Source organism: Engystomops pustulosus, chromosome 10 (assembly GCF_040894005.1).
Source record: "Engystomops pustulosus chromosome 10, aEngPut4.maternal, whole genome shotgun sequence".
NCBI classification, from domain to species: domain Eukaryota; kingdom Metazoa; phylum Chordata; class Amphibia; order Anura; family Leptodactylidae; genus Engystomops; species Engystomops pustulosus.
Window position 1 is genome coordinate 26792737 of NC_092420.1, and position 132334 is coordinate 26925070.

Sequence of the window (132334 nt, forward strand, 5' to 3'; positions counted from 1 at the left end):
ATCTATTGACTATCGGTCAACAACTATTATTATTGCAGGTCATGTTAAATTTTGTTTGTATCTATCTATCTATCTATCTATCTATCTATCTATCTATCTATCTATCTATCTATCTATCTCATGTCTATCCATATATCTATCTATCTCATATCTATCTCCTATCTATCTCATATCTCTCTCTATCTATCTATCTATCTATCTATCTATCTATCTATCTCATATCTATCTATCTATCTATCTATCTATCACATATCTATCTCATATCTATCTATCTATCTATCTATCTATCTATCTATCTATCACATATCTATCTCATATCTATCTATCTATCTATCTATCTATCTATCTATCTATCTATCTATCTCATGTCTATCTATCCATCCATATATCTATCTATCTCATATCTATCTCCTATCTATCTATCTATCTATCTATCTATCTATCTATCTATCTATCTATCTATCTATCTAACCCTGTCCCACACTCTTCTATGAAGAAGTATTCTACTATAAAACCTCTGTATAACATCATCCTAAGAAACCAAATCACTTTATATAAGAAAGCTGTCAAAAGACCAAGGAATTTTGTCCATTGGTAGAAGAATTTTTTTGTATAAAAAATGTAAAAATTGAAAGTGAATATTATTGGACTGATGTGTGACAGAATGAATCCATATTTTATTCCGCTCAGGTCCTTCTCATTTATTCCTGGGAGCTGGAGAGTAGCAGATGACATGGAGAGAGGTGTGTCTAAGTCTTGATGTGGAGGTTGAGTCTACTGAATCCGAGCTGTGCTCTGCTGAATTGGTGCTGAGAACAACTGAATTTCTACTGTGTGGAGCTGAAATGATCAAAAAATGAGCCCTGGCCAGAGAGACACATCTGTATCAGGTAGGAACGCCATGAATAGACGGGAACAAAGTTTGCCTAAAAAAAATGATTTCTCTGTAGAAAAATTATGAAAAGGAACAATTTCTCTGATGCTGAACTATGCCACAGTATATTGTATGGTAGACTAGAGCTCCAATTCTAGTGGCAGGATCCAGATTCTGGAGATGAAAGAAGCGAATATATTGTAGTTCTGTGGATTTACCTTCCAGGAAAATCTGTTTTACTTCTCTCAGTTGGACATTTCATGTAAGAATCTCATAGCTGATAGAATGCAACATAAATGAGGCTTAAAACTGTGGAGGCTATGAATGTCCGCTGGACTGTCTGTGCTCCAGTTTACAGGTGGTACTGCTGCTAGATTCTCTGTCAGAGGCTGGAGATGCTACACGGTACATGTTGGTATATACAGTTAATTTGAGCATGTATAAAAAGAGTAGGTATACTGTATACTGTCCAAATATATATATACAAGATCGATACAATATATATACTATATATATATATATATATATATATATATATATATATATATACATTTATATAATTTTTTGAATTTTATATATATATATATATTTATATATATATATATATATATATATATATATATATATTAGATGTAATATTTATTTATTTATAATGAAAAATATTAAAAAAGAAGTATTTTTTAGTATATATATATATATATATATATATATATATATATATATATATATATATCTTCAAGTACATATACAGGTTTTATACTATTTTATACTATATTAACAGATTTGATTTAATCATTCATAAATAGCCCATGCATTGAATATTTTGTGACAAATATTAATACGCCATGGTTTCTTTATATGTAAATATTCGTATTGTATCCAAACAGAATGGATAGCTAAAATATTAAAATATGAAACATTGCGAAGTGTCATGGAGTCAATGGAACCAAAATAAATAAATAAATATATTATTTATTTATTTCCATTACGTTTTTATTGATTTTTGGATACACATTCTAATATATATATATATATATATATATATATATATATATATATAGCTATATAAATATATGTATCAATGTAAACATGAAAACTATTCAGCTTTTCTGTCCTGCGAAACCTATCCAGACATTAATAAACCTCTCTATAATACAATCTATAAGCTCTAAATTGAGTGCAGAGCTATAGAAGACAATGGCAGCCTCATACACAGTCCAGGTAATGAATATAAATGGAATTAGCATCCGCAAGTTGTGTTTGGAGTCCCTGCTCGCAGCCGGTTGCTCCCCAGCTCTGCTGTAATTGCTCTGTTTGCTTTGCTCATTTGCAGCCCCTATAGCTGTGGGTATTGCAATGCATCCTAAAAAAAAATCCCACCAGGAATGTATTTTCTACCAAAGCAAAGACACATGCCTCTTCCAGTCCTTTCAATCACCATTAAATTCATAGAAGCAGATTCACATTTCCTAGAAAAAAAGCTTTTATTGTAGGGGGATTAGCATCTGAATTGAGGCAAATGAACAGCTCCAATTAATTTGTGCAAAGTGATGCGACAGCTTGCGCTTGTATTGTCTCACTTAGATTTTTACAAGCCATATATGTCTTTTATTTATAGGCATCAGTCATTGGCTATGTAGTCAAAGAAATGAGGTCACTTATAGTTTTTGACATGTATCCCTTATGAACAAAATGCCCAAGGTCATCGGAGCTGTTCTTTTCATCTCCAAGGACATGGATCTGTCGTCTTTGTTCGTACACATTATGGAAATACCTCCAGATTCACCATTGTAAACTTTTTCTGGGATCGTGTGGGGTGGTTGACTTGGTGGTGAATGGGAAATCTTTGGAGGTTGATGAATAAATGCTAATGTCGGCTAATTAACGGAGATGTCTGTCAACGAGAATTTAGCAGGACAAACAAGTCTTTATAGTGAACCGTCTATCGCCAAGTCTGTGATCACTGTGGTTGGCTCTTCACGGAGTATGATCTGTTGGATGCCATCACTGATCTCAAATCTTTACATCTTGTATTGGCCTCCATATTGTTTACATGCCTTACCAATTACCTTACCAATTAGTTACTTGTTAAATTTTTTCCCAGGGTTTTTTTCCGGATTTGGTCAGTATTTTTGTAAAAAAAAAATATATTATTTAAATTCAAATAAAACAAGGGTCGATTACCCATTTTCCTAGAGAATCTACAATTTTTTAAGATTTTTATTTTAGTCTTTCTCCCCAAATTTGGCAAACTTTAGTCTTAAACCTCAGTATTAAAAAAAAATGTTTAGTCCACATCAAATGAAATAGTTCAAAAATATTCCATTCTAAAGTTCAATCTATAAGAGAAGAAAAAAAAAACATAAAAATTCAGAAAGAAGAATCAAAGAGAAAAAAATGTATGTAGCCCCATAATTGCTTGCATAAATTTCAATATACATTGTGCATCTGCTCTTTTATTACAAAAAATAAATCATAGCTTCATATTTTCAGGGCACTGTTTTTTCTAAAGATTTTTTCATTTAATTTAATTGCTAATCAAAATTTACACTTTAAAATGGACATTTTTGCTCCTTGTCACTGTTTTATGATCCTTAGTTTTGGTGTATTGTAGTGGATTTTACATGTTGTAAGTAATAATAGTAGAGCCTGGAGAAAATAACGTCTACAACATAAATCCACAAGAAACAAACTAAGCTGCCAGCAAATAGATATAAATGTATGTCGAATTTATTTAATTCGGGGGGAAAATGCAAATGAGTGAACATGTGCCTGGCTCCCTTATGTTGATTAATGTCTGCAAGCGTTATTATGGTATTTCATAATATTTATCCACTAGGATTTTAATATGCATATTTTCTAGTAAGCAAATATGTTCTGAAATGGCACAATATTATGTTCCCCTTCCGGTGACGTCAACTTGGCTTTAATGTTTCATCAATATAATAAAACGTAAAAGAATAATAATAATCCTTTAAAAAATATTCCACAAATGGATGTCTATACAAATATAATCAATAATCAAGTGGAAACCAGTGTAGTAATGTAAACTCTACATTACTCTTCCATCCATGGAACCGGAAGTAAAATCCTATAATGTACCTGGCTTGCCCCCCCCATGTCCTTCTTTCACTAATTAGTTGTGTCATCCATATGACGCAGCAACAATAGGAACATATCTTAACTATCTGCTGCCTCTTCCATGTATTACGTAGCCCTACAAGTTTCAAATATTACAGTAAGGTGCTGAATCATGAAGTTTTTAACACACACATATGGTGGCTATGCACAATTAATAGCTGTCTGTAGCCAGATGTTTCTTCTTCTGCCTAAAAACCCATCCATGGTTGGCTCAGGCAAACTCTGGCAGTGGCTTATTCCTCTTTGCGAACAAAGGATTAGACAGGTTGAATTTCAATATACTCCAGATAGTCATGCCAATAACATCTTAAGCATATGGCCATTTTTACCCATGCTAGACCAAAAGAAAACCAAACACAATGGGACTAATTTACTAAGGGTCCACGGGTCATAGTTTCGTCAGATTTTCGAAGTTTTCGGGATTTGCTTCGCTGTGACAGGTATTTAACTGGGGATTGTGTCGCACGGGATCGGATTGTGGCACAGTTGCGCTGGCTTTCATGCAACAGAAATTGGGAGCGGGCCGTCGGACGATAAGACTGATTTGGACTAAGATTCGACTGATTTGGATTTAAGATTCAAATTGTGTCGCAAGACAATGCACTCCTTACATACACCAGGAAGAAGAAGGTGAACTCTGTCGGACCTGAGCGGGGAAGCGACACGTGCAGGATATCGGCCGCACGATCTTAGTGCAATTCCCGGTCGGACAAAGCACTTTTTGGGAACTCCCCAAACGGGTAAGTAAATGTGCCCCAATGGAGCCATGGATAGAACCTACAAGTAGGCCATCTTGTTCTTCATGGTTGATTCTCTTAGATTTAGAAGAACCAACAGTAAAAGGTTACAATTTGTTCAATCTGGTGCCAACTAGTATTGTTTTCTAGAACCTTAAAAAATCCTAAATTAAAGGCAAAGATTATGGAGAAATGGAATTTGAGTTGAAGGAATATAACAACTATGCCTCTTCATGATCTAAAGATTGGACATGTTGATATTCAACATATTCCAGATACCCATGCCAATTAAATCTTATGCATACGGCCATCTTAACCCATGATAGATAAAAAAAAAAAACAGATACAATATAGCCACAGCTAGAACCTTTATGATGGGCCATCTTGTTCCCTATGCCTGGTCCTCTTAGATTTGGAGAAACCAACATCATCAAAAGCTACCATGTCTTACAATTTTGTCAACTAACATTGTTTCCTAGAAACTTAAAAAATCCTTAATTGAAGGCAAAGTTTATGGAGAAATGGAATTGGAGTTGAAGGAATATAACAACTGTGTCTCTTCATGATCTAAATATTGGACATGTTGATATTCAACATATTCCAGGTACCCATGCCAATTAAATCTTATGCATATGGCCATCTTAACCCATGATAGATCAAAATAAGACAGATACAACATAGGCACAGCTAGAACCTACAATTGGGCCATCTGGTTCTTCATGGTTGGCACTTTTAGATTTGGAGGAACCAACATCAACAAAGGCTACAATGTCTTAAAATTTGGTCAACTAGCATTGTTTCCTAGAACCTTAGAAAATCCTAAATTAAAGGCAAAGTTTATGGAGAAATGGAATTGGAGTTGAAGGAATATTACTCTGCGTTAGTTTAGCTTAATATCTTATCTTATGCTGAAAACAGGTTATCTAAACCTAAAGGCAACACATTTAATGCCCATTCCTCAGCAGAGTTTACTTGAATAACCTAGGCTTCTGTAACCAGGACAGCCATTTACTCTACTTTGTGCCATTTATTAGTAAAGAGCATGGAAGTGAGAGGATTTGGTCGTTTCAGGGCCCATAGTGACTTCTCTAGAGGGCCTAGAGAAAAATGATAGCAGTATAGGATGTTTCAGAGGGTCAGTTTAAGGCGATTCTCATTGCAGTAGATTCACTTGCATGAATCTGCACGTTCTTGATATTGTCCATTAATAAATCAGGTTCCTAAATCTGTAAACAAAAGCAATGGACAATGGCAGCCCTCTTACACTTATCCAAATTGTATAGAAATCAAAAAGAAAACTAATTAAAGAGAAAATTGGCAATGCTAAAGGCCTCTCTCTGTATAGTTTATCTTTCAAGGGTAAGTCAAGGTATCTTCCGCTTGTTATCTTAGGTACCAGCTTTACTGATACCGCTCTGACATTGATTGCACAATTTTACAAACAATGAGTTTATTGAATTATGGCTCCTCATTGTCTTGTTTCAGTACATTTCTGCAATTTGTTATCAGTTTCTGCGACCACGCACATTGAGACTGGGATCCACTACACAGCAGTATCTAGGCCCTTTCTTTTGCATTAATATAAAATATAAAATATTTCCTTTACATGTAGTACCCCAAAAAATGTTGGAAGGACTTGGAAAGTCCCATCCTCATTCTACCAAACTATATCCATTACATTTGATGTCATAACTTGGACATGAGATTAATGCAGCGAATCACTAGAGGCAGCGTAACCCCACTCTGTGACCCAATAAGACGTTTACCATTTCAATTGGGACCTTGTAACATTACTATAAGATTCTACCAATTTTGGTAAGACTGGTCAACCACCTAATGTATATGGGAGTATTCTGTATTCTTACATTTTCTAATAATTTAAGGGAACCTGCCATCCGGAGACCTTTTTCTGGCTCCCCACAGAGAATAGTTTACACATTGCCAAAGCGTATAGTAAAACTGTCTAAGTTAGATGAAAGTTTACCTTTCTTTATGCAAAGCTGTGTCCCTAGTCCCATGCGAGTGGACAGTGAGTAGTGGGGCAGACTTGTATACCGTCCTGAGGGGAGAAGTGATGGGGGGAGATATGGGGGACATGGGAGGTTTATTTATTTGAAATTGAAGGAGCGGTTTTCCGAGGGTGGGGAGGGGGTAGCACTCCTCCCTGGCCACTCCCATGGGACTAGGGCCACAGACTTGTATGCCGTCCTGAGTCGGAAAGTGATGGGTGAAGATATAGGGGACATGGGAGGTTTATTTATTTGAAATTGATGGGGTGGTTTCCCGAGGGTGGGGAGGGGATAGCACTCCTCACTGGCCACTCCCATGGGACTAGGGCCACAGCTCTGCTTACAAAAAGGTAAACTTTCATCTAACTTAGATTTGTTTTTCGTAAAAAGCCAGTTTTACGATAAAAACTCTCCCAATGACAGAAGGATTAGACTGTTTAGACGGAAGATTGCTTGATTCATTAGCATTATTAAAGATATATAATTATTATTATTATCAATAGGAAAATATTATAGTAGCCTATTTAGTTTTAAATGTTCATATATGTACATATAAATGTATGTATATAAGCTAGCAATTCTGTGCCAATAATAGGCAACTAGAGTCAATCAATAGAATCATTATAGACCATGATGGAAAATGCTGTTGGAAGACGACCACCATCAAACCTCTCCAGGAAGCGTAGCAATCATTTTCTGATTCAGTCCAGACAATTGTGATTATCTGAGCGGTCTGATTTGGTCATTCATGTAGGACAAGTGCTATGCTTTGGACTCTGACTTGACGGAAAAAAAAAATTGGCACTGAAAAAAAGTCAAGATATCAATCTAGTTGCAAATGTCCCGATAAATGAAGGGGAAAAAAATCAATAGCTAATAAATAACGGATAATAGGATATTATCTGTCTATTAAAAGTCAGGGTGAAAATGTCAAAGGCTGTTGGAAAGCTATCAAGTGTGGCCTCCTTACTAAATCAATGCTATCACATTCTGTATTTAGCCTCCACTCATTATCTGACTCGCCATATCTACAGCTTCCTGCAGTCCACAAATCACCGACCCATGAACCAGAGAGCAATGAATGAGCAAAGCTGTAGAAAGCTGAAGGGGCCTCCTATAAATGATTGTGGTTGGGCTTACATGGAGAAGATTTATTGGCCCAACTGGAATGTTACGATCCACAATGTCATAGCTTTCAGGATTTTTCTGAATTTAGCATCTATTTTTTTCGACAACCTTCTCTTGAATATGAGGCCCCAGTTCCCATCCCATAATATCTGTATTCTAGGGGGTAGAAGCCATTTCCCTAGGTGAACCATTGTCCTCATGTTGAGCTTTTAATGTGCAACACAGTGCATGACCATAGCCTTGGGGGTACTTCGATTTATTTGAGTAGAGGCTTCTTACAATAGCTCAGGAACATTGAGAAACACTGCAGGGGACAGCCCATACATCATATCATATAGAAAGTGGAATTGTTTTAAGACCCATTGTGATGCATGCAGAGCTGTGTCCATAGTCCCATGGGTCACATGTCACAGCACAGGAGTAATACACATAGTGTTGTCACAGTACAGAGATAATAAATAAATTGATGTTAACGTATTGGGATAATACACACATTGATGCAACAGTAAAGAAATAATACAAACAGTGATGTCAAAGTATAAGGATAAAAAACAGTGATGCTAAAGTACAGAGATAATACACATAGTGATGTCACAGTACAGGGATAATACACACAGTCATGCCACAGTACAGGGATAATACACACAGTGATGTCACAGTACAGGGATAATACACACAGTGATGTCACAGTACAGGGATAATACACACAGTGATGTCACAGTGCAGGGATAATACACACAGTGATGTCCCAGTACAGGGATAATACACACAGTGATGTCACAGTATAGAGATAATACACACAGTGATGTCACAGTACAGGGATAATACACACAGTGATGTCACAGTACAGGGATAATACACACAGTGATGTCACAGTACAGGGATAATACACACAGTGATGTCACAGTACAGGGATAATACACAGTGATGTCCCAGTACAGAGATAATACACACAGGGATGCCCCAGTGCTGGGATAATACACACAGTGATGTCACAGTATAGAGATGATACACACAGTGATATCACAGTACAGGGATTATACACACAGTGATATCACAGTACAGGGATAATACACACAGTGATGTCACAGTATAGAGATGATACACACAGTGATATCACAGTACAGGGATTATACACACAGTGATGTCACAGTACAGGGATAATACACACAGTGATGTCACAGTACAGGGATAATACACATAGTGATGTCACCATACATGGATAATACATGCAGTACAATGCCACAATAGTAAGAAGCTACCATGGTAGCAACATCCATGATGGAATTGGTCCTGCTCAGTTATTAAAACGCTGTTAGTAGCATTTAGTTAGATCAGTTTCATTGGACATAAGTCAGAATACAGGCAAAGTAGTTAAGCTAAACTAAAGAGAAAATTGCTTATAGTGAATGACAACTGAAAGTTAGGATAGGTAGTAAGTGATCTATGGTGCCTGATGGCAATCCGATAATGCTCTGTGACAAATAATAAGTTACTCGTAATAGGAAATTGGCTAAAGATAATTTTTAGGATACTCTATGCACAAAAGTATTATAAGTGTAGTTGTTTTTTCTGTTTTTGGATGATAACAGCCTTTCTGAATGGGACAGGAGTTGTTTAATTAAAAATAAGACTATGTTGCAATTGACTATTTTGATCTTGGCTTGTTAGTAAAGCAGAAGACAATTCCAACAGACTGCTGTTGGGTTGGTGCAGACTAACCTGATTTATGGAGTCTAAAGTATCCTTCCATTTTCCACCCTTTAACCTCACAAGGAGGCTCACTACACGCTGCTGGCAAGGAGCCAGGTAATGTAAAATAAAGTTTGAAATAAAAAAAAAGTACTGAAATTATTCTGAATAAATGTTAACAAAGGCATTTTTAAACTCAGTAAACGAGTCTAAAAATGCCTTTGCTACCATTTATTCTGAATAATTTCAGTACTTTTTTTTTAATTTCAAACTTTATTTTACATTACCTGGCTCCCTGCCGGCAGTGTGTAGTGAGTCCCAAAGAAGGAGGGCAGCTGTAAACTGTGTTTCAGTGGAATTTTTAAAATCAGCATAGCATAGTTTATTGGAACGTGTTAACAGCTACAGTTAACATTCCTGGTGACAGGTTCCATCTAAATCTCTTCAAACCAAGTCACATTGTTCCAGAAGTTACGTGGTCTATTCAAATTGTACTTTGCAAAGTTAAACTTTGCTGCCAGGGCCTTTTTGGGAAAAAAATGCATTCTTTTAGAAACCCTTGGAAACGAGCCATAATTATTCAGGATCATTTTATTTTACTTGAACTTGAACATTTAACAAGCAAACTGAGGCCTGTCGAGTTTGACACGTATTTATTGGGACTTTTTTTCTAAGCAATGCATGGTGCGACCTTGTAGGAAATATTTTGGTGCGTCTATTTATGTGGAGATTCTCAACTTGAATTTGTGAATAATCACTTAAATTGTAAGATAATAGACTTCAAATTGTTACCTCCCTGAAATAAACACATGAATACTCCAGACCAGCACAAACTTCAGCTTTTATAGAGGTGGTCACATTAGTTGATGATCAATAAATCAAGAGCATTCAAGAACACTTAATTATTAGCACTTGGGTGCCATGGAAGGAGTCATTTTTTGAGACATGTTGGCCTAGTTATTGCAAAAAACATAATGCTTAATTTTATGACATTTTTAGCAACAGTTTTTTTATTTTATAGTATAATAAGAAACATAGAACACAAATATTTAAACAGACAATAGCATGTTACCTTGTGGTACCAAATAGTATTTTTTAACTGCTGACAGTGCTGACAACTTTAAAACTCTAGAACTCTATAAACTGTATGAATCCAAAAATTATCACGAAATGACATAAAGTAAAAATGTCCTATAAAATGTAAAATCTTCATAACATTGTCAAATTTTGGCGTCTAAGTTACAGTGATCTCTGGTTTGTAATCCACATATTGCTCAGGATGTTGTGTCGTGATGCCATATTGGGGTAATGTATCACAAAATTGCCATGAAATTAAGACTGAATAATTGAATAACCATCTTCATGATTGAATAATTAGGTGCCTGGAATTTCCAGATGAGAATCTAGGAAGCTGACAAGCTGAATGGGGTTTCCCAGAAAAAATGATTATTTATGACTTTAATCATGATCGACTGGAGGAGTACCTGCAAATTCTATCTCCTCCAAGACAAAGAATGTCCTAGTCCTGATTGAGTCTCAAGTTTCTAGATAAAGATGTCATGTCTCTCAGACGTACAATTTATGTTTTGTTACTACTCCTCTAGTACTTAAACGGTCTATACTGGCCACACCGAGTACTAAGGTAAATGGCCACAGTGCTAAGGAGAGAGGGTTCGACACTTGGCCCCTTTTCTTATTGCTGTGTCTAGGCCCCATATGGCAGTACAGGCAGTCCCCGGGTTACATACAAGATAGGGTCTGTAAGTTTGTTCTTAAGTTGAGTTTGTATGTAAGTCGGAACTGTATATTTTATCATTGTAATCCCAGCCAGAACTTTTTTGGTCTCTGTGACAATTGGATTTTAAAAATGTTGGGTTGTCATAAGAATCAATATTAACACTAAAGCTTCATTACAGACACCTGTGATAACTGTTATAGCTGATCATTGTAGCCTAGAACTAAAGTACAATAAATTACCAATATCCAGAGGTCCGTTTGTAACTATGGGTCGTATGTAAGTCGAGTGTTCTTAAGTAGGGGACCGCCTGTACTGCTCTTTTGGCAGCCATCACTGTCATCAGATGCCACTGTACACTTCATAGATAAAGAATTGGGGCTACTCAACGGATATCATTCCATCCAATAGGGGGTCCAAAAACATGTGCTCACGGATAGTTGAAGTATCAGCAACAAACAGTAACAAATTATAAAGCGTCCAGAGCACCAGTTTAAGGCACACCCAATTATAGTTGCAAATAGAATACACAGAATATGTTTTTCGATAAAATACAGTTTTATTAAAACATTATTGTACTAGAGGTCCAACATCCCACCCCTACCAATCGCATAATAACACATGTATAAATCAAAATAATATATACTGTATATACTGGCGTATAAGACTACTTTTTAACCCCTTAAAATAATGGCTACAGTGGGGGGTCGTCTTATACGCCGGATATACGGGGGCCGCACTGTGTGAGGTGTTTTTTTTCCCCGTCAGCGCGTAGAGAGACGCTTCCTGGGACCGCCGCGCATGCGCGGCAGTCCGCCTCTCACAGTCATTAGAAGAGGCTTAGTACGCGCTGACAGGGCGGCGCGCTGTATGCTAATGCAGCCGCCCTGTCACAGCGGTCGGCGTCACAGAGCTGGGGGTCACAGGCGGCACTTACAGAAGCATGTTGGATCTTCATTAATATCGCAGCTTACAGTTATGATCACCAGGCACTTGCTCTCTTGTTTGTTTTGCAAAGTTTTAAGCAGACTTTTTTTCATTTGGGAGAGGGGTAGTCTTATACAGTGAGTATATACCATTCTATATTTTTAGGGCAGAAGTTGGGGGTCGTCTTATATGCCCAGTCGTCTTATACGCCGGCATATACGGTAAATACTGTACGGTGGGCTAAATTGGCTAATTCGAAGTAGTGATCCAGGATTACAATTTTTTTTTATACAGTTGGGGAAATGATTTTGCAAGTTTTGCAAGACCTACAAAGAATGGAGAAGTCTGTATTTTTTAGTGTATGTTACTTCAACTGTGATAGACAGAATCTAAAAAAAATCCGGAAAATCACATTATATGATTTTTAAATCAGCATTTTGGCCCAGTTCTCAATACAGATCTTCTCCAGATCTTCCAGGTTTCAAGGCTGTCGCTGGACAACATTAAGTTTCATCTCCCTCCATAGATTTCTGATTGGGTTCAGGCCTGGAGACCAGATACACCACTCCAGGACCTTTGAAATGCTTCATGCTGCTTAGTTGCCCTGGCTGTGTGTTTTGGATCCTTTTTATAGTGGAAGACCGAGCCATGACCCATCTTCACTACTCTTCTGAGAGAAGGAAGTTTTTGTCTAAAATCTTGCAATACAAGGCCCCATCTGTACTCTCTTCAATAAAGTGCAATCGTCCTGTCCACTTTGCAGAACCGCCTTCCCCCCAAAGTATGATGTTTCCATCCCCATGGTTTTCTGAGGTTTGTGCTCATCCTTCTTCTTCCTCTAAACTCAGCAAGTGGATTTGATACTAAAAGGTTCTATATTGGTCACATCTGACAACATGACCTTCTCCCATGCCTCTTCTGGATCATCCAGATGGTCAGTGAGAAACTTCAAACAGGACATGTGCTGGCATGAGCAGGGGCACCCTGCAAGCTCTGCATGATTTTAATCCATGACGGTGTAGTGTGTTACTAATGGTAGTCTTTGAAACTGTGTTCTCAGCTGTCTTTTTGATCATTGACAGGTCCTCCTGTGTAATTCTGGGCTGATTCCTGACCTTTCGAATTGTGAGGGATATCTTGTCCTATATTTTTTGCTTCATTACCTGCTTATTTTATGTTTTGGCCTCACTGAGGAGCCATCGGAGTCTCCTTCTCAGGACTTTTAGTAAAAATATCTGTCTTCCTGGAGATAGTACTCTATGTGAGAAATAATATGTAAAGTACATCTGCATATTGTCACGGGTGCTCACCTTTGTTTCTCTCTGTGCCCCATCAACATCACTCACCTCTCCACGCTCCTATGCGCGCTGGCTTCCGAAAATTTAAAGGGCCAGCACACCATTTATTGGCACTGGCCGTTCCCAGAATCCTTCTTAAGCCAGCCTCTCCCGGCACACCCTACCGGATCTTTGTGCTTCACAGCCTTATAAAAAGCTTGTTGGATGCCTTGTGCTATTATTCTGAATTCCCGTTGTCACCCCGGTTCTGTTGCTGAATTCGATTCCGCTCTGCCTGCCTTGATCTATTGCTATGTCCCTGACTCCCGTGCTGCCCATCCTGACCTCCTGCCTGTCCCCGACTACAATTCTCCTCAATGTACCTTGCCTTGCCTTGACTGTGGACAAATTCGCACCTGTGGAATGACCTGGTGGTGCTACGTCGCAGCAAGTCCAACCCGCTTTCCGGAAGGCTCTGGTTAAAACCAAGTAGCACTTAGACTCCGGTCCCAGGTCTCGGCTTATGTCATCGTCCGTGGTGGTCCAGTGGGTCCACTACCCCTGGAGCCTGACTCATGTTTTGGGAAAGTGAATTTATGGGGAGATATTCAAGCTGGCCTATAGCATTGCAGTATTTTATTACCTTTTCACTCCCCTATGCAGATCATTTTCTGTGTTTCACATATGCGGCTGCACGCTAATAAAAATTGTGAGTCTGCATTTTCTAAGAGACTGGAGTGTGTGTCTTATTTTCTGCTCTCATCCCACTACCGGTAGCCATTTTGGTTAATGTGGAAGTCACCTTTCTGTGAAGGGTCGTTGGGGTCCTAAATTAAATATCATTAACAGTAGAAAACTTATCTTGCATGGATCATGGAGATCAAGGAAGATTGATCGTCATCTAGTGTTTCTTTCATTTTCTAATTACAACAGTTGTTGTCTTCTCACCAAGCTGCTTGTCTATTGCCCTGTAGCAAATCCAAGCCTTGTGCAGGTCTACAATATTTTCCCTGTGTCCTTAGACAGCTTTTTAGTTTGTCCCATGGTGGAGAGGTTATAGTGTGATTGATTTATTAAGTGTGTTGGCAGGTGTCTTTTATAGAGGAAACAAGTTCAAACATGTGCAATATATGCAGAGTAGGAGGAGCTTCTTAAAGATAAACTAACAGCACTGAGAGAGCCAGAATTATTGCCTCTTGGTAGGGGATCAAATACTTATTTCATGCAATAAAATGCTAATTAATTATTTAAAAATCTTATTTATAGAGCTTATAACTGCTGCCATAGTGGCACATGCATTTTCAACTTAGGGACAATAAAGGCATGTACAGACGGTCCCCTACTTAAGATCCTAGACTTACAGATGACCCTTAGTTACAAACGGAACTCAGGATGTTGATAATTCACTGTACTTTAGCCCCAGACTACAATGATCAGCTGAAACAGTTATTACAGGTGTCTGTAATTAAGCTTATGGTTCTTATGACAAACCAACATATTAAAAATCCAATTGTCACAGAGACCAAAAAAATTCTGGCTGGGGTTACAATTATATTATATTGATATACAAATTATAAATTTTCGACTTACATACAAACTCAACTTAAAAACAAACCTACAGAACCTATTTTGTACGTAACCTGGGGACTGCCTGCATATACAAATAAAAGCTAGCAGTAACGGGTGGTGCCATTGGTGATAGGGGGTACTGAGAGAGGTGAGTAGTTACTTTATTACCCCTCTTCCCACCTCTTCCCCCCAGTCAGCAAGTTATCCTCTGACCTTTGGATAGGGGATAACTTAAAATTGCTTGCATAAAATGCAGACTGGTACAATACTTTATTTCTTTGATTTCCTTAATCTTTTTATACTGAAATTTTGTATTTATTTAAGCTTCAACTTCTGTAACTTCCTAGTGGATGTAGCTATATGAGGGCTTGCTTTTTCAGGATGTAATGTATTTTACGGTAGCATTATTTCATTACGTATTGGTGGATAGAAAAGAAAATAACGGTAGTTTCTCTATTTTTAGGTGGGTAATTTTTTTTTTTGTGGAAAAACTTACTAGCCTGCATATTATCCACAATCGGGGATCTGCAATAAATTACCAATAATAAATTGAGGACATATTTTTGTATTCTGAGATGTTCTGTATGTTTGACATGCACTGGATTTTCTTGAGTAGATGAATTTGTAGGAGTTCATAGAAATATGATAATTCTGTAATCTTCAGAGTTGCAACTTGACTGAAATGTTTCACTGTTGAAATGTCAGTATTTTTGCCAATTTTGGGCAGACAACTTAGCAGTAAGATGTGTGCTTAATACTGAGGTGGATTTTACTTGCATCAAACGAGTCTTTTAATTCTAAATCTTCTTTAATATCGGAAATGTTTTCCTTTGTAGTTGGCAGGGCTGAAAATTCTGAATTTTGTATGGAATATACATTAAACTCTCCATGACTCTATGACGCTATATTAGCATACTAATGAAACAAATTGCTGGGTTCACTTTTTTCATATAAAACTTTATTTTTACCTTTAAACCTTTAAAACCTTTGGGTGATTTCTGCCTATAAGAGCACCCTACCTCACTTATTTACTTAAGTAATATACATCCACCTTTGTACTATACTTGAGTACAATAGATTTTAGAGGACCACATTATATAGTTATTGAAACTGTAAGGGGGGCCGTCCTTAAAAGGGATGTGCAGTGATAATAAATTAGCCCCTATCCACAGGGAACATTCTCTTTAGTGGGGGTTTCAGTGTTGGGACCCCCACGGATCATGTTGTACCTCCATTACACCCCAAATGAACAGAGTGGACAGAGTGGATGGTCGCACATGTGCACTGCTGCTTCTTTCTGGAACTGAGGGAGATAGTTGAGCACACACTTTACCAGAGACCCTCTATTCTGCAGCCGCACAGGTTGCTACATTGTCTCACTCTCCTCCCTGCTCCCTTCCCCCCTACCTCTCCCTGCTGAAATCTCACACTGGGGAGGGAGAAGTTCTCCTTCACAGTGTAACAGCCTGTGAAACAGCAGTATTGAAAGAGCTCTTAACGCTGTCCAGAGCCCTTCAGGCTCACTAGCATAATATTAAAAGACGATTCTACAAGGGTAAGTGACCATGGTTTATTATTCTTGATTTTGTTGGTAAGGTTTCAGTATTGATTGATTGGATGGTGCATTGTGTAACATTACATTTATACAAAAAAGTAGTTTGGAGCAGAACTTGCAAAGAAAAGTAGCAGTTGCAAGCTTCCAGAGGTCTTGTCTTACCAAGCAACAATAACATAAAAAAATATATATATATACCTTTGGTGTTGGTGAGAAATGGTGGAGGTATTTATACTGAAATATATGATATTGGTGACCGGAAGTACTTTAAAGGAGGCAATGAACTTGGCAGTTACAGCATTTTTAAAAGAAGCAACTAGCATGATGGTTACAAACCATTTTCACAGTTTGGCTACAATTGGTGACGCTTTGCTGATAATTGGCTGATGTATTTGACACTTTATTGAACCTCGAGACATGGTGCTGGTACTATCTGTTCAGCCATTCCTTAGAGCAAGACAAGCTTATCTCCAGGAATGCGGGCACTCTCATGGTCACTCCTGTTGGGGAAAATCCACGTTAAAAAATCCATGTTAAGCAAGCAAAGAATAGGACCTCATTCACATGACTTTTGTTGTATGTTAGCCTAACAAACGCGGTTAACTCATGGCCTCATTGACTTCTATTGGGCATGTTCATGTCACGGTTCATTCACCTTGAGGCATCGTTCTCCACCACACTAGTAATGTGCCGACTGCCAGAACTGCAAGAGATAGGACAGGTCCTATTCCTGCCCATTGCTTGAAGCCCTCAAAATACACATGGGTACTTGAGGCCTTAGCGTAAATCAACATGCAGTTGACTTGTTTCAGGATCAGCTGGCCACAGTCCTTGAACAAAAAGTTGCCTGCTGCAACAAATCTGTTAAACTGTAACAGAATTTCCTTTTAGATGTTGTGAAACCAACTGGGAATAACCAGGGTCATGAGACCTAACTACAGATCAACTTGTGGAGGAGGCATCAAGGATCTTTTATATGAAGACAGATTTGTGGAACTGTATTTTTCATGAGTCGATGGGGGTATCGTTCCACTTTGAAGGACATCTACCACCATCAAGGACTGTAAACCAAGCACACTTACACACTAGTGTGAGCCCCTGGTGAAGGATTTGCCCTTCTTTTAGCTTCTTATGCTTAAAAAAGGCTTTTAAACTTATGCAAGAGCTCAGAGCACCTCAGGCTCATTTGCATAATTTTAAAAGCCTTGTTTTTTAGAAAACCAGGACATAAAAAGCTAAAAGAAGAGCAGATCCTGCCAGAGGGGGTACACACCAGTATGTCAGTGTACTTGGTTTACAATCCTTCATCCTGGTGTTGGATTTCCTTTAAAGATTTTTTGTAAATCATAACAATATTCATGACTAGTTCTTTGGATAGTCCACCAATATTTTACCCCTTGAAAAAAAAAAGTTTTATTAATGCACAGTAAGGTGAGCAAAGTGATGGCATTACATCTGACAAACCTTTCCCTCCTCTTTTCCTATAATTTTGGAGGAAGTTGAGGCTTTTCAAAAATACTTTTTTTAGGAAATTATGTGCTTAGCAACAAGCCCTATAAATGTGGCATCTAATATTATTGATTGGCTATGAATTTTTTTTTTTTTTTTTACATTTTCTTTTTCTATTGATTTGGAAAATTACTTAACATTACAGAGGATAAAAATATAAAACTAGTGAATTCTTCAATTCAGCCATTCTTTTTCTTGTGTTATCCCTTGTTTTATATGTATAAATGGAGCCAAATCTACTGTAGGAAACTAATTCTACATTTTATTTGGAAAAAAAACATTATGGCATAAGAAGTGAGAAGAATCGGCATTATGGGAATTTATTACAGGGTTATTATCTGATTGATGACTGAATGGAAAACAAATCATTCATCTTTGTCAGTGTGTTTTGCGGAATCGTTCGTCATGTTGTGTATAGACGGTGACAAGAGGAGGTGACAACTGTGTTGAGTATGAAGGCTGCTTTTGTTACTATGAATTGTGCGATAAGAGAGATGCAAATAGCTTTCCCTGTATCTAGAGTCTAACAGATGACATATGTAGAACATCTTGTCTACAAGCAATCTAATATAGTCACTTCATTGGACTACGAGTAGTCTGATGTTTAGAAAAAACTCTTGTAGCAGCTTTTGTAAAAAAAAATTCTAAAGAAAATAGATTCTCCTGGCTCCAGCCACTCTCTGGTCACTCTCCTATCTCCTTGGATTTCTGTATCACTGGACTGGAAGTGATGAGTCCTCACACAGTGTTTGAGTGATGGTTGAGCCAATTGCTTGCCTCATCAGTCACATCCCGTCATCCAGATATGGCCACAAAGGCCATTGATTGGCTCAGATCTCTTCATGTAATCACTGTACATAACATCCAATGGGACTGTAAGCCTCAAAGACTGGAGATGACTTCAATGGAGGCCGGAGGCCGAATGGAGTGTGAGTGAGCATGAAATGGCCATTGCCTCTTAAAGGATAGTCATCTCTAACCCTACGTCTCCATTGAAGTCATCTACGATACCTAATATAAAGAAGAGTTGAGCACCACCTGCATATCCCAAAACACCAGGATCATCAAAATAGGGGAATCATCCCCTCCAGTAATGATGAATTAGGATCCACATACAAAAGGTGTTTCACAGTTAAAGACTAGGGAGGCTGCAGGCCTCATAGGGGGTACATATTTTAATGTTTTTTTTTAAGAACCACAAAAAAAGCCCTTGTACCCCTTCCTGCTCTGCATCATTTCTGTAAAACACAGGGAAGCAGAAGTTCATGCTGAAGAGAAGAAATAAATTAATTGTATGTACCTAAAATGGTTGTAATAAAAAGCTTGTTAAACAAGAATAAAACTTCATCGATTGAAAAACCAAACACTTATAGTTTTCAGGAGTATGATAATCATTAGGCAAACTAGTAAATATATAGGAGAGCTTAGTCTTAGAAAAGTCCATAAGAATAACTTAAAGCTGCTGGGCCCTAATGTAACATCTGGACTAGTACACATAACTATAATACATTCATAAGTATGTGTAGCTTTGCATCTGGCAAGATGTCTTAAGCTTGAACTTTAGACGGTCTATAATTTTCAGGGATAGTTTAACTAAAAAGAGATCAGGGTTTTTCTAAAGTAGGCAGCCTTCTTTTAGTTTAGGGTCGGAATAGGGTGGTCTGTCGGCATGTCCATGAGTGGTCCACGGCCATGACTTAAACATTTCTATTTTTTCCAACTATACTGAACACTACTGGTGATGTAGCAGTCAGTACAACTGGGGGGCAGCTGCATTCTGGCATCGAATTGCTTCACCTGTATAGCCTAGGATGCACAGTGGCCTGACTCTAATTTTCTGGCTGTTCACTGCTATGGCTATAGTTTTCTAGTTACATCTGCTTTCACTATAACCTTCTAATGGAACATTGCTAGTACTGCAGTTTACTAGTTGCAAATTGCTGGTGCTGTACCCATCTGGCTGAATACGGCTGGTGCTGTACCCATCTGGCTGAATACTGCTGGTGCTGTACACATCTGGCTGAATACTGATGGTACTTTATCCATCTGGCTGAATACTGCTGGTTCTGCACCCATCTGGCTGAATACTGATGGTACTGTATCCATCTAGCTGAATACTGCTCGTGCTGTACCCATCTGGCTGAATACTGATGGTACTGTATCCATCTAGCTGAATACTGCTGGGGCTGTATCCATTTGGCTGAATACTGCTGGTGCTGTATCCATTTGGCTGAATACTGCTGGTGCTGTACCCATCTGGCTGAATACTGATGGTACTGTATCCATCTAGCTGAATACTGCTGGGGCTGTATCCATTTGGCTGAATACTCCTGGTGCTGTATCCATTTGGCTGAATACTGCTGGCGCTGTATCCTTCTGGCTGAATAATGTTGTAGCTGGGGTTCACTGCTAGGGCTGTACCATCCTGTCTGAATACTGCTGGGGCTTTGAGGTTGTGCACTGCTGGTTGTCATCCTCTGACATCTAGGCTTCTCTCCAGGTAAGCCTCTGCCCTGACTCTGGGCTGTCCAAAACCACTCAGGCAATTTAATATTAATACCTTTCATTGCTTCTACTCATTCCTCATGGTTAGGGAAGAGCGGACCTAAACCATAATGTTCATGTCCATGTTGAACATTGTGGGTTCAGGTCCCCTAGCCCGGACTACAACCAAAAGTTCGGAGTTTGGTCTCAAACTCGAACTCCACGAACCTGGACCTGAAGGGGCCCACTCATCACTAATCATGATATATCATGGGCCCATAGAGTTGTATACATCTATGCATAAGGCCCCAAAGGTTCCAAAAGATTCCCTTAACTACCATGTAATAAAATGAAATTCCATTTTGCATCGGTCTGGTGACCTAGAGGTCATTAAAACCCCATTTTCTTCATTAGGTCCTATGTGGTGGGTTAAAGGATAACCCATCCATGAAATCCTATTCTGTATGTTACAGTTCAGGGGGGATTTGTTGAACCAGGGTGCTTGCTGAGATTGGACCCTTACAATTAGACATTTATTACCTACCCAGTGCCGAGATATAAGGCCTCAGTAACCCCAGAGAAAATTATAGAGCACCTCATCCATCCAACCTTTACCCTGCTAAACTAACAACCCTTGGCTGAGTCTCTGCTTTGAATGATTTACATTAGCAAGAATTATGGGCTTTATGCATCTTAATGGATGCCTTATTACAGATCTAAAGAAAACAGAGCTATAATTCATCCAAATAACTAGAAATTAACCCCTAAGTCAACACTGTTCAAAGCCTTTTTTTTACTTTGATCAGGGCATCTAGTTTCCTAGTGATGGACTCGCGATGCATCCATCTTCCATGAGTGAGTCGCTCTTCTTCGATGCTCTGTGATGGTATTGTGCTGTGTGACAGGACTCTTAATGACTCTCAGAGCCGTTCACTTTAAGCCTTTCCATAGTTCCCATTCATGATTTATGACACAGTCTTTACTATGCACATTATAGTATATGAGATTCTCAGCAGCACAATTACACCCAGGGATGTGTTCATAATGATAATTTATAGAGTATTCTCTTTTATTCCATGTTAAATTCATGGTTTAATAAGAAGCTAACTGTGTATGATAAGGATGTGCAAGGAGCTTGATAAATATGGTCCGCATCTCGAGGCTGATTATCATAACTCCTTCAGCGGAGCATGGCGGAGAGCGGATGATTTACACAACGACGGAAAAATCCCCATCTTTTATAATGATGCAGGTACACTTATTATTCCAATCATATTAATAATTCTTCTTCTACTCATAGACGGCTAATATAGATACACCACTGCAGTATAACATGGAGTTATCTCAATGTAAAGGGGGACAAAGCGACATAGGACATTGGCCGTCTTTTGATTGTCCTCCGTGGTATGAGAATGGAGTGTGAGAAATTATTGGATATCAGACAATGGGGCATATTTATCAAGCTGTCTGAAAGTCAGAATATTTCTAGTTGCCCATGGCAACCAATCACAGCTCCCCTTTAAAATATTCATGATCACTGGTAAAATGAAACTGAGCTGTGATTGGTTGCCATGGGCAAGTAGAAATATTCTGACTTTCAGACAGCTTGATAAATCTGCCCCAATGACTTTATAAAAAAGGAAATAAGACGGAAGATAAAGAAATTAATTAAAGGGGTATTTTGGGAATATGAACACCTGTTACAAAAACCCATACTAATATAAATAAATGAATACAACAAAACTCAATGGGGCAGATTTACTTACCCGGTCCTGTCGCGATCCCACGGTGCATTGTCCGACGAGAATTTGGGTCTGCCACGATCCACTAACATCGTGTGCCCAAGTTCCTGCATCGGTGCTTCTGCGTTGAGGTCCGCCGGAGTTCACCTTCTTCTCGGTGCTTGTAAGTGCGTGTCTTGCGACACAATTCTAAATGTTAAATCCTGCACGTTGTCCGAATCAGTCGGGTTGTCCAACGCCCCCCCGTCAGATGCAAGCCGGCGCCGATGCGCCAATACCTATCGCCAAGATAATTTTACAAGTCAAACTATGGGGGGAATTTAACAATGTGTCTCAGGTTCTACCAGTTTCTTACTAGAAAAGACTAGTCTTATACTGCACCAGAATGTATCACCCCATTGATAAATCTGGTACAGCAAAAGACTGTTGATTCCGACTATAGACCTAGTTTCACAATTTGTGGTGGACGGACGAATTTCCAATAGCCATGCCCCTTTTCAGCAAGGCCATGTTCATTTCCCGAAGGCCATGCCCCCTTAGTCAGTCAAGTCGGAAACATAGGAAACTTTGTGGATATCCCTACCAGGGTGGCCAAGCTTATGAATTATATGCATTGCAGACTTTTAGAGATTTGGGTCCAAATTGGGTTGGCCTCAATCAATGTTACTCCATTTGTCCTGGATTGGTATGTAACCCATACTAGTCCTCTAAAACAAGATTTTTTTTTTCTTTTTACCTCACACATCTCCCTTTTCCTTCAACTATGAAATGAAAAACAGCCGCCATTTTGAAAGATTCATCTGGAGTTAATCATAAACGATTCAGATTCAATTCGGTGCCTATAAAATGAAAGACTCTTAGTCAATCAATAGATCGATTTGCTAACATCTATTGACCATGCATGGGCACCTCAGTTCTATACAACTCATGGGAGGCATGGTCCTGGAAGGGAGGGAGGCTGGACTGATTTCTTCTTTGCTATCTCTAAGTAGGGTACTTTAGTCAATTATCTCTATTGGAGGCTGGAATAGTCCTTCAAGTCAACATCTTGTTATCTTCTTTTAATGTCTTCTTCTATAATGACACCATCTCACACCATTGTGTAATAAGCGGATAGAAGACTTTCCATTCTGCTCATTGAGCTTATCCAGTATAAAAGAAATATCATCATTTGAAGGTAGCGGTTATTTATCTGGAATCTGCTCTGATCTTGGCATTGATACGACGTCGTTGTGCAATACAGTAAATTCTTACTTAACTGATTACATTTAATTACCCGTGTCGGAATATGCACCCAGCTCAGTTTATCTACTGGGACAGCATAATTTCCCTTATTTCATGCCTCAGTCCTTGCATCCTTAATGTGTTTAAAACTGTTGACTTAAAAGAGCTCAGAATGATAGCCTTGGCACAAGAGAATACAAAAGCCCGTAATAGCCATAATAATAGACTTGCTTGAAGGATACCGGTTGCCTTGACAACAATGTATGTGCAATACAAGATAATGTAACTGCTGGAGTGGAGGCTTCTGAGCTGCATATTAATAGTCCCGGCTTGTTGTGCCGATTTTGCTGATGTGTGGCTGCGCTTTTCTCTGTTGAGCATGACGATTCAGTAGAACAAAATCTTATTGTTTCAACGAGTCAAAAAGCTTGGGCAGATACAACTGTTACGTATGTGCTCCTAACATACCAACTGTGGCAAAAGCTTCTTTCTTGGATGAAGATGTACAAAACGGGTGCCCTACTTTCCATTTTTTTTTCAATTTCTCCTTAAAGGAATCTAAATGAAGCATGATGGACCAGGGACACTTACTCATAGATCCAGGCATGGAAATCATATTATATTTGTTATCCAAGTTCTCGTTTCTTCTAAAAATCATCTTTTAAAATTATGCAAATGAGGCAGAGGGGCTGTGGGAGTGTTACAGGAGCACCTCTGTACTGCAGCTTCACAGGCTGTTTCACTCTTCCCCTCTGCTCCCTCAGGGCTTCCCCCTCCATCTGCCTGATGTAATCTTACACAGTGGGAGAGGGGAAGTGCTGTAAAGCTACAGAACAGAAGGGTTCTGGTAACACCACATTTTAGATAACAAATATAAAAAGATTATCAGAGTCATGGTGCCTGGATCTATGAGTAAGGATCTCTGATCTATCCTGCTGGATTTTGATGGTAGATTTCCTTTAAGAGATTTTTCTCTCTCTTCTATTTCTCCTTTTTTATGTATTTGTATTTGACCTTTTGAATTTTTAAATTGATTTTATAATCCTCACACTTTTCTTTTTGACTAACTAATTTTAGCAGTTTTTATCATCTCAATTCAAATCTCATTAGGTTTATTATTTAAACCATTTGTCAAGCGAAAAAGGACCTGTGTGCATAGAGCTGAATGTCTCATCTCTTGTGATTGTCACTATGTTTCCTGTGGCTATAAGACTCCACACGCTTATAAGGTGGTCTTGAAGGGAACCTACCACCACGATTCTACCTATAAAGAACGGGTGGTAGGTGCATGTATGGGTTGTGAGGATAGCACTTTTTAGAGCTAATCCTCACTTCCCCGTTTTTTTTTTTTTTTTTAAACTTTATTGTCCTAATATGTAAATTTTGTAAAGCAGCTACTGGGGCGTGGAGTAGCCGGACATGAGGCTGCATGTCACGGCTACTCCACACTCCAGTAGCCTCTTTGCTCTTCCTACCCTGAGATCTTCGGCGCGCAGCTACAAGGAGCTGTGCACCCTCATCCGAGAAGCTGGAGTTCTGCTCTAAAAAGGGCTATCCTCACGTCTCATAAATGCACCCACCACCCATTCTACCTTTATTGGTAGAATTGTGGTGGTAAGTTCCCTTTAAGTCAAAGTCTATGTAAGGAGAACTCTTACTTGCGGACCCTAGTCACAAGCCTCTCACTCAGCCAAACCAGGTCCCTACACTGTACTGAAGAGACACAACCACATGGAAACAGCGCTGTCTACAGTTGGGAGTCTATTCCTTCTGGATAAGATATAATGGATTGACTTTAATCCCACATGATGTCATAGGCTTCAAGAAAGTCATGTTTGGAGTCAAAGAAGCTGTCTTACAAAGTAGCTAAAAGAGGTGTGGTTTTCCTTTTCCCATCCTGGAAAACTTATTTGCATATTTTCTCACAATTGTCTCAACTGATTTGCAAACATTTTTTTTAACCATTTGCCAACCATCTTCACTTTGCATAATGAGATACTTATGCCTGTAGTGAACCCAGATGTGGAAGACATGTAGGTGCAAGTTCATTTCAGTTCTCTCCTGGCATAGGAAATACTTAGAAATTAGAAACTTTTTTGTGCTGCTCACCGCACCATGACTGGGCTCCATGGTCATTAATGGGAAGCCAATATCCAGACACAAATCGTGCAGCCACATTTCCGTTCCTATTAAGTTCATCTAAATGAGACCTAACTTTTTGGGGGACATAAAATATATATATTTTTTTAAATGTAACAAAATTCAAAGTTTTTTTTTTTTTATTAACCCCTTCACGCTCCGTGGCGGATATATCCGCTGTGAAGGTTGTATGAAGAAGGCTCACGGGCTGAGCCTTCTTCATACAGTGATGGGCTTTGCTGCATATCGCAGCAAAGACCCATCGCTATCACCCGCGGTCGGTGCTTGCACCGATCGCGGGTGTTAACCTCTTCTTTGCCGCCGGCAAAGTCGCCGGCGGCACTTTAAATTTGGCGGCGCGTGGGCGCCGCCATCTTACCTCCGATCGCCGCTCCCCCGAACGTCATCGGGGGGCGGCGATCGGTTGCCATGGTAGCCTCGGGTCTTCGTTTGACCCGAGGATACATGGCTTCTGCACATGCATTACAATGAGCCTGTGGCTCATTGTAATGTATAGTGTGCAGAAATGCCATATACTGCGATACAGTAGTATTGCAGTATATGGCAGGAGCGATCAGACCATCTAGGGTTAATGTACCCTAGAGGGTCTAAGAAACAGTGGAAAAAAAGAGAAAAAAAAAAGTTTAAAAAATGTAAAAAAATAATAAAATATTAAAAGTTCAAATCACCCCCCTTTCCCTAGAACTGATATAAAATATAATAAATAGTAAAAATCACAGACACATTAGTTATCGCCGCGTCCCAAAATGCCCGATCTATCAAAATATAAAAACGGTTACGGGCGGCGGTGACCTCCGGAACGGCAAATGGCGCCCAAATGTCCAAAATGCGACTTTTACACCTTTTTAGATGACATAAAAAATGTAATAAAAAATGATCCAAATGTCGCACAGTCCTCAAAATGGTAGCAATGAGAACGTCGGCTCATTTCGCAAAAAATGACCCCTCACACATTTCCGTGCGCCAAAGTTTGAAAAAGTTATTAGCGTCAGAAGATGGCAAAAAAATTTTTTTCTTTTTTGTACACATTCGTTTAATTTTTGAAAATTTATTAAAACGCAATAAAACCTATATAAATTTGGTATCACCGCGATCGTACCGAACCAAAGAATAAAGTAGGCATGTTATTTGGAGCGCAGAGTGAAAGTCGTAAAAACTGAGCCCACAAGAACATGACGCACATGCAGTTTTTTTCAATTTTTCCACATTTGGAATTTTTTTGCGGCTTCCCACTACATGGCATGGAATAATAAATAACATCATGGGAAAGTAAAATTTGTTACGCACAAAATAAGCCCTCACACAGCTCTGTACACGGAAAAATGAAAAAGTTATGGATTTTTGAAGATGGAGAGCGAGAAATCAGCGAAAATACCCTGCGTCCTTAAGGGGTTAAAGACCATTAGCAGAACATCTTATAAAAAAACGAAATAAACTTATATTCACCCATGAAACTCCCTACTTTATCGCTGCCGCTCCAATGGTGTCCAATGTTGTCTTGACTTCACATACCGTACAAGATTCCAGTGACCACTGCCAGTCCACGGCCTCAGCTGTCACATATTGAACATTATTTCATGATTACTATCAATGGCCTCAATAGTCACATTAAAAAAAAACTGTTACTGGCCTCAAAATTCACATTAAAAAGGCAATCACACTGGCATACCTACTGCAGTGATGGCTAGGATGATCAACAGGAGATATTTTGAAAATAAAGGTTATTATCATATTTATACTTATATATATATATATAAGTATATTTATATCTGTTTACAGATATTATTTTTGTAAATTTCAAAGTCCCTTAAAGAGGTTAAAAACTTATAACAAACATTACAAGAGCAAGTATAAGACCCCAAAGTTGTAACCCATATCACACTTTTTCTGGTAAAGGTGTTCTGTTGCCTGCAGGAACCACAGGTCACATGACCCGCTGGCAGCAGGACTCAGGACTTCCTGTGACATCTCGTGTCCTGCTACAGTTCAATAAATACTGTATGCTTATCCCCTCCATGATCACCATAATCCACCAGATTAACTGCAGTCTCCACCGAAAACTCAGCAGAGACTAAAGCAAGAAACACCGCCAGTTCAGACCTGCTGTATGGGTCCGAACTGGCAGAGTTTGAGCCCATATTTTCCAAGATGCTGGAGCCTCTCAGTGGATATGGAACATGAGAGGGGAACTTTAAGATTGGTGTTCAAATCTCCAGTCAATGAATTCTTCCCTCTGTTGTATATAATGGTAAGTCTTCTATGTTTCCCCATATGTTCACTCAAGTACTGTTCAGTGCTGCTTTATAATGCCCTCCATGCTGCTTCTGAGTGTTAGAAAGCAGAATCCATTTTTTTCATTCACTGTTTACAGGAGATGAAACCCCTTGGAAAGTTTCAATATAAGTAGTATGTAAGATGCATTCTGCTTTGTAGGTGTTGGTTGTATTTTGTTCTCTTTAAAATGCATCAGGTTGTGTTTGTTCACAAATGAAGCGATCAAATCTAATAGACAATCATATCTTAGACACTTTACATGGTTTTTTTCTGGAATGTATGTTGTAGTGGTGCACAGGTGTTCTGACTATTTTTGTAGCATTTAGGAGAACAAGCTAATTGATATCTTTGTAACATTTACTTTAGCACCTGGAGGAATTTTGCTTATGTTGGTTTAAGAATCCTGTGAGATTTCATCAGGAAGCTCGGAAATCTCTAAAACATCAGGAAGTAAAAAGATTCTACACTTTATAACAGATGTACATTAAATTACAGTCGCTACAGAGAAACATTTTAACATTGCTCAGGTCTCTCATGCTCCATTGTAACTTAAAGGGAACCAATCACCACATTTGCACATATACAGCTTGTGATAGGTCCCTTCTTTAAACTATAAAATTGTTTTGCTTACATCCAGATAAATCACCTTTTGTCTTTTATAATATGGAATCGGAGGGGGCGTGTCCTGCTCATCCGGCCCTTCCCATCTAATCCTCCCCATGCCTAATGCCTCCCTACTGGTCAGAGTTCATGTCATATGACCAGAGTGACATCATCTCAGGTACATTAGCCTCTTAATAATAGCAAACTGTACCCCATGCATGTATCTAACCACATGAAGTACACATGAAGTCCATGGACTTTTACTCCTCTCTATCCTCCATGGAGGCTGCTGTGATTTTATGTAATCACATACATGGTGTACAGTTGCTATTTTTAGAAGTCTGAAGGACCTGCAATGATGTCACTGGTCACATGTCATGAATATACCACAAGGCGCAATATTTCCCATCTGAGCTTTATATGTCTGTAGTTGAATATTAGCTGATGGTCCCTAAGTACAAGGAGGCAGAGCTGGGATTTGAAGAGACACAGATCTGTCAGTCAGAATAATGGGGAGTGGCTCACTGTAAGCCTGAGAGAGATGAGTCACAGATTCCAGAGATGAGTCAGAAAAGCTAATTTGCATATCAGAAAAATGTCTGTAATTAAGGTACAGTGCCTCATTTTAGGTGATATGGGGAGGACTTGTAACCCTTGCTAGGCATTGCTACTCAGGGGGGTCAAAATCTGGTGACAGGTCCTACCAACAGTTTTAACCATAAAAGCTACAGTCTTGGTAGCAGCCCTGGAGGTCTGTGTAACCATACCTTTTTGTGTGTTGTTAGGTTAGTAGCAGCAGGACTGTGAAAAAGCAATTATATTACAGGATTGTAGCTGGACTTTTAGCACTGGGGGAGTCTCCTCCTGTGTTCTTAGATATCTGGATTCAAACTGCACAACAGGCCCCCCCCCCCCCCCTGTTATAATTTCTATCTAGAGTCTTGCTAAAGCTCTTACTCAGTGCAGAGAGGAGGAGCTGTGAAGGGATCTCACATATGAGTGAAACAGAGTGTACCAAATTCCAGCTACTATCCTGTTACATAAATACATTTTTCACAATTCTGATGCATTGTATAGTCAAAATCACAATCCCTTTTTGGCTATACATCCTCCTTTTACAACCTTCTCCAACTCATTGGGGGTAATTTACTAAGGGCCCGAATCGCGCTTTACCGGCTGGTTACGCAAATTTTTCCGTTTTGCGCCGATTTTCCCTGTATAGCCCCGGGATTTTGGCGCACGTGATCGGATTGTGGCACATCGGAGCCGGTGTGCACGCCAAGGAAAACGGGGGGCGTGGCCTAACAAAAAAAACTACGGATTCGGAGAAACCAACGCATTTTTAAACAAAAAGTGTCGCGGGATACGCGCTTACCTTCACCAAGTATAGCATCGTGCACTCAGGCGGGCCTTGGCGGACTCCAGCGCAGCAGCAACACCTAGTGGACGTCGGAGGAACTGCCTTAATGAATCGACGGAAGACCCGAATCCATTGCAGAGAATGCGCTGCTGGATCGCGAATGGACCGGGTAAGTAAATCTGCCCCTATGTCTCCTTTATTAATTGTATCTAGAGCAGTTTTTTTCCCTGATATGATATTTAGAGCCTCTACTGCCAAGTGTTTGGTCCTTGTGAGGAACAGACTGCATGGCACTGCCCTTACATTCTCCTAAAATATGTTTTCAAAGGACAATGATCACATAATAATAATTTAGAATATAATATACCTATGGTAATTTATGGTATTTTACAACCGATAATAAACCAAAGTATTTTTTTCTAATTTGCTTTTCTTATCATTAGAATCTGTAGAGATTTTAATTCAATCATCTTGACATGATTATGGCAGCAGCCATCTTGTATAAGCTGCAACATTCAAAGGGGTTGTCCACTTTCAACGACAAATTGTTTGAGTGAAGAAAAGATATACAATTTTCTAAATTGTTATTCTACAGGAAGAACATTGTTACTTCCTGTGGATACACCCTGGTCATGTGATGTTACAAAGGAGCATGGGCCATTACATCCCATGTCATGTGATGTCACACAGGTGCATGACTCGTTATATCCCTGGTCATGTGATGTCACACAGGTGCATGGCTATCGCAGAGAGGTGCGTCTTATTGAAGTTGTGCGCCTATGTAACATCACATGACATAGGATATAATGATCCATGCACCTGTGTGACATCACATGACAGGGACACAGTAAGTAAACAATGACGCTTCCTGTTGAATGACAGCAAATTTGGAAAATTGTATGACTTTTCACTACACAAACAAAATCAATTATTTACTGAAAGAGGACAACCCCTTTAAAATGAAGCTTTACAAGGGTCCAATGGACCACAAAAAAGACATAGACAAAAAATATGTTCGAAAAAAAATTGAAAATTGATATAAAAATAGATTTTTTTATACTGTTAATTTTAAGATAACCGTGTTATAATTTATTTTATAATGTTAATTGTTGTTTTGCTGTAGGCATCTCCCGGGTCTTATTATTTTCCATTAGTAAGGCCATGATCAGTTTAATCATCAGCACAAATTTTTGCACATTTTTACGTCCGTGGTTAGTGATGACTAATTAATATTAAACATGATGGATTTTTATAATTAAAATGAAATGTCACGTCATTGTTCAATATAGGAGAAATATTCTGTAAAATGCAGAAACAATTATGAAAAATGATTCTTGGTGTTAGAGTGGTTTTTACGCAATATCAGTTAATAGGACGCTGATAACTTACTATTAAACAGCAATCTAGATGGATAAATATTTGACTATTTTGAATCACGTAATTTTTTCTCAATTAGTGAGAATCCGGTGAGTGGATATGTAGCGCATTAATCTTGTTTTAGGTGATGTTTTCCTACAGTTAGTATAATTATGTTTTTATTAGCCTTTTGAGCTAGTTTTTATCCATCATGTAATACTGGATACTTAAAGATATACAGTGAACTAATATAGATATGCATTTATAATGTATTTAAAGGCAGTCTGTCATGTCCTATGGGCCTCCCAAACCAATAACAGTGCAGTGGAATGGCCTATTATGGATATATATGGGATATGGGTAGCAATTCCAGTGGATAACCTTGGCAATTGTATGAATCACAGAACTTCAGATGTCGTCTTAGGGGGCTTGGAATAGGTTATCAAACCCTTCAAACAAAAAAAGAAATTTTAGCACTCTTGTAAGTAAAGTAAATACAGACATGATAGGATAACACAAATATAAGTCCAAAAGAAAAATCCATTACAGCTTACTCTCCTCCTCCAAATCTTGCACCTATGTCCTCATAGAATGTAAGAAGTCTTCACTGCGCACGGATGTACTGGCCGGACTCCACAGTGTACACAATTGTATTCGAAAAATGAAGGTCATCCAGCACTGTGTTAAAAGTTTTCGACTTTATTCTTCAAAAGTTAAAAATGTATTCAAATACAGAAAGCGCATGAGAGCTGACGCGTTTCGAGCCCTCACAGTGGCTCTTAGTCGTTGCCTAATCCACAGTACACAAACTAGCTACTTCTACATGTAAGCTATAGGTGGGATCAATGATGATCTGTGATCTGGACACGTCCGATCATGTGATGCATACACCATCTCATGACCTATATACTAATAACCTATAAACTAATTGGTTATTGTTTTCAGCCATGCAAACTTCTGCAAAAATTAAACTTCCTTCTTCCAACCTAGAAAATTTTACTGGATAAAAAGAGCCATGTAGAATCTAAGATGTAACGGTTGGTTCTGTTAGTTGCACCCATGTCATCATAACTAGGCATAAGCGGACCTGAACCACAGTGTTTAGGGGGATCCAAACCCAGACATCAAGCAGAAATTTGGGTTTGGTGATCATGCTCACGCCCGTAGGTAACACCAGAGAAAAGGTGTTTAAAGAGTTGACGGCAATGATCATGGGTGTTCAGGTTTGGTCTTGGCGCGGTTATGATCCGAAACCTTTTTTTAATGTCGTCTCTATTGGTCTATTCATCCCTACTTATAACTCCTCCCAGATAGATGAGCAGCAACAATTGCTTCACGAAGGAGATCATTGCTGATGTCTTTCTTCCTTGACGTTGGGGCTCATTTACTTAGGGGTCCGAATGTAACACTTTCGTGGGGTTTCCAGAATATTTCCATTTTGCGCCAAATTGCCCTGGGATTTTGGCGCACGTGATCAGTTTTTGGTGCATCGGTGCCAGCTTTCACGAGACAGAAATCGGGGGGTGTGGCCAGGTAAGTAAATGTGCCCCATTGTATTAAAACACATATCCAGACCAGCAAACTGCCCTTTTAATGCGCATCTATCAGTTCCCAAATCACCCCAAAAGTAAAGGCAGCATTGTATAGGGCACTTTAAAAGCTTTCAAGACATACATTTTTCTGATTTCCAGCATTTTACAAATTTAGATTAGAGGTTTTTATTAGCAAATCATCAAATTACCTTCTTGTGCACCAGATATAAAGCCATTTCTGCTGGTGCCCTTTTTTATGATGACAGATCTTTTGCAGAAAGACGGTGTATATAGATGGAATTGAGTACAGCAGAAGAGGTACAGGGGCACATTTACTAAGAACAGTGCAGTCTGTACTATGTGAAGTTTGCCTGTATAGTGTACAGGGGGCGCCAGATTCGGGGTTTCTGGCTCACGTTCTGCATGAATCTGGCACCCCCTGCACTGCTGTGCAACACACTTCTGTCGGACTTTGCATGTTAAATATGGCGCATGGTCCAACTGAGCACCGGAACGCCCCCCTCAGTGCAGACATTTGTGTTGCATGAAGCATAGAGCAGCCGCACCACGAAACGGTTGTGTGCGACACAAATGTGGCGCAGGCACTTCTGAAATATCTGTGCAAAGTCCGACAGTAAACTGGTATACGGATCTTAGTAAAAGCTAAGAATAAAAGCTAAATTATCTCTTAAATGATTAAACCCTGGGGAACAGGAAAGATGTTCCTTATAAGGATCTCAGTGCAATGCTGTTTTTACTTGTGAGGGGATTTAGGAGCTGATAGGATTCCCTTTATATGGAACCTGTCAGCAGAAATTGAACTAATGAACCACTACCAGTATGTTGTCAAGCAGCTTAGCACCTTCCAGATCATGTGTCTTGACTTTACACAACCAATTTACAGCTCACTTCAAACATGATTTTCTGGATGATGCCACCACACTGGACCATGAAAGAAGCATTAACTAGAAGGTAGTACGCTGCTTGACCATATTCTGGTAGTACTTTATAAAGTCAATTGCTGATTACTAGAGATGAGCGAGCACTAAAATGCTCGGGTACTCGTTATTCGAGACAAACTTTTCCCGATGCTCGAGTGCTCGTCTCGAATAACGAGCCCCATTGAAGTCAATGGGAGACTCGAGCATTTTTCAAGGGGACCAAGGCTCTGCACAGGGAAGCTTGGCCAAACACCTGGGAACCTCAGAAAAGGATGGAAACACCACGGAAATGGACAGGAAACAGCAGGGGCAGCATGCATGGATGCCTCTGAGGCTGCTTAAATGCACCATTATGCCAAAATTATGGGCAACAGCATGGCCATGACAGAGTGACAGAATGAAGCTAGATAGCATCTAAAACATCCAATAATTGACCCTGACACTATAGGGGACGGCATGCAGAGGCAGCAGCAGCAGCGGCAGGCTAGAGAGTGGCATGGCGACATACCCTAAATGGACTCAGGCTACAAACCAATGGGTGGCAGAGAGGAACCAAAGGAGGTGAGCAAGAAGCGCTCAAATAATATCGGTACATGATAAAAGTTTGCCAGTATATTTTGTGGATTACACAGCAGGGTGGCGACAAAGTTAACAAGTTTGATGTGGAAGCCATGAAAACAACCCAAAATTCTGCCTGACACAGCTCGTTTGATAAGGGGACCATGTATGGAGGCAGTGAACTAGTAGTAGATTAAAGGTGCTGCAGTTAAAACTATGTTAGTTGGATCTTGGCATGGAGCTGGCGCTCCGCTGCCAGGCGAGCTTTCGCCAATCCAAGCCCCTGTCTTTAGGCTACTCCCCAAACAGCACTTCTAAGAACCTTTTGTATAAGATCAAGTGTAGTAGCGTTCTTATAAGTTTAGGATATGGCGGGTGAGGGAAATGTAAACAGATGCGCAAGAAGCGCTGAAATAATATCGGTAAATGATAAAAGTTTGCCAGTATATTTTGTGGATTACACAGCAGGGTGGCGACAAAGTTAACAAGTTTGACGTGGAATGCCCTGTAATAGCTCTTGGGCGGTGTGCCTTTTATCGCCTAGGCTCAGCAGTTTGAGCACCGCCTGCTGTCGCTTAGCGATGGCACTGCTGCTGTGCCTAGAGCTACCGACTGATGGCGCCATGGCCACGGATGGTAATTCGGAGGAGGAGGAGGTGGAGGAGGGGTGGGAGGAGGAGGAGGTATACTAGGCCTTTGAGACCTGGACCGAGGTAGGCCCCGCAATTCTCTGCGTCGGCAGTATATGACCAGCCCCAGGGTCAGACTCGGTCCCAGCCTGCACCAAGTTAAGTGTAGTAGCGTTCTTATAAGTTTGGGATATGGCGGGTGAGGGGAATGTAAACAGATGCGCAAGAAGCACATGATGCGCATGGAGCTGGCGCTCCGCTGCCAGGCGAGCTTTCGCCAATCCAAGCCCCTGTCTTTAGGCTACTCCCCAAACAGCACTTCTAAGAACCTTTTGTATAAGATCAAGTGTAGTAGCGTTCTTATAAGTTTAGGATATGGCGGGTGAGGGGAATGTAAACAGATGCGCAAGAAGCGCTGAAATAATATTGGTAAATGATAAAAGTTTGCCAGTATATTTTGTGGATTACACAGCAGGGTGGCGACAAAGTTAACAAGTTTGATGTGGAAGCCATGAAAACAACCCAAAATTCTGCCTGACACAGCTCGTTTGATAAGGGGACCATGTATGGAGGCAGTGAACTAGTAGTAGATTAAAGGTGCTGCAGTTAAAACTATGTTAGTTGGATCTTGGCATGGAGCTGGCGCTCCGCTGCCAGGCGAGCTTTCGCCAATCCAAGCCCCTGTCTCTAGGCTACTCCCCAAACAGCACTTCTAAGAACCTTTTGTATAAGATCAAGTGTAGTAGCGTTCTTATAAGTTTAGGATATGGCGGGTGAGGGGAATGTAAACAGATGCGCAAGAAGCGCTGAAATAATATCGGTAAATGATAAAAGTTTGCCAGTATATTTTGTGGATTACACAGCAGGGTGGCGACAAAGTTAACAAGTTTGATGTGGAATGCCCTGTAATAGCTCTTGGGCGGTGTGCCTTTTATCGCCTAGGCTCAGCAGTTTGAGCACCGCCTGCTGTCGCTTAGCGACGGCACTGCTGCTGTGCCTAGAGCTACCGACTGATGGCGCCATGCCCACGGATGGTAATTCGGAGGAGGAGGAAGTGGAGGAGGGGTGGGAGGAGGAGGAGGTATAGTAGGCCTTTGAGACCAGGACCGAGGTAGGCCGCGCAATCCTCTGCGTCGGCAGTATATGACCAGCCCCAGGGTCAGACTCGGTCCCAGCCTGCACCAAGTTAAGTGTAGTAGCGTTCTTATAAGTTTGGGATATGGCGGGTGAGGGGAATGTAAACAGATGCGCAAGAAGCGCTGAAATAATATCCGTAAATGGTAAAAGTTTGCCAGTATATTTTGTGGATAACACAGCAGGGTGGCGACAAAGTTAACAACTTTGATGTGGAATCCATGAAAACAACCCAAATTTCTGCCTGACACACCTCGTTTGATAAGGGGACGATGTATGGAGGCAGCTATATGGACGACTTTTGGAGGTAGCAATGGAGACAACGTGTGGAGGCTGCTATGGAGACAATTTAATTTGGATAGTGCCTGTATGTGGCAGTCCAAAAAAGTTTTCAAACCAGAGGAGCAGGTAGGTGGCCCTCCAGAAAAATGAAATAGATTGAGTGCCTGTATGTGGCAGTCCAAAAAAGTTTTCAAACCAGAGGAGCAGGTAGGTGGCCCTCCAGAAAAATGGAATAGATTGAGTGCCTGTATGTGGCAGTCCAAAAAGGTTTTCAAACCAGAGGAGCAGGTAGGTGGCCCTCCAGAAAAATGAAATAGATTGAGTGCCTGTATGTGGCACTCCCAAAAATTGTTTAAAACAATTAGTACTAAATGCATAAAGTACTATAGCTAGAGCCAGTGGGCCCTGTCAAAAAATAGCCAGTTTCCTCTGCTTTAGTGTACAAAGAGGAGGAGAAGGAGGAAAATGAGGAGGAGGAGGAGTGCATAAATTATTCAGGTTGAGCTTCCTTCACCTGGTGGAGATTGGAAATTATGAGAAATCCAGGCTTTATTCATCTTAATAAGCGTCAGGCTGTCAGCGCTGTCAGTCGACAGGCGTGTACGCTTATCGGTGATGATGCCACCAGCTGCACTGAAAACCCGCTCGGACAACACGCTAGCGGCAGGGCAGGCAAGAACCTCCAAGGCGTACAGCGCCAGTTCGTGCCACATGTCCAGTTTTGAAACCCAGTAGTTGTAGGGAGCTGTGTGATCATTTAGGATGATGGTATGGTCAGCTACGTACTCCCTCACCATCTTTCTTTAAAGATCAGCCCTACTCTGCCGAGACTGGGGACAGGTGACAGTGTCTTGCTGGGGTGACATAAAGCTGGCAAAAGCCTTGTAAAGCGTACCCTTGCCAGTGCTGGACAAGCTGCCTGCTCGCCTACTCTCCCTCGCTACTTGTCCCGCAGAACTACGCACTCTGCCGCTAGCGCTGTCAGAAGGGAAATACTGTTTCAGCTTGTGCACCAGGGCCTGCTGGTATTCATGCATTCTCACACTCCTTTCCTCTCCAGGGATGAGAGTGGAAAGATTTTGCTTGTACCGTGGGTCCAGGAGAGTGAATACCCAGTAATCGGTGCTGGAATAAATTCTTTGAACGCGAGGGTCACGGGATAGGCAGCTTAGCATGAAATCTGCCATATGCGCCAGAGTCCCAACGCGCAAGAATTCACTCCCCTCACTGGCCTGACTGTCCATTTCCTCCTCTTCCAACTCCTCTTCTTCTGCCCATACACGCTGAACAATGAAGGACTGAACAATGGTCCCCTCTTCTGTCTCGCCAACATTCTCCTCCTCTTCCTCCTCATCCTCCTCCACCTCCACCTCCTCCGATATGCGCTGAGAAGCAGACCTAAGGGTGCTTTGGCTATCAACAAGGGAATCTTCTTCCCCCGTCTCTTGTGACGAGCGCAAAGCTTCCGACTTCATGCTGATCAGAGAGTTTTTCAACAGGCCAAGCAGCGGGATGGTGAGGCTGATGATGGCGGCATCGCCACTGACCATCTGTGTTGACTCCTCAAAGTTACCCAGCACCTGACAGATATCAGACATCCACGTCCACTCCTCATTGTAGACTTGAGGAAGCTGACTGACCTGACTACCAGTTCTGGTGGAAGTTGACATCTGGCAGTCTACAATCGCTCTGCGCTGCTGGTAAACTCTGGATAACATGGTTAATGTTGAATTCCACCTCGTGGGCACGTCGCACAACAGTCGGTGAGCGGGCAGTTGGAGGCGGCGCTGCGCTGCCCTGAGAGTGGCAGCATCTGTGCTGGACTTCCTGAAATGCGCACAGATGCGGCGCACCTTCGTGAGCAAATCAGACAGATTGGGGTATGTCTTGAGGAAACGCTGAACTATCATATTTAACACATGGGCCAGGCAAGGCCTGGCTTCAGGTTCAGCGGTGCCAGCCACAGATCAGTCTGCGCCGTGATGCCCTGTAATAGTTCTTGGGCGGTGTGCCTTTTATCGCCTAGGCTCAGCAGTTTGAGCACCGCCTGCTGTCGCTTAGCGACGGCACTGCTGCTGTGCCTAGAGCTAGCGACTGATGGCGCCATGCCCACGGATGGTAGTTCGGAGGAGGAGGTGGAGGAGGGGTGGCAGGAGGAGGATGCATAGTAGGCCTGAAAGACCTGGACCGAGGTAGGCCCCGCAATCCTCGGCGTCGGCAGTATATGACCAGCCGCAGGGTCAGACTCGGTCCCAGCCTCCACCAAGTTAACCCAATGTGCCGTCAGCGATATATAGTGGCCCTGCCCGGCAGCACTCGTCCACGTGTCCGTGGTCAGGTGGACCTTGTCAGAAACGGCGTTGGTCAGGGCACGGATGATGTTGTCTGACACGTGCTGGTGCAGGGCTGGGACGGCACATCGGGAAAAGTAGTGGCGGCTGGGGACCGAATACCGAGGGGCGGCCGCCGCCATGAGGTTGCGAAAGGCCTCGGTCTCTACTAGCCTATAAGGCAGCATCTCCAGGCTAAGCAATCTGGAGATGTGGACATTAAGGGCTTGAAACTAAGCAGTTTCGAGTACGCTAATGCTCGAACGAGCATCAAGCTCAGATGAGTATGTTTGCTCATCTCTACTGATGACATGTTCCCTTTAGCTCCTAAAGAAGCATAAAAGGTGTATTTAATATTTCACATACTGCTTTTGACCTAGTCTTTGTTAAATATGTAATGACGCGGTGTTTTTTTTTTATTTTTCGACATTCTAATGGCAAACATTTTTCATATGTCTATTATAACTGCAAATTGTAGGTGGCCTAAATGTAATACTTAGAATTTGTATTTGCACATCATTTGGCAGAATATTGCCCACAATTGCACTTTTTACTATTGTGGATATTATACTGCTTTGTGTCACCCTACATTACATGATGCCAACTTGACCAAATAAAATACTAACTTTTCCTTTTTTAGCTATTTGGCACTGCAAAAAATAGTTGGTATAATTTTGAATAATAAGTAGAAAATATATTTACAGTGGCCTGGAAAATTCTGGTTCCAGTTTCCTGTACTTGAATTGGTCTATCCTAACATTTTGTCCCCTGTCAGACAGCTATGGATACTCTACATGATAAATGAATGATTTAAAGCAAATTCTTAGGCACCTTACTCAACAGCTTATATACCAAATTTTGTGCCGATAATGTCAATATTTTTAAACAGAGATTATTTTTTGGGGGGCATCTGAAAATACCAAGTCAGTGGCAGGTAAGAAAGAGCAAACTAGATATGCCCATTACAATACAAAGAATAAAGGGGGATGTCACACACCCTCATACCTTCCCACTCCCCATGACTAGTGATGAGGGTACCCGAATCGCAATGTTCAGATCTGTGCCAAACATTGCAGGTACTTCAATTAGAAGTTTGGGTTAAGTGTTCAGCCTCACCCAGATAAGCTGTTTCATGGGCGGCAAAACCGCCAATTGGACTTAAGTGCCAGTGCTGTGTGCACACTGCCATTTTTTCTAGGATGGGAGTCAGGATCCTTGGAAAAATGGCTTTGCTGGCAGCATTTAAAGAGTTAACATCCGCAATCAGTAGCAGCACTGATCATTGGTGTTAACGATGGGTAGCCAAACAAAATTTTTGTTCCAGGTTCGGCTGAATTCGTCGAAGCTGATGGGCCCACTGGTCTCTAACTATGACCTTAGCCCCCTTTTACAGTGCCAATTTTACAAAAGGGGTCCCTGTATTGATGGGTTCAAGCAGTACTACGACCCCTATCTACAAGGGCAATACAGATACATCTATTGTTTGTATTTCTATGTACTAAATTAATAGATCTCTGTAGGTCTTCCTAATGTGTTACAGAACATGATTTAAAAAAGTAATATAATACTTCAGCTCCAACGTAAAAATGACTACATAAATCAGAATCTCAATAAGGATTCTTGTATGAACCATAAAGATTAAAATTATTTATTAATATCAGAATAAATAATTTAATAGGGAATGCCAGAGGCGAAAATCAGACAGTTTTCTGAAAAAAAAATTCAACAAATGCAATTTGCTAATGACACAATTTTTCACACACAATAGACTGCACTATATGACTCCGTCCTCAGGCTTTTTAATTATCTGCAAATGACATAAAATAAAATTGACCTATAAACATTACACGTCTAGATGGCTCTCTGCGCAGAAAGCCATGAGGAGGAAGACTATCAAAAGCAAAGGCTGTAACGTTTTTTTGAGGGATTTTTAGTGATTAATACAGATGATGACAACATTAATGCCCATTACTTGGACCTATTACTATATTTGAAGCCAAATAAACTAAGGGGCCGGAGCTTCAATCTACCTTGGGGACACATAACCATCTATAAAATTAGACCCCTTCAATGCTTACAGTCGAATCCAGATTGTCAGCAGTGGTCAGGTTTAAAGAGACAGCCTAGCTCTTTGCTCTATTCTTTGGCATAACTCGTTCATTTCCATGAGAATTACATAAATAGCATAAGTCAGAAACATTGGGAAAGGTATAGGGGAGAAATTGGGTCAGATTTATCAAGCTGTCTAAGGCTATATTCACACTGCCGTTGCCCGCCCGTACCGTACCGTAGCGGGCAACGACAGTGTACGGGGAGAGGAGGAGGAGGTGAGCGCAATTCACCCCCGCCCCTCTCCATAGCAACCTATGGCGCACGGCCCCGTATTACGGGAAAAGATAGGACAGGTCCTATCTTTTTCCCGGGTACGGAACGGTACGGTGCCGCACGTGTGCTGCACTGTACCGCTCCCGTAGGGTGCCGTGCGCCCATAGGAGTGTATGGGGGACGTATATTGGCCGTATATACGTCGGCCGTATATACGTCCTCCATACGTTCGTGTGAATGTAGCCTAAGGTTGGATTCACAAAGCCTTTGCAGTGAGCGGGGAGAGGAGGAGGAGGTGAGCGCTACTCACCGACGCCCCTCTCCATAGGGATATATGGCGCACAGCGCCGTATGCCGTGAAAACATAGGACATGTCCTATCTTTTCACGGGGTACGGAGCGGTATGGTACTGCACGTGTGCTGCACCGTACCGCTCCCGTAGGACGACGTGGGGACGTTTATCGGACGCACATACGTCAGCCATATATATGTCCCCCATGCGGCAGTGTGAATGTAGCCTAAGAGTAAGAATGTTCTTACTTGCCCATGGCAACCAATTACAGCTCCCCTTTAAACTATTCATAAACACAGGTAAACTACTACCAACATTCTTACTCTTAGACAGCTTGATAAATCTGCACCATTGTCAGGGTAAAGGGCTCTTAGAAGTTGTACATGTATCAATATGACATTTTTTACTTGTTCTATATTATGGGGCATATTTATCAGGACCTCTGCACACTTTAGATTATTTTTCCCTCTCCGCCACCTTTACGCCAGAGGGCACAGCCAGCTGGGAGTAACGCCATGTGCCGGTGCACTCACTGCCGGTGACTTTTCATGGTGTACGCCTGCCTGGCATAGAATAAATGTTGCGCAGCTGCCTGCCCCGATACATCATGAGGCAGAAGTCTCTTGATGTACGCCACTGCGAAAAAGCCCACGTATGATAAATATGCCCCTATGTCTTTAAATTAAAAAACTCCTTCAAGTAACAGTACTCTCCATTATCCATGTACTATGTAAATTAATGGCTCCTAGAAAGAACAATATTGTCTAAATTTCCCCGTTTTCTCCATGATATGCTCGAATGGTGTCAAAACATGTTTTTAAAGATAAAGTTCCCTTTGATCTTATGCCATAGACCTCTTTATTTTAAGATGTATGTGTGCCTTGATAGATGTGTTGTCCATTTCTGTTTGTCAGTCTATATCCTGCATGTGTAGTGACAAACTTGACGAATGGAGAAGTTCTCAATTTATGTTACAAGGTCGGAATGGTGCACCTACTTCAGTAGCACTCAAAGATAACGATAAGACCACGGAAACATTCAATTCTTCTTTATGTATAACTTTATGAAAGACATATACATGTCTGACATGTCTGAGGAAGGAGGATCTGCCTCCGAAACGTCGCGACACACCGGGTGTTCGGTGTCTCAGTGGGAACCATTGCTGTTCAGTGTGGACTTATCTATGGACTATGGCACATTTTGCCGAAATGTGGTGATGTATTGATGCCTTATATGTCTTTGATCAAGTTATACATAAAGAAGAATTTAATGTTTTCGTGGTCTTATCGTTATCTTTGAGTGCTACTGTTTTACAAGGACTGAGAGCCTTGCATAATGAGACCAGTGCTCACACTGAATCTTTGAATTGGAGCTACTATATTGTATTTATCTGCACCTACTATAGTACTAAGATGGTTTGCTGAGCACAAGGTCTAAGACAATAATGAGCCCAGAAGGTCCAGTAGAAGACAAAGTCAAAGTGGCTTTAGAGCTGATCACTTGGACCTCAACTCTCAAATAACCTATAAGACTTTATTGATGTAAAGTCATATACAGTATGTACAATATTAATAAGGCTAACAATGCAAAGAATGTGGACGTGCTTAAGTCTTGGGGAAATCGAGCTTGACAGTGGTGACCAATGCACTACCGGGTGGATGCGGAACCCAATAGGAAGCATTCTTAACATTAATCATGCAATGCAATGTCCTGCACAAGCACATCCAATGGGTCGTTGATCTGTAATTCATTTAGGAAATAGTTGGCTTATAAAAGATCAACACAACTGGAAGAGAACACTCCTATTTTGTTTCCATTAAATCATGAAATTGCAATTTCAGAGCTACCCTGTTTCCCCGAAAATAAGACAGTGTCTTATATTAATTTTTGCTCCTTAAGAGGCACTAGGTCTTATTTTCAGGGGATGTCTTATTTTGCCATGAACAAGAATTTACATTTATTGGTGAACAAAAAAAATCAACTTCTAAAACATCCTTATGACTCTCCAAACTCTGAACTAATGGAATATTTGGCCCCAATCTCTCATATTTAGCAATAGCACTTTCCTTAAATGACAACTTCATGTTAAAGGGAACCTACCACCCCGATTCTACCTATAAAGGTAGAAGGGGTGGTAGGTGGATGAATGGGACGTGAGGAGAGCCCTTTTTGGGCTAATCCTCACGTCCCGGCTATCTTTTTATAAAGTTTATTGCGGGGATATGCAAATTTATTTATGCGGCTACTGGGGCGTGGAGTAGCCGGACATGAGGCTACTAGTCGCGGCTACTCCACGCCCCAGTAGCCACATTACTCCGCCTACCATTTAATCTTCAGCGCGCAGCTCCTCATAGCTGCGCGCCCTCGTCTGAGTCCCCTGCGTTCTGCGCATGCGCAGAACCCAGGCCTTTGGCTGCGCAGCCGCGGCTCCGGGGCCGGAGCTACTGCGCATGCGCAGTAGGCCGCAGATGCCGGGGGACTCGGACGAGGGCGCGCAGCTACGAGGAGCTGCGCGCCGAAGATTAAATGGTAGGCGGAGTAATGTGGCTACTGGGGCGTGGAGTAGCCGCGACTAGTAGCCTCATGTCCGGCTACTCCACGCCCCAGTAGCCGCATAAATAAATTTGCATATGCCCGCAATAAACTTTTCTAAAAGATAGCCGGGACGTGAGGATTAGCCCAAAAAGGGCTATCCTCACGTCCCATTCATCCACCTACCACCCCTTCTACCTTTATAGGTAGAATCGGGGTGGTAGGTTCCCTTTAATGTAGCTGCTTGTAGTGTATTTGTCCTGCAAACAGTCAGTGATTTTATTCTGTAATTCTTCCCCATGTCACAACCTATTGCAGCATCTAAAAAATCTACTAATACAAATGTACGGCTTGGGGAGAGATGTAGCAATGTCTTCCACTGGGTCTTATTTTCAGGGGAGGTCTTATTTTTCTAAGATTGAACAAAATTGCACTAGGTCTTATTTTAGGGGGATGTCCTATTTTAGGGGAAACAGGGTACTTTATACCAATGTTGTGCATTTTGAACATCTAGCATAAGAAGTTGATACAGAAAGGATGCTGGGAATTTTAAATATGTCATTAAAATATTTGAAACATCTACAACATACAATATATAAAACTATGTGTTTTTTTATTACTTTTAAATCCTAATGCAATACCAATTACCACATAAAAATATTACAAATATTAAAGGAGACAATCCATGGACAGTAAGCACAAGTACAATTGGAGCTCTTGTTATGGTCAGGAGTCCTGTGGGTGGTCCTAGTTATACACAGAGTCATAAACACAAGGCTTTCGTTCTTTGTATGGGTCTGCCGACTGGACTCATATGCAAAAAAGGGCAAAGATTTAAATGTGTTGGTCACTTTACTTTATATTTTCTGTAAAGTGTGGAGGACCGAATATCAGGCAAATTACCAATGTACATCTTTTAATAGTTATGCACCACTTTCTTGAAATGTAAAGTAAAGCTCCAGGTTAAAAAATGACTTTCACTTCATCAGCTGTCCATAAAATGTCTGGAGATGGAGAGACATGTGATCTCTAATTTTCAATGACCAATATGCCTTTCAGGACCTTAATATCGTATTAATGAATACTATCATGAGGTCCTGGAAGGTAGATTGGTCATGGACAGTTAGAGATCACATGACCCTCCATTAGATGCTATTTTATTGACAGGAATGGCTGACAGATGATAAAGGTAAAAATACATTTATGAACCTGGGGGTTTTACTATACATTTCAGGGATGTGGCACTGATCATTTAATAGATAAATATTGGTAAATTACCTACCGTATGTACTTGAGCATAAGCCGACCAGAGTATAAGCCAAGGCACCTAATTTTGGCATTAAAAACTGAGAAAACAAATTGAATCTAGTATAAGCCTAGGGTGGAAAATGCAGAAACTACTCTTTAATTAAAAAAAAATGTCCAGCAGCAGTCTCCCATCATCAATACAATTTCCAGTAGAGCCCCCCTTTACAAAATGTCCAGCAGAGCCCCCCTTTAAAGAAAAAAGTCTAGCATGGTCCCCCTTTAAAATAAAATGTCCAGTAGAGCCCCCTTTTAAAATAATGGGGTAGATTTACTTACCCAGTCCATTCGCGATCCAGCGGCGTGTTCTGTGCGGTGGATTCGGGTCCGGCCGGGATTCATTAAGGCAGTTCCTCCGACGTCCACCAGGTGGCGCTGCTGCGCTGAAGAGCATCGGAACGCACACAAGTTCACCGGCCTATTCCTAGTGAAGGTAAGTGCAAGCTCCGCAACACTTTTTTAAAAAAAATGCAGCGGTTTTTCTGAATCCGTCAGGTTTTCGTTCGGCCACGCCCCCGATTTCCGTTGCGTGCATGCCAGCGCCAATACGCCACAATCCGATCGCGTTACGCCAAAATCCCGGGGCAATTCAGGGGAAATCGGCGCAAATTGGGCCCTTAGTAAATGACCCCCAATATGTCCAGCAGAGCCCGCTTTAAAATAAAATATCCAGCAGGGCCCCCTTTAAAAAAAATATCTAGCAGAGCCCCCCTTTAAAATAAAATGTCCAACAGAGCCCCTCTTTAAAATAATATGTCCAGCAGAGCTCCCCTTTAAAATAAAATGACCAGCAGAGCCCCCCTTTAAAATAAAATTTCCAGCAGACCCCCCCTTTAAAATAAAATTTCCAGCAGAGACCCTTTCATGATAAAATAATAAACTTTGTACTCACTTCTCGTCTTCTATGCTCTGCTTCAGCTTCCCGAAATATGGTTAAGAAATCATAAAGGCTTTTACTACTGGTAAACTAGTTAGTCAGTATCTAACCTTCCACATTCTCAGAGACTATAGGGCAGGGGCTAACATCTGGAATATTTTATGTACCAAAAGAACATTTATACAGCTGCAAAAACAACTTGAAGGGTCAATAAAGGCCTAAGCTGTCCCAAGTTATTGAAGGTTTTGAAGAACAGTTGGATATGAAGAGTGTAAGAGTCAAGTTATTCAGCTGTGTTACCATCTTCAGAACTTTTCTTAGTAATGAAATAAGGTCAAATCTCTATTATTAGATATATAATTTTTTTTCTTATGTTACTTGACTTTTACACAAAGCAGAAAGTAGACAATATCGGGAAACAGAACAACTATAAAACACTATATGCAGCAAAGTAAAGCTGGAAGTTGAACTCCTAAGGACTAAAATTAGCTTAAATTGCATGTAGATATAATTGAGGTTATTAATCAGGAGGCAGAGAAAGAATCTTCCTCATGAATATCGTAATTAGTACTGAAACGTCAGACACAGCATAGAAAAATGTTTACAGAATTTTTCAAGAGATGTGCATCTGCGTCTTTAAAATCATTTGAGACCTTCATCGTCCTCCATGGAGTATTTTTGTTTCCTACAAAGAGGCAGATCATTTTTGTTAGTGGATAGTGGATACTAGGCGGTTTGGGGGAAGCCCCTTTCCAAAGCCTTTTGGGGGACCTATGGCCACCCATACTACCAAACAAATTTTATATTTTATACAGAGAAGGACCCATTTCAGGACCTTTGAAGGTCCTGAAACCAAAGATTAAATGCAGGCATAAGGGATGCATCCTCCATTACGCAAGAAACTTCATTCTAGGTAAGAAGTGAAATCCAGACTGTAGGGGCTATAATATTCAAAAAGTGCAGGACCCATGGCAGTCTTAATCTGTACCCGGCCAAGAATTGTGACCATTTTGCCCTTTATGTCAAGATGGACAAAATCTTCAAGTAAGACCAACACTAAGTTGCTGGTTACATTATTACATTAATTAGTCTGGAACTAACTATACGATACCCAAACATGGATGATCATCAGAAGAGTAGGACAAATCCACTAATAGTGTAGGTCTGGTCACTGGGAACACAACTGATCAAGGCTGAACATGTCCATCTGAGTGGTGGGATTTTTGGCACCCATCTTTTATCATGTGGATAGGTAATAAGCTGAAAGTCTAACACATTTAGCACATATCAGAGACCCTTTGTCATAAGAATATAGCACATTATTGCCTATTATGACTAACCAGGTGGTATTATTATGAGAGATTGGGTAATATAAATTTTTTAACTCGAAAATTTGAGTCTGATTGGCTTTGACAGCAAACAACATGCATGAATGAAGCTGGAGACAAGGATAGTAATAAAAGTGCCCTTTTGAGTCAAAACTGTTTAAACATAGCAAGTCGTAGTATTCTATAAGACAGAAGTTTCATTGTCGATGTCTGTAAGCACAGTTTGTTCTTCAAGCGATTTTACTCAACACCGTGAAAATAAACCTCAGGAAGCACAAACAAGCTAGGTGATCCCAACACAATTATATAAGCCTTCCCTATTCAGAAGGGTGAATCGGCCGAGGCTTTTTATACTTTTGAATATGTCATACCATTTTTTTAAAAATATTTTTTCCTAATTCCCCCTATAAATTATTTTTTTAATTTTAACCAAATTTAGTTTTTGCTTTACAAAATTTGTTTTCAATTTATACAGCTATATTGAACACTTGAAGAATGCGTATTAGCATGTTGTATTTCTCATTTAAATGAGAATGTCACTTATCTCTAATAAAAGTCATAATTGCTTTTTTTAGCTGATTCTGGTGTATATTTTCCCACTTTTTACAAAAATGTGGCTTAAAAGATGTTACTTTTCCAATTCAGTTTGCAAATTAATGGTTAAGTTATTTCAGCAGATGATCGATCTAAGGCTACAATCTCATTAAAGTGTGCCCGCCATACTGTAGCACAGTGGGCACACATCGGCGCCGGGGAGAGGAGGTGTGGATGAGCGCCACTCACCCCTACCGTTTTCTATAGAGAAACATGGGGTACGGCGCAGTATTCCTGTTAATGATAGGACATGTCTTATCTTTCTCCGGACTGCGGAACGGTATGGGGCCGCATGTGTGCTACACTGTACTGCTCCCGTAGGGCATCATGCGCCCATTGCTGTGTATGGGGGACGTATATATGCCGTATATACATCGGCCATATATACGTCCCCCACATGTTCATGTGAATGTAGCCTAAATTTGATGTTGGGAATACGGAGAGTTTGCCATTTAAGGCCACCTTGCAGGCATCTGGAGACTTATAGCCAATGATGCTCCACTAAGGGATTCTGGGAAATATGCAAATATGTTTTCCAGGATGGGTCAAGGAAAACAATGCCCCTCTTGGTACCTTACAAGGCAGTCCCCTTACTATCAAGCATGTCTGCGGACAGCTTAAATGGCTTTTTCCCCATATGTAATGTAATGTGTTCATGTAACCTGAATTGTGCTGTATTGCAATGTCCTGTAATTGTTTGTATGCTATTAAGGAACTAGCAACATTAAGAACCCGTCTCTCGAAGTGTATTTATTTATCTGTCTCTAACTGTGTAACAATCGCCGGAACACTATGCACAAAATAATTTTCCCCCAAGGTATTCAATAAAGTTTTATCGTATCGTTTCTGACTAAAGATGGCCATTAATATATGTTTGGTGGTGGTCGATACAAGATGCTCTCACCAATCTCTTGAAAATTGTGGTTCTGCTGCAACAAAGATGGAGATGGAAGCAGACTATTCTGTTCACTGGGTAGCTATGCTTTAAGTTAAAGGGACACTCCAGTCAAAGCTAATTCAGCTAATAATGAACTAGGCCTGAAGGGAGGAGCAAGACCCATTTTCATTGTATTCCTGGAACCTAATCTAGAGTCATGTTCCTCCCTTCAGACTCTGTACACGCTATAATTTAATGAATTAGTTGTGACTGTAGTGTTCCTTTTACTGCTGGCTTGGCTTCCTATTAAACACAAAGAGAACTTGTATGTCCCCTAGACTAGGGATATAGCTGTCTGCTTTTGGCTCTGTCCACAGCCACTACTGCTATCAGCTGATCCTCAGGGTGATGTGCATAACCTAATTTGTGAAAAAATGTATAGTGATCTCATTAGAAGTTAAAATACAATGACATTTAAATTAAAAAGTTTTGATATATCCTTATGTGTATGTCTCTCTAGCTTTACTGCAGACTTGTGAGTCTCCATGGTTCCAGACTACAAACAAAGTACTTGTAGTCTGATACTAGTATAATAGCCAACCAACATTACTATGATAATGAATATGATATTTTACCTCACTTTATTGTATAATGTATGGCTATGGTCCATAAATGCTTCATCATTGTAAGACATTTTTAAAGGGCTGAGAACCAAAATTTAGAAAGTCTGTTGAGTCTATTTTGCAACAGAAAAGCTTAAAACAATAACTTAAAGGGGGTCATTTTCTATTTTTTCTCTTATATTTGAGAAAATTTGCAACTTTTCCACTCGCCTAGCAAAGTTAGCAAAGAATTTTTCAGTGTTGTGCCTGATATATCTTTAAAATCCATATGCGGATATATGAAAAAAAGTCACACAATTTTGGCGCAAATCTGTGTAAAATGCTACAACTTTGGAACAAATAATCTGGAGTTCCAAGCCGTGGTAGGCAAAAGTTTAGAAGAGGGTTGCAGAAGAATTTGTGATTTATGTGCAAATTTTTTTTTAACTGTGTAAAAAAAAACAACAGTCACATGCCAGTTATATCTCCATCTAAGATAAATGAAGCAAATATAAAATCCAGAAAAAACAAAAATGATAAAACCCCCCATAGACTATTAAGCTGTGATGTGTATATAATAAAAGTTTTTGGTGGGCATATTTCTGAAAAATTTGCTTCAGCTTGAGCAGTAATATTTATCAAACTGTTTTTGACTCCTTTAAAATTCTCTATTACTTAATGTTATTGAGATGTGAAAGTAGCAAATTACTTAAACTTAATAAGCGTCTGAACGCAATTTGGAAAATTACAGAATTCCATTCAATTTCATTGTATGTACCAGAAAAATTGATTTCTGACCAAATGAAATATTAAATATACATTTTTATGATAACAATTAAAATAAAAACAATACAGGCGGTCCCCTGCTTAAGAACACCTGACTTACAGACGACCCCTAGTTACAAACGGACATCTGGATGTTGGCAATTTTCTGTACTTTAGTCCTTGGCTACAATAATCAGCTTCGACAGTTATCAGGTGTCTACAATGAAGCTTTATTGTTAATCCTGGTTCTTATGACAATCCAACATTTTTAAAATCCAATTGTCACAGAGACCAAAAAAAATTGGCTGGTGTTATACTGATAAAGTATACAGTTCCGACTTACATACAAATTCAACTTAAGAACAAACCTACAGAACCTATCATGTATGTAACCCGAGGACTGTCTGTACTATTAATAATAATAATATTCATAATTATTATTATTATTATTATTGTTATCATCATTGTTTATTATCATGGTTTATACGGTTGAAAAAAGACACTTGTCCATCAAGTTCAACCAAGGAAGGGAAGAGGATGAGGAAGAGATTTAGGGGAAACAATTCTATATAACATAACCATCAATGTTATTTAGGTGTAAAAAGGCATCTAGACCCTTCTTGAAGCTCTCTGCTGTCCCTGCTGTGACCAGCGCCTGAGACAGGCTATTATGATAATAATGATGATGATAATGATTATTATTATTATTACTATTATGATATTGCTGCTGATGATTATTATTATTATCATTTTTATTTAGGCATATGCCTATAGCCTATATTTAATATATGGGTAAAATAAAAAATAATCTAATTGTAAACAGTCACGTGCAAAAATAAGAATACCTTAAACAATAATCAAATCTGTATCTGATGTAACTGACCTGAAGGTAAAGATATGGTCCTGATAGAGCACTGATCGGACATCAATTCTGTCTGAGATTACATAAAAATAGAGAATGATTTGAGCAAGTCTATATCACCTAATGATCTATGCTTACTGTAGTTCTTAAACGTGTGTGGTACAACCTCCCTGCTGAGTTTGCGGTAAAATGTTGATATTCGGTTAGAATTTCACTTTCTTGTCTAGTCCACACTAACTTGCTGGAATTTGTTCTCACAAAGCAAACTGAGATACAATGGGGCAGATTTACTTACCCGGTCCATTCGCGAGGCAGCGGCGTGTTTACCGAGCCGGGCTGAGTGAAGGTAAGTGCAAGCTCCGTGACAGATTTCCATCGCGTGCATGCCGGCGCCAATGCGCCACAATCGCGTGCGCCAAAATCCCGGGGCAATTCAGGGGAAATCGTCGCAAATCGGGAATATTCGGGTAACACGTCGGGAAAACGCGAATCGGGCCCTTAGTAAATGACCCCCAATATCTCAGAAAAGTGTTATCCTAAAAAGCTAATCCTCTTATGACAGACACATCTACACATTTTTAGCCAAAGGGAGTGCAGATCGATGTAATCTGGACAGGGACTCATTTGAGAGGTCACAATGTAAAACAACATTTTCCCGGTCACCTGTGTTAGAGAATTTCTTGGCTAACTACAACTTCCAAATGCAAAATCTGGTATTTGGAAAGTGCCAAAAGTAGGAATGGAGAGACAACTCTAATAAAAGGGAATAATGGGGATATTTTCATAAATAGTGGTTTGGAGCAACAATTATTGTTTCCATTTTCTTACAAAGTGGCGTAACTTTATTAACTGTCTGTGAACACTGAAAAAACAAAAAAACTAATGACCCCTCATTATTTAGGTATAGCTGCTTCTATTCCATGCTTTTATTGTGACAAGGTCCCTATATTTCCAATAACTTTGGTTTCTTTATGATTTTTTGGCTTCTACCCATGAATTTTATTGTTATACTTGTTCTCGGCTCTTCCTAGAAATGTTTCGATGTAAAATTCTCTGACCAATAAAAACGACCTACTATTAATATACTGTACCCTCAGCTTTCATTTTTACTTTTTCGAGTGTTGCTCTACTTACTTTATTTACTTCAGAGGCTTGGACAATAGTCCATAAGGACCAACTATATTTTGTTTAAAGCAGTCAAGAAAATCGAAGATTTCTGTTATGATAATTGAAGTCAGGAAATGCCTCCATAGGGCATTGTAGTCTATAATCAAAGCAACAAATTCTATATTTTCAAAAAGAATGTTACTTACAATTTTATTACTCAAAGTAAAACGTATACACTGAGTTATTCCTAGCAGAGGTCTTATAGAGATAATGCAAGAATACCAAAGAGAAAATCTCTGCACTACCCCTTAAAGAAACCTATTAAGCTAAATCTGATGGTAGGTTCCTCCTAAATCCTAATCTCTCTTTACCTAAGATAAACTACTTTATCTAGTTAATATGCTAAGTGTTGGGACGTGGAGTAACCTTTGCTCCCACAGCCCAGAGAGGCCCCAGTACACTATGCCCCAGTAGCCAAGGCCGGCAATAGGGGGGGCAAACTGGGCTTTTGCCCAGGACCCCCTGTCCTAAAAGGGCCCCCTGCATATGGACGGTTGTGGGCAATAGCATGTATTGCTCCTTTAATAACCCTTGGTTGAATGCCCAAGTAAAGATGCTTCTCTTCTATCATCTATCTATGTATAATCTTCTTTATACTTCTGCATCTATCAATCTATATCATCTTTTCATATTTATCTTGTGTCATCAATCTACCTATCAGCCTCTTACTGACTGTGACTGTTCATAAAATAGTTTTAATTTGGGGCCCCACTTTTAGTTTTTCCTAGGGCCCCACTTTGTCTAAAATTGTCCCTGCCAGTAGCTTCTGGTGAAAATTAACATGTTAGGTAGATCAAGTGTAGCTCCGCTTAGAAACTATAATATGTGTAGGTAAAACGAGAGGCTTTAGAAAGTTACAAGGAACCTACCATTAGATCGCCCTTTATAGGTAGGTTTCTGATGGTATGTTTCCTTTAAGTGGCTTCAGGCACACACATGTCTTTGCTTAAGTTTCTGCTTAGTTGGACATATCTTAATATTTGTGTAGCTTTTTAAAAGACATCTACCAGAAGGATGAAGGACTGGAAAACAATCACACTTACATGCAGGTGTGTGCCCCCTCTGGTAAGATCTGCTCTTCTTTTAGCTTCTTATGCTATTGTTTTTAGAAATTATGCAAATGAACTCCATTAACAATTATGGAGCTTGGAGCCCATCAGGATAATTTGCATAATTTTTAAAGCCTTTTTTTGCAATAACCAGGGCATGAGCAGCTAAAAGAAAAGTTGATCCTACTAGAGGGAGCACATACCTGTATGTAAGTGTGCTTAGTTTATAATCCTTGATCCTGGCGGTAGATTTCCTCTAAGGCTCATGTGGGTACAAAATGTTTGGTTTCTGATATGCAGCTTTCTATGAGGTTTGTCATTATGTTGCTATAGTTCTTTCTTATGATATTTTTTTTAATACTTATAATGAGCTAGACAATTGAGGGTCTAATAGCCGGTGCCCCCGCCCATTCAATATATTGTCTGCTTTCATCTCAGTTGTATTCAAGTGAATAGGGCTGAGCTGCAATATCAAATACAGCCACTATAGGATGTATGGCACTGCGCTTGATAATGAGTGAGAAGATGTCAACACTATTTTAAGTACTTTAGTCTCTTTTAAAAGTGCATGTGGGACCCCAGTTGATAAGATATTGATCACTTATCATAAGCATAGAAGATCAATAGAAAAAAGTCATGGAGAAAGTTGTTTCCTTAACAACATTTTTAAGTATATTGTTTATTAGGATGTTTTTTTAATGAAGAATTTTCTTTTTGTTTTTCAGCAGAACCTCTGATCTTCTAATCTGGTGTGGATCTGCAACTATATACAGAGGATTTTAAATCATCTTTGTAACCCTAGTGAGGTCAGAGGGAGCCGCGAAACTGCTGTCCACGTGGACTGGTGCTGAAATCTCTCGTCTGGGTACCAGGCACTGCCATTCCAAGCCCCGAGACATGGCAACAAATGGAACTAAAGTTTCAGATGGACAAATTTCTACCGAGGTTAGCGAAGCTCCAATCACAAATGATAAGCCCAAGACCTTGGTTGTTAAGGTGCAGAAGAAAAAAACAGAAGATGTCGAGAGAGATGAGTGGAAAGGAAGATTTGATTTCCTTATGTCCTGTGTAGGTTATGCAATTGGCTTAGGAAATGTTTGGAGATTTCCTTACCTATGTGGAAAGAATGGAGGAGGTAAGACACTAATATATCTACATTTTATGCAAGGTTAAACAAGGAAGCACACAGCAGACAATGGGGGAGATTTATCAGAACTGTTCTAGTTGCCTCCAGGCCCCTCCCTCTGTGCCTATACTTTCCTGAATGCTGACCTGCCCGCCCAGCGCAAACTCTGGCCAGCCCACCCACCCAAGCTACGCCTGCCTCTCCCCCACCACAGCCCTCAAGCGCAAATTCTGCCGGCCCCTGCCCAGCCAAACACTGGCCCGCCCACCCACCTACTTAAACTCCGGCCAGCTGGCCCTCCCCACCCACCTAAACTCTGGCCATCCCACTCAATCTCCAGCCGCCCACCCAAACTCCGCCTGCAGCCCCCCCACCCCACCCGCCTGAACTCCGGACACCCCCCCCTCCGGCCAGCATTTTGGGACACAGCGATGCCTAACGTGTTTGTGATTTTTACTGTTTATTTAGTTGTATATCAGTTCTAAGGAAAGTGGGGTGATTTGAATTTTTAGGTTATTGTAATGAATCTCCAGAAGCCATATAGCATTGGGTCTGACTAGACCCGAGTCTGTCACAGCGACCATTCGCAGCTCTACGATGATGTCACTCGGAGCAGCGATCTTACTTACTATTAGCAGTGGGTCTTTGCTGCAATAGCTCTGGGTCTTTGTAGCTCTGTACGGCGCAGAGCGTGAAGGAGATGTAAGTTTATAAATGTGCATAATTGTGTCAATATGTTTGTACAAAATATGTATATATTTTTTTTCAGGGGAAGGGGGGCCCAATGCAAATGTTTGTCATGGGGTTCAGCCTCTCCTAGTTACCCCACTGGTAACCGCTGTGGGAAAGTGAAAGCTGAGCTCTGATTGGTTGTCTTTGGTAACTAGAACAGTTCTGCTCTCAGTCACTTCTGATAAATCTCCCCCAATGAATTGAGAAATTGAGAAATACATGCACCCCAAAATTCTGCCTTTATTAAAGGAGACCAACCACATAAAAGTATTTCAATCATTTTTTTAGTTTTTTTTAAGTGGGTAATTTCCTTTAAGTTTCCAAGTAGGGAATTATTACTTAATGGTGGGCTCACGTAAGCAAAAATGTGTGATTTATTTGCATATTTATGGCATTACTGCAATTTTGTACATGGGTTGGTGGAACAGCAGGGGATGGTTAGGCCGCTTAGAGAAAATTTATCAACTGAGACTTGAAAGGTTTGAACACTCTATGTGCATATTATTATAACAAGGGTTTTGACAAGGCACAAGAGAATATACATAATTTTAGCACCGTGCTCTGGCTCCTCACTCCCTTGACGTGGCCCTGAACGGGGTCTTTGTCAAATAAACCAGAACAACAGACAATAACATAGACAAAAATAGCAAGTGACGTCACTTCTCCTGTTTCTGTGATTATGGAGGCCACTGATTGGCTGTAGTGATCATTTGATCCTCTCTATGTCTGACCACGTAAAGTGTTTACACAACAAGACCAAATCCAGATAATGAGGAGCCAGAACAGTGTAAGTGCACTTCATTTCTTTATACTCCTATTGCCTTGGCTCTGTTGTAATGGATCCAACAAAAGCTTTTTCTTCATGTAAGCTCATGAAGGTTGATTTTATGTTAGAAACCATACCCTGTTCTACCTGGTCACAGTTCTCCCACTAGCATTAGTGTATTTTAATAAAGGTGGTTTGGGTAGGGCCATGGCGACCCAAGTTTTATACTGTGACCTTCATCCATGAAATCCTTGTACATCTGTTCCCGTGCTTGTTTCACATGTACAGAATAGCCATTTTAGGACCTGAAATTGCAAATTTAAGGCCGACAAAATGGAAACATCCCCCATTCTCCAAGAAGCTTGATTCTTGTAGGGGTTATAGTATTCATACCGCCCAGGATCCATGGAAGTCTGAATCCGCCCCTGCCCACCAGATCCACATTTTGTAGTGAATGATAGTGTCTTTTGTGGCAATGCAGCCTCTATATGTCATCTGAAAAAGTCTTCCATCTACATTGAGTGGAGGAGCTGGAAAAAAGGCAAGTTCTAGTTTGGATAATTTAGGCAATTTGGCACGAAGCAGTCTGTATTCCCATGTGATAGTTGCATCACAATCATCCATAATAATGATAGTTTTTTTTTCCTTTCCTTTATAGGCACACTTCGTAGCATGCCAGCGATAATAGCGAGGTTAACTCCTCCTGTCTGTCTATTGTAACGTTCCCTGATGTGTTCATTCTATATCCTATTAGGATGCAATTATTCTGCCCATGCACTGTAATTATTAGCTTCATGCCAGTGTTATAATAGAGATAGAATATACTGTTACCATCATACAGGCAGAAGCTGTCATTTGGGACTGACGCTGGTAACAAAACTGGGACAATCCGTTCTGAGAGTAGGAAATTTCTTCTCTCGTGTTGCCTTTAAAATAGAAGAATTATTAAGTTGTCACATGAAGACATGGTAGCCAGGATCCCCTGCAGCCATGTTAAAGCTACCAATTCACTTTTAGAGACCTTATATTTTCCAAAAGACTGTGCAATCAGTCAGACTGTGCAATATAACTTTTATTACATTTCATTAAGATACTGTATTTCAATGTAGATGTCCTAAGTGAAATGACACAATAGCGCAAGGATTCCAATATAGCGGGAACGTACATACAGCTGCAAATTTGGGGCCAGATGTTTCACCATTAAAACGGCTTGATCAGGGCTGAAGTGGCTTCTGCCCGCAAATGCTGACTATTTAAAGGTGACATAATTAGAGATGAGCGAGCACTAAAATGCTCGAGTGCTCGTTATTCGAGACAAACTTTTCATGATGCTCAAGTGCTCGTCTCGAATAACGAATCCCATTGAAGTCAATGGGAGACTCGAGCATTTTTCAAAGGGACCATGGTTCGGGAATGAAATGTGTTATTTAATTGAAAAAGAATGTCTTCTGATAAGTTAGCAGATGTATGCAAACAGCTGCAATCTATTCTTCACTGTTCCGCGTGTATATTATCTCCCGAAAAGTTAGCAGATGTGAAGAACAGTGAAGAATAGAATAAAAACAGTGAACACAGTGAACATAGGATCATTTAAGTGAAAAACACAGTGAAGAATAGATTACAGATGTTCTGCACATCTGTTTACTTGTTGGGAGATACGCTGTCCCGGGATCCGCTCCTCTTCTTCCACTGAAGTCTCCCCAATGTTTCTGCGCTGCTCCCCGATGCCTCTGCGCTGCTCCCCGATGCCTCTGCGCTGCTGCCCCATGCCTCTGCGCTGCTCCCCGATGCCTCTGCGCTGCTCCCCGATGCCTCTGCGCTGCTGCCCCATGCCTCTGCGCTGCTCCCCCATGCCTCTGCGCTGCTCCCCGATGCCTCTGCGCTGCTGCCCCATGCCTCTGCGCTGCTCCCCGATGCCTCTGCGCTGCTCCCCGATGCCTTTGCGCTGCTGCCACATGCCTCTGCGCTGCTGCCCCATGCCTCTGTGCTGCTCCCCGATGCCTCTGCGCTGCTCCCCGATGCCTCTGCGGTGCTGCCTTATGCCTCTGCGCTGCTCCCTGATGTTTCTGCGCTGCTCCCCGATGCCTCTGCACTGCTGCCCCATGCCTCTGCGCTGCTCCCCGATGCCTCTGCGCTGCTCCCCGATGACTCTGCGCTGCTGCCTTATGCCTCTGCGCTGCTCCCCGATATTTCTGCGCTGCTCCCCGATGCCTCTGCGCTGCTCCCCGATGCCTCTGCGCTGCTGCCTTATGCCTCTGCGCTGCTCCCCGATGTTTCTGCGCTGCTCCCCCATGCCTCTGCGCTGCTCCCCCATGCCTCTGCGCTGCTCCCCCATGCCTCTACGCTGCTGCCCCATGCCTCTGCGCTGTCCCCGATGCCTCTGCGCTGCTCCCCGATGTTTCTGCGCTGCTCCCTGATGCCTCTGCGCTGCTTCCCGATGTTTCTGCGCTGCTCCCCGATGCCTCTGCGCTGCTCCCCATTGCCTCTGCGCTGCTCCCTGATGTCTCTGCGCTGCTCCCCGATGTCTCTGCGCTGCTCCCCGATGTCTCTGTCCTGCTGCCCGGTGTCTCTGTCCTGTTCCCCGATGTCTCTGTGCTGCTCCCCGATGTCTCTGTCCTGCTCCCCGGTGTCTCTGTCCTGCTCCCCGGTGTCTCTGTCCTGTTCCCCGATGTCTCTGTCCTGTTCCCCGATGTCTCTGTCCTGCTCACCATGTTCTTCAATGTGTTCTTCACACATATATATATATTGTTCTTCACATAGTATTTTGTTTGCACCGTTCCGCGCGTATCTCCCGACAAGTAAGCAGATGTGCTGAACATCTGTAATCTATTCTTCACAGTGTTCTTCACTGTGTTTTTCACTTAAATGATCCTGTGTTCACTGTTTTTATTCTATTCTTCATTGTTCTTCACTTTGTTTTTTTAATTAAATGCTCGATCTCGAGCAGGGGAAATACTCGTCCGGGCAACGAGCCGTTTCGAGTACCTTAATACTCGAACGAGCATCAAGCTTGGACGAGTATACTCGCTCATCTCTAGACATAATACATTCCCACTAGCCAAAAAGGCCAATTGTAAGGCATTTCATAGAATGAGGGTTGAGTCAGCTGACCACAGAAAACAAACCGGTTAGAGCCAGCCAGTCAGAGCATACTCGACCAACCAATAAGAAGACAGGGACTTCAGTTGGAATCGCTAGTGAGTAGATCCAGCATCTGGCATTGTATGGGTGGCACAGGGGGGCCTTCTGCCCCGTAGGATAGGTCTGCTGACTATGTTGAAAGCTAAGTCAGCTGACCTATGAGTCAGCTGACTATGCTGACAGCTGTGTGCATAACAATGCCATACACACATCAGCACTGTCTCAATGCATCTGGAAGTTAATCGGCGGATGTCCGTCAATCATAAAGGCAGCCACACAGTAGATGTCTCACCAGAACGTATTTTGATGATGGACGCACCATCAATAGCAGTTTGTCATTAAAGACCTGGTTCTAGGTATAGATGGCAGTAGACAAACAGGCTCCAAAGGTGACTCATATCCACTATAATTATATGCATGTGAGAAACAGTTAGTAGCCAATAGAAACAATTGTAAAAAAAATTGGACCCTATGTTGTTCGTAACCCGGGGACTGCCCGTATAACCTTTTTTGAACGTAACCTGGGGACTTCAGGTATATTTCTTGTAGTCATTATTATAATTTCAGAAGTTGGAAGACAAGCAAACTTTCTCTAGCTTCTTATACACTTCTCATTATCTTATTTTATCTTTCCTTTTATCTTTCTTTCTATTCCTGATTCTGTGTCTAAAAGCTCACAGGTCCTGGCGCAACGTTACCCCCACTCCTACGCACATATTCCCTTCACTCCTGGTCTATATCCAACTATCAGCTGGATTTCACGACATGTTCTCCGGAAACTTTAGTTTAAAGAACTAAGAGCAATACAGAGCAAAAAAAAAAATCCACATTAAAATTAATTGTCCTCACAATTGACAGTAGCTAGATTTACAAGGCCATACAGTATTCTGGTAAAAGGTAGTAAATAGCTTGCAGGGCTAGCACGGAGAAGGTTATTGACTGCCTACATCCCGAGAGGTCTAGGGCAATGAAGTGGAATGACAATATACACAGTGCTCAAGGTAAGAATGTGTCAATATACTGTAGGTCTATAGTAGTGAAGTGGATATTATCCATATAACAAGTGGTCTAGTGTATTGAGGCTGTTCATGACATCATACATGGTTAATATCCGTATTCCAGATTATCCTGTACCCTGAAGAGATTGATGTTAGTGTACCTGTTGGTCTAGAACACTGAAGAGGTTACTAAATAATCTACTGGAAATTCTAAAACAGTGAAGAAGTTAGTGACTGTGTAACCTGTGTCCTTAAGTGGATAAAGAAAGAATTAGTGGTGGCCTAGGGCTGTGAGAGATGCAATAAATGGTTTTATGTTAGCGTCCCTAGTGGTCTAGGACAGTGAAAGAGCTTAGGCATTTGAGAGAGATGTAATAGTTATTGCTTTATACCTCGGGGTCCTGTATTTGCTCAACTCACTAGTCTCTCATTGTCCTTGCTGTAGCTTTACAGGTGAGAAAATCGGATTTAACAAAGCGAAAGCCAATACGAATTTCATAAAAAATTGATTTGGCATTAATCCAAAATTCCTGCCCATATGTGGTAACAAAGTCTTGAGACTGTGAGATTATGGAAGCTGTGGAGCCGTGGAGCTGTGGTAAAATTTATGTGAGACAAGGAAAATCTCAAAAATTAGCCTCCCTCTGGGAACCTGACTCAGCCTGAGAGGTTCTGGATCCTTCTGGGGGTGGAGAACCCTTCCTGAGAATCCTGTTCCCCCCAGGCTTAGTCAACACTCCAGACATAACATAACATTGTGACAATTGTGGTACAATGCCGTTCTCTAGGCCTTACTTAGGAGTCAGTCATAACTGTGACTGCTTCGCCCCTAAATCAACTGCTTTTAACCATCTATCATTGTTCTGCCATCTTGCCTGCAAGTCTATTCGAGTTTGGGTTTGAGGCTGAGCCAAACACCGACCCAGAACTTCTGGCTTAAGTCTAAGCTTCATCTTAAGAACATTAATACTGACCTACAATTTATAATAGACACTATAATGTTATGACTTGGGTCGGAAGTCTTAGTGCTACTATGTTAGTGCTGTTACTATATGTATTGTGTGATTAGGTTGGTCCCAGAATGAAGGATGTCCATCCCCCCTTGGGTGCACAATACCAGATAGAACCCCATAGCAGCTAGTGGTGTATGTTGAAGCCACTAAGAGACTATCTTTATACCCCTTGTTCAGCCATTGTGGGCCACTCAATAAACAGAGGAAGAGTTTTGTTTTTGTTCTTGGTTTTCTTACCTGCCCCTACACTGCACCTCAATACAAAAAAGTGGTTATTGGCAAGACCCATGATGAGGATTGAGCTGAACCAAACTGCAATGTTTGGGTCTGTACTGCACATTGTGGGGTTGGGTCTCCATAATCGAACTTTAACCAGAAGTTCCAGTCCGGTGCTCGCACCAGCTTTTCACCTTAACGACGCGTGATGGATCTTTACGTCTGCTAAGGATGTTTGAAGAGGACTCAAAGCCGCTTTTTTACCCAGGATGGCAGCTTGCTGTGATAACATCAGGGCCTTATCCTCCACCCAGAATAAGTCATTACTGACCATCTTTATTTTACCAAAATGTCAACTGTGACGGCAGAGCGGGAATATTGTATTTGTACTATTACTAATTCAAAGGTTTATTTGATTTCTATGCAGGGACAAACATTGAATTATGGTTTTAATATACAGTATATGTTTATTATAGGATTAGAACTTGTAGAGAAATGTATAATGGGGGCTGTGATACCAGAGTTTATTCTGGTATTTTATGCAATGTTTTGCTGAGTAACATCTGGGTTTTGGAAAATTTTTTTCCTTCTCCTACCAAATCTGAAAAGTGATTTAGGCTAGAAAGTCTGTATATACCTGTTCTGAAACAGTACTTTTTGTAATCATGTAATGTTATAATTAATAATTCACATACATGGATATTCTGCCTGTATGATGTGGTTTTGTCCAATGCTATGATACCATAGTATATAAGGTGACATTTTGGGGCACATTTACTACCCCCTCGGAGTTCCTGAAAGTGCATGCGATTCACTAAGATCCTGCGCCTGATATCTTGCATCTGTCGCTTCCCCGCTCAGGTGCACCAGAGTTCACCATCTTCTTCCTGGTGCATGTAAGTGTATTGGTTGCGACACAATTTTAATCTTAAATCCCACGCTCAGTCCGAATCAGTCTGATCGTCGCATGGCGCACCCCCCGATTTCTGGCGCATGAAAGCCGGCTCCACTGCGCCAAAATCCAATCACTTGCGAACACAATCCCCTGCTAAATCCCTGTCCCAGCGGGTCAATCCCCGAAAACCATGAACAGTCTGACGGAAAATGCGATCTGCGGACCCTTATTAAATAAGCCCCTATATCTGTCATTTTTGTTCTTAATAATTTCTTAATATGCAACTCTGTATTGTGACATCACTGTTTGCAAATCCATGTATTCTGACATCACTGCATTCATTATCATTGGATATGATATCACTGTATGTATTATCTCAGTCTTGAGACCTCACTGTGTGCATTGTACCTGCACTGTGGCATCACTGTGCATATTTTTTCTCTACTGTGACATCACTGTGTGTATTATCTCTTTTGTGACATCACTCAGTGTATTTTCCATTTTTCATTCTTTGCTTCATTGCAGCCAATTGGTAAGATCAAAGAGTTCTTTTTTTGGCCATTGATGTACAGTCTGCCCCCATCTTGATAGAAAAAAATCAGAAATGTAGATATTTTTGATAGTTTATTAAACAAGGAAAACTGAAATATCACATGGTCATAAGTATTCAGACCCTTTGCTCAGTATTGAGTAGAAGCAGTACAGCCAGGGGTCTTCTTGGGAAGGATGCTACAAGTTTTTCACCCCTGGATTTGGGGATCCTCTGGCTCTTCCTTGCTGATCCTCTCCAGTCCCCTCAGGTTGGATGGTGAACGTTGGTGGGAGTCATTTTCAAGTCCTTCCATAGAGATCCTCAATTGGGTTTAGGTCAGAGCTCTGGCTGGGCCAGTCAGGAATGGTCACAGAGATCACAGAGATGAAGCTTCTGCTGTGTTATTTTAGCTGTGGGCTTTGGGTCATTGTCTTGTTGGAAGGTGAACCTTCCGCCCAGTCTGAGGTCCAGAACACTCTGGAAGAGGTTTTCATTCAGGATATTTCTATACTTGGCCGCATTCATCTTTCCTTTAATAGCAACCCGTCATCCTGTCCCTGCCCCCATAGCATGATGCTGCCACCACCATGTGTCACTGTTGGGATTGTATTTGGCAGGTGATGAGCAGCGCTTGGTTTTCTCCACACATTTCTCTTGGAATTAACACCAAAAAGTTCAATATTTGTCTAATCAGACCAGAGAATCTGGAATGGAATAAAAGTTAATTCATCTTCATATACATAAATTTCTTCAATTGCATGCTATTAAAAATAATGTAGCTGAGTGAAGATAATTTTCCATAAATGCAGCAAAGTTGTCCCTTAGAAACAAGATTGTTGTCCTTGGATACAACCACCTCATTCCACCACCATGTTTCTTTGTTCACCTTTGTTTCATGGCTTTATATATGCAAAATTATCTTCACAAAGGTAGATTTGTTTAATAACATGCAATATAAGAAATATATCTGTATGTTAGTTGAATTCAATTAAATCTCAATGCCCTGATGAGAATATCCCTTTAACTCCTGGTGCTTTAAACTCATTTCAGAGTAGGTCTCAATTGCCATGAGAATCCTTAGCGAGTTAGCTGCTTTGGGTCCTCATCACAGAAAAGTCCAGGTCTAGGTTAAAGGGTGACTACTAGTTATAAGAGGACCCATCAGTATTAGAGTCAAGCAAATTTGGCTGAACGAAGACAAAATGTTTGGGTTCGTGGAACCGGCCACGAATTCGAACACACTGATTGTGGGTGTTACCAGTGGCTGGGAATGGGGGATTGAACTGAACCTGGACTTTTGACTGAAGTCTGGATACGTGTTCTGTAGGTCCACTTGTGACTATTGACTAGCAATCGGTACACTGGGTTAACGTCGTTGGGATTAGGCTAACCAGTTAGATGACAAAGTAGGTCCATAGACCAATGTTCATTATACTGCTGCAGGTAAAGCTAGAAAAATATGGCCTGTGCTGTATTCAGATGAACAGGAACTCTAATATAATTATTCACAAGTAGAAAAAACCTGTACAGATGTGTCTCATCCTCAGGCATGAATTTGGTGAAGAATCCAAGTTCTTTTAAAACCAATTCAATACAAAATTGTGGTATAGCCAAGTATAGACACAAGAGGCATATCACTTTTTAGAGATAATATTATCTTGAAAAATGGATCATTTTAAGGCTCATGTCTTGATATGCCAAGAAACCCAAAAAGAAGAAATTAAGGAATGATGGGATATGTGGTTCTAAAATTGTTTCCCTCACATTGTTCGGCAGAATTCAGTGTCTCGTCCCCATGTGCCATTATGTGAAGTCAGTGATGTCATCTAAGGTACTTTAGTCCCTTATATATGCAGAATCTGCCCCATGTATGAATCAGATCACATGAAATCACAGCAACCTCCGTGGACTTCTACTCCTCCCTATCCTCTATGGAGACATGCTGTGATTTCATGTGATCAGATACATACATGGGGTAGATTTTGCATATAGAGGGAGCTAAAGAACCTTAGATGGCATCACCCTGGTCACATAAAGTGCTGAATGATAAAATGGAGGCATGGCACATGTAGAGGAGCTACTGGATTCTGCTGAGGAGGGTAAGCACACTTCGATTTGCAGCTCAATATGAATGTTTGCCAGGTAAGAGAGCATAGTTTATTTTATGGGGATGTGAGGGAAACTATTTTTAGCTAAAAGAAGGGAGTCAGTTAGTTAATAGGGCTCTATGGGAACCTGTCACTAGCAGTATTTATGAAAAATGTGGTGACAGGTTCCCTTTAACTGTATGCATGGATCTTACTTAAACTAAAGTTTATGAGATGTAGCGCAGGATAATGACTCAAAGTTTTAGGTAGATATGATTATGAAAGTCTGTTGAATCTTAGTCCCCTCCATAGATTGCTGTGAGCTATGCTAAGACTTGCTAACTACTTGATAACTTCATTTATTCCTTCGCTAACTTATATCTTCCCAAATTGCAAGGGATAATATCATTTTATGACATGCATTTCTAGAAACTTTTGTGCTACTTATTATGTTATTGTGATTTTTTGGTATTTAGGTATTTGTTGGTTATTTTACAGGATATTATTCTGATTATTATGTTATTTTTTTGTTTATTGCTTCCTTTACTCTTAGTATTTGAAAACAAGTTTGTAAAAGTAGTTTTCAGCGTTGGGTTTTTGAATGTTTTTATGTTCTATATGTCTTATTACATGGATTTGACAACCTGTATGAATAAAATGGATTGATTTGACTTTGATACAATCTAAATATTATCTGGAAAATCTTTTCTTCCGTTTTAGTTTCTTCCAATTTGGTTTAGTTTTTCTTTTCTGTGTGAGGTGTCCATTTATATCTTTGTACAGTGGATGAAATGGCGTTTTTCTAGAAGAATACAATATCCAGGATTACTGGTATTGTCAGACTAGAGTATTTTACCAGCAATTGCTAGAAGATTGCAGTGACATTTTTCAAATCTGGCAAATGGCTTATGGTATCGAACAGTGTTTTTTAGAATTTTATTGTGATTTTGTGTATTTACTAGAAAAAAAAGCTGAGCATTTGTTGTTTACGCTATGTACCAGTGATCATAGGGAGATGTTCCTGCTGAAACTGCATGTAGCCTACAATTACAATGTCTGATCCTATTGTTAACATTCACGTCGCTGTTGGCTAAACAATTATGCTAGATTTTTGGGACAGGAGAAAAAAAAATTCCCGGTGATAATTCCAAAGTTACAATAATGGAATCAGACAAAGAAAACTGGCAATTTTATATCCTTTAATATAAACCTTTAAAGAGATTCTTGCCCTTCCTATTAGAATGAAATGATTAGATTTGACAGAATAAGGTTATATATATATATATATATATATATATATATATATATATATATATATATATATTATATAAAGTTGGATGTATGTGTATGTATGTATGTCCGCTAAAGGAATCTGTACCGTTGCGTTTACAATCACCAAATTTAGCACAGTTGTTGCCTGTGATTCATGGAACGTCTCAGATCACTTTTGAGCCAAAATTTTCACCCAGCGCTTTCCAAAATCCACTAATTACCCACCACATACTGGAGCCATTGTCTGCTGCTGCTGCTGCTCCTATGGCAGTTGGAAGCTGAGCCTTGATTGGTTGCTGTTGTGCCACAGGGCATTAATAGAAGTGTTGATTGGCTACAATAGGCAGTGAATAGAAGACGCTTGTGTGAGGTTAGATGGATAGAGATACAGAGATAGGGGGAGATCAGAAATGTCTGAGATAAACTTCCAGTTGCCTATAAAAAACAATCAGAGATCAGCTGTAATTTTATTCTCTGATGGGGAACTAGAGCAGTTCTGCTCTCAGACACTTCTGATATATCCCCCCATAGACAAAGTGACAGTAGGGGACAGAGACAGTCAATGGAATGAGAATGCCAGCAACAGACAGTCACTGAAAGAGACTGCCGGCAACAGACAGTCACTGAAATGAGAATGCCAGTGACAGACAGTCACTGAAAGGAGAATGCCAGCAACAGACAGTCACTGAAAGAGACTGCCGGCAACAGACAGTCACTGAAAGAGACTGCCAGAGACAGACAGTCACTTAAATGAGAGTGCTGGTGACAGACAGTCACTAAAAGAGACTGCCAGAGACAGACAGTCACTGAAAGAGACTGCCAGCGACAGTAACCGAAAGCAACCACCAGTCACTGAAAGAGACCGCCAGCAAGAGACTGTCACTGAAAGAGACTGCCAGTGACAGAGGCAGTCACTGAAAGAGACTGCTAGCAACAGACAATCACTGAAAGAGACTGCCAGCGACAGACAGTCACTGAAAGAGACAGTCTATAGATACAAATAAAATATTTTTTGTTAACCCATTCTATTTTTATTGAAGCTAAGAGCAGTTATTTACTATCCCGGGCAACGCCAGGAGCTACAGCTAGTATATATATATATTTCACAAATCAAGAGGGAAGACGGAGGTCATCTGACACTGCTCTCTGTGTGTAGTTGAGAACTGAGTGTGTACAGGTCTGTGGATGAAGACATATTCTTCACAGAATTGTGAGCTAAAATGTATAGCCTGTTTACTATCAGTACTTCCATTCTAGTTTCCACAGAACTTTTTCTGTCTCTCTCTGAACTGCATGCTGTATTATACAATACTCTGCAACCTCTCCCTACCATCTTCTCTTTGAACACTTTCTGCTCAACACAAGTTACTAATCCTTAGTGCTCACACAGCCTATAAACTTCATATAACTATTGCACCGCTTGTTTCTACTACTTTTTACACACTTCATGCTCCCCCATTTGATGAAATTTGCCAGGCCTGTCACCATATAAATCTAGTATCTATAATATACAGTCTTCAGTTGATTTAGTTGTAGGAATCTAAATCATAGTACTTTAAGGTAATCTACCATCCGGATCATGGATTATAAACCAAATACACTTACATGTTGGTGAATGCCCCTTTATCAGGATCTGCTCTTCTTTTAACTTATGCCCTTGATTTTAAAGAAAATACTCTTTAAACCCTATGCAGATGAGCCTGAGGGGCTGTAGTCTCCATTAACTTCTATGGAGAATGGAGAGACTTAGGCTCATTTGCATAATTTTTAAAGCCTTTTTTTTTTGCTAAAAACAATTGCATAAAAAGCTAAAAAAAGAGAGGACCCTGACAAAGGGGCCACACATTAGCACGTAAGTGTACTTGGTTTATAATCCATAATCCTGATGGTAGATGTCCTTTAATGAGAAAATACAAGACATAATGGGGCACATAGACAAAGTGCTGTGCCCGATGTCCTGCGCCCGATTTCCACTAGGTGTCGCTGCGGCGCTGAGGTTCGCCGGAGTTCACCAACCTATTCCTGGTACATGTAAGCGCGTGTCAAGCGACACAATTTTTTTTTAAATACCGCGGTTTTTCTGAATCATTCGGGTTTTCCGATGGCCACGCCCCCCATTTCTGTTGCATTCTTACCTGTGCCAATGCGCCACAATCCGATCGGGTGCGCCAAAATCCCACGGCAATTCTGCGCAAACCAGTAATTTTCGGGAAACCCGCTGAAAAAGAGCGATTCGGACCCTTAGTAAATGTGCCCCAATGGGAACTGTGGGCAACCAAAATTTGACTCTGCGACTAGGCAGAGGGGAAGAGGTTAGTCTCTTTTTGACTGTCAGTTTCAGAACAGAAAATGCCGTAACCCTATAAAAAGAAATGGTGATGTTTGTTTTAAAAGGGGGAATCACTTATGATAATTTGGTAAAGATCAATAACATCAGAGTTACGCTTTAAGCAAAATATAAAATTTTTGGACAAGAATAGTGGGGAAAATATACTAAAACAGTCCAATCTGTAACATTATTAGACTGTTTAGTCTAGAAAGCAACTTTTCTGACACTACACCCATTTACTGGAAACTAATGTCACTTTCCAAAATGCAAAATTGTCATGAAAGTGCATAAAACACATCTTATATGTGGTGAATAGAGATGAGCGAGTATACTTGTCCGAGCTTGTTGCTCGTTCGAGTATTAAGGTACTCGAAACGGCTCGTTGCTCGGACGAGTATTTCCCCTGCTCGAGATCGAGCATTTAATTAAAAAAACACAGTGAAGAACAGTGAAGAATAGAACACAGGATCATTTAAGTGAAAAACACAGTGAAGAATAGATTACAGATGTTCGGCACATATCAGGAAAAGTTTGTCTCGAATAACGAGCACTCGAGCATTTTAGTGCTCGCTCATCTCTAGTGGTGAATAATAGGTTAGGCTTATATTTCCTGCAGGATAGGACGTGCCTGTGTACTGTGCAGACGGAGGCAAAAAGGATGTACATGTAGCTTTAAATAGTTTTTGGATCAAAATATTGCAGAATTCTAGCAACTTGCTCTGTATATCTCCCCCAATCTATTCTACAGTGTAAATCTGGAGCGCCAAGCATCTCGGCAGTTACACCCTGGGGCAGCAGAGACTCATTTAAATAATTTTTACAGTTTTTCCACTGTTTCTGGTAAATATATAATAACTGCCTTTATTAGTAAGAACATGTCTACCAGTAATTGAGCTCAAAAGTAATATTTACAAGTGGTTGATCTCCTTTAAATTAGTAAAAATATGTTGCAATATTAGATTAAAATAGTTTCATGAAAAATTGGAATCATTTGCCAAATTAGAGCTATGTTGCTGGACACAAATACCTACCTACCTGACGGACTGACGGATTGTGGTCGGGGAATGACAATGTATAACAATGTTCTGACTTTAAACATTTTACTTTATAAAAAAAATTCTAGGGATTGGAGAGGATCATAGGGTTCACTGGGAAAAACAGTCATTGGTCACCAACAGAATTTGTTGTGTCCTTGTTGACAGTTTATGGGCAGAAAGATATCTGGGCTGGAAACAATGCAAAGCAAATCAGAAATACTAAGATGATGTAGAACACAATGGGGTAGATTTACTAACACTGTCTAGTAGCTGATTTTTGTCTTAATTTAACTTCCTCTTTTGGTGCACGCCCCCCATCAGTTGAGTCATCCGTCCTTTCAAAGACTTGGCAAAACATCTGTATGGAATGATAAAAAAAAAATGTTGGGGCAAGAAATGCATGCCTGTATTTTTGGTGCAAATTGTGCCAGAATCTAGGACCTGCTCTATCACTGCTCGGTCACATCATTGTAAGGCACTTTGTGCTCCCTACACCATGACTGGGTGTAATAGACCTGTATGGACCCGCAATTTGTGCGGCCAGATCACTGTGCCCAATGCAGTCTAATGCATGGGGCCAAAGAATCCCACATCTGTTAATTGTGCGGTGCAATACAGTATTTGATTTTTATTGAATTAATTCATTAGTATTCATAAATGACTGTCTTTTGATAAGTTTTACGGAATTTAAATGTTTTCCTTTACTATTTATTTATATTTAATTTGTCTAATCAAGAACAAGAAGTTGTAATCCCCTCCATGCTGTGTGTGTAAACTATTTTCTGAGTGGCCCCTTGGCCTTTCTTCGGGCTTGCTGTGAATTTGAACCATAGCTCTAAATCTTAAGCCTGCCCTCTGTCCCTGCTTGACCTCCACCTGCATGACCTCTTGTCTGTGACTATTCCTAGCCTGATCCCTGGTGTTTCTTACTAGGGTTTCCTGACCCACCTGGGTCACCTCTCACCAAATCCAGGACTATTTCTAGAGGGACCCGTCTTGTGGTCCCATCGTAGCAAAGTATAGATACCCATATAGGGGTAAAGAGATTAAAATTGACATAGGCACTAGAAAAAAAGCACAAGGCCTCATAGGTTTGGTGGCCCACTGGGTCCACAACACATTTTAATGTCTACAACATGATCATTCAACCTCCCTTTCCCCCTTTAAGGGAGACATATTCTATAGATTCCACAGATCCCTTGTCTTGTTTTTGCTGTTTTGCTGTAGATCATATAAAGAGGTTTGTAGGTAGAGAACATGAACCACAAAGTGCTGAAAAGTGATATAGCTGAGACTTCTAAGTTGTATGAGATTGTATATGCTATAATTATTTCCATTGGTAAATTGATCCAATACACCAGTGCGGGTCAGAAAGGAATTACTGATGGCTGGTACTGGGAAAGCCAAACCATAAAAAGTGCTTCTGCTGTTATGTAGCCCCAACAATAAAGGTTGTATATGATAGATATAGATGTTGGTGCCCATGTGCTGAATAAAATATTTTGAAAAAAATCATAGCTCTGCAACCTCAATAGCAATGAAAAAATACATAGATCCATATCACCAAGTCTTTACAATGTGTAATTACATCACTTGTCTTGACTAATATTCAGAAATCAGTGTTATTTTTTGCAGAGAATTCAGTGGCTTTCTAAAAATTTTAATTTTTGATCATTATACGAAATAAAATTTTCTAAAAGTTGTATCATATTTTTTTTTAAATGCACTATGCTACTATTTGAGTCTATTTGAGTCTATAACGTTTGGCTTACTTATTTCCTTAATTTTTGAGACTTTTCAAGGGCGCATGTGTCCTTCAAAGTTCATCATTGTCTAGTTTATTGCAGTGCTCCCTGAGCTCTCACCTGAATCCAGATGCCAAAGTTGCGGCTTTTTAAAAAAGTTGCAAAAAAGTAGCAATTTTTAGTCCAAGTTTGCGGCTTCCCTTGACCAGCCATAGAAATTAGCTTACAACTGATTGCGACTTTGGAGACTTTTGCGACTTTTGTTTTAAAAAAAATCTCAAATTCACTAAAGATCAAACACCACATGTATTAATAAGGAAAAACTCAGAGATACATCTGACCAGCAGAAAAGACAGACGTGCCCCTATGATGTGTACATGATACTGGTGGATGCATTTTCTACTGAATTTTAAAACCATCATGTTGGGATCTATTTTGCCTAAATAACATCAAGGATAGTTGTTGGCCATAAGTGGAGCTACCATGGACGTTATGAGCAAGACAAATAAGATGCTGTATACAACTGCTCTCTACCTAAAATTAAGAATGACAGTCAAATCATTGGTCAAAAGGGAAACTGTCACCAAATTTTACCCCATTAAACTATTAACCCCCTCTGGTAGGGTTTTAAATGAAATTTAAAGCTTTAAGCAATGTCTCCTCATAGACATCCTTTGAGGATGCATTCATAAGGTTGGCCATACGCATACACAACTTACTCCTCCTTGAAAACAAAAAGATCTAACAATCACGATCCTTCCTTCCTTTATACCCACTACGAGTGGACAGACAACACAGGAGACAGACCTTACACAGGAGACGGTAGGCTGGACCTTAGTTTAGCCGCCATTGATGTGGTGTGTTTGGTCGCCTTACATTTCCGTATTCTTACATTATTGTTTGATAATTGTTCCTAAGTAATGAATCATTTTTACCTGAATATATGAAACCAATTTACAGTATAATCTGTACTTTCCTTCTAGGGGCTTTTCTTATACCATACTTCTTGACCCTGATTTTTGCGGGGGTTCCACTTTTCCTCTTGGAGTGTTCTTTGGGACAATACACATCTATTGGAGGTCTTGGAGTTTGGAGACTTGCTCCCATGTTTAAAGGTAAGATTAAAGTGTTACCATTATGCAAATGTGATAAAGAAATAGAATTTCATTTTTATTTGGGCAAAAAAAAAACTATAAAATTTTTTTTTAGAATAGTTTCTAGACACATGTATAACATTTTGTTATTCTTTGGTAAATATGGTTCTTACTTTCCTCCCTTCCTAATCTGCTTTTCACTTAAAATCTCTGATGAAATCTATCTTTGCTAGCGTCAAGACAAAAGCTTACTGAGAGGTAAGAGGTGATAAGTGAGTCACAGCAGCTAGGTCTCCAAGTCATATAATGGCCAGTGCAGGGTCGGCACCAGGTTTCAGTAGGGCCCTGGATGACAGAGCCTCAGTGGGCCCCTTTGCAGTAAACTCACAGGGCAACATTAAAAATTCGGAAACTAAAACAGTCTTCTGTTCCTGAAAATATTCCCTAGGTTATCATACCAAACAGCTACCTCATGGTTACTTCATATACAGCCCCCTCATGGGTATTTTATATAAAGCCCCCCTCACACCCAATGGATTCAATAGATACAGCCCCTCACCCCATGGATTCCTTATGTTACAGCTTTATGAGGGCCCCCAGCAACTCTAGGCCCTCGCACTTGTCCAGGTATACCCAGTTCTGGCTCCAGCCCTAGACTAGTGTTAAGTGGACTTTATCCGTACAGATTGGGGCCGTGTTGAACTTTGTGAGTTCAGGTCCATGAACTAGGACCCGAACTTCAGTCAGAAGTTTAGGTTTGAGTTTGGTTTCATCTTAACAGCCACGCCATTAACTGTGGCACCAAATCCTCCTTTGATGAGGATCAATGATGTCATGGGATGCCATTTAAAGAGATAACACCCGATCATGGGTGTTACAGGTAGGATGGTGGCAGTCCGGTTTAACTCGGCCAAACGCAAACTTTTTTAGGTCCACTCATCACTAATAACTTTTCGAATCAAGGTCTAGCCAAATCAATGGTAATGCTATGCCATATAACTTACAGAGATCATACAGTGTCACTATGTCACTACAGGCAGATTTTAAAGGATATAAACTTATCCCTGATGAATAACATCATTGTCACATGTCTTTAACAGCACCAATTATGCAAATAGGTGACTAGAGTTATACATCATATATTTGCAATTTTTTTGTTAGATTTGTGCAAAACTATGCAGCTTTTTCACCCAGTCAGCAAAGTCTGTCACAAGAAAGTTTTTTTCAGTGTTCTGCCAAATATATCTCTGGAATCCTGATGTTGACAGTTAAAAAAGTAGCAAATGTTTGCGCCAAAACCCCCCCCACAAAAAAGTCAGTCGCGACTTTCCAGGATGAAGGATGGTAAACCAAGCACAATGACATACTAGTGTGTGCCCCCTGTGGTAGGATCCGCTCTTCTTTTAGCTTCTTATGCTGGGGTTTTTACCAAAAAAAAAGGCTTTTAAAATTATGCAGATGAGTCCGAGGGGCTCTGGGCATCATAGGTGTTAACAAAGCCTGGAGCCCCCCAGTCTCATTTGAATAATTTTTAAAGCCTTTTTCTTAAAAACTAGGGCATATTAAGATTAAAGAAGAGCAGATCCTGCCAGACGGGGCACACACAATGGGGGTCATTTACTAAGGGCCCGATTCGCGTTTTCCCGACGTGTTACCCGAATATTTCCAATTTGCGCCGATTGTACCTGAATTGTCCCGGGATTTTGGCGCACGCGATCGGATTGTGGCGCATCGGCGCCGGCATGCACGCGACGGAAATCGGGGGGCGTGGCCGAACGAAAACCTGACGGATTCGGAAAAACCGCCGCATTTAAAACAATAAAAGTGTCGCTTGGGACGCGCTTACCTTCACTTGGTCCGGCCCGGTGAACTCAAGTGCGTTCAGATGCTTTTCAGCGCAGCAGCGCCACCTGGTGGACGGTGGTGGAACTACCCTGATGAATCCCGGCTGGACCCGAATCCACCGCAGAGAACGCGCCGCTGGATCGCGAACGGACCGGGTAAGTAAATCTGCCCCAGTATGTCGGTGTGCTTGGTTTACAATCCTTCATCTTGTTAGTTGAATATTTCTTCATTTGTGATGATTATGCCCAGTCTTTTGAAATATGCACAATTGTGAAATATCACAATTAAGTAATTTTATAGTTTATTGGATAAATGATTGCACACAGAATTGTTCGGTTTTGCTTGCAGGTGTCGGACTCGCTGCTGCCGTTCTGTCTTTCTGGTTAAATATTTACTACATTGTTATCATCGCCTGGGCCATATACTATCTATACAACTCATTCACAACTGTAAGTATTTTTATTTATACACCAATATTCTTGCTTGTATTCACTGTCCATTAAGAACATTTCCTAGCTGATCTCTTCCACTACTATAATAAATGTCCTTGAAGTGGCTTTACCAGGTCCACTTTGCTATTATGTATATATATATATATATATATATACACAAATAATCCCTGAGATAAGTAGTCTTATATAATATTAAGTGATATTTGTATCTAAAAAGCAGTTTTAACTACTATCAAAGAACTATTGCTGTGCCTATTTCGTGCCTACCCATTTAGTTTCATAAGTAAAAGACGCCACATGCTTCTAAGCCTTGCACACTTACATGCTGGCGGGTGCCTCTCGAAACATGATCAGTCCTTCTATTTGCTTGTAATAGATTTTTGCAAAACCATGCAAATAAGCCTCAGGGGCTCCTGGCTACATCACAGAAGCATGTTCTGGCTCCATCGTCTGCTAATTATTCAGTGTTTCTGACCACTGCCTCCCTCCAGATATTCGTTGATGTCACCTGGCTCTCACCAATTCCCGTGCAACGCTTCTGTGACGTAGCCAGGAGCTCCTCAGCCACATTTGCATAGTTTTAAAATATGTTTTCTCACAAATCAAACAATTAGAATAAAAAAATAAAGAACAGAGGCCGATTTCAGGAGGCACTGGCCAGCATGTAAGTGTGATTGGTTTAGAAGCGCTGCATCCATGTGGTAGATTTCCTTTAAAAGGGCTTCCACCGGCGGCCCGTTGTGTATAAAACAAAAAAGCCGTAATTGTCTACCTCCTACCTTTTGATGCAGCTTCTCAGTGAAAAAGTAGAGATGAGTGAATCATCCAAGGTTCAAATCATAAAAGCTTTGGTGGATTTTCCAAAATATTTGGTTCGGGTCCAAATCTATTTGGTTTAGAGCGATGTTGCTCTACTTATCCTGATGTATATATACATCACCTTTTCTAGTCCTCTAAAACTAATTTTTCATTAAAAACTCTAAGGAGATGATTTATCTTTAGTCAGGATATATTGGGGCATATTTATCAGGACCTCTGCGCCCCGCCAGTGGCGCAGAGGCCCTGAAATAATCGCAAATGCTAGCTTATTGCTATTTGTGTGCACGCCGGCGCCGATGCACCACAATCCGATCATGTGCTGCAAAAACCCGGGCCAATTCAGGAAAAACCGGCCGAGCGGGGGGCGCGGCCGGACGGGAGTGGGCCGGCGCGGGGCGTTACTGTCCCCGCGCCTGCGCACTCGCTGCTGACGGCGACTTTTCAAACGTGAAAAGTCGCCGGTTGCGTTTTTTTTTATCGCTGCGCAACTGGCAGCCCGATGCATGAAGAGGCGGAATTTGCAGCGGTGGGGCTATCATACGCTGGCGCACGTGTCTTTTGGACTCGTTTGATTTATCTTAGAGGTTGATATATCAGGCTGCTGTGCCTATAGGATTTTTGCAACTTTTTATTCAAAAGGAGGATGAAAAAGTCGCACAAAAGTCTCAAACTCTTCTTCATTTTCTTCTAAAGTTTTTCCTAAACGTGGTCAGGACTGGAGTTTGTTTGCGGCTTTTTAACCTCGTTTTGCACCAATATTGCGACTTTTTCATACGTTCACGCATGGATTTTAAAAAAATTTAAGAAAAATTCTTGCTCGGCTAGTTTTGCTAGTACCAAATTTAGGCGCAAATATCTTAAAAGTTGCAAAGATAAAAGAAAAAAAGGAGAAATTTCGAAGATAAATGATTCCCTAAAACTTTATTTTCTTGTCCATTTTCTGAAGATGACTCACCTCGCCCCTCTCCCTTAGATTGGGAATACATGACAGCAGTGGGTAGCCGCCATCTTGAAATATCAATCTAATGTGAACCAGGATAGATTTGGTACCTGGAAAATAGCAGATTCATTCAAAATCTATGAAACAATGAATAGATTTGCTCATCTCTAGTGATAAGGCTCCCTTCATTGTTGTGGCCAGTCACTGGCCTTAGTGATCACTTCACATATACACACACACACATACAGCAAATACATACAAATACACAGATACATTCCTAATACCACAGATTCTGAGACCCCCTGACACTGCGGGCCCCATAACAGCTGCTATGGCTACTACCATTGTAGTTACGACCCTGGTAAGAGCAGTGAGACACTGGAACTCTCTTCCACTGAAGGTTGTCATGGCGGATACTTTGTACATGTTCAAGAGAGGTATGGAGCAGAAATATTCCATGTTATGGAAATAAATTATTTGTTTAATCCAATGGATTAGACCTGCATATTTTTCCAACCGTATATATTATGATACTATGATATTGTTCTTGCACATGTAACTTCTGAGGCTAGGGCTGGATGCACATGAACGTGAACAGCCCATGGAAATGGACCTGTATATTGGTCCAATTCCACCGTCTGAACACATTTCACACATAGGGGCAGATTTATTACCCGGTCCATTCGCGATCCAGCAGCACGTTCTCTGCGGTGGATTCGGGTCTTCCGGCGATTCACTGAGGCAGTTCCTCCGACGTCCACCAGGTGTCGCTGCTGCACTGAAGTCCGCCGAGGTCCGCCGGGGTTCACAATCCTATTCCTGGTGAAGGTAAGCGCGCGTTCAGCTACACTTTTTTTTTTAAATGCGGCAGTTTCTCTGAATCCGTCGGGTTTTCGTTCGGCCACGCCCCCGATTTCAGTCGCATGCACGCTGTTGCCGATGCACCACAATCCGATCATGTGCTGCAAAAACCCGGGCCAATTCAGGAAAAATCGCCGCAAATCGGAAATATTCGGGTAAGACGTCGGGAAAACGCGAATCGGGCCCTTAGTAAATGACCCCCATAGTATTAAAGTACTGGCACTGCTGTCTGTCCAGCAGGCAGGGAGTCCTTGTATCATATATCTGTATGATGCAAGGACTACGAGTCCGCTTCCACAGGTTGAACATTTTCTATGAGCTCCGGTCAGAACTCATTTTCTATGTTTTACAATTTGGGTTTACTGGATCAACCCTTGACTGTTTGTAGCTCCATGAGAGAGGTGTGCAGCACATAGCTGTTATTGCTGTATTTTTTACATGTTTGTGTGCAGTTGCGGCTAAAATTGTAAGCTAACGCGGGCCAAGCCGCTGCAGGTGGGTAGTAAGTTTTCTTTCTTTTCTATCTTACATATTCACCAGCCACCAGTGTTTTTTCAACTACCCCATACACCCCAATTACACCCCATTATACTAAAGATGTAACTTCACTAAAATGCATACAAATCTAAAACTATGTTCTCTGTTGTTTTTTTTCTATAGTCTTTACCTTGGAGACATTGTGACAATTATTGGAACACAGAAAGATGCTTCTCTAATTATTCTATGGCCAACACAACCAACATGACCAGCGCAGTGGTGGAATTTTGGGAGTAAGTGTCTCTTTAATAACCCTACGGTGGATATAACACATAATGTTGCATCACCTGTTATATAACAGTGAGATTACATGTTAATGCACCTTCACTAGATAAGCAGTAAAGCAGACTGCCATCTACAGTAATGATAGCTTGCAGCAGGCCCCGCTAATAACAGGGTGTGAAGTATAATTGTGCGGTAACAGAGAACAACCAGTCAGACGCTCGATCTGCGACTATCTCACAAGACCGGATAGACTTAATAAGTGGTTGCTATAGGCAAATGCTAAATGTTGTTTGCATTATAAATTCTATGAGGAACTTATTATAAGGTCACTGTATTCATTGCTCAATGTGTGCAAAACCCATGAGTTGAATCCTGAAGGGGAAAGTGTATAATAAAATATTGTTTAAACACATTTTCTACAATATTCAATTATTTAGAATTTCATCCTTCACCCAACTTCCTCTTGTAAGAGTCCAAGGGTGGCACAAGGGGTACCAGTATATAGTAGTGGGGCAATAATATATAGGGGGCCTGTTATGTTCCACAGGGGACACAGAAGGTAGTAGTGTAAAGGCACGGGTAGGTCAAAGCATTTGGGAGGTCAGTAAGAGGGTCATAGTACATAGTAGTCTGATTTTTATCTTATCTTATGCTTATTATTCTTTGATTTTTTTTTTTTATAAAAGTGTTAATTTTCATTGTTTTGAAGACTTTTGGTGAAATAACATTAAACACCCAGTGTAAAAAATATAAGCTGAAAAGTGATTCCTACAAAACATGTACTCACCTTCGCTCCTCTTGATGTTGATCCTGGTGATATCCTTTACTGACCTTGACATGTCGTTATCACCTAGAAAAGAAACTCAAAATTAGTAGGCCAAGCGTGAGGATAAGATGTCCGTCGCTCTGAGCTGCTAATTATGCACGCCTCCCTCAAGATGTCACCTCTCTCTGCAACATGGGAAAGGGAGGCATCTATCATGCAGGAGGTGTGCATTTACACCTTTACACCTCTCGCATGACGTCACCTCCATCTCCCAGAAGGGCGTGCATAATTAGCAGCCTGTAGCACCGGACATCTCGTCCCCGCACTCCAGGTTGCTAATTGTAAGTTTCTTTTAGGTGATCTCAGCATGTCAAGATTAGCGAATCAACATCTAGAAGAGTTTGAATTGAGTATATGTACATGTAAACCAAACACTTACATGCTGGTGTGTGTCTTGTCTGACAGGATCCACTCTTCTTTTAGATTTTCATGCCCCTGTTTTTTTAAAGGCTTTAAGTATGATGCAAATTAATCTATTGGGCTCCAGGCTCTAATAAACCGCTATGGAGCCTGGAGCCCCTTAAAGAGGACCTGTCAATACAAATTAGTGCCCCCATCCTCAGGAAGATCAAAAGATTTGCAGAAAGAGATTTCAGAAATGACACATTGATAAGAAACTGGGTAATTCTTCAATAAAAACACTGGTAGTGACTTCATCAAAGTTTGTAAAAAAAAAATTAGATAGACTACAGGCAGTCCCCAGCTTTACGTACAAGGTAGGTTCTGTAGGTTTGTTCTTAAGTTGAATTTGTATGTAAGTCGGAACTGTATACTTTATTATTGAAACCCCAGCCACATATTTTTTGGTCTCTGTGACGATCGGATTTGAAAAATGTTGGATTCTCATAAGAACCAGGATTAACAATAAAGCTTCATTACAGACACTTGTGATAATTGTTATAGCTGTTTATTGTTCCCTATGGCAAAAGTATGGTAAATTACCAACATTCAGAGGTCCTTTTGTAACTAGGAGTAGGGTGTTCATAAGTAGGGGACCGCATGTATAAACTTACAGTCTAGCCATAAAGATTATAAATCTCACATATCATACAAAACATAGAAAATCTAGAGGAGGTAGTATCTGCCTGAATAGCATGGCCACTCCGACAGTCACACGCCTCCTATGGGTTCTCCATTATGAACTCAAGAGCTCGTTCAGACATCTTCATTGTGTTAGACTGATAAATGACATACATTGTGTAGTTATTTCTTTTATAAGTAAGTCCCTATTGGAAACCTAAAAGGAAAAAAATGAAAAGAGAAACGTGGGAAACGACTTGTGAAGTCGGCAGAGCAGTAGGTAGACGCCTTGTTACACAGGATTTACAGCTTCAAGGCTTGGTATGAAGTATCTTGTGAAGAAAAGGACAAAGCAGGCGGACAAATGAAACTCCGCAATAAAGTGCTATAGACCAATTCCCAGTCCAGCGCCAGCTCCGGCATAAAGGATCTGGAGATACTGGACACATGATTTATGGCTATGGTGGACCAGTAAAATTATCATGTAGAGACGCCTGTAAATTGGTTGTGTAACAGTGATATTGTGCCACAGAGGTGTCTATGTGCAATGCAATGGCAGATCTTAATATAAGCGGTACGGCTTTCAAGGGGCCCACGCCGCCCAAACCGATGCCCTATATGAAGATGCACCAACAATCTTAAAAAAAATCTATTCCTACCTTTGGTTTCTTCACTCTGCGGCTCCATCTTCTCCTTCCTGTCTGGGTGCATACACTATGGCGCGGCAGTGTCATGCCCATGTGACGTCATAGTGTTTGTGCGCTGCGAGGGCAGGAAGAAGAGAAGACAGAGCCGCATGGAGAAGAAACCAATGGTAAGTAAAGAGGGTTTTTTTTTCAAGAGGGGCTCTGGTGTGGGCATTTCATAATAGGGGGATCTCTGCTGTGGACATTCTGTAAAGGGAGGGCATGTTCTGGACATTTCTTTAAAGGGGTCTCTGCTGTGGACATTTTTTTAAAGGGGGGCTCTTCTGTGGACATTGCATTAAAGGGGCTCTGCTGTGGACATTTCTTTAAAGGGGGGCTCTGCTGTGGTCACTTCATCAATGAGGTGCGGCTGTTAAGGACTATTATACTATGTGTAAATTAGGACCTTTGGCTTATCCAAAAGTATTTACAGTATGAGAGGGGGTTCAGCCGAAAAACGCAGAGAGGCCGGGTCAGCATCCACATCTCCTACACTGTCTGGGAGATCTGGTCTGGATGGTAGTTGAGGTGGAGGGTCGAGTGTCAGAGGGGTTTTATTGGACATTTGACAACCATCATAATAGCTACATTAAGAGTAGATATATCTGTAGTTACAAATCAAATAAAAGTGGATCCGTCCAGGAGTTTTCTACCCTATACTGGCCTCAGTATCAAGCAGTAACCTCTCGTTGATAGGCCTTCTGTTGCTGGAAAGTCAACTTTCAATTTTCAAAAGGTAGGTGGCAATATCATAGAGTACTGTAGTTTTTTGTTGTGCCATGACTTTGTTATTCTTTCCTGAAATTTAGAGTATTTAGCCAAGTGGGTGTTACCAGTAGGATGGGGCATCATAAGTATGTGTTTATATGATTCCAACCAGTCACTGGGGAAGATTAATCAAGGGTGTTGCAAAGTAGAAACGTGCAGAGTAAGACTAGACAGTACAGGCAGTCCCCGGGTTACGTACAAGATAGGGTCTGTAGGTTTGTTCTTAAGTTGAATTTGTATGTATGTCGAAACTGTATATTTTATAATTGTAGCTCCAGACAATTTTTTTTTTTTGCCCCAGTGACAATTGGAGTTTCAAAATTTTTTGCTATAATGGGACCAAGGATTATCAATAAAGCTTCATTACAGACACCTTACAGCTGATTATTGCAGCCGGGAACTATAGTAACATCCAGAGAGCTTCACCAGAGGTCACAGTGGGCAGAGGGGTCCGTCTGTAACTCTGGGTTGTCTAATAAGCCAAATTTCCATGTGTAATCCTTACGCTAATGTATAACAACTGTACTCTGGAATGATTTTGCACGCTGTTTGCCCAAACCTTGCACATTATGTATGGATATGTATGTTTTTACTCCTCAATAAAGCTGAGTTTAAAAAAAAAACTATGGGTTGTCTGTAGGTCGGGTGTCCTTAAGTAGGGGACCGCCTGTATTATATTGCCCCAGATTTAGTACTGGATGCTGTATGATAAATCTAGCGTAATTTCAGTAGACCTACTATCTATCAGTTGGCCTCGTTTATTGTGCCAAAATGTGGGCCTCATTTTCATAATTTTTGTCACATGGACTTTTTCCTGTGAAGCTATGACCCCTTTTCTGTGGTCACCCATCTTTCGTCTTACTAGTCCGAAAATTGTCTGAAAACTGTCTAGAACACTTGGCCTCATGCAGATGACTTTACATGGTGGCTGAGAACTAGCTCACGGTCATCATTGACTTTCATTATGTGTGGTCATGATATTCTGAGCAAACCATGTCTCACCCCACCATGACTTCGTAGTACACCACAGAAGATTGAACACGCCCGGTCACCTTGCTTCAATATAGATCAAAAAGAATGAGAAGTGCTCACTTATTATGAGCGAACCAGAACCACAAATTTCAGGTTCAAACTGAATTTTTCATTAGAAGTTTGGGCCCTCCCCACTGTTCATAGCCACAATCAGTGCTGGTAATCAGGAGTAACGTCTCTCCCCAAAATGGCGGCGTGCAGCAGGCCTCAGTCATTTAAATGCCACAAGCAACTTTGCCTGCAGTATTTAAACACAACATGGATCGTGGGTGGGTCTGGTTGTGACTGTAGGGCTAACAGGGCTATTTGGTTTTGGCTGGACTAAAATTTTAATGGGCTCACTCATCACAAGTCATCACCCCTCCCATCTCCAATGGGCTGCAACTCATCCTTATCAAGTATGACTTAAAAATAAACCAAATTAATCAGGGGAAGAATCATTCTGTGTTCTGTTGGTGGTAATTCCACAAATTAAGCTAAGTCATGGTAGAGACATCTGTACATGGTGTAAAGGACATCTACCATCAAGGATGTGCTCACTGCACAAGTGCTGAGGGAGCAGGGGGTAGGGTGAGACAATGTAACAGTCTGTAAAGCCAGATCACAGAGGGGCTAGTGTAGCCCCACAGGCTCATTAGCACAATTTTAAAAGTTTATTTTCAATGGAAGGAGGCCATAAATAGCAAATATAAGACGATTAGCAAAGTCACAGTGCCTGGATCTATGAGCAAGTGCCCCTAGTTTGTCATGCTTCATTTTGATGGTAGATTTCCATTGACAACCAATGACAGAATACTAGGCACTGATCGCAGGTGTACACCATATAATACAAATCTGCAAAATGAGCAAACATTACAAAACATTAGTATTATAGTATATTGTATGAGCTATCAGACCCCCTAGGGTTCAAGTACAAAAAATAGTAAAAAAAAATATTTTAAAAAAGTTTCAAATAAAATAAAATAAAATAAATAATAATAATTATAGTAGGTAAATGTATTTTCCCTTCAAATAGAAAATTGAGTTCAAATGTTATCTTGCTGTGGTGGACCGCTAAGCTTAGTGGCCCATTAATCTTTTCAACAGCTATGTCCTATATAGCATCAACTGTTCTTTAAGAAAATAATTCCTTTCTTTGCGTAAGAAAAAAAATCTGAAAAATTTGTGTCCATAGTTAGGATAGCAAACTATATAACCTGTTATCATATTTCTAACAGTGGTTAATGTTTATAGAGCATTAAAGGACATCTACCACCAGGATAAAGGACTGTAAACCAAGCACACTGACATACTGCTGCGTGCCCCATCTGGCAGGATCCGCTCTTCTTTAAGCTTGTTATGCCCTTGTTTTTAAAGGAAAATCGATTGCTGAAAATAACAAAAAAAGAAATACTCACCTCCACTACTCTTCATCATAATTGCTAATTTTGTCCATTGCTTATCTCGGTGATCTCCGTGTGTCAAGACTAGCAATGCGCAGTGCCGAGATCAGGTTAGGATCAAGAGGAGGTGAGTATTTCTAGCCATTTTTGTTATTTTCATTGGTTGATTCTTTTTAAAAGGCTTTAAAAGTTAAGAAAAAATCCTGAGAGGCTCCAGGCTCCATTACAGCCTATGGAGCCCGAACACTGCCCGGCTCATTTGCATAATTTGAAAATCCTTTTTTGTAAAAACCAGGGCATAAGAAGCTAAAAGAAGAGCAGATCCTGCCAGAGGGGACACACACTAGTATGTCAGTGTGCTTGGTTTACAATCCTTCATCTTGGTGGTAGGTGTCCTTTAATAAGCTGTAGAAAGATATTGGATTGGAAGATTTATCAGAAGTGTCTGAGAGCAAAACTGTTCTAGTTGCCCACGGCAACCATTTAGAGCTCAGTTTTAATTTTCCCTCAGCTGTTTATGGAATTAAAGCTGAGCTCTGATTGGTTTCCATGGGCAACTAGAACAGTTTCACCTTAGACACTTCTGATCAATCTCCCCCATTGAATAAGTCTTCTCTTCTGTGAAGAAACCTAAGACTCTGTAATCCAGTAACCCAATCTGTATGTTTAAAATATAAAGGTTCTCCATCTGTTTTATTCTGCAAATGTATCAATGGAATAATCATAACTTGATTGCTCTTTCAGAGACACTGAATATTGTAATGTGTTCTTTCAGTCCGGTCGGTTCCGGGCTTGTTATAACATTGACAGCTCAATTGACTTACTGAAAAGCTGAATGTACTGCAAAGTTACATTACACAATATACAAGCATCAGGCCTGAGTCATGTGTATTATCCTATTGTATGATCTGAACTGCGGCCTATATGTCTATCATTATAAATGATAGATAACTCGTCTTGTTGGATTGTTTGGTTCTATCTTCAACATTGGCTGCATCAGACTTGTGTATGAAATGTGAGATATGAACGGACCTGTCACTTCTCCTGACATGTGTGCCTTACATTTATGTCTTGGTATAAAATAAAGATAATATCAGTGAATTTTATTGAATGGATAAGACAACATATTTTTATATCGTAATGATGTCTTCTTCGAGTTAGATAACCTTCATGTGATGAGCCAGTACACTTGAGTCTCCAGAGCTGTTCTTCATCAGTCATCTCCTTACATCAACTACCCAAAATCCATTCTAATTCATCACTTGAAGGTTATCTGACTTAAAGAACACATCATATCACAGTGGAAACACATTGGGGCTTATTTACTATGGGTACGCACACCGCATTTCCGTCGGGTTTCCCGGCTATTTACGATTTGCGCTGCTGTTAACAGGGGTTTTTGGCGCTTGAGATAGGATTTTGGCGCAATCGTGCCGACTTTCATGCAACACAAATCGGGGGGTGGGCCGTCGGAAGACATGCGCTCACATACACCAGGAAGAAGAAGGTGAACTCCGGCGCACCTCAGCGGGGAAGCAACACATGCATGATATCGGGCGCACGATCTTGGTGAATCACGCCAGACTTCATCCTCGTAGGACAGTCCAGATCGGGTAAGTAAATGTGCCCCATAGTTGTCTTGCCCATGTCCTGTAATCTATGTTATAGTGTTCAATTGATCGGTGGAGGTCTCTCCTATGGTTTTCCTTCAAGCCATATTATTTTATTATAGATACATTATACAAGATATTATTAACAGGGCCATCCAGAGGAGTACCCAGACCTATTCACTGGGATGGGACTCAACTACTCACAGGTCCCATGTAAATGAACATGAGGTTGTGGGCCTGTACATTGTTTGCTAGATGTTGAACCCCTGTTGATTTTATACATTTCTTAAACCTGGACAAATCCTTTAAATTTCTGTAAGCAAAAGTGATGGATTATCACTTGTATGCCAACACTTTCCCACCAGCGGGGATGCATCTCCTGCCAAGTAGAGGAGAACCTTGACAAGAATGCAGATTTACAGTATTGACCATTAATGACCACCACTTTCTATTTCTTCTGATCTCAAAAAGTGATGTCAAGTCCAATGAGTGTGCAATTTTATTTCTATAATGGGAATAACCCTTTACAGTCATTGTTGTCGTTAACGGTCGATAGTCTGCTCAATTAAAGTACAACAATACATCTGCATGAGTCCTACTTGAGAGATAGAAAGTAGCATAAATTCAGGTGACAGTCTTAATAGGCTTTACTTCCTCAGTCGTGGGGCTCCTGTTTTGTGTGATATCTGACAGAATGAGTTCTTTTCATCTCTGAATTAAGGAGAATGATCCTCTTAGTTCTTCGCCTGTACCCAGCTCCTTTATCTGTGTTGCCTCCGTCACACGGTAACTGAAGGCGTCCTGTGTGCACTTGTCTTGTTACAAGTGGGTCATTCATCCCTCCTCTTCCCGCTGCCTGCTGACACTTTTATCTGAGCGGTTTGTCCTGCTGCTTAATCATATGCTTCAAGGCGAGGTGCGGGAACACTTTGACTTATTAGTGCTTTTACTTCCCAGTATCTCTAAGGAGTAGGACCAAGCTGTAAGTAAGGCATCACCTATAGACAAGAAAGCAGTTTGGGATCCCTTGGCAAATATATTGTAACCATCAATATGCATTTTACAATCTGGTCAGGGTGACCGATATTCTGGTCAGGGTGACCGATATTCTGGTCAGGGTGACCGATATTCTGGTCAGGGTGACCTTCTAAGAGGTCTTCGTTTTTTTTTTTAGAAAGGTGTTAACTAGAGATGAGCGAACACTAAAATGCTCGGGTACTCGTTATTCGAGACGAACTTTTCCCGATGCTCGAGTGCTCGTCTCGAATAACGAACCCCATTGAAGTCAATGGGAGACTCGAGCATTTTTCAAGGGGACCAAGGCTCTGCACAGGGAAGCTTGGCCAAACACCTGGGAACCTCAGAAAAGGATGGAAACACCACGGAAATGGACAGGAAACAGCAGGGGCAGCATGCATGGATGCCTCTGAGGCTGCTTAAACGCACCATTATGCCAAAATTATGGGCAACAGCATGGCCATGACAGAGTGACAGAATGAAGCTAGATAGCATCTAAAACATGCAATAATTGACCCTGACACTATAGGGGACGGCATGCAGAGGCAGCGGCAGCAGGCTAGAGAGTGTCATGGCGACATACCCTAAATGGACTCAGGCTTCAAACCAATGGGTGGCAGAGAGGAACCAAAGGAGGTGAGCAAGAAGTGCTCAAATAATATCGGTACATGATAAAAGTTTGCCAGTATATTTTGTGGATTACACAGCAGGGTGGCGACAAAGTTAACATGGAAGCCATGAAAACAACCCAAAATTCTGCCTGACACAGCTCGTTTGATAAGGGGACCATGTATGGAGGCAGTGAACTAGTAGTAGATTAAAGGTGCTGCAGTTAAAACTATGTTAGTTGGATCTTGGCATGGAGCTGGCGCTCCGCTGCCAGGCGAGCTTTCGCCAATCCAAGCCCCTGTCTCTAGGCTACTCCCCAAACAGCACTTTTGTATAAGATCAAGTGTAGTAGCGTTCTTATAAGTTTAGGATATGCCGGGTGAGGGGAATGTAAACAGATACGCAAGAAGCGCATGATGCGCATGGAGCTGGCGCTCCGCTGCAAGGCGAGCTTTCGCCAATCCAAGCCCCTGTCTCTAGGCTACTCCCCAAACAGCACTTTTGTATAAGATCAAGTGTAGTAGCGTTCTTATAAGTTTAGGATATGCCGGGTGAGGGGAATGTAAACAGATGCGCAAGAAGCGCATGATGCGCATGGAGCTGGCGCTCCGCTGCCAGGCGAGCTTTCGCAAATCCAAGCCCCTGTCTCTAGGCTACTCCCCAAACAGCACTTTTGTATAAGATCAAGTGTAGTAGCGTTCTTATAAGTTTAGGATATGCCGGGTGAGGGGAATGTAAACAGATGCGCAAGAAGCGCATGATGCGCATGGAGCTGGCGCTCCGCTGCCAGGCGAGCTTTCGCAAATCCAAGCCCCTGTCTCTAGGCTACTCCCCAAACAGCACTTTTGTATAAGATCAAGTGTAGTAGCGTTCTTATAAGTTTAGGATATGGCGGGTGAGGGGAATGTAAACAGATGCGCAAGAAGCGCTGAAATAATATCCCTAAATGGTAAAAGTTTGCAAGTATATTTTGTGGATTACACAGCAGGGTGGCGACAAAGTTAACAACTTTGATGTGGAATCCATGAAAACAACCCAAATTTCTGCCTGACACACCTCGTTTGATAAAGGGACGATGTATGGAGGCAGCTATATGGACGACTTTTGGAGGTAGCAATGGAGACAACGTGTGGAGGCTGCTATGGAGACAATTTAATTTGGATAGTGCCTGTATGTGGCAGTCCCAAACATTTTTCAAACCAGAGGAGCAGGTAGGTGGCCCTCCAGTAAAATGGGATAGATTGAGTGCCTGTATGTGGCAGTCCCAAAAATTGTTCAAACCAGAGGAGCAGGTAGGTGGCCCTCCAGTAAAATGGAATAGATTGAGTGCCTGTATGTGGCAGTCCCAAAAATTGTTCAAACCAGAGGAGCAGGTAGGTGGCCCTGCAGTAAAATGGAATAGATTGAGTGCCTGTATGTGGCAGTCCCAAAAATGTTTCAAACCAGAGGAGCAGGTAGGTGGCCCTCCAGTAAAATGGGATAGATTGAGTGCCTGTATGTGGCAGTCCCAAAAATGTTTCAAACCAGAGGAGCAGGTAGGTGGCCCTCCAGTAAAATGGAATAGATTGAGTGCCTGTATGTGGCAGTCCCAAAAATTGTTCAAACCAGAGGAGCAGGTAGGTGGCCCTGCAGTAAAATGGAATAGATTGAGTGCCTGTATGTGGCAGTCCCAAAAATGTTTCAAACCAGAGGAGCAGGTAGGTGGCCCTCCAGTAAAATGGAATAGATTGAGTGCCTGTATGTGGCAGTCCCAAAAATTCTTCAAACCAGAGGAGCAGGTAGGTGGCCCTGCAGTAAAATGGAATAGATTGAGTGCCTGTATGTGGCAGTCCCAAAAATGTTTCAAACCAGAGGAGCAGGTAGGTGGCCCTCCAGTAAAATGGAATAGATTGAGTGCCTGTATGTGGCAGTCCCAAAAATTCTTCAAACCAGAGGAGCAGGTAGGTGGCCCTCCAGTAAAATGGAATAGATTGAGTGCCTGTATGTGGCAGTCCCAAAAATTGTTCAAACCAGAGGACCGGGTAGGTGGCCCTCCAGAAAAATGGAATAGATTGAGTGCCTGTATGTGGCACTCACAAAAATTGTTTCAAACAGAGGACCGGGTAGGTGGCCCTCCAGAAAAATTAAATGCATGAAGTATAGCAAGAGCCAGTGGGCCCTGTCAAAAAATAGCCATTTTCCTCTGCTTTACTGTACAAAGAGGAGGAGAAGGAGGAAAATGAGGAGGAGGAGGAGGAGTGGATCAATTATTCAGGTTGAGCTTCCTTCACCTGGTGGAGATTGGAAATTCTGAGAAATCCAGCCTTTATTCATTTTAATAAGCGTCAGCCTGTCAGCGCTGTCAGTCGACAGGCGTGTACGCTTATCGGTGATGATGCCACCAGCTGCACTGAAAACCCGCTCGGACAAGACGCTAGCGGCAGGGCAGGCAAGAACCTCCAAGGCGTACAGCGCCAGTTCGTGCCACATGTCCAGCTTTGAAACCCAGTAGTTGTAGGGAGCTGTGTGATCATTTAGGACGATGGTATGGTCAGCTACGTACTCCCTCACCATCTTTCTGTAAAGATCAGCCCTACTCTGCCGAGACTGGGGACAGGTGACAGTGTCTTGCTGGGGTGACATAAAGCTGGCAAAAGCCTTGTAAAGCGTACCCTTGCCAGTGCTGGACAAGCTGCCTGCTCGCCTACTCTCCCTCGCTACTTGTCCCGCAGAACTACGCACTCTGCCGCTAGCGCTGTCAGAAGGGAAATACTGTTTCAGCTTGTGCACCAGGGCCTGCTGGTATTCATGCATTCTCACACTCCTTTCCTCTGCAGGGATGAGAGTGGCAAGATTTTGCTTGTACCGTGGGTCCAGGAGAGTGAACACCCAGTAATCGGTGCTGGAATAAATTCTTTGAACGCGAGGGTCACGGGATAGGCAGCCTAGCATGAAATCTGCCATATGCGCCAGAGTACCAACGCGTAAGAATTCACTCCCCTCACTGGCCTGACTGTCCATTTCCTCCTCCTCCAACTCCTCCAACTCCTCTTCTTCTGCCCATACACGCTGAACAGTGAAGGACTCAACAATGGTCCCCTCTTGTGTCTCGCCAACATTCTCCTCCTCTTCCTCCTCATCCTCCTCCACCTCCACCTCCTCCGATATGCGCTGAGAAACAGACCTCAGGGTGCTTTGGCTATCAACAAGGGAATATTCTTCCCCCGTCTCTTGTGACGAGCGCAAAGCTTCCGACTTCATGCTGACCAGAGAGTTTTTCAACAGGCCAAGCAGCGGGATGGTGAGGCTGATGATGGCGGCATCGCCACTGACCATCTGTGTTGACTCCTCAAAGTTACTCAGCACCTGACAGATATCAGACATCCACGTCCACTCCTCATTGTAGACTTGAGGAAGCTGACTGACCTGACTACCAGTTCTGGTGGAAGTTGACATCTGGCAGTCTACAATCGCTCTGCGCTGCTGGTAAACTCTGGATAACATGGTCAGTGTTGAATTCCACCTCGTGGGCACGTCGCACAACAGTCGGTGAGCGGGCAGTTGGAGGCGGCGCTGCGCTGCCCTGAGAGTGGCAGCATCTGGGCTGGACTTCCTGAAATGCGCACAGATGCGGCGCACCTTCGTGAGCAAATCAGACAGATTGGGGTATGTCTTGAGGAAACGCTGCACTATCAGATTTAACACATGGGCCAGGCATGGCACATGTGTCAGTCTGCCGAGTTGCAGAGCCGCCACCAGGTTACGGCCGTTGTCACACACAACCATTCCCGGCTTGAGGTTCAGCGGTGCCAGCCACAGATCAGTCTGCGCCGTGATGCCCTGTAATAGCTCTTGGGCGGTGTGCCTTTTGTCGCCTAGGCTCAGCAGTTTGAGCACCGCCTGCTGTCGCTTAGCGACGGCACTGCTGCTGTGCCTAGAGCTACCGACTGATGGCGCCGTGCCCACGGATGGTAGTTCGGAGGAGGAGGTGGAGGAGGGGTGGGAGGAGGAGGAGGCATAGTAGGCCTGAAACACCTGGACCGAGGTAGGCCCCGCAATCCTCGGCGTCGGCAGTATATGAGCAGCCCCAGGGTCAGTCTCGGTCCCAGCCTCCACCAAGTTAACCCAATGTGCCGTCAGCGATATATAGTGGCCCTGCCCGGCAGCACTCGTCCACGTGTCCGTGGTCAGGTGGACCTTGTCAGAAACGGCGTTGGTCAGGGCACGGATGATGTTGTCTGACACGTGCTGGTGCAGGGCTGGGACGGCACATCGGGAAAAGTAGTGGCGGCTGGGGACCGAATACCGAGGGGCGGCCGCCGCCATGAGGTTGCGAAAGGCCTCGGTCTCTACTAGCCTATAGGGCAGCATCTCCAGGCTAAGCAATCTGGAGATGTGCACATTAAGGGCTTGGGCGTGCGGGTGGGTTGCACTATATTTGCGTTTCCGCTCCAGCGTCTGGGGTATGGAGAGCTGAACGCTGGTGGATGCTGTGGAGGATCGTGGAGGCGACGATGGGGTTTTTGGGCCAGGGTCCTGGGCAGGGGGCTGACTAGCAGCTGACACAGGGGAAGGAGCAGTGGTGTGCACGGCCGGAGGTGAACGGGCTTGTTGCCACTGAGTGGGGTGCTTAGCATTCATATGCCTGCGCATACTGGTGGTAGTTAAGCTAGTAGTGGTGGAACCCCTGCTGAGCCTGGTTTGGCAAATGTTGCACACCACAGTCCGTCGGTCATCCGGTGTTTCCTTAAAGAACCTCCACACTTCTGAAGATCTAGCCCTCGCCGCAAGAGCCCTCACCACGGGAGCTTCACTAGTTGACAGTGGCGCTGATGCACCAGCTCTGGCCCTGCCTCTCCGTCTGGCCCCACCACTGCCTCTTCCAACCTGTTCAGGTCGAGGACTCTCCTCCGTCTCAGAAGCACTGTGTTCACCCGGCCTCTCAACCCAGCTTGGGTCTGTCACCTCATCATCCTCCGATCCCTCAGTCTGCTCCCCCCTCGGACTTCCTGCCCTGACAACAACTTCCCCACTGTCTGACAACCGTGTCTCCTCATCGTCGGACACCTCTTTACACACTTCCACTACGTCAAGAAGGTCATCATCACCCACAGACTGTGACTGGTGGAAAACCTGGGCATCGGAAAATTGCTCAGCAGCAACCGGACAAGTGGTTTGTGACTGTGGGAAGGGTCCAGAAAACAGTTCCTCAGAGTATGCCGGTTCAAATGGCAAATTTTCCTGGGAGGGGGCAGACTGGGGGGGAGGAGGCTGAGGTGCAGGAGCTGGAGGAGTGGGGATTTCGGTGACATGGGTGGACTGCGTGGAAGACTGACTGGTGGTGGACAAATTGCTCGAAGCATTGTCAGCAATCCACGACATCACCTGTTCGCACTGTTCTGGCCTCAACAGTGCTCTACCACGAGTCCCAGTAACTTCAGACATGAACCTAGGGAGTGTAGCTCTGCGGCGTTCCCCTGCTCCCTCATCAGCAGGTGGTGTCTCACCCCGCCCAGGACCACGGCCTCTGACCCCTGCAGTAGTTGGACGCCCACGTCCCCGCCCTCGTCCTCTACCCCTAGCCCTGGGGTTAAACATTTTTAAAATGAGAGTTATAACTTTTTTTTTTTTTTTACTTTTTTTTTTTTTTTGTGTGTGTTTTTTTGTGTTTTTTGTTTTTTTTTGTGTTTTTTGTTTTTTTTTGAGTTTTTAGAACCAAACAATCCTATCCTATTGCTATGGCTATTTTCTAGCCAAGTATCAAAGGAAGCACACTACTATGCCAGATGAGATGACACTGAGTTATTGCCTAATAGAAATCCAACCCCTACTGAATTTTCCCACTTCAGCCTTTGCTATGGATATGTGCGCCACTAAGCGCAGAACACAGCGGTCGCAAGTCTCACTACAAATTGCTCAGAATTGGCAAGTACATGCACTGCAGAAACTACAGCCACCAGCAGATCAACCAGAAATCAAATATATAGAACGCTACTGTAGGCTTCAAGAAGCTATTTGTATTCTCCTATGGCTATTTTCTAGCCAAGTATCAAAGGAAGCACACTACTATGCCAGATGAGATGACACTGAGTTATTGCCTAATAGAAATCCAACCCCTACTGAATTTTCCCACTTCAGCCTTTGCTATGGATATGTGCGCCACTAAGCGCAGAACACAGCGGTCGCAAGTCTCACTACAAATTGCTCAGAATTGGCAAGTACATGCACTGCAGAAACTACAGCCACCAGCAGATCAACCAGAAATCAAATATATAGAACGCTACTGTAGGCTTCAAGAAGCTATTTGTATTCTCCTATGGCTATTTTCTAGCCAAGTATCAAAGGAAGCACACTACTATGCCAGATGAGATGACACTGAGTTATTGCCTAATAGAAATCCAACCCCTACTGAATTTTCCCACTTCAGCCTTTGCTATGGATATGTGCGCCACTAAGCGCAGAACACAGCGGTCGCAAGTCTCACTACAAATTGCTCAGAATTGGCAAGTACATGCACTGCAGAAACTACAGCCACCAGCAGATCAACCAGAAATCAAATATATAGAACGCTACTGTAGGCTTCAAGAAGCTATTTGTATTCTCCTATGGCTATTTTCTAGCCAAGTATCAAAGGAAGCACACTACTATGCCAGATGAGATGACACTGAGTTATTGCCTAATAGAAATCCAACCCCTACTGAATTTTCCCACTTCAGCCTTTGCTATGGATATGTGCGCCACTAAGCGCAGAACACAGCGGTCGCAAGTCTCACTACAAATTGCTCAGAATTGGCAAGTACATGCACTGCAGAAACTACAGCCACCAGCAGATCAACCAGAAATCAAATATATAGAACGCTACTGTAGGCTTCAAGAAGCTATTTGTATTCTCCTATGGCTATTTTCTAGCCAAGTATCAAAGGAAGCACACTACTATGCCAGATGAGATGACACTGAGTTATTGCCTAATAGAAATCCAACCCCTACTGAATTTTGCCACTTCAGCCTTTGCTATGGATATGTGCGCCACTAAGCGCAGAACACAGCGGTCGCAAGTCTCACTACAAATTGCTCAGAATTGGCAAGTACATGCACTGCAGAAACTACAGCCACCAGCAGATCAACCAGAAATCAAATATATAGAACGCTACTGTAGGCTTCAAGAAGCTATTTGTATTCTCCTATGGCTATTTTCTAGCCAAGTATCAAAGGAAGCACACTACTATGCCAGATGAGATGACACTGAGTTATTGCCTAATAGAAATCCAACCCCTACTGAATTTTCCCACTTCGGTCTTTGCTATGGATATGTGTGCCACTAAGAGCTAAACACAACGGTAGCAAGTCCCCCTGCTAATTCCTCACAAAATGGTAAAAGATGCAAATTAAAATAAAAAAAGTAGAACGTTATTGTAGCCCTAAGAAGGGCTGTTGGGTTCTTTGAGAATCACTCCTGCCTAACAGTAAGCTAATAGAACACCCTAACGCTTTCCCTGACCAGCAGCAGCTCTCTCCCTAGCGGCATCCAGAGACAGAATGATCCGAGCAGCGCGGCCAGCGGCTAGTCTATCCCAGGGTCACCTGATCTGGCCAGCCAACCACTGCTATCGACGTGTAAGGGTACCACGTCATGCTGGGTGGAGTGCAGAGTCTCCTGGCTTGTGATTGGCTCTGTTTCTGGCCGCCAAAAAGCAAAACGGCGGGAGCTGCCATTTTCTCGAGCGGGCAAAGTATTCGTCCGAGCAACGAGCAGTTTCGAGTACCCTAATGCTCGACCGAGCATCAAGCTCGGACGAGCATGTTCGCTCATCTCTAGTGTTAACAAATCTTGTCCCATTTGAGAGACAGTGGATGTTATATTTTGGATCATCTCCTCAAGCCAGAGTAAAGAGAGCATGCAAAAAGTGTCCACTACTTCCACTTCGGTAGACTTCGGCCCAAGCAAATTACATAATTGACCATTTATTAGGAGGGGTATTATTATACTGTACAAAAATGCCCCTGTCAGATGTAGATAGTGCCAGGCTACCCATCTGTATGGGTTACATCTAAGGGACCATGCACACAGGATGTAAACCAGCTACAGATTACGGTATTTTTTTAATAATAAATGATAATGCCAAACTACTGTGAACATGGGGGAAATTAATCCAGTGGAGGCACTTAGTGTGCCAGAGCTTCCCCTACAATTTTGGTCCTACTGGTTATACCAAAACACTCCAGCTTCTTAGTATATTCGACACCCAACCGCATGACCTGTTTGGTGTAGAATTGCGGTATAACTTATGGGATGAGCTGGTGCAGGTAATAGATAGTGCGCATCCCCAACACTGGCCGGCCCAATCCACAGCCTGGCATTGTCCACAATTGGCGCGAAGGTTAATATACCCCAGTACAAGTCCCCCCGATGTGGTTTGTTTTCAATGTGCGGATTGTAAATGCCACGCTATGTCCATTTTCTGTGGGTTTACAAAAGAAAAGTAGAATAGATTGTCCTACATAGTCCTAAATAGCCATCTACATGTACAAAAGTTTGGTTAACAGCGTGTGAGGACTATTTAAAACACTCTTCCACAAAGAAAGTGCAGAAACAAATTTGAGTAAGACCATTTTACAAATGTTTTAGAGTTGGAAACTTGTACTGGTTTGCCATTCTTGTGCATGTTTGTACGTTTAGATTTCCACTATTTATTCTACCTAACCTCCATGTCCTTCTCTTTCAGACGTAACATGCACCAAATGACAGATGGCTTAGAGAAGCCAGGTCAAATCAGATGGCCTCTAGCAATCACCTTGGCTATTGCATGGGTGCTGGTCTACTTTTGCATCTGGAAAGGCGTTGGCTGGACCGGAAAGGTAAACAAATCCCCTTTATTAATTTAAAGAATATTTCAAACTTTTCTTTTTTGATTATTTATATTTAGGATCTATCATCAATATCAGAATAACAGGAGTCTGGCTCCTGCCCCCTCCCCCGCCCACTTATCTGTTTAACATTTTTGCAGCATCCTAGTACGTTCTGTTTCTGCTTTACAGACCTGTTATTTCACATTCATCTGTTACGTGATCTCTTTTTATTGCCATTGGTGCTGAGCTGCAATACAAAGTACAACCACTTTACATTGTACAGCACTGTGCGTAGAAGACATAAAGGGGCACATTTACTAAGGGTCCACGCGACGCATTTTCGTTGGGTTTCCCGACTATTTCCAATTTGTGACGCATTTAAGTGGGGTTTTTGGCGCACACGATAGGATTTTGGTGCAAACGCGCCGACTTGCATGTGCCACAAATCGGGGACGTGGCTAATGGAAAAACCCGACTGATTCGTACTAAGTGCAGGATTTAACATTCAAATGGTGTCGCAAAACAATGCAATCACATACACCGGGAAGAAGAAGGTGAACTCCGGCGGACCTCAGTGGGGAAGTGACCGATGCAGATAAATGGATGCACAATCTTAAAGAATCGCGCCAGACTTCATCCTCGTCGGAGAACGCCCGGCAGGGAACGTGACAGGACCAGGTAAGTAAATCTGCCCCAAAGAAGCCCTACGCTCATCCAATTGCTGTAGTCTCCTCCGATGATTGTGGTCGGTGCTTAATGAGAGATATCCCTGATCTGATATAACTCCTCTGTCTTAAGGATATGTGATCAATTTAAAAATCTATCGCTTAAAATTATTTTTTAGGTTTACATTACAATAACCATATTCACTAAATTGTAAGCCAAAAATCTGTAAATTAAAAATGTTAGCATATTTATTATGTATTTTATTCTTTATTATTTTAAATATTTTTTTTTTACCATTTTATTTTAAACATGACAAATTTTTATGTTACAATTTGTAACCTATGGCAGTTGATGAATTATTTAACAATTTCATAAAGGGCAGAAATAAAGGGCTACATTTACATATGTCCATGCAACATTTCAATGATGATAGTTTGTTCTAAGTACAACAAAAGTTGATAAAAAATCTTATTGAGAAATAGGCATAAGCCATTGCAGTGCAAACATATTCTGGTTTTAAAGGCCGGCTGGATGCTCCAAATTACCAAAAAATCTAAAAACTATTCTTATTTCCTAACCATTCTACATTTTAGAGAAAATAAATTATATATATTCAAATTTGCTTCTCTGTGGGCAGGGTCTGAAAGACTTATTGGGGCAGATTTACTTACCCGGCCCATTCGCGATCCAGCTGCGCGTTCTCTGCGGTGGATTCGGGTCCGGCCGGGATTCATTAAGGTAGTTCCTCCGACGTCCACCAGGTTGCGCTGTTGCGTTGACGAGCATCGGAACGCACTGGAGTACACCGAACCGGGCTGAGTGAAGGTAAGCGCGTGCAGAGCGACACATTTTTTTTTTTAATGTGGCGGTTTTTCCGAATCTGTCGGGTTTTCGTTCGGCCATGCCCCCGATTTCCGTCACATGCATGCCGGCACCGATGTGCTACAATCCGATCGCGTGTGCCAAAATCCCGTAGCAATTCAGGGGAAATCGGCGCAAATCAGAAATATTCGGGTAACACGTCGGGAAAACGCGAATCGGGCCCATAGTAAATGACCCCCATTTTCTTCTTTGTACACTCTCTCTATCAATCCTTGGGTAATAGGTAATATCTGCTATGTGATAGGCAGCAGAGAGAGCAGAAACTGAGAAAGCCCCACTTCTGGTGTACAAGTTAATTTGCCTGAAGATAAAAATGAAATGTTCTTTGAAATAAACTTGTCAGCATAACTTGACCGAACAAAACCGCTAACTATATATGGGGAAGTAGCTTAACGCCTTGCAGATTTTGTTACTTTCATGGCCCAATGTGGTGGTCTTATCCAGAAAATCCAATTCAAAGTGAGATGTAAAGTCAAGTAGGTGGCGAGTTTAGCACTGAAGTCAAGCTCTCCTCACCTAAGAATCTGTCTTTACACTAATTGCTGATCCGGTCCTGCTTCCAGGATCCTCATAATTGGCTCTCCAAAAGTCCAGTGCATGATGACAATCGCAACAGACGGGATGTTCTGCAGAGGGAACAGCTTTAGCGCGAAACTCTCTACCTCCATGAATTTATACAACCACTTTCTTTTCACTTCAAAGTTAATTTTCTAGATGAGGCCACCACACCGGGCCATGAAAGAAACATGATGGGGCACATGTGTCATAGTTTGGTCTCTCTGAGGTGCATTTTAGAGACATTTGACGGCTAGTTTTTGCGCCTTATGTATGATCCTGTCTTTTGACTTGTGATACATGTTCAGCTTTTCCTATCCTGGCAGGCGCAAATTTTGGCTTCTTTTTGAGACTTTTTGTTGCAAATGTATCAAATCCACATGGACACAAGCCACGTGAGGGGGTTATATACAGGCGTGGACACTACTGTTAATTTGGGATTTGCATTTTTAATGCATTTTGAAACCTATTACAACAGTTGAGGAGAGTGGATTTTCCTAATTACATTACTGTTAACAAAAAAATTCTTTGCACTTGCCCTGGACCAGGTGCAGAATTGCGCCAAATTTGGCGCAAAAATGGCGCAAGAACGGCAAAAAGTCGCATGGAACATCTGGAAAACTAAGATACACAAGGCACACTGCACAAGGTGCAGACCAAGGCGTACTTGAAAAAGAACAGTGTTAAAAGTCGCAAAAATGGCGCAAAAACGGCAAAAGTAGCTAAAATGAGACAATTTGGCCTAGCTGAAACTATGATACATGTGCCCCAATGTGGATGGTATTAATCTGCTTGTCCATATACTGGTAGTTATTTTTATGGCGGACTTTCTGCTCACAGGTTACACAGATTTCTGGAAAACATGAAAGGTATTCCTCCAAAGTTTATAAAGTGCCCAAAACATCAAAGTTTTGCAAGTGAGTTAATATAGGAGTTTGAGACACCCTTTTTGGGATTTCTCAACTTTATTAGAAACTCTGGAGTTTGGCTGGGGAAGGCTTGCCTTGCCTGACACTCCCAGTCTCTCAAGCCACTGTTTGTCTGAACTGTGCCCCTGTTTGTTTACAAGGGCATGGCATGCCGCTCCTACAACTTCCAGCCACCTGGCATGCCCACTCATCCCATGGCCCAGCACAGGGGGTGGGCCAGGGGACAGTTGGGAGTGTCGGGTGGACGGAAGTTTTCGGAGCGGAAGTAAAAAAAAACAGGGGCACGGCTCCAACAAACAGAGATGCGGGAGACCAGGAGCGCTGGAGAAGGTAAGTATGTGTTTTTTTTTTTTTCAACAGCCCTCCCCAGCTCTCCTCCACAATTTTTAATATAGTCAGACAGGCCCTTCCATGACAGGTGTGTGCATTAGGGTTGAACTACATAAAACACTTATCCAAAAAAATGGGTAAATGTGTGATCAGTATCCCCAAGTCTAGTATGTGTACCACTGCTGTGATCAATTCACACAGGAGACCAATCCCTGTGGATCCTAGCAGTACCCCAGCGATAGTATGGATACTTTCTTCATCGAAAAATGCTGTTTGTGGGCCAAACACATTTACAGAAAATTGTTTTGAAAAATTTTGCCTGGAAATCGTTATGTAGAAAAATGTTTTACAAGTGTGATTAATATCCTTCTGTTCTGTTGATGGTTTTTCTAAAGTAATATAAGGATTCTGGATACTAATGAGCTAGTGTACCATGTAATTGTTTGCTACATTGTGGTTTGAATTTATTGTATTACTGATTTATTTAATCATGTGCTTGTACTATGTACTGAAGGGGGGGGGGGGGGGTAGAGGGGAGGGAAGGAAAGGGGAAAAAAATGCACAGTTTATGTATCTAGATGAAATTATGCATTATTGTTTGTGGTAGCCAAATGTATATAAATGTCTGTATTTTTTCATTGATAAAATAAAGATCATTTTAAGAGAAAAAAAAAAAAAAAAAATATCCTTCTGTTCTCTTTTAGGTAGTCTACTTTTCAGCCACTTACCCCTATATCATGTTGATCATCTTATTTTTCCGAGGAGTCACCCTGCCTGGAGCAGTGGAAGGAATCTTATTTTACATCACTCCAAATTTCAGTAAACTCTCAGATTCAGAGGTAAAAAAAAATCTGAATTTATTATTATAGATAGAAACCAATGCAATCATAATGATATAATATTCTCATACAGGTGTGGCTGGATGCTGCTACCCAAATCTTTTTCTCATATGGTTTGGGACTTGGTTCTTTAATTGCCCTCGGAAGTTACAATCGATTCCACAACAATGTTTACAGGCAAGTTAAATAATTTTTATATTTTTTGAATCTTGAATCTTTTTGAATCAATGTTTTTTTTGGCATTGTATAGATATTGATAACCTATCCGCAAATGGCTACTAGCTATGCCCTAAGCTTTGCATCTATCAATAGCGCAGAGTAAACTTTGTAATATATCTCTCACCACCTATTAGCTCATTCTCCCTCTAAATTTTTCTTAAATTTATGCTGAATTCTGTTTTTGCTAGCAGATTACAGAAGGTCAATGAACTGTAAGGTTACACAGAAGTCCTACATAGAGGGGAGATCCGTGAGTCATAGCAGCTAGGTCTCCACCAACTAGCTCTGAGAGAACTGTAAATTACAAATCCAGAGTGCAGAGAGGAGAACTTCTAGGAAATGATAGTCATATAATGGCCAAAAATGTTGATATTTCTCATGTGCACACACTGGGCTAATAATTTATGTGATATTTGTTGAGGTATGCTTTAAGAAAAGTCAATCTGTCAACAAAGAACTGCTTATCACTGGGCACAACTTTGACCCAACACTGACTGAGATGGGTAACATCTGGGGCCAGTTGTGGGCAGTCATTTTCGTTATTATCATTGGTACCAAGAGGTGGAGACCAGAAAGTACATGGAAAGTAAGGGATGTTAATTTGTTGTTACTCATTTTTTAGTCATTACTTGTTAGTTTTTTTCATACTACATTGCCTTATTAAAAGGTTTTCTTTTTTCAGCTTCTCGTGGTGTTCTACATATTTTTTAATACTAAAATGTAGTGTATTATGACTTATGTCTTGTAGAGACTCAATCATTGTCTGCTGCATCAATTCTGGCACAAGTATGTTCGCAGGCTTTGTCATCTTTTCCATTGTTGGATTCATGGCACATGTAACTAAAAGGCCAATAGCACAAGTTGCAGCTTCAGGTACAAATGATGTTATTTCCACAGTTGTTTTGACTGTTCATTAGTTATTCTCATTTTGTATGATTATGCATATAGAGAGCCGCTGCTGCGCACTCCCTTTCAACATTCGGTGGTGGTCCTATCCAATCCAATAGTTGGGGTTGATCCTGTCCCATCCAAAAATTGGTGGTGGTCCTGTCCTATCAAACAATTTGTGGTGGTCTTGTCCTATCCAAAAATTGGTGGTGGTCCTGTCCTATCAAACAATTTGTGGTGGTCTTGTCATATCCAACAATTGGTGGTGGTCCTGTACCATCCATTGCTGCTGATCCTGTCCCATCCATTGCTGGTGATCCTGTCCCATCTAACAATTGGTGGTGACCCTGTTCAATCCAACAATTGGTGATGGTCCTGTTCTGTCTCCAGCCTTATATACAAAGTATTCTCTTTCATTTTAATGCTGGAGTTAATTCTTTGTATCATAAAAAAAACTTCAATGGCTTTTCTAATGGAATCAAAATATTCCTACAAAGGCTGCAAATAAGGCTAATAATGCAACCAAACATTAGTCATCCCCCTAATCCTGTTCTGCCTGATATAGAGACCTTGCTCTACTCCACTTCTTAGTATATCCCACTGCACAGGAAATAGTTAAAGAAGACTGCTTAACCATTCACTGAGACAAAAGAGCACATGCCCCCCCCCCAGTAGAAAGGTTGCTTCAGAATATGCCCTCCTCTTGATAGGTAGCCCCAACAAATTCCCCCAGTAGATAAGTAGCCCTAGTACATGCCCCCAGCTTATAAGTAGCCACAGCACATGCCCCCCAGTGAATAGGTAGCCACAGCACATACCCCCCAGTAAATAGGTAGCCACAGCACATGACCCCCATTAGATAGGTAGTCACAGCAAAACCAGCAATATCCACCTATCTGTGCTCCCTGCAGACAGCTTCTGATCACTCCCATGCTCTTCGCTATGAACCAGGCATCACCATTGTTGTTTAAGCAACTACGCCTGCAGCATAGAGAAGAGTGAATGCTGTCTTCTGGTGTCCACTCCTCTCTTTGACCCAGGCACCTTCGCCTGCATCTTAGACACACACCGCCTATCGTCATTTATTAAAGATTTGTCTGCAGACCAGATACAGCCATCAAAAGAGCCACATCTGGCTCCCGAGCCACAGGCTTTAACGGCAGGGTGGAAGGTTGAGCGAACCCAGACTTGAACTTCTAATGAACCCAATACAAGCCCAAACGCTGCGGTTCGGGTGTGCTCAACAATATTTGTGGCTCATTGTCAATTTTCTCTAGTATCCTGAGAACTTATCCCATTACAAAATGTAATATAGATCACAGTACATTTGCAATGTAAACTATATTATGGTCTGTAAAAACTTACAAAAGGCTATGGTGCTTCTGGTTTAGAGGGACATGAATAACACTACTCTCTCCTATTCGTCCTTCAGGACCAGGATTGGCATTTTTAGCTTATCCAGAAGCGGTTACCCAGCTGCCCATTTCTCCTCTCTGGGCTATCCTCTTCTTCTCCATGTTGTTGATGCTTGGAATTGACAGCCAGGTATGTCTTTTTAAAAATGTAGTTTGATATTCTTATAAAAAAGTAAGATTATACTAGAATAAAGAATCGGAGTAACAATAATAATATGAAAAGAGGAAGGGATCCAACCAATGTTCAGACCCTGGCAACATGTGTTCAGCGTTAGTTTGTGATCTTGCATTGGACCATCCATTTAATGGTCCTGAAAGTCCAGTAGAAGTCAATAAACCACAGGACAAATGAAGGAGGGGAAAGGCAAGGAAAGTGTAGGGGAGGCTGAACATGTAAGAAATACATTACGTGTTACATAGTCAGTACAATGTGCCGATTTGAGATTATGTTAGATGGCTTTGTTTCTGCCCAAGCCAGCCTATTGTCATTGAAAGATATCATCCTATTACTACATTAGGCTAGGATTATAGGCCAGGGGAGAAACAAGGGGAGAAAATGAGTCAACCAAAAACCCATATGACTAGCCATGACTTAATATCATCTTTACCAGCCTCAGATAGGGCAGGGTGATCTAAGTGATAAGTTCCACTGTAGATCGTAGCTACTTAATAATGTGTATATTATATTATATATAATGTAATATGAAATGCATTAATGTATGGACATAACCTTAGGTCATAGGTAAATAAGAATGTTTATTCAATTTGTCCAAGAGCAATAAAAAGCAGTTACATACAATAAAAACGGCAAAAACGACATGGCATCTCAAAGAATGAAGAAATGTAGGCTGGAGACAGTATCGAAACAATTGTAGTATCACTAAAGCATCATGATGTATGATGTTCCAAAGTGACCATGCCATTGCTTCACATCTGAGTGCACAGGAGTCTTGACAAGTGCTGCGGTCATTTTCCGAATAGTTGTCAAGTCATACGAGGAAAGTAGGTCGCTATCTGCCTCAGGAACTAAGAGACGATCAGTGGGAAAAAATATTCTGACAATAATATCCATGGTGTGTATAATTCTCCAGCGTCTTTCTCAAATATGGCCGATTTATAAATGGCTTAGTTGTAGATGAGCCTGTGTGTATACATTAGTTGATTACAAATTATAGGATCTAATTACAATATGATTAGAAGTAAACTTGGGTTCAAGCATAGGCCTGGCAGCAACTAAACACGGTATGAAGGGAACAAATCTGAAATCACCCCCTAAATTGATTACACATCCAGTGTCTTTAACCTCTGCTGCACCTCCCATTGACCTTTAAGGGAACCTGTCAGAAGAAATGTACTTAATAAACCACTACCAGTATGTTGTCAAGCACCTAAGCATCTTCCAGATCATATTTCTTTCATGGTCCAGGGTGGTGGCATCATCCAGAAAATCAACTTTGAAGTGAGATGTAAATCTGTTGTGTAAAGTCAAGGAGACTGAGAGTATCACTGAGGTCAAGCTCTCTCTTCCTCAGAAAGCCCCTTTCAACATAATTGATGGTCCTGCACCCAAAGAAATCACAAACTAGATCTCCTGAAGTCTGGTACATGATGTAAGTCACGGGAGAAGGTATTCAGAGGCAGAGGGAGCTCTCCGCCGTCAAGGAACTCTCTGCCTCCTTGACTTTATACTACCAAATTACATTTCGCTTCAAAGTTGATTTTCTGGGTGATGGAACAAAGCTGGGCTATGAAATAAACATGTATCACAATAAATAAACATGATCTGTAAGGTGTAAAGCTGCTAGACAACATACTGGTAGTTCATTCGGCCAGTGTCTGATGGAAGTTTCCCTTTTAGTGTATGGGTCAATCAATCCTAATTATGGAGGGAATGGCCCCATACCTCTTCCAGAGTAAGGAAAGCTTATGCTCCATGTGGAATATGAAGCTCCGTGATCTCACTGTCTATAGGCAGCAGAAATCAATGCGCTTAGCCAGAAGGTCACAAAGAGTTGTCTCCAAATCAGGACCACATCTGCCATGAGGCCAGATGAGCATCTTGCGTCAGGCAAAAGATAGCAGAGTCCTGAAGTGAGTAAAGGAAAGTTGGATTCTAATGTGGTAGATACTGGTGTCCATGCTGCCTAAATCAATCACCAGTAAAAATCTCTTGTATCTGCTCGATTTCAATTTTCACTTCAGAAAGCAATAAGGGTAGAATTTGGGCTGCTGGAAGTCCCAGGATCTCAATGAAGTTTGTTACAATGGGGGAAAACATCATTCTTTTTACTAGAAAATACAAATTCAGTGTTCGCTCACCCATGGGTAGTATCCTCGGGGTGTGGAATGCTGTGCTTGAACAGGAAATAGCTTGGTTCGGTCCCAAGTAGAAATGGAAGTTGCGAAGAGAAAGATGAAACCTTCGGCACCAGCTCAATAAAAAATAGATCCTTCGTTAATTAAGCATTTCATAAAAATAGTACAAAAAACTAATTACATTAAAAGTGTACACCAGCAGATTAGGGTTATATTGTCTGTGAAAATAACAGAGATTATCCTAATCTGCTGGTGTACCCTTTTTAATGCCCTTTTTCATACTATTTTATGGATTGATTAATAATCGAAGGATCTACTTTTCTTACTGAACTGGTGCCAAAGGCTTCATCTTTCCCTTCGCAAATATCATTATTTCTACACTGTTCTTCCTGCCCTCACAGCTTTTCAGTAAAATTGGAGCATGGTGTAATGGTGGCCACAAGGTCTGCCTTCTCTGTACAGTGAAAGATTAATATGAAAAAAAAATCCTCCCCGCCTAAAAAAGACTAAAAAGTGTAAACTCTTCCTTCTTATTTAATGGTTGTCTAGTAACTGAAGCATCCCCAGCTTGTAATTAAGGATTAGTGTAACATGAGTGATGTATCGTTCACGCCAATTTTTCACAATAAGTTCTGTAAACATATTCATGGCTGGCGTTCATCAGTAAACTTTATTACTTGACTAAAATAGATAAAAGATGGGCTATGTCCTGTATCGATGTTTAAAATTGTCTTCACACAGAAAATCTTTGTTTTGGGTCAAATATCAGGTCAAAATCCACAGTTGGGCTAAGCGATGTGTTCTGATTGACATGTCCTTTTTCCGAGCAATATCCATACAGAATCAGGGACATTGATTTCAATTCCAATCCGGGATTGCAGCAGAAAAATTACTAAGAAGGTGGAACATGTAACTTGTTGCACACTGAATGGACCCATTTTTTAGACTGCCCCCTTTTTTTTTTTTTCCTGGATTTTGAAATCTAGTCAGTCTTGGATTTCAGCTAAAGCTTGGCCAAGTTTTCTGGTGCAGGTTATAAACATCTAAGAAGAAATGGGTTATGCATTTCAGGTGCACAAATCACCCTTAGGGTGCATTCAATCGGCTTGGTGCCCTCCCTGGTGAGCACAGGGCCGGTAGGAGGAGGAGGTGAGAGGGGTGAGCACTTTTCACCCCTTTTCCCACCATAGGCAGAAGAGCGGACAAACTTGGTCACAGTGCAGTAAAGAACTGTGTGCTCACCACGCCATGACCGGGGACCATGAAGTCTGTGGGGGCTGTGACCAGATCACGGCCCCCATTACAGCCATCCGAATAAGACCTTAGTCTTAGCAAGAATTTATTAAAAAATGTTGCTGACCAAGGCACCCAAGCTGTGTTCCAAAGTGACATTTACTTTGGACACCGGATAACTAAAGGAATGATACACCGGTGTTAATTGACCCTACAAAGGGAACACCCGTGTAATAGTTTCTGCTGCTTTTACTATTAACATGAGTTTTTCTGCCCAACCCACTAGTGATCCATTAATGTATAGATACATACATATGCCCTTTATTCTTCTCTGGTGCTGCTTCGGTTTCTGCTTTATGTTTGCTCTTACAAAATGTCTTTCAGTTCACTGAACCTTTCGACTTTAAATAATACTATGTGGAATACTGGGCCTCTCTGTTACCATTCCGGCGGATGCAGGGATGAGCAATCATAGAAAAACCAAAGATTAGCCTTGGGCGGTGTGCCTGCAGTGCTGTCAACATGGGGGGAGGGGATGGAGGTCCTGTAGCTTTCAATTGGAAAGCACATTCATGATAAAAATAATCTATGAAGAGTTTATTATATGAAGAACATGGGTTTATTAAGTAGTGCATATGCATTTTATATTACATGTTAATATAAGTAACATTTATAGAGCTAAAAGTGTAAACTGTGTAGAGGTCATTATACAGGGAGTGGGAGGAGATAAACTAGAGATAGAGATCAAACTAGAGAAATAGAGGTCATCATCTATGGTCAGTAGTGATGTAATGATGGGTCAGTGTTATCAATATAGAGGTCATTGTACAGGGAGGGGAAGGAGATAAGCTGTGACATCATCTATAGTCAGTAGTGAAGTAATGATGGGTCAGTGTTATCTATATAGAGGTCATTGTACAGGGAGGAGGAGGGGATAAGCTGTGACATCATCTATTGTCAGTAGTGATGTAATGATGGGTCAGTGATATCTATCTAGAGGTCATTGTACAGGGAGGGGAGGGGATAAGCTGTTACATCATCTATTGTCAGTAGTGATGTAATGATGGGTCAGTGTTATCTATATAGAGGTCATTGTACAGGGAGGGGAGGAGATAAGCTGTTACATCATCTATTGTCAGTAGTGATGTAATGATGGGTCAGTATTATCTATATAGAGGTCATTGTACAGGGAGGGGGAGGAGATAAGCTGTGGCATCATCTATTGTCAGTAGTGATGTAATGATGGGTCAGTGTTATCTATATAGAGGTCATTGTACAGGGAGGGAGAGGAGATAAGCTGTGACATCATCTATTGTCAGTAGTGATGTAATGATGGGTCAGTGTTATCTATATAGAGGTCATTGTACAGGGAGGAGGAGATAAGCTGTGACATCATCTATTGTCAGTATTGATGTAAGGATGGCTCAGTGTTATCTATATAGAGGACATTGTACAGGGAGGAGGAGGAGATAAGCTGTGACATCATCTATTATCAGTAGTGATGTAATGATGGGTCAGTGTTATCTATATAGAGGTCATTGTACAGGGAGGAGGAGGAGATAAGCTGTGACATCATCTATTGTCAGTAGTGATGTAATGATGGGTCAGTGTTATCTATATAGAGGTCATTGTACAGGGAGGGGGAGGAGATAAGCTGTGACATCATCTATTATCAGTAGTGATGTAATGATGGGTCAGTGTTATCTATATAGAGGTCATTGTACAGGGAGGAGGAGGAGATAAGCTGTGACATCATCTATTGTCAGTAGTGATGTAATGATGGGTCTGTGTTATCTATATAGAGGTCATTGTACAGGGAGGGGGAGGAGATAAGCTGTGACTTCATCTATTGTCAGTAGTGATGTAATGATGTGTCAGTGTTATCAATATACAGGTCATTGTATAGAAAGGGGGAGGAGATAAGCTGCGACATCATCTATTGTCAGTAGTGATGTAATGATGGGTCAGTGCTATCTATATAAAGGTCATTGTACAGTGAGGAGGAGGAGATAAGCTGTGACATCATCTATTGTCAGTAGTGATGTAATGATGGGTCAGTGTTATCTATATAGAGGTCATTTTTCAGGGAGGGGAAGGAGATAAGCTGTGACATCATCTATTGTCAGTAGTGATGTAATGATGGGTCAGTGTTATCTATATAGAGGACATTGTACAGGGAGGGGGAGGAGATACGTTGTGACATCATCTATTGTCCGTTGTGGTGTAATGATGGATCAGTGTTATCTATATAGAAGTCATTGTACAGGGAGGGGGAGGAGATAAGCTGTGACATCATCTATTGTCAGTAGTGATGTAATGATGGGTCAGTGTTATCTATATAGAGGTCATTGTGATGGGAGGGGAAGGGGGAGATATGGAGAAATAGCTGTGATAAAGCCCCTCCTGAATTTTTAAGTGTCAGTCTATTCCTAGGTGCCAGAGAGGAAATTTCAGGAATCAAAAATTCCTCGAAACTATGTTTAATATGAAAACATGCTTTTGTACAGGGAGCGGGAGGAGATAAGCTGTGACATCATCTATGGTCAGTAGTGATGTAATGATGGGTCAGTGTTATCAATATAGAGGTCATTGTACAGAAAGGGGGAGGAGATAAGCTGTGACATCATCTGGGTCAGTGTTATCTATATAGAGGTCATCGTGATGGGAGGGGAAGGGGGAGATACTATGTTTAATATGAAAACATGGTTCACAACAAAAGTCATTTACTGGTGACAGCTTCCCTTTAATAGTAGAAATAAACAGTTGACGTCATTGGAGCTTGTATCTGCATACAAATGCATTGAGCAGTTTCTACAGGTTCTTGTAATCTTTGATCCCATTAGCGGGAGATAGAGATGCACCTTATAAATATACAACCCGCCACAAATAAAGCAATAAGCTCTAATGTGGTTGCGGCTATAAAGAATTGACAGATTTCACCTACAATCACACCAATTTGGATGCATCTTTCTTAACAGCGTAAGAGACATCCCAGCAGCAGCAGATGGAAAGTAAAACGCGGCTCTGAATACTTATGAGACACTTGTAGTCATTCTCTGCGCTGAACCATGAGAATGTCATCTCTTTGTTCCTAAGCTCCGTTGTGTCAAAATAGATCATTTTAATATTTTTGCAAACATGAATTGTACAATGTTCCTTCTTATTTTGCAGTTTTGTACAGTTGAAGGGTTTATAACAGCCCTCGTGGACGAATTTCCCAAACTGTTGCGTACCCGAAGAGAAATCTTTATCGCAGTCGTCTGCGTTGTTTCTTATCTCATCGGTTTGTCCAACATAACTCAGGTAAGACCCGACCTGTATACAGGTAAGAAAAGTCTTCCATTTATCAACCTGGCATTTATTGTGGACTAGTAGTACCGTGATGTGCCTATATACACAGGATGGGAGTAGTAGTACTGTGCTGTGCTCATATACACAGGATAGGAGTAGTAGTACTGTGCTGTGCTCATATACACAGGATAGGAGTAGGTGTACTGTGCTGTGCTCATATACACAGGATGGGAGTAGGTGTACTGTGCTGTAATCATATACACAGGATGGGAGTAGTGGTACTGTGCTGTGTTCATATACACATGATGGGAGTAGTAGTACTGTGCTGTGTTCATATACACAGGATGGGAGTAGCAGTATTGTGCTGTGCTCATATACACAGGATGGGAGTAGGTGTACTGTGCTGTGCTCATATACACAGGATGGGAGTAGGTGTACTGTGCTGTGCTCATATACACAGGATGGGAGTAGGTGTACTGTGCTGTTATCATATACACAGGATGGGAGTAGTGGTACTGTGCTGTGTTCATATACACATGATGGGAGTAGTAGTACTGTGCTGTGCTGTGTTGATATACACAGGATGGGAGTAGCAGTACTGTGCTGTGCTCATATACACAGGATGGGAGTAGTAGTACTGTGCTGTGCTCATATACATAGCATGGGAGTAATAGTACTGTGCCGTGCTCATATACACAGCATGGGAATAGTAGTACTGTGCTGTGCTCATATACACAGGATGGGAGTAATAGTACTGTGCTGTGCTCGTTACACAGGATGGGAGTAGTAGTACTGTGCTGTGTTCATATACACAGGATAGGAGTAGTAGTACTGTGTTGTGCTCATATACACAGGATGGGAGAAGTGATACTGTGCTGTGCTCATATACACAGGATGGGAGTAGTGATACTGTGCTGTGCTCATATTGTGTCACCCCTTCATCCTCATAGACTGTAAGCTCTTTTGAGCAGGACCCTCACTCCTATTGTTCCATATGACTTTTGTACTCTATACTATAATATTATATTTGTATCTGTCCCCTATGATTTGTAAATTGCTACGGAATTTAATGGCGCTATATAAATAAATAGCACAAATGTTTTTTTTCAGAGCCCTAAACACAGTTTACTATAGTTATGTTTATTAAAATGGGGTGCTACTTACAAGGAAAGGGAGAAGATAAAGAAGATGCTCTGACGTTGTTGCAAAACAATGCGCCATCCAAGGCCCACAAATAGAATGTTGTTTGGAATTTGTTAAGTTTTTTACCAACTTTTTTCCCATTTCACATAGCAAGATGTGCTACCAAGAGATTATTACTTTGAAATTACTCTAGGAAAAGGTCTTAAATTTTAAGTTGGTAAGGTCGGGCACCTAGAATTCCCATATATTAGCTGTTGTGTACTTCCTCTGGTACTAGAACTATGAATGGACTCAGAAGAAGACATATATGTTCACTGACTACATATAAACCTCATCTAGTGGCTGTGGCGGTAAATATGTAATTGGTCATAGGGATGGATAATAGTCATGGACTTACTGTAGCCATTGTTAGCAAAGTTTTCAGATAAAGGTGAATACTCTCCCAATAGCATATTATAATATTGTACATTGGCAATTTATGTAGAAGAAAACTTGTATGGCACTTGAAATCTTCAGGCTGCTATCATCTGAGGTGACAGCCATTTTGCACCGATTCTGCTTTACCTGGCCTCTTATATCCCATAAATCTCCTCCCATATTTTATTTTAGAATATTTTGTGATATTTTTACATTTGAAGGATATTTGAAAAAACCATAGAATCATTTGTCTTGGGTCCAAGTATTACACATTTAATCTGATCATCTCTCTCTCTCTCTTCAGGGTGGAATTTATGTATTCAAACTTTTTGACTATTATTCGGCCAGTGGAATGAGTCTGCTGTTCCTCGTCTTCTTCGAGTGCATCTCGATATCATGGTGTTATGGTAAGAAAGCTGCTGCAAAATTAAATGTTAGCAAAATTATTTAAAAGTTTCATAGGTTCTTTTATTGAAACAGTTTTTTTTAAGTTTAGGAGCCAAAAAAAAAAAATTTGTGTGAGCATTTTATTTATTGAGGTGAAAAGGCAGCTATAGGACATGGACAGTACAGTATATTCTCATAGAAACAACAGATATCAGAATTATATATGTAACTTCACTCATGTTCTCTAATGTATGTTTTTAAAAACATTCATATTTTTATAGGTGTTAATAGATTTTATGACAACATTGAAGAAATGGTTGGTTACAGGCCTTGTCTGTGGTGGAAGCTCTGTTGGTCATTCTTTACACCCATCGTTGTTGCGGTAAGATATATTTCAATTTGTTCCGTTGACAGGGAAAATATAAAGTTGTGAAAGATTCCTCTTGTGAAATAATGAATATGTTAAAAAGAGAGATATATAAATCCAAGGCACATGGGGAGGGGGGAAGATTTATCAAGAGCCGGTGTAACATGCCCCAGCACTTGGTTTACCCATCCATGCGTTGAGCCAGGTATAAGAACATGGCTAAAGTCCAGTGTCAATTCTACGCCAGGTCCTACCTTCTATGCCCTGCATCAGGAGTTCCAACTGCATCCAGAAATCCACTTGGAATGAAGGTTGTGTAAAGACTTTTTAAAACATATCTACCACCAGGATGAAAGACTGTATGCAAAGGAGCCTGAGGGGCTCCAGGCTACATTAACAATCATGGAGCCTAGAGCCCCTCAGGTTTATTTGCATACAGTCCTTAAACCTGGTGGTAAATGTCCTTTAAAAATGTTGGCACTGGTACAAGCCTTGATAAATGCCCCCCCAAGGTTTGTTGATGATGCGTACTAAGCCACTTTACATTACAAGGTAATTATTTTACTTCAGGTCTACAAATATTCCACAAATGTTAAATCTTGTTAAAGAGAACCTTTCACCATCTATACAGCATCTCTTATAGGACACAAAGAGCTAGAATTAGTTGAAGTAGTCAAAGGTGAACTATAAAAAAAAGCTTTTATGAAAAATGTAGGACTTTAACAAACTAAGAAAGGAGGCTTATTCGAAATTAATATATAGAGCTTGGAATGGTTTTAACATTCCTCTCTGAAAGGAATATGGGATGTCAGTGTATGCACTAAATGTGGAGAAATAAAGACCTGGTTAATGCACCGTGTCTGGTGGATTTGACAACATATGGAAGAAGCATGAGCCCTGAGCTTCCCACAACCTCTGTCCCTGACTACTTGCTGGCGCGTCACTAAATCACAGAGTACAACTGGGCAGAAGTCCCTACCTTGGATAAGTAAAACAGACAAACAAGAGTCACTAGACAAACAACAAGGCAAATTCTAACATACTAGGATGAAACCAAAATGGCAATGAGGTACAAAATCATAAGCCAGAAGAGTAGTAAAGGTTCATACATGGCAAAGGTCAGGAGTACAGCAATATCACACCAAAGTACTACAGTTTCTCACATAGAGCCAGAAAGACAACACCAATTACAGGCATATGTATATTGAACAAGCAGGTATAAATCAGACGCTGCCCTTGAGCCAATTGGTTTTGTTGTCCTTCACACAAATTTGCACCTAAGATACAGCCCCAGCTTAGAGAGGCTGCTGATTTGTCACTCAATCAGCATCCTGCAGCCCAGGTATAGATCTCAGCTAGTAAAATTCATCTACACAACCTTGTTCCAGCAAAAGAAACAAAAAACATGGAAAGTGCAAGAGTCAAAGCAGAGAATTCTGACAGGATCAATGAGATAAATAGGAAATAATTACATTTTTAAAAATAATATGTTGATTTGTATATTCCATTAAGAAATCTATACTCAATACATATATTCCAACAAAAATAGAAACAGAATAATGTACCAAAACCTACTTAGCACAGAGGTGGAATAGGTAATGAATAAAGGCCCATCACTGTCCAGGCACTCACAAGTGTCATTATTGTAGATTTGTTGGCCATGGCTGTTTGTAATTTGATGTATATTGTAAGAACCAATAAAACACCATTGAAATATTATGGATATAAGCATACTACAGGCGGTCCCCTACATAAGAACACCCGACTTACAGACAACCCCTTGTTACAAACGGACCTCTGGATGTTGGTAATTTACTACACTTTAGCCTTAGGCTACAAAAAACAGTTATAACAGTTATCAAATTGTCCCAGAGAGCAAAAATATTTTGGCTGGGGTTACCATTATAAAATATAAAGTTCAGAATTACAAACAAATTCAAATTAAGAACAAACCTACAGAACCTAGCCTGTACGTAACCAGGGGACTGCCTGTATATCATATTGTTATGGATGAAGCACATGAGCGGTACTTAATGTTAAACAATTAAAAGTTATGGAGCAGGGAATTAAAAGTATACAAAAATGATTGATATAATTAAAAAACTCTTTCAAAAAATGTTAAGCTCACAAAATTTGACAAATATAAAATAAACTTGACTGTTCTTCAGTAACCGCTTTGTTATACACTGATTAATGAAATGTCAACAAGTTTCCCTTAGGAAAGAGCTTTCCAGCAGCTTCTATTTCTGTCCCTTTTGACGCCAGACTGAAAGTACTTTGCATTAATTTTCTTGATGTTGACTTTGTGACCTTTTCAACACTAATTCATTTCTGATTTAAGTTTGTTCTCGTTGTAGGAGTTTTTGGAGTAAGTGAAAGAAAATGTGTGTATCATATAAATATTCTTGTTTTTTTATCTTTTCACAGGGAGTATTCCTTTTCAGTGCTGTGCAAATGACCCCCCTCACCATGGGCGACTATGTTTTCCCCTCTTGGGGACAAGGAGTTGGCTGGTTCATGGCCTTATCCTCAATGGTGCTGATCCCTGGCTACATGATTTATATGTTTGTGTCTCTTAAAGGGTCTTTAAAACAGGTATGAGCAATGAACATACTGGGGGTCATTTACTAAGGGCCTGATTCGCGTTTTCCCGACGTGTTACCCAAATATTTCCGATTTGCGCCGATTTCCCCTGAATTGCCCCAGGATTTTGGCACACGCGATCAGATTTTGGCGCATCGGCGCTGGCATGCACGCAACGGAAATCGGGGGGCGTGGCCGAACGAAAACCCGACAGATTCGGAAAAACCGCCACATTTAAAAATCAAAATCTGTTGCGGAGCTTGCACTTACCTTCACTCAGCCGGGCTCGGTGAACTCCAGCATGTTCCAATGCTTTTCAGCGCAGCAGCGCCACCTGGTGGACGACGGAGGAACTACCTTAATAAATCCCGGCCAGACCCGAATCCAGCGCAGAGAACGCGCCGCTGGATCGCGAATGGACCGGGTAAGTAAATCTGCCCCACTGTATCTTTTACATGTGAATTTTTCTAGAATCCACTGCTGATATCTGTATCTATATCATTTTAAATAGTTTCACTATCAAATATTAGTATTCTTGGGTAAATATAACATAAATTTATAGAAAATTGCACATTTTCTATTTGTCATTTACAGAAATATTAATATTAAACATATTTCTATTAAGACATTTATTAATATATTACTTTTATATACTTTTTTCTATGTTGTATATTCTTTTTATTGCAGTTTTTATTTCTGCATTATTTCTACATTTCTCCTCTAATTATCACTGTTGACAATTATATATATATACTCAATTTGGAGATTTCTTAATTTTATTTTTCTCCTTATATTACGGTAACTTGTTATATTATATACCTCTAAATGTTGTGCCCTTATCAGGGCTGGTTATGTCTTGTTTCAAGTTCTCAACCTTTTGTCTTAAGATTGTGCGTTTTCTTTTTAGCTTTGGATGTTTTGCTTCCTAGAATGTTTAAAACTGGTGACAATGATAATATATATTCAACTTATTTTTGTAGTATATTGGAATAATACTCAAACTTTTTTTTTTTTTTCGACCAGCGTCTACAAGTCATGATCCAGCCAAGTGACGATGTTGTGCACAATGAAAATGGGCCTGAACAATTATCGAAGAGTAACTCTGCCAACAAAGAAGCCTATATATAAACATACTGTACTTCGGAAGTGCAGTTGTTACGATTTTCTTAATACAAAATGGTTGACATGACCACATAATTACATCTGGAATAAAGAATTTACCTACCTCTAGTGGCAAAAAAGGGGACCATCACCAGTAGAGCACAAGGAAATCAACTAGGTTATTTTCTTACTGTTTTGTGGAATAACATGAATGGTTTGCGTGTTCAGGCATTTTAGACTGTTAATGTTTTTATCTTTACTGCAAGAGTTGAATTTGTAAAGCGCAAAAAAAGCACCATTTTTTGAAACTATATTTGGCTATGAAATTATGAGGTTTTGTGTGCTTGATTTTTAATTCCGAAACATTTCGTAGAGGCAGCTCCCGGGACTTTGAATAAAATCCATAAAAAGATTATCTTTTTTTACTCAGCATTTTTACAGAATAAGAGTAGATAACACAAATGTTTGAAGGATTTTCCTTTTTCAATTATTGTAGAAAATTGTCTTTTATTCTTTTGTCAGAGGTTTTTCTTAAAGTAAATTATTGATTTCCTTTTTTCGTATTAAGAAAGCGAAAGCACAAATTGAGTTGAAGGGACCAAATTTACATTTAGCACAGAAATATTAAAATAAAAATGCTAATTTACAAGTCAGATTCCAGCTTTTTCTTAAAAAAAATAATTTATACAATTAACTGTAAATGATGAAAAAATCTTTTTTCATCATTTAGTTCATTTAAAATTCATTAAATTTAAAGCATTTTAATCCTTTTAAATTACAAGGCATTTTGACTTTATTTTTTGGAAAAGGGCATTAACATAAACACTTGGGAAATATAGGATTAGATGTTAGAAGAAATTACAAATTCCAATATATTAGGAAAAATGGTTTAAGATAGACCCTTATGCCACACAACACCCCTGGTTGGATTTACTGCACCTTGTAAATGGCTGACGTGTTCCGTTGTTTCATCATTTCATGTTGCAAAGGAAACTGAACAAATACTTGTTGCCTGTTTGCATTTGGCATTTCCTTTCGATCAATCTTAGGCAGAACACAAAATGCCTACATTGGTGATAGATGACTGTGTCGCACAATGGACTTTCTCTTTAGCAAAGTCCTGTGCTTTTTAAAATGTTCGATAGCACATAATTTAGAGCTATTAGGTGATAATATGTTTCTTGTGGATGTTAGTTTGGTTTGTCATTTTTGTCCAAAGAGTGAAAAATAAAAAAATATCTATATATGTTATTGCAATAAATTAATATTCTAAGAATGTCAAGCACATTTATTGTAGAGAATATATACAAATATTTTAACGGAATTTGTACAACAGTATTGTTTCGTAGATCCTGAAATGTCTCATATCAAATGTAACATATTCCAAAATATAATAATGTACGTCCGTAGTGCAACCAGGCAGAGCGTCTTGTTGTAACTTTATTTTGTATACAATGTCTCCTACCATTCTTTGTGAGGTTCATGCAGTACCAGAGCCAATGGGCCATTGGCTCCTTATGGCTGGTAAATATATGTACTACAGTCCAATGTTGTTCAGAAAAATAAATGCAGTATTTAAATGTTTGATTGTATAAAACACGTACATATAAAAAAAAAAAATCAACAGATATGCTTTGTAGCAATCTTATATACAAAATATCTACTTTAGCAGAATAGTGATGTAGGAACTACTGTGTTTCAATTGTGAATAACTGTATCTTTTTGTAGTATCTTCCCTGATTAAAAATATATATATATATTCCATCATCCAATAAGCTTACCCGCAATAAGATATTATGTCGAGATTCAAATAAAGTTATCTCTATATATATAAAAAATATATGTAATGTAACATATGCATAGTAAAACTATATACAGAGCTTGTTAACAGAAAAAAAAAAAAGAATAAAATATCCTTTATATTTAGTACTGTATCTTGCAACCTGTTATATGGACCAAATGTAATATAAGATACATTTTAAATGTCTTTAAATGGTGTCTATCTGTAAGAAAAGCACGGTTGTCATGTACGTTTATGAAGTTAGAAATCAAATAAAGGATATATTACAAATAAAGCATGTTCCGAGTTTTCTGTCAAAGTATTCAATTTCCCAGAACGCGCTGCCTCTTTAAACGGTTGTTTTTGAAAGATTTTGACAGCCTAACCATTAAGAAAATGACATGCCTAACCATGGACCACCCATATCTCTTATAATTCTCCGGCTTGTCCTTTGGCTCAGCTTCAAACTGTTTAGTAATTACATATTTTACTAACAGCCATATATTATTAGAAATGTAGCATTTTCCATTTAAGCGACTCCTGAAAAAATGATTTCAATAGCTACCACTTACTGTAGCTAATGGCTTGAAGATCCCCATTGTGCCTTTTTTTTTGCAATATGTTATTTTATACGCCTGCTCAAGCACTTTTAGATTCAGTTGTACCCACAGTTGAGCTTTGGTCAAAATTTGTTTAAATACCTTTTACATAGGAAGAGAAATGTGCTGGTCATTTCATAGGCTAAACTTACATCTGGTTTTGTCTCTAAATTGATAGTAGGCATTGTGTAGAGGACATGTCCATAGATATGTACATCTCTATAGGCAATATCTATAGGCAAGTTGGGATATGTGACCATACTAAGAGAAATCCCAAGTGACACCTGCAAATAATGGGGGGGGGGGGGAATTTATCACACATAGACGCCGGCAGTTGATGTACACCACTCCTTCCATGCCAGATATATAGAGAGAGGCTCTGGTCTACAGATATATCCAGAGGCTGGCATTGGGCTGACCCTTCATCAGAAGATGCACCCAGTGGCATAACTAGAAGCCGGTGGGCCCCAGTGCAAAGTCTGTGCCAGGCCCCCGACTATAATGTATGGTTTATAGTAATAGTCTTCTCATATGGGAAAGTGACACCATAAGGGCCCCCTAAACCTCCTGGGCCCAGGTGTGATCGCAACCTCTGCACCCCCTCAAGTTACGCCCCTGGATGCACCTATTCCAAGTTTAGTATGCCATGCCAATTCGGTACATACAAAGGAAAAATGAAGACCCCCAGATGAAGACAGTTAAGGTACATAAAGGGAACTTGTCACCAGAGTGTAATTTTTTATCAGGGGACAGGTTGCTATACACAAAGTACTATCTATGCCAAAATATCTGTGTTATATGGTGTTCGAAATAAAGTTTGTGAACCTTTACCTGGTTCCCTGTCAAATGCTTTAGCCTGAGTTCTGAAGAGGAAAATTTCAAATGCTCTGTAATATGTTCACTGCTCTGCTTCTCACTCTTGGCTCCTGTCCCTCCCCCATAATGGTTTTAACTCACTGCAGACAATCACTCCTTCCATCATCTCCCTGCAGGGAGAGGATGTGGGAGGGGCAGAAGCCAGCAGAGCAGTGAATATATTACAGAGCAGTTGGAAGTTGACATTTGAAGTTTTCCTCTCTGTGATTAAGGCTCAAGCATCTGACAGGGAGCCAGGTAAAGTTTCACATACTTTATTTAAAACACCATATAACACAGGCTTGTTTTAAAAACATATTTAGCACATACAGCACTTAGTCTATAGCGACCAGTCCCCTGATAAAAATATCACTTTGGTATAGGGTTCCTGTTAAATATCAATGTTATCTATGGGGTTATAGATAGTCATGCATGAATAAAGGGGTCTTGTTGGACATCTAACATGGATTATATTACAAAAACATAAAATGTATTCTAAGAGAACAAATAAGTGGTAAACCAGGGAACTGTGGTTATGCAATGATATAGTCCGAGAACATCATCCATAGGGTACATTCTCATTTCTGGCCACAAATGAGAATTTGCAGTAAGTTGCCATAATTACATATACTATATACTATATTTGCCAATTATGAGCAGCTTAGCCATACATATTTTTCACTATTATGGCCATTTTGTCTATGCTAACTCAAATATCAGAGCCCAAAGTTCTCCAATAGTGTGCTACTAATGATGTATACTGGGCCATCTTGAATCACCCAACAGGCATATTGAAACTATCTTATGAAAGAGATAGTAAGTGTGATGTTACTGTGAGTCACTCTCGACTAGACTACTGTAATTCCCTGCTAATCGGTCTTCCACTCACTAAACTCTCTCCTCTTCAATCTATTCTTAACACAGCAGCCATGCTTGTCTTTCAGATCAAACTCTACACAGATGCCTCTAGTCTGTGCCACTCAATGTACTGGTTTCCCATCTCCTTCTGAATACAGTTTAATAATAACCCTCACCCGCAAAGCTCTGCATAATACTTCTCTTCTCTCATCTCAGTCTATCAACCAACTCAGGCTCTTCAATCTGGCAGAGATCTTAGATTAATCTCTACCTTAATTTGTACCTCCCACTCACGTCTCTAGAACGTCTCCTGAGCTGCACCAATTTTCTGGAATGCCCTTCCTTGGTCTATCAGACTAACACCCAACCCCCAAAGCTTCAAACGTGCTCTTAAAACCCATCTCTTTCGGCAAGCCTGTCACACTTGCTAACTGCATGAAATGTCAACTCTCTTTTCACTAATACATCCTATGTCCTATCTCCCATCTGGGAGTGAACACCAGATAAATACCACGCTCCAGACTTCTTTGCAGTCCAGTTGGCAGCTGATGACTGGTTCGAGCAGCAGCATTTCTATTTATTAAATTATTTTATTCTGTTCCCTTATAAAGAATGGCTGGACCATTATACATTTTATACATTTTATACCTCTTGTGTCCCCCCTTCATCCTTCTAGTCTGTACGCTCTTGTCTCACCCCCTCTTCCTCATAGACTGTAAGCTCCTGTGACTATACCCTCACTGTTCTATATGACGGTTTGTACCCTTTATTTTATTTGTATATGTCTCAACTGATTTGTAAAGTGCTACAGAATATGTTGGCGCTATATAAATAGAGTATTCGTATTATTGGAAGTAGGCATTCTTGTACAATGTAGAAAATCCTATGAAGGATTTAAAATAATAGTTAACACAATTATAGTGAACACTAGCCTTACTAATATAATAGCAGCAACCACAGCATTTAGAATAAGTCTCATTCAATGAAATATACATATCAAAGATAAGGAAAAACTTTAACTAGTGAATTAAAAAAAAAAGTCATTGTGTGGAGGCAATAAGCCTCAGGGTTGAAATTGAACCCTCTGTTAAAGCCCTTCTCAGTGTCAGAAACATGAATTTCAATACATCAGGTATACATTTGGGTTTGTGCATATGCTGACTAAGAGGTGTGACCAGTGCAGAGCTAAAGGGGATGTCTACATTATTGTTTGTGTAATGTAAACTTATATGATTTTGCTATATACTTTATATATCAATTCCTCGCCATTTTGGAGATCTAGCTGTCTCTTCAAAAAGCAGAGGGATAATGATGGAGCTTAAAGAGAACCTGTCACCCACATTTACTGCTTACTAAAGTAATCAGGTCCTAGTGCTTGAACAAACGCCGCAGTGTTAGAGTGTTAGAGTGAAGTTTCCAGTAACGCTATCAAACACTGCGGTGGGGTACAGTGTAATCATCGGTCCGATGTATTCATGAGGGGGCGGTCCGAGGCGCTGCCTCTTCCCCGGACCGCCTGCTCGCTCCATAGACCAGCAGTGACTGCCGCGCGCCAGGCAGCAGTCACCGCCCATAGCCACGCCCCAACCCCGCCCCCTCATGAACACGTCGGACAGCTTTGCGAGCTGTCCGACAATTACACTGTACCCCGCCGCAGTGTTTGATAGCGTTACCGGAGGTTTCCGGTAACGCTATCACTCTAACACTGCGGCGTTTGTTCAAGCACTAGGAGCTGCTTACTTTAGTAAGCAGCTCCTAGTGCCAAATATTTGGGTGACAGGTCCACTTTAAGAGTAACATTTTTCCAGCCAAAAAATAGGTAGAGCTTTAAAAAGTGTTGGGGCAACCTTCAACGTTAGACATGGTTTCAGGGTCTCTCAGCAGAAAAAAACCTGGAAAAGGGAATTTGCAATAATTCTGAGAATTTAATGGTGAAATCCTGCCTGAGCTGACTGCCAGTTAATAGTAATAATAATAATAATAATTCTTTGCTTATATAGCGCCTACAGATTATGCAGCGCTGCACAGAACTTGCCAAATCGGTCCCTGTCCCCGATGGGGCTCACAATCCAATCAACCTACCAGTAGTTCTTTCATTTAACCAAATAAAACTGGTCAATGTAATGAAACAGGTCACAATATTGCCTAATAAGCAATGAGAATGGAAATGATGGAAAAGGACCCTACTAAAGACCAATTTCTTCACCCCTCGCTGGAATCATTTAGCACCTGTCTATTCCTCTGTCTGGGGGAATCACTGTTTCTTGACCTCTGTCACCGAGGCTGGCAGCTGTCGCCTTATGAGCAATGGTGTAAATTAGCTAAATGTACATGCATTTACTATACATTCCTTATACTATATAGAAGTATAGTGTCTGAAAACAATTATTTGCGACCTGGTTCTATTGTATAAACCTACGTGATGTTTATGCATAAATACCGTAAGCCGTTACACCGCGTGTCATGTACACAAAAATATCAAGTAAAATGCAGGTTTCATGTATTTAATTTTTTTAAAAGTGGTCAATGGAAATTCAAGAAACAAGCCATTTTATTCAGTAAAAACACTAGTGATTCGTTTTTGAGTTTTTCTTTCAAAATCAGATTTTTGCTCAGACTCAATTAAAATGTCAAATGCAGTCTCAAAAGGTAATATTCTGCTTCCCATTTGGTTTAGGTTTTACATCTGATTGAGCTGTCAATCACAGTTATAACCCTTTCATTTCCATTTACATTTATATCAGTACATCAGAATGATGACAAAGTAAGATTCCTTTTACTCCAAATGCGTCCAAGGCAATACTGTGTGCAAAAAATAGGAAATTATAAAAAAAACAAAACAAAAATAGTCATAGAAATTATTCTAGTGGTTTTCATAACATTTTTAGACTTTTTATCTTAGCATTTTTCTGTTCACATAGTGGGTCATATATTACATTCTGTCTGACCCATTGTTCCAAGAAGTTCCAAAATTATTAAGAGATTCTGGCAGCTGTCATGCAAATATTCCAAATTTTTTTACGTAAATATATTTTTTTGAACCTTACCAGTCCAATCCAGTGCCAGTCCGTCCCTGTGGTCCTGCGTTCCTGTGTGCCAGTCTGTCCCTGTGGTCCTGCGTTCCTGTGTGCCTGTCCGTCCCTGTGGTCCTGCGTTCCTGTGTGCCAGTCCGTCCCTGTGGTCCTCCATACCTGCGTGCCAGCTCCTGCGATTCCTGACGTGAGTCCTGGTGAGCCTTCCAGTGCTATTCTCCTGCCGTCACTCCAGGTACAGACTGTCTCCTGTATTACTACCTTGGCAGCCACCGCGGGCTAGTCGCACCTGTGGAACGACCTGGTGGTTTCCCGCTGCAGCAAGTCCATCCCGCTTCGCGGTGGGCTCTGGTGAACACCGGGTTCCACTCCGGTCCCAGGCCGGCTGGTGCCACCTCCCGCAGTGGTCCAGAGGGTCCACAGACTCCCAGTCGTGACAGCTACTTTTTGGGAAAGGACAAAAGATGGAAATGGAAAAACAAAGACAGTGAACCCTAAAGCTGTACCCACCCAGTTGTCACTACCTATGTTCCTATCCTACCCTAGATGGTAAGTGACAACCGGTTGACATCCCTTTCCTTTTCAAGTGAAAACATGAGAAACAAACACAAGAAAATGGTTGTACAAATATGTCAAAACCAAGAGAACCGAGTAGTACACAATTAAGAGACAAACATTGTTATAAATGGTAGTTATAGGTTTACAGCCTTATTTTAGCTAAAATTGTTTCCCTCAGATCCACATAAAATCAAAGTTACAAACTTTCCCGGGATCTATAGAGCGAGCCAAAGGAGAATGACCTAATGTCATGTGACCAGGGTGACATAATCACAGGTCCTTTAGCCTCTTAACATTAAAACTTTACCCCATGCACATATCTGACCACATTAAAAATCACAGCATGTCTGCATGAACTTCTACTCCTCAGCACGCAGGCTGCTGTGATTTCATGTGATATGATATGCTGTGATTTAATGAGATACATGATTGGTGTACAGTTTGCTGATGTAAGAAGGCTAAAGAACCCGTAATGACGTCACCCTGGTCACATGACATTACTGCTGAATGCAGAGAAAGCATGGGGATAAGCTGCTTCATTCAGCTTGAGAAGGCCATGCCCACCTTGACTCGCTATAGACACCAGGTAAAATTATAAAGTTGAATATATGGGAACCTGAGGACAAGGACTTTTAGATAAAAAGAGGGGTGTCAGTTAGCATGCTACTAGCTGTGTCATTTTTTTTTTTGTAAAAAAAAAAAATTGTGGTGACAGGTTCCTTTAATTCAGATTCTTCCCAGTTCCCCCAACCTTTTGTATTGAAAATCAGTTGTGGGAGAGTCGGTTGTAACACACCAATGTATAGGAACCACTAATCTATGGGGTTCCGAGCAATTGCATGGGTTCTTTAGGGGAAAATCAGCCCCTGATTTTGAACATGTGCATCCCTTTAACATAAATGTTTTAATTCACTAGAAATGGACTCATCTGTAGCAGATGTTAGGCCATCTCTGACGAATATCAGTGGTTCCCTAGTGAAGAATCTGAATAGCATAGCAAACCTAACTGACATTGTACTGACACTGTGGAAGTGTAATATAGTACATTCTGTTTTTCTGATGTTTGATACTAATTATTATTGTTATTGCCAAAAAAGAGTCAAACATAATAAATCTTGTTCATGTTTAACTTCAATAATTTGGACATACCTTTCCTACTTCATTTGTCACATCTGGGGTATTAAAGGACTGAACAGCAGGATACAGGATTTCTGGCATAATTTAAAGAGCAGGATCTGACCTTCTTGACTCCTTCTTTAATCATCACCCTTTCTCGGGCTTTGGAACAGGCAGCTGCAATTTCAGACCCGCCTCCGCACTTAGGTGCAAGAGCTTCTAAGACGAGCTCTCTGCTCTTGAAAAACACTGGCAAGACTAAAAAAAGAAAAAGCGGCAAGACCTCAACCTCGGGTAAATCTCTCTATTCAATAAGTACTGTACTCCGAACAAAGTGTAACACTGGAAATACAACTGACCATGCTGGGCTCTTACAAAGCACTTTCCATGGCCTGAGCCCCCCTAACTGTGATTGCGAAAGAGCTCTTGTATAACGCGTTGACTTACTTGGTCCACTGTTTATCTTCCTTAGAACATTTTGGAAACATAAATATTGTTACTCATTTCTTGTCCATTCTCATAATTAGAGTCACGTAGAGTTCTTTATTTTATCCAAAAACTGTGTGAGGAACAAATGTTACCTCAGGAAAAATAAACCGATAAATAAATATAAAGCTATGTTTACTGGCCAAATGCTGAAGAAGTAAAAAATAGAAATAAGAGAACCCTTTGAAATTGGCTACATTTTTACCTGAATTGCTAACAAAATAATATGTAGTGTTATAGTCAAAGACAATGCAACTTGTGTGTTTCCGGTTTGCATTGATTTAACATACACAGCTCATGGAAAAGAGAGTACCATATTTTTGAAATCTTGTTGAAAAGTGCCTTAGTCTCATAGTCTAAAGCTCAGGAGAATCCAGCACACTGCCAAACCCTCCAGACCATAGTTACCGAGATCGGGTGAGGTGCTGACAAAGCATTTCACCCAGTCTCGGAGAGAGCAGAGCCTCTGCAATTCTCTCTCCCTTTCTTAGCATTCTGGCAACATCAGAGTCTTACAAGAGTAAGTACAAGGACCTTGCCTGACATCATCAGGTCATGTGACAGTCTCAAGTCACGTGACCCAGAAGAGGGCTCTAATTACATGTTACCAGCTGCCTGTGCTCTACTGCTACAGATTTTGAAGGAAAGAGTAGTGTTAAAGAGGGGATTCAAAGCAGATGGGGGTGACTTAAGTTATGAAATATAGAGGGTTAAAAGCTATGCAGTATATGGCCAGGCAATAAAAAAAACACACCTTTTTCGATGCCCTCCGCAGCTCGTCTTGTTTTTTCCAGTGCTTTGGCTCCAGCTCCCTGCGCACTGCCGGCACGCTGCTTGTGTCAGCAACAGGCAGCGTGCAGGGAGCCGGTGACAGAGTCAGAGCACCGGGAGAAAGAAGAGGACCTACGGAGGGTATCGGAAAGGTGAGTACAGAGTTTATTTTTTCTTTATAGATTCGGGTTCAAGCTGAGTTAGGTTTTTTCAGCACATTTTTTTTCAATACTGAAATATATACAGTAATTGTTAAGGGGATTGTTTTCACCAAATAAATACCATTATGCCTGGTGACTTAATGTAAGTAAAAAGGTTTTTAACTGGCGTCATTAATACTACAAAGTAGCAACATTTAGCGTCTTATTGTCAATCTTTTATGTAAGCATTGACTTTTTGTAGAATTATTAGCCACTGTCTGCTAATGACTCTATTGACCTCATTAAGTGGAGCATATTTTTTACACAAGACCGATAATGAGTGACATTTCATACAATTCATCTAAGATAAAATACCCATTAATATCCAAAGTAAGAGCTGTGTGAAACCCATTGTTGGCTTTTCTGTGTATACGTTCGCTATTGATGTATAGATTGATGCATATCTATTGATCTATAGATTGTAATGGAGGTTTTGTTGGGCTTTTAATGCAGTTCAAGAAATCCTTAAGTATTATACCATAATGTAAATGTGTTCTAAGGACAAGTAGGATTCTTTATACTGTGTGACAGTAACAATATTGTTGTGTGCAGCTACTCGAACACTGAATTATATCAATTTTAAAATATACAAGATTTAAAAAAAATAAAGAGTTCCACCTCAATGTGACATGCTTCACTATTCAATCTATAAAGTTATTGAGAAAAATATATTCAACATTGGTGGAGATTTATTGTATAATTTATACAGTAGATAAAACCGCCTTGATAAGGGCTAACCCAAGTCACAGAAAGCAGGGTCACACCAGAAGAGACAAAACACAGAGAGACAAACAACAGATAATAGCAAAGTCAGACTAAATCAGGTCAAATCCAAGATAGCGTCAAGGCACAGAAATGTATAGTGAGAGAATGGTCAAATAAACGTAGCTGAGGTTGGATACACAGAACGGCAAAGTTAGCACAGGCAATAAACAAAGAAAAGACTGAAATAATCAGCACCCTCTGATGGAATTGAGCAGAATATAAAGGGAGTAATGGACACTGCCCCAAGCACTGACTGGTTCATCTGTTCATCACTTAAGCCACAGCTGCAGACAATACAAGCTCAAACTCACATCCAGCTTTCCTTGAGGAAAGATCCTGAAAGGGAGCTGTCAATCAAGATAAATCAGCTTGTGGTTTTCAAGCAAGAAGCCTGAGACCTGATCAATTCAGCAAGTTCCGACACATACATTAAGTATCACATAAATAAGTACATACATGTAAAAAGTAAACAAGCATAAAAATACATACAAAACACAACAAACCGCCTGCTAATTTTCAATTGCTCTCCCAAGACAGTGTAATATCAGCTTATTGCATTTGACAAGAAAAATCTTTTATACCACTCACTACGGATTCATGTATTAAGGTTTCTGGTACTGATGGTGCTCTGCTACTTACCCCCATATAATATAGATGTGGGTACCTTGCTATGCTAACAAATTTCACAAATGTGGGCCTTTCTATCATTTCTGATGAGTCCAACTTTGCCCCATCACATTCTCTGCTTTTTAACTTATTTTTCCTGAGTTTCATAGTTTCATAGTTTATACGGTTGAAAAAAGACAGTTGTCCATCAAGTTCAACCAAGAAAGGGTAGGGATTGGATGAAGAAGGGATTTAGGGGAAACAATCCTATATAGCATAACAATCAATGTTATTTAGGTGTAAAAAGGCATCTAGACCCTTCTTGAAGCTCTCCGCTGTCCCTGCTGTGACCAGCGCCTGAGGCAGGCTATTCCACAGTTGCGGCATGGGAGAAAACTAATCCTGAGATCCATTGAGACTTTCCGGTCTGGCTTAGAAAAAGGGCCAATTTCAGAAGTCCCCAGATGTATAAGACAGATTATATGGATTTGAGGTCCCCTGTTCGGCCATTTGTGGGGGTCTTGGCTAACTATCCTGTTGAAATTGTGAAAAAAAAATATTTATATACTATTTTTTTAAATAAAAAAAAATAAACTACACCTAACTATTTAAAAGTATTGTAAAATCAGTAAAGTAAGGTATTTATAGTATTACTTGACTCTTATTGTGTATTTTCCCTTTGCAGGCTCTATGGGGCACATTTACTAAGGGTCTGAATCGCGTTTTTCCGCCGGGTTTCCCGATTTGCGCAGAATTGCCCCGGGATCTTGGCACACGCGATCTGATTGTGGCGTCAGCTTTCACACGACAGAAATCGGGGGGGGGGGGGTCGTGGCCATTGGAAAGCACGACGGATTCGGAAAACCCACGGAATTAAAAAAAAAATTTGTGTCTCAAAAATAGCACTCACATACACTGAGATAGAGAAGGTGAATTCCGGCGGACTTCAGCACAGCAGCAACACCTAGTGGACATGGGGCGCACGACCTTAGTGAATTCCGGCAGAACCCGCGAACGTGCCGTTGGATCGCAACTGGACCGAGTAAGTAAATCTGCCCCACTACTATGTTCTACTCTCAGTTGGTATAACTGGTGTAGTGGGGACCAGCTATTATGGTGTCTCCTTTACACCATACCCAGAAAGTAGCAAGCATCTGCCCTATATCTCCCTCTCATAGGACCAACAGTATGATCGCATGTGGACATTAAAGAGAGTCATTTCCCCTGTTGGAGTAAGATAGAAACACACTATTCAGCTGTAGCAACCTGCTGTATGTGCCTGTGTCACATGGCTTCTGCTCATTCCTCCACCTTTCCATAGACGTGTATGTACCTTTGTGAGCTTTAAATCATCAAAACATAGTTTTGTATAGGGTTGTTCTGATTTTGCTGAATTTGTTTAAAATCTTCATACATAACTTCTTCGACTTAAGTAAAAACACCTATACATAGCGGATGATACATAGAAGATTCATACACTAACATCCATGGCTGAACCGGATAACTGATTCAGATCACTGCTCCACAAAGCACTTCCAGTTATTTTCCTTATCCTGTTATTTTAGCGAGCTCATATTGTTTCCAATTGCTGGCCCCGTAGGAAGCCTTTCAAGCACAACAATTGTTTTTGCAAGGCAAACAGATGCTCGGATATTTCTGTTTTTAAAGGTGGTTTACATGCTGGAGAAGAGGACAGGATAATTCAAATTAGATTTTCATAGGTATTATGATTCAATTGTTACTTGACACTTTAAAAAAGGGGCGGTGTAAGGCAAGGATTAGGATTGGGTGAGTTTGTGATGCCTCGGCCTAACCGATTAGCCCAGAATTTGCAGCAGAGAACTGGTGCAAGTTACAGCGGAAATCTACAAATCTATGCAGATGTTACAGACAGCTTGCCATTTTACGTTTACTATATTTAGCTAAAAAATGAATTGCCTTGCACTGGAAAGATGTAAATCCCCCATGTTAGTCAGAATTTATTACTAAAGTTAACTTATCCATACGATTGGAAAAATTTGTTTATCAGAAATGAAAGTCCTGAAGAACTTTGAATCAATATGGGGCCCGAGGGCTTGACACACCAGACTTGCCACCTTTTTGTTGATCAGAGAAAGAATGATGGGTGGAAGAATCTCTAGTTGAGAACGTGAATATGACAGTGAAACGTGATATATTAACACTGTGATTCTCTACATTATACACTATGGGGCACATTTACTAAGGGTCAGTCGGACGCATTTCCGCCAGGTTTCGTGAATTTTTTCGTTTTGAACTGAATTGCCCTGGCTTTTTGGCGCACCCAATCGTATTGTGGTGCATCGGCGCCGGCTTGCATGCGACACAAATCGGGGGCATGGACGTCGGACAACCCGACTGATTCGGACAAACCACGGAATTTAAAAATCAAATTGTGTCACAAGATCAGCACTCACATGCCCCGGGAAGAAGATGGTGAACTCCGGCGGACCTCAGCGGGGAAGCGACACATGCAGGAAATCGGACGCACGATCTTAGTAAATCACAGCAGCTCCGAACCAAGGTCGGACAACGCACAGCGGGGATCGCAACGGGACGGTTAAGTAAATGTGCACCTATATACTTGAACTGTACTGTATTAATATAGATTAATATATTTATTATAATATACATTTAGCAATTTACCAAACCCTGTATTGAGAAAAAAAAAAAGAAAAAAAAAACGCTTAGATATGTAATTAGTTAATTATATACAATGAAAACTTGGTAGTCGCTTGAAAGGGAAGGGATGGTAATGTTTTGTAATGTTCTGTTTTGTATTCTATGCAAAAAACTTTAAAAAATCGGGTATACAGGAATCTACATCAGAGTTATAAAAAAAAAAATGAGATTCTTAATATTTTGTTTTAATAATCAACTCCTGTCAGCATGGGCATGAGCTATGCCAACCCATTCGATTCTAAGGGAGGGGATAAAGGTTGACAAGCAGGGGTTCTTAGCTGTCAGAGCCTCACTGATTAGGAAGGTATCCCCTATCCTGTGGACTGGGGGCAACTTCCAAAGTTGAGGCATCCCCTTTAAGACTGGTTTGAGATACCCTAATCTTAATCAATGCCCACAAATGTACTTAATCTGGCCCGGCGCCAGCACCCGGCTAACCTGGGCAAGTGCCGGTGCCCAATTGGGGGACGTCGCTAGGTGCCGGTGCCCTGGATCTCCCTGGGTCAGCAAGACATCTGCCCCGCTGCCCGGGAGATTCCTTCCCTTTCTCATCACTATCTGTATCCTCGGGAAACAGATCGTGATGAGAACATTTGCACTCACTGCTTTCCCCGGAGGCTGAAGGACCAGTGATGATGTCATGGGCACATGACCTGCCAGGGAAAGCAGTGAACACACAGAGAGAGCTGCATCAGTGAGGGGAGGGGGGGAGACATGACAGGGAAGGGGGAGAACATGGGAGGCTGTGTGGGGGACATTACTTACTGGGGGATGTGTGGGCACATTACTTACTGGGGGGCTGTGTGTGAGGACATTACTTACTGGGGGACTGTGTGGGCACATTATTTACTGGGGGCTGTTTGGGGGACATTACTTACTGGGGGGGGGGCTGTGTGGGCACATTACTTACTGTGGGGCTGTGTGGGCACATTACTTACTGGGGGGCTGTGTGGGCACATTACTTGCTGGGGGGGCTGTGTGTGAGGACATTACTTACTGGGGGGCTGTGTGGGCACATTACTTACTAGGGGGCTGTGTGAGGCACATTACTTACTAGGGGGCTGTGTGAGGCATATTACTTACTGGGGGGCTGTGTGGGCACATTATTTACTGGGGGCTGTTTGGGGGACATTACTTACTGGGGGGGGGGGCTGTGTGGGCACATTACTTACTGTGGGGCTGTGTGGGCACATTACTTACTGGGGGGCTGTGTGGGCACATTACTTGCTGGGGGGGCTGTGTGTGAGGACATTACTTACTGGGGGGCTGTGTGGGCACATTACTTACTAGGGGGCTGTGTGAGGCACATTACTTACTAGGGGGCTGTGTGAGGCATATTACTTACTGGGGGGCTGTGTGGGCACATTACTTACTAGGGGCAGTGTGTATACAGGAGGCGGGGGGGCAGTGTGTATACATGGGAGGGGTTGGCAGTGTGTATACAGGAGGAGGGGTGGCTGTGTGTATATAGGGGGAGGGGGGCAGTGTGTATACAGGAGGGGGGGAGGAATGTGTACACGGGGTTGGGGGGGGCATTGTGTCCACGTGGTAGAGGGGGGGTAGTGTGACTACTGGAGGGTGGCCCATAAAGGGGCCCACTAGGGCTCTGTCATCCAGCGGCCCACTAAAACCTGGAGCCGGCCCTGTACTTAATTACCACAGGGGAGGTGCATGGTTCCAGCCTCTTGATATATTCGTCTTACATTTGTTGATATCTTCGTCTTACATTTGTTCATCTGTTTCTCCTCTCTTTTTTATTCTCTACTGACTCCTCATTGCACATTTAACTCAGTTTAAACACACCATGACATCCAAAGCCTTCCACCACCTATCCCCTCTATAAATCTCTGAGCTAACAATCTAATACCTCCCACAGGTCACATCTATGATCCTCACCGGACCTTATGCTTTGCTATCCTCTCATCTGCTCTTCTCACAACCGCCTCCAGGACTTCTCCTCTATGCTCCAGAATTCTCTATTAAAACATGTGAGCCACTTCAGCCACTGTACTCTAGTTTTGTGCCTTTTGAACTTATTTGTGCTTATTTTATGCTGGAATATAGAAAAGGTTGCAGGCGCACCCGTGTGCCTCCGTGTGTCCCTCCGTGCCAGCTACAGCCTCACTCATCTCTCCGCGCTCCAGTGACATCTCCCACGCACGCGCCGGCTCTGTAAAATTTATAGGGCAAGTGCACCGCTAATTGGTGCTGGCCAGCCGCTGACCTTTTAAATAGCCAGCCTCTTCCTATGACCCCTGCCAGATCTTGTGCCCTTATGCCATTGAGAAAACGTTCCCTGACTGTCTGTGTACTATCCGCTGTGACCTCCTGCTACTATCCTGTGCTGACTGTCCTGACCTACTCCCTGACTACGACTCTGATTATGCGTGCTGACTCTTGGAGCGACCTGGTGGTATCTTGCCACAGAAGATCCAACTTGCTTTGCGGCGGGCTCTGGTGTAAACCAGGTGTCAACTTAGACTTCACTCCCAGGTATCGGCTTACGTCATTGCTCGCGGTGGTTCAGTGGGTCCACAACCCCTGACAATATGGCTGTGAAAATAAATAGATACAGACATGATATAGAACTGATATATATTTTTTTTAAATAAAACATAAAAGCCCGTCCAACCGATTAGTTAAGTATAGCTTGTCCCCCACTACCTTTGGGC

General features: G+C 41.2%; 1 protein-coding gene across 2 annotated transcripts; it reads left to right on the plus strand.

Annotated features, from left to right (window-relative positions):
- Positions 1-702: 702 nt before the first annotated feature.
- Positions 703-117411, plus strand: SLC6A1 (solute carrier family 6 member 1). 2 transcript variants are annotated; one of them, XM_072128358.1, is made up of 15 exons: positions 703-890; positions 54063-54472; positions 72210-72341; positions 74514-74614; positions 77898-78007; positions 95652-95784; positions 99842-99976; positions 100050-100153; positions 100944-101068; positions 102516-102628; positions 109219-109350; positions 111203-111305; positions 111567-111667; positions 114080-114247; positions 115259-117411. In XM_072128358.1, the coding sequence occupies exons 2-15, from the start codon at positions 54235-54237 to the stop codon at positions 115361-115363; spliced, it is 1800 nt and encodes a 599-aa protein (XP_071984459.1). In that variant the 5' UTR covers positions 703-890; positions 54063-54234; the 3' UTR covers positions 115364-117411. The 2 variants fall into 2 exon arrangements, with proteins under 2 accessions (XP_071984459.1, XP_071984460.1); XM_072128359.1 differs by having other exon boundaries at positions 54066-54472.
- The last annotated feature ends 14923 nt before the right edge of the window (positions 117412-132334 follow it).

What these genes read in the sequence shown, in the direction of transcription:
- SLC6A1 (XM_072128358.1), top strand. Translation starts at nt 54,235, where the DNA reads ATGGCAACAAATGGAACTAAAGTTTCAGATGGACAAATTTCTACCGAG. An exon ending in TTCCACAACAATGTTTACAG is followed by an intron (nt 100,154 to 100,943) that starts GCAAGTTAAATA and finishes TATGTCTTGTAG; the next exon opens with AGACTCAATCATTGTCTGCT. An exon ending in TTACACCCATCGTTGTTGCG is followed by an intron (nt 111,668 to 114,079) that starts GTAAGATATATT and finishes ATCTTTTCACAG; the next exon opens with GGAGTATTCCTTTTCAGTGC.